The 118,074-nt window shown below is 36.0% G+C and overlaps 1 protein-coding gene across 1 annotated transcript; it reads right to left on the bottom strand.

Moving 5' to 3' along the window:
- Positions 1–35,574: 35,574 nt before the first annotated feature.
- On the bottom strand, positions 35,575–117,505 carry LOC143055409 (prolyl 4-hydroxylase subunit alpha-1-like). Its single transcript, XM_076228541.1, has 12 exons — positions 117,338–117,505; positions 115,236–115,573; positions 103,095–103,146; positions 99,636–99,793; positions 96,878–97,042; positions 92,654–92,724; positions 90,328–90,442; positions 88,715–88,765; positions 88,338–88,424; positions 78,030–78,098; positions 37,190–37,286; positions 35,575–35,715 (listed from the first exon to the last, which is right to left on the bottom strand). The coding sequence occupies exons 2-12, from the start codon at positions 115,356–115,358 to the stop codon at positions 35,639–35,641; spliced, it is 1,065 nt and encodes a 354-aa protein (XP_076084656.1). The 5' UTR covers positions 115,359–115,573; positions 117,338–117,505; the 3' UTR covers positions 35,575–35,638.
- Positions 117,506–118,074: the final 569 nt, after the last annotated feature.

The raw sequence follows: 118,074 nt of genomic DNA, 5'->3' as shown, positions 1-118,074 counted from the left end.
ATATGTTACATGTTACAATTTAAAAAAAAAAACAAAATTGAACAAAATACCGCAAAATAGAATAATGTAAACAGGTAAATGAAAATAATTTTATTGTACGGTATACAGTATAAACAGAGAACGGAAATATGTTTTACCCAAAATATAAGTTTGTTGTTCATAGTTTATTAAAATTAAAATTACCGAACTGGACTTATTCCCGATTGTGACTGTTTTGCTGAGTGTGAATTCGCATTACTATAAGACGTGTTACGGTACTTGTCTATCCCAAATTCATGTATTTAGTTTGATGTTATATTTGTAATTCTCATCGGATTTTGTCAAATTGGTTGACGTCTTTTCTATTATATTCATGTGTTATGGTAAAGAAAATTAATCGCCGCCTTCATTTATTAGATTTGATTTTGTTTAAAGTAATCTGTACGATATTTTACGTTTGAAGTTAGTTTTAAAACAAACCGGACATTATATATATATATATATATATATATATATATATATATATATATATATATATATATATAAGTGTCTAAGAATGTAACTTTAACACACTAATGAGTGTTATAAAATTAGTTGTTATATTTTATATATTATTCACGCAATATTTCGCTAAACAAATTAGCTTCATCGGGCGTGTGCATCTATCTAGGTGAAATCGGATGCACGACAAAAAAATATCTTTGTAGCTTGACGTTTTTGTGTAAAAGTTTAAAATATTGATTGATGGGGTATATACAAGATATTTTTGCCGTTTATTGTACATAATAATTTTTAAATCTAAACGAATAGTTGTTTTAGTTAAATAGAATGAAATTCACGATTTATTCCTTTGGTTTTGGGTAGAATTGTTTTTCATCCCTCTCATTAAGTCCATCAGGTTCAAGAGTACGTAGCTGATGCATCCAGAACCTTTCTCTCTGTTTTCTCCTTTCGGAGTCCCAATTTTGATTTACCTCAATTATTTGAAAGGTGATATTATCAAAAGTATGTCCTGTTCTTAAGAGGTGTCTCGTAATTGGACAGTTTCTTCCTTTTGTATAGAACGACCGGTGATTGTTAAGTCTGATGTTGAATGTAGTTTCTGTTTCACCAACATACTGCAGCTTGCAAGTTCCACAAGTAAGAATATAAATACTATTTTCCGTTTTGCAAGTAGATGTAACATAGATGTTGTATCGCTGCTTTGTTACTGTGCTGCTAAAAGAGTGGTCAGTGTTGGCGGCTTTACAGCACTTACAATTGCTTCTACCGCATTGTTTGTAACACCCAAATTTAGAAGTTTCTTGTTTCTTTACTTTTGATGTCACAAGTATGTCTTTGAGATTTTTGGGTCTGCGATAGGCAATAACAGGAGGTGATGGAAAAATTTCTTTTAAGGAAGAGTCATTTTCGACAAGACGCCAGTGCTTTCGGATAGTAGATGAAATATTTGTCAAATCGGGATGGAAGGTTACAACAAACGGAATTCTATCTGCACGGGTCGTCTTATCTTTGTATTCCATGAGGCTAGCTCGATCTTTTTCTTGGGCTTTATCAAAAGCGTCTGTGATGTTTTTGGTTTTATATCCTCTTGATTTCAGCTGTGTTTTTAGTTGTCCCAAACGATAGTTAAGTTTGGATTCCGAGGAGCAAATTCGCTTTAGTCTGATGGCTTGACTGTAAGGTATACTCCTGGAGCAGTGTTTCGGGTGACAACTTTTTGGAGAAAGGAACTGGTGTTTATCAGTTTTCTTTGTGTGGAGATCAGTTGTCATGATCCCGTTTTTTACAAATGTGGTGGTGTCGAGAAAAGCGATTTTCTCGCTTGAAAATTCAGATGTAAATTTAATTGAGTGATGGAACTGATTACAATGATCTAAGAAATCTTGCAAATGTTCTGCAGTATCGTTCCATTTCATGTCAATATCATCAATAAAACGGAACCATGACAAGGGTTTGTATGGCACACTTAAAAGGATGCGTTCTTCGAGATCCCCCATAAAAATGTTGGCAAAAGAAGGTGCCATTTTTGTTCCCATACTAGTTCCGTCAATCTGTAAAAAGTGCTTGTCGTTGAAAATAAAGTTGTTATTTTCAAGCACTAGCTTGAGCAATTGAACTAGACAGTCAGTTTGGGGATGTTTATCCTTTCGAGTATTCCATACTTTTTCACACGCGGCAATTCCTTCATCTTTTGGAATGTTTGTGTATAAAGAACACACATCCATTGAAACCAAAATTGTGTTGTTAGGTAAAGGACTTAAGGAATTCATTTTCTTCAAATAGTCAGTCGTATCTTGAATATGAGATGGTAGTTGTTTAACATGTGGTCTGAGGTGGTAATCAACAAATTCTGAAATTTTTTCGGTGGGATGGCCATTAGCTGATACTATAGGTCTCCCTGGGATCCCTTCTTTGTGGAGTTTTGGAAGTAAGTAAAATCGACCGGCTGTGCACGTTTCGTCTTGGCGTAGATAATCGTACGTATCGTCATCAATTTGTTTATCTTTATTCATTTCTGAGAGGACGTCATTAATTTTTTTGCTGATTTCTTTGGTTGGATCACATGCTAGTTCTTTATAAAATTTAGCGTTTGAGAGTTGACGATTTCCTTCTTCGATGTAGTCCGGTTGTTGCCGTTGTAGTGATGAACAAGGCAGAGTTGGAATCCACTGTTACAAACCCTCATTCAAACCTATACAAAATTACAGCTACAATTTCGGATATTCCAAGTCACAAACTTTTCAAGCCAGTCCGCATTGGCAAAGATGAAAAAGAGAAAAGATCTTTCCTTTGCCAACAAAGGTATCGATGGCGTCAACTTAGGCAATATCCTTCATCATAAATTAGTTCAATCGAAAATACCTCCTTATTTCAAAGACCAGTCGGTACCAATCATTTCGAATAACCTATACCAAACCTATTGCAACTAAAATTTTCAATTATAAACACGTTTTGCAGGATCTCGATATTGATGACTTCAAGTCTAAGCCTCCTGATTGCATTTGTGCTAGTTCCCAATTCACATATAATCCTGCTGACCACGTTATTACTGGTGACCTCAAGTTAGACAACATTGTTAATGACACTTCTCTACGAAATGTGTTATCGAAAGGTCCGAAATATCGTGAGCCTAAATCCATCAATTGGAAATACAACTTTAAAATTTTGATGGATTCAGTTGAGGATTATGCCAGGCAATGGGCTAAGCGTGAGAAGGAAGACGTAGAAACTCTTTCCGAATGGATTAAGGCAGTGAGGTCGTTGATAAAAATCAGAATTAAGAAACTGAATGGGTCTATCAATGCCCATGCTACATCAATCTTTAAAGACCCAAATGTTGCAAAACACCTATCATACCTCAATGATAAATATGTTGTTGTCCCCGTAGATAAAGCCGCAAACAACATCGTTTTTGTGTGTAAAACTCATTACATTAACTGCTTGATAAACGAATTAGGTATTGACAATTCACTTGGAAACTCAACATATACCCTCACGACACTTACCAAAGAGGAAATCCTGGATTATCATAGTTCTGTGTTCCTTTGGAATTTCAACCAAAGATGAAGAACTGGATCTTCCATCACTGTATTGGATACCTAAACTACATATGTGTCCTTACAAACAACGGTATATTGCTGGGTCTTCCAAGTGCTCCTCGAATCCTCTTTCTAAATTATTAACATCTATTTTATCAGCAATCAAAGACGGGCTTCAAAGTTATTGTGAAACTGCCTATTCTAGAGGAGGCGTGAATCAGATGTGGATACTTAAAAATTCCAAAGATCTTTTATAGAACATACAATCTAACTCTCTTTCATCTTGTAACAGTATTAAAACATCTGACTTTTCTACTCTTTACACTAGTATTCCACATTCCAAACTAAGAGACAAATTGAAAGAGTTGGTATTGCTTTGCTTTATAAAAAAGAATGGCCAACGTAAAAAACAAGTATCTTGTCTTAGGGAGGGATAAATCCTACTTTGTAAAGGACCACTCTGATTCAAACAAAAAATTCTCTGAAACTGATATGATCAAGATGCTTGATTTCTTGATTGACAACATATTTGTTACGTTCGGAGGACGTGTTTTTCAACAGACTGTCGGCATTCCAATGGGAACAAACTGTGCCCCTCTACTTGCCGACTTGTTTCTTTATTATTATGAGGCTGACTTCATTCAGGAACTTCTTAGGAAGAAAGATAAGAAGTTAGCAATATCCTTTAACTCTACTTTCCGCTATATAGATGATGTTCTTTCACTAAATAATTCAAAATTTGGTGACTGTGTGGAAGGCATCTATCCCATCGAGCTAGAGATAAAGGATACCACAGATACAGTTAAGTCGGCCTCATATCTTGACTAACATCTAGAAATTGACAATAAGGGTCGGTTGAAAACAAAACTTTACGACAAAAGAGATGATTTCAGCTTTCCAATTTTGAACTTTCCATTTCTAAGTAGCAACATTCCAGCAGCACATGCATACGGGGTATATATCTCCCAATTGATACGATATTCCCGTGCTTGCATTTCCTATCATGATTTTCTTGATAGAGGGTTGCTGCTCACAAGGAAGCTATTCAATCAAGAGTTCCAATGGTGAAGTTGAAATCATCCCTTCGTAAATTTTACGGACGCCATCACGAGTTGGTTGACCGTTATGGAATAACCGTTTCACAAATGATATCGGATATGTTCCTTACGTCGTAACTACAATCCCCTTCCCTTTCATGAATGTGACCTACCGAATTAGACTATTTACCAGATTTGTTATCACATAAGCAACACGACGGGTGCCACATGTTACCCTTCCGGAGCACCTGAGATCACCCCTTGGTTTTTGAAGGGTTCGTGTTGTTTATCCTTTAGTTTTTTATGTTGTGTCATATGTGCTGTTTTTTGTTTGTCTTTTTCATTTTTAGCCATGGCGTTGTCAGTTTGTTTTAGATTTATGAGTTTGACTGTCCCTTTATCTTTCGTCCCCCTTTTACACATGCACTTTCCAATCTCATTTAATCTCACCAGCTCATTAAATTATAATTAACCAAAATGAAAGCACTCCTTACCCAAGGTTATGTTTGTTTAATCGTTTATTTAAAAGTAACTGACAATGAACATGTGATTTCAAGAGTTCAAATTCCTCAAAGGGGACCTATTAAATAAACTATTGAATGAATTTTGGTTTCAATATTTTGGACTAGATCATCACTGAAGAGACATTTATTGTCGGAATACGCAGTTGATGAACTGTAATTAAGTACAGTTATTAATATTATGCACTTAACAAATCCAGTGTTCTTATATGAATCTGATTTACTATAACCGTATTTCTAATTTTAGAATAAAAGATATTTTCAGCAGGAAAATTTAGTACATCAGTGTCAGACAGTTGGATTTCTTTATATATATAATAGGTTCTTTTTATCAACTTTGTAAATTCAGTACACATTATTTGTGTTTAGGCCAAAGACATTCAAGAGCCATCAGCAACGATTTTGCAATATTAGCTGTAATAAAGCACAATTTACTAGATTTCAAATGGTAAGGATAATTGAATGTAAAATAATCCTTCGTTATTAAGCATGTATTCTTGAAATCTCGTTTTTGAATTATTTCTAAAATATGTGATACAAGTAGAAAATATCAATGAATTTAAAAAGAAGTTATAATCAAATTTTACTCTGTGAAAAAATTGGGTATTTCCAATGAGTAGTTTTTGAGTAATCAATCTTATTCCAGGCATAGATTACCTTAGCCGTATTTGGCGCAACTTTTTGGAATTTCGGATCCTCAATGCTCTTCAACTTTGTACATGTTTGGCTTTATCAATATTTCGATTTGAGCGTCACTGATGAGTCTTATGTAGACGAAACGCGCGTCTGGCGTACTAAATTATAATCCTGGTACTTTGATAACTATTTCAAATTTTATTACCAATCAAGTCAGTCTTTTTAGCCAAAATTTCGAGAAAATGGGGTGAGGGATACAAAAAAATGATTTTACCAGAACTTGTACACACCACATCCCTTTTTACTTTTCAAATTTTTTAGATATGTGTTTTTCCAATCATTTATAACATAGAAGTTGAAAAAATATGCAATTTGTACTTAAAACGGAGAAAAATCACAAATTTACAAAATTGATAACATGGTAAATTTGACACAAAAAAAGCATCAAACTATGATAAAATTTTCTTATATTAACACCTAACTATAGTTTTTTTTGAACTCATTTTTTTCAAATTGGTCCCCGTCATCTTTATTGAAAGTATGACAAAAAGTTTGATTATGATAATAGTCCCAAAATATGTAAAAATTGATGAAAATTGGAAAATCATCAAAATTGGTTACTTTCAAAGGGCCGTATCATAAAAAAAAGTGTACCACCACATAATTTTTTTTAACACCAATTATTTTTTCAGTCATATAAACCCAAAAATCAGAATTAGAAAAAAAGTTTAATTCTAGAAATTGTTGGCTTCTCGGAGATGTACTTAAAGTCAGCTTGCGTAAATTCCCCAATAATAAGTCAACATACATCGTTCATACATTATTGATTTGCAAGACCGCATAAAAATCATTAAAATGCTAAACATGGAAAGTTGCATTTTAGCTTAACAAGTTTGACAAAATGCACATGTGCGTAGAAGGTTCAGTTATTGAAAATATGTCCTCTGAAATAGGAATAATAAGGTCGATGATAAAGATTTACTACTTGGAGACTTTTCGACCCGCCAAAAATCATTCTTATAATGGTTACTGGATAAACGATGAGGTGTACTATTATTTATTTATTATCTTTAATACGACTTTAAACAGAAGAAGGATCGGTCGTCATTTTAATATTTGCTCGTGCTTTTAAAGGTTATGTTTTTTTTCATCAACTCGCCAATTTCAATTTTCTGTATGTTTTTCTCATGGAACCGCAATGATTGTTTTCATTCAAATCAGCTACAGTGGAGATCACTTCTAACCTCTCATTAAATCTGTCAGGAGAACTGTTCCAGAACAGTACGTAGAACTGTCAGCCTGACACCTTTTAGTCAGTTCTAGATTAGGACAGTTCTACCCTAGAACAGTTTTAGGCAGTTCGACTAGCTAGAACTGACCAAATATACTTCTAGAACAGTTCTACGGTTAGAATTGATTTCTAATTCTACGGCTAGAATTGATTTTTAAAAATTCGACGGCCAGAATTGATTTATAAGTTCTACGGCTAAAATTGATTTATAAATTCTACGGCTAAAATTGATTTATAAATTCTACGGCTAGAGTTGATTTATAAGTTTTAAGAACTCTTTGTCTTAATATAAAGGCTAGGATAAAAAAAAGTGATTTAAATTATATAGAGTTTTGCTATTTTGCCGGTTTTATTTCAGATTTATAATCGGAAAGAGAACATGTTTTACCTGTTAATCACGCCATATTCTGCATGTATGTGCCTGTTCCAAGTCAGGAGCATGTATTTCAGTGATTTTTTTTTGTTGATGTGTCACATAAATTATTTGTTTTTCTTTCATTTTTTTGTACATAAATTAGTCCGTTAGTATTAGGGGGGGCATTATTATTTGAATTGTTTTACATTTGTTATTCCGGGAGTCAGGTTGGCTCGTTATCACATAACAAAATTATCGAACATCATTAACCAATATAATATCAGTTTACGAGTAGTTTTCATATCTCGGACGACCTGTTTAACAAAAATCTTTTGTATGCATCAATCTAAACTGCCATTATTTGCTTTTTCTTTCTGCAAATCTATATAGCTGTACAGTACTTCAGTTTTAATTTTATTAGGTCTAGAGGGACTGTAATATACAAGTTACAGCAATTTTGCTCGCATCAATTTAATAGTGCCAGCATGCAGGGGCAGATCCAGCCATTTCTAAAAGGCTGGGGGGGGGGGGCCAACTATATGCTCCCATTCAAATGCATTGATGTTAAAAAAAAAAGTGGGGTTCCAACCCCTGGACCCCTCACCTTGATCCTAAATATTGAATCATAAACAAATATCAGTAGTTTTTATACTTCAGACTGAGTCGTGTAATAAAATCTTTTGACTGCATCAACCAAAACTTACCTTATTTGCTTTTTATTATGTAAATCAATATAGCTGCACAGCAATTCAGCTATAATTTTAGGTCGAGAGGGACTGAAGTATATAAATAACTGCAATATTGGAAATCAATGACCCCAAATTTTTTTCGCATCAATTGAGTGTGCCAGCATTTCCTATTTCTATTCAAAATATCGAATCAGAAACAAATATCAGTAGTTTTCATACCTCAGACTGACTCATGTAACAAAATTATTTGTCTGCATCAATCAAAACTGACCATATTTGACAGCATCAACCAAAACTGACCATATTTGACCACATCAACCAAAACTGACCATATTTGCTCTTTTTTATGTAATTCTTATAGTCGCATAGTAAATCTGTAATACTTTTATGTAAGGATGGAGTGTATAATCATGATAATACAAATGGTCTATATTATAGGGATATTGCATGAATATTGGGGAATATTGTTCCGAGTAGAATTGTATATTGCACGAGCTTATATTTTTATAGCAGGATGGATTGTTTTATATAAATGAAAGCAATATTGGAAAACAAAATTATGCTCGCTTCAGTTTAGAGTGCCAGCATGTCCTCTTTTTAATCAAAATTTTGAATCGTAAACTAATTTCAGTAGTTTTGATATCTCAGACTGACTCATGGATATAACAAAATTATTTGTCCGCATCACCCAAAACCATGTAAACTGACCATATTTATAGCTTACTATGCGGTATGGGCTTTGCTCATTGTTGAAGGCCGTACGGTGACCTATAGTTGTTAATGTATGTGTCATTTTGGTCTTGTGTGGAGAGTTGTCTCATTGGCAATCATACCACATCTTCTTTTTTATTTGACAGCATCAACTAAAACTGACCATATGTGTCAGCATCAACCAAAACTGACCATATTTACACTTTATAATGTAAATCTTAATATATATATAGCCGCATAGTAAATCACTTATAGTTACATATCACGATGGATTGTATAATTCAAATGACAGCAATATTGTAACACATAGGCTACAAAAAAAAATCCACATCAATTTAGAGTACCAGCAATTTTCTGCAAGTCCTCTTTTTATTCAAAATATTGAATTGTAAACAAATTTCAGTAGTTTCGATATACATGTATCAGACCGAGTCGTTTTAACAAAATTATTTGACCACATCAACCAAAACTGAACTTATTTACACTTATCATGTAAATATATATGGCCTCAGTCATTGTAAACCAATAATATTTCTATGTCAGGACGGATCGTAACTATGATAAAAATGACACCAACTTTGGAACACAATACACCTTATTGCTAATCCTGGCTGACCCGGCCTCTTGAACTTTTGAAGCATACAACTATCACTTTTCCATTGTGGCGTCAGATATTTTGTTTTATGACGCCAATTTTTTACGGGAACCTGTGTGATATCCAGTAATGGCAGACAAATAGCGATAAGGTGTATTTATGCCATATCTAAAAATTTAGCGTGCCGTTATTTCCTCTCTGTATCCATAATAATGAACCGTCACTAAAGTGACTTTTTAAGTCCGTTAGTTTGTGCTGAGACTACTATATAGTAGTATACGTATAGTAGTCTCAGGTTTGTAATGGTTTTTTTTTTTAAACAAAAATATTTTACAGCATCATCCAACACTCACATGACTGATTCATATACTTTATTTCAAAATAAAAAGTACATGTATGGGAAGTTCTCTTCTTGGAATAGTATACTGTTAATTTAATTTGATGAAGGCAAAGAAAAATGCATGATTTTGTTTGTAGCCGAACGTCCAGGGGCAAATGTTTCATTCATGTTCAGATGAGTATATTTTTCTGAGTTCCAGACTCCCTGATATCATTTATAATCGTTATGGATAAGTCTGGCTAAATTGACGAGATGGTGCAAATGTATATAGTTTTTTTATGTTATAATACAACACTTTTTTTCATTAATATCCCATAATTCATCCACTGTACAATTTTCGTTTGAACATTTGTCAAAGCAAAAATCAAGGCAAACAAGGTAAATTACGATTAAAATTCCATGAATTAAATGCAGAGTTATATTTATAAAGAGACTGTTAAAAACGGGGAACGAAGAAACGTAAACAATGATGTTTCCTATGCAATCTTATAAAAATATTTCTCCGATGAGTTGGATAACCTTCTATGCACTTCGATATTTGTACATGTAACGTTTGATCAGTAAAAAATATAGAAAATCTGCTATAGAAAAGTAAATGGAAGTGATTTATTTCTTCTAAATTCTAAAGTGCCCTTACTGCAGTGACGTCATTTAGAACTGTTCTACAGTCCTGACTGATTTAGTCAGTTCTGCTGACAGTTCTACGGTTAGAACTGATTTGGACAGTTCTACCTAGAACTGATTTAGACAGTTATGAAGTGACACACCTTTCAATAAAATGCAAAGAAAGTCAAAATAAAAATGCTGTTTCTTGGATACTGTGGCACCGTATTGTCATTTTTGTTTACTCAGGAACATCTCATTCTTAAATTTTTCAAGGGGAAAATATAAAGGTAGCAAAATTTTTGTCGTGGCTAACTAACTCTTCACACTGACACAATTTCAAATGTCCAACCCATTAACAGACTTTATTCCCATAATTTTCACTAAAACGTGGTATTATTCACGTTTTTTTTTTACAATTATGAAATATTTACTAATGTCAATTTATTTTTTAGAACCTCAGTACTATTTTTTGCTCTTTAAATTATATCTACATTTGTTTGTTTCGCCTTTTATTTATAATTGCTATGTGTATAAGCATAAATGCTACATACTTGCGCGACGCCTTTTAGTTTTACTGAAAACTGCGCAGACTAAGAAATGTTTTTACAAGTGCAAAATGTTCTATGATAGATATCATTTTGTCAGACACTTTTCTTTGTTTAATTTGGTTTTTATAACATGCCAAAAATTTGTATACACAATAGAGTTTAACATTAAATTAAGCGTTTTACTGTTAACAGAAGTATAACCAACCTGATTAACAGACCAATCGCCCATATAGCCGCATACTTAATATAGATTAATTGACCAATCTCTCGGTTAGCCGAGTGTCGGCCGTGGGAAGGCGGTGCAGGTCTATCTTCCGTGTAGAATGAAAATTATCTATCGATTGGGGATTTATTTGATATTAGGGTTTTAAGTTTATATTCCGTATTTTAAGTTTGTTTGATATCGATAACATCAATACATATCTTACTATATCTAAGTTAAACAGACTAATAAAAAGAGATGTAGTTACGATACTGTTGTCAGGTCATTAAAGATTGCATATTTTCGCTTTAATATTGATTCACTTTTATGATCTTTGCATCGGAAATAAACACATTTATTCCATAACCAGTTGTTGTCATGATAAGGGTTATGTTATTTAAGGAATGACTGTAATATTTTTTCTGTCTATGAAGAAATAACATAAAAAATCTGGTGCACACTGAATAACGCGCGTAGCGGGTTATTTAACAGTGTGAACCACATTTTTTATGTTATTTCGAATAGACAGAAAAAATATTACAGTCATTTCCTATAATTTAATTCTAAATTCCATTTTAAACCGTAGAAAATCATGAAAAAACGTTGATGACGTCACGGTCACATGACTAAATTATGTCTATGGGCTCATAACAAAATAACGTCAGCCAATCAGAAGACGCGTTATATCCAAAATTAAATTATTCTAATATATTTTATGATGGTATAACACTAAACCCTTAACGGGAGGGAATGTACTTGAGATTTATATGATGAAGACATAATCTTTCAATCAGTAGTTTAATTGAGGTCTGGAGCTGGCATGTTAGTAACTGCTAGTAGTTCTTTGTTAATTTAGTATCATTGTCATTTTGTTTAGTTTCTTTTGTTACCTATTCTGACATCGGACTCTGACTTTTTAAAACTGGGTATTACTGTGCGTATTGATGTGTGTTTCTTTTTTTTACATTGGCTAGAGGTATACAGGGAGGGTTTATATATCAAAATTCTTGTTTAACCCCGTCGCATTTTTGCGCCTGTCCCAAGTCAGGAGCCTCTGGCCTTTGTAAGTCTTGTATGATTTTTAATTTTAGTTGTTTTTTATGCCCCACCTACGATAGTAGAGGGGCATTATGTTTTCTGGTCTGTGGCTCCGTTCGTCCGTCCATCCGTCCGTCTGTGGGTCCGTTCGTCCGTCCAGGTTAAAGTTTTTGGTCAAAGTAGTTTTTGATGAAGCTGAAGTCCAATCAACTTGAAACTTAGCACACTTGTTGCTTATGAGATGATCTTTCTAATTTTTAAACCAAATTAGTCTTTTGACCCAATTTCACGGTCCACTGAACATAGAAAATGAAAGTGGGAGTTTCAGGTTAAAGTTTTTTGTCAAGGTAGTTTTTGATGAAGCTGAAGTCCAATCAACTTGAAACTTAGTACACTTGTTGCTTATGATATGATCTTTCTAATTTTAATGCCAAATTAGATAATTACCCAATTTCACGGTCCATGAAACATGGAAAAGGATAGTGCGAGTGGGGCATCCGTGTACTTTGGACACATTCTTGTTTTTTTTATATTTTGAAGTTTAGTATGACGTCCATTATCACTGAACTAGTATACATTTGTGTTCAGGGACCAGATGAAGCACGTCTCCGGGTGCGGGATTTTCTCGCTGCATTGAAGACGCATTGGTGGTATCATATTATATTATAATTCTTATATCAGTTGCATATCTATAAATACTTGAATTGGATTGGTCGATTCGAATTTTTCTCTTGGTTTACACTTCGATAAACCATGTTTCCGAAACTACTTTCGTAATCTATTCATGTGCGATACACATTCTTGCAAGGATACTGGGATTTTCAGCAAATTGCGATTATAAAACAATTGCATAACAGTTGTTTCTATTCTAATGCATATTTAACAAAAAAAGAAATAAAACAAATGCACTTAAGCTTCGAAAATGAAATAAAAATCCGCGAAATTTCACGAAGGATTTGCCGAATTTACGTCTTGGCATAACACGGCGTCATACGGGTGGAAATTTTCAAGGGAAAGACTATTTCGTTACGTGTAAGCTTCAAATTCGGATAATATTTAATTAAAATGAAGTTTTTGAGGTCGGTGCTATATTTTATTTTAGATTCTGATACATTTATCGGACATTTATGGTTTTTAGAAAGTTAAGATGGCGGCATACTCCTTAGTTACGACATGCCATTGTGCTTTTGATGGCAAATATAGCAGCCATCAAACAAATTATGTAAATTAATAATCGCGTATGTTTGGCTGAAGAATTATAAGGATTAAACACATTTTTTCTAGAGGTTATTGCTGTGTAAAATTTGTACATTATTGGTTAAAAAATGAAACTAAAATAATGTACGAGGAAAATTCAGAACGGAAAGCCGGTAATATTTCGATATGAGCGTTATTGATGAATCTTATGTAGACGAAACAGACGTCTGGCGTACTAAATTATAATCCTGGTACCTTTGTTAACTATTTAAACCACTGGGTCGATGCCACTGTGGGTGGACGTTTCGTCCCCGAGGGTATCACAAGCCCAGTAATCAACATTTCGGTGTTGACATGAATATAATAATATGGTCATTTTTATAAATTTCCTGTTTACAAAACTTTGAACTTTTCGAAAAACTAAGAATTTTCTTATTCCGGGCATAGATTACCTTAGCCGTATTTGGCACAACTTTTTTGGAATTTTGGATCCTCAATGCTCTTCAACTTTGTACGTGTTACAAATATTTCGATATGAGTGTCACTGATGAGTCTTATGTAGACGAAACGCGCGTCTGCCGTACTAAATTATGATCCTGGTACCTTTTATAACTATTCGGCTTTTATCTGCTCTTTGGTCGGGTTGTTGTCTCTTTGACACATTCCCAATTTCCATTCTCAATTTTATCTTATTAATATATAGCAATGCTGCCCCAACTCAATTTTATCTCATTAATTTATAGCAATGGTGTCCCAAGTATAGAATTGATGTTTCATGGCATTCATTCATTCATTCATTTACAAAATTTGCTAGTTTGTTTTATTTTTATTTTTTCGTTGCCAACAAAAAAAAATATCGAAGTTGTTGGTGGAGTAATAATAAAAGGTTGGTTGTTACGACATTCTCACGGTACCATACACTGCTACTAATGCACTGGTGCTTTTTCAATATTAGAATAAGTACAAATTTGTATTTTTAATATTTTGAATATTAACAGGTTATTTATAAGAACTTAGAAAAGGAGCACTGTTTTGTTTGTTTTATATCACGAAATCATTATGTTTGACATATTTACTTGATGTTTGGAACATCGAAGTTAATTATAAAGAGTTAAATCTGCAATCAACTTTAACAGCTGGAGAACTTTCTGAAAACAAAGGGAACAATATTCAAAAGCAGAAATATAACATCTGAAGGGCACAAGCTCAAAATGAAACTTTTGGAAAGGTAAATTATTTTAATAATACTGTTAAAAAAAGACACACATTTAGTTTGAGTTTTTTTTTTATTTTTGCCGTTTAAGTCCTGAAGTGTCATCCACTTGATTATAACTTTAACCGTACAGCTTTTGTTTTGAACATTAATTTCAAGAGATGTAGCTATCACATAAAGCTATCAGCTCAGAAACTCAGATTATCTTTATCGAATGATTTATATATTGTGACTGCATTGTTTATTTTTATTGTTTTATATATGTAAACTATATTATGTATAATGTTTTAAGCCATTGGTCCATATGGGGGTAATGTGCTTTTCAATAAAGTATATAACTGACTATGCAGTATGGGCTTTGCTCATTGTTGAAGGCCGTACGGTGACCTATAGTTGTTAATGTCTGTGTCATTTTTGGTCTTTTGTGGATAGTTGTCTCATTGGCAATCATACCCAATCTTCTTTTTTATAAGTAGTATATCGAATGCTGTAATCTCAAACATGTTAAACGACCGTTATTGTATTTAATTGCCATACGACACGTTATGAATATAAGGAAGTCTAAAAAAAAAAAAAAAAAGGAAATCACATCTGTAGTTACATTCTATTGTATATATTTGATGATCAGACAGTATGAGAAAAATACTTATCCATTTCAGAACGTACGGTACGGTTCAAGATAAAAAAAATGTAAAGCCTTTTCTCGACATGATTGATACGTGTGTAATGAACTTGTCCATGAAATAAACTTAACCCGGAAATTTACCTTTATCCCATTCAGTCTATGGAAGAAGCGATTCGATAAAAGCTTTTCTTATATCAACGAGCGATATTGTCTTATATCAACGAGTTGCATTGTGGGAAATTTCAGACGAATGTTAGCATTTGTACGAAGAAAGGCAGATTTCTCGGTATAAAGTAATGACTCTTTTCTTAAAACAGGGTGACATTTAACATGACATACGTCTGGTGTATAATTTTCATGAGTTATTTTATGTAATAACAAGCAAGGTGTATTTAAACGAGAAAATTGAATTATTGAATAAATGAAACATAAATGCACGATTTATCATTTGAAGATGTACACATTCTATAAATATCATGTAGCAAATTCAGTGGAATGCAATTGAGATGAATTCAATTGTTTGCTACGCCAAAATCACCTATAAGTCAACGATACTGCTATATTTTAAAATATCAATGCGATATTTGTCTTATATCATAGCGATGATTTTTTAATATCAAAAATTTATGAACGCGATACTTTTCTAATACAACTGCTATAGTTTTCTAATATAGAATTAATACGATGACACGTCACAATGCATGTCCAGAAAACTGCAAACATAATTCACAAACTTAGATCATGACCAGTTCAATGTTTTAGGATCAACATCACTAAAATTTCGTAACTGTAACACAATTAACGCTTACATGAACTTATCATTCCGAAAATGTTGCTTGACCCTATTGATAGTTGAAAGTGTTAACAACCTGTTCAGTCTATTGTTTTCAATCACATGGTTTAACCAACTAACTAACATGTTTAACCCCGCCACATTATTTATGTATGTGTAATTCAGTGGTTGTCGTTTGGTTATGTGTTACATATTTGTTTTTCGTTCATTTTTCTTTTATATAATAAGGCCGTTATTTTCTCGTTTGAATTGTTTTACATTGTCTTATCGGGGCCTTTTATAGCTGACTATGCGGTATGGGATTTGCTCATTGTTGAAGGCCGTACAGCGACCTATAATTGTTAATGTCTGCGTTATTTTGGTCTCTTGTGGACAGCTGTCTCATTGGCAATCTTACCACATCTTCTTTTTTATAATTCTATTTGAAGTGATGATGCAATGGCGGAATTTAAAAGCGGTTGCAAATACGTCTACCGACCTATTAGATTCTAATTTACTGGTCACACTGCTATAGTCTACCCACCTTAGTAATATCGAAATAGACAAAAAATATCATTACTTAAAAGAAACATTCATTCAAACAATCCAATCCAATACAGCTCCAAATTACAATGAATATTCAAATGGTAAAATCAATAATCCAAACAAATTAAAATGTACAAATGCTGATGTCCCGCTCTTTGAAGATACCAACTGAGTAGCCTCAGTCTATAAAAACTGGACAACTTTAGATACAACGAAAATCAAAAATCTTGTCAAACAGAAAATATATTTATTATTAACATAGCAAAAGATATTGAGAAGGAAGACAGTTCTTTTTGGATATCAAAGACTTTTCCCCGTTGGTAAATCGATATCTCTATGAACATAATCAGCTCGCCGCGTGGACGCTCTTTTACATCGCGATGACCGTGAGGGTATTCCGGTGTATTGTTGCCACAGAGATTTGACTTTCGTTTTTGGCTAGTAGGGCAACCGATCGTATAAATACGCGAACTTTTCTTAGTGCAAAATAACAATAAAAAAATGTTTAGAACACAAAAAAATAAGATGTAAATGTCTTTTGACGTTAGAAATGTGTATATTCGTTCATTCGTTCATTGTGTATTAATTTACGTTTTTTGATGAGTTAAGTCTGCCAATTGATATTTTATCGTGTGTTTTCTATGTTGTGATGTTATGCTATTGTTTCAGAAAAAGGGAGAAGGTTTGGATCCATTAAAACGTTTAATCCCGCTGCAAATGTTTGCACCTGTCCAAAGTCAGGAATCTGATTACAGTAGTTGTCGTTTGTTTAAGTAATATATACGTGTTTCTCGTTTCTCGTTTTTTTATATAGATTAGACCGTTGGTTTTCCCGTTTGAATGGTTTTACACTAATAATTTGGGGGCCCTTTATAGCTTGTTGTTCGGTGTGAGCCAAGTCTTTGTGTTGAAGGCCGTACATTGACCTATAATCATGGTTTACTTTTTTTTAAATTGTTATTTGGATGGAGAGTTGTCTCATTGGCACTCACACCACATCTTCCTATATCTAAATATCTTTTCTATATTCATAAATTTAGATTGTTTAGTTGGAGGACTGGAAAGCAGTTATTTATAAGGGGAAATTTTAAAGATTTATAGATATAAGAAGATGGTGCATGAGTTCGAATGAGACAACTTTCCATCAAAGTAATAATTTGTTTAAAGTAAACCATTATAGATCAAAGTAGGTCCTTAAACACGGAGCCTTGGCTCACAGCGAACACCACGCTATATAGGAACAAGAACATTGCTAGTGTTAAACCATTCAAACAGGAAAACCAACGGTCTAATCTAAAAAAAAAAAAAAAGGAGATTCTAAAGTACAGGTCAATCATTTTGATACTTAGCTATTTGATTGTTTGATTACGGCATTGTTTATTAAACTCTTATTTGATTAGATTTGCTTCCAAAACAAATTGAGAAATTTGTAAGATGTTACCAAAAACAATTTGAATTTAAGCAATGGTCTTAAAACTGCTTATTTACATACAATACTACTAAAGCCCCAGTCCCACTAGACCACGATCGCACCACGCTCACCGCGATCTAAAATAAATTTAGATCGTGGTGAGGTCGCGGTATGAGCGGCATGAAAATGTAAATTTTTGTTGCTTTCACGATGCTACTACGTCCTCTCTACGCTTCTACAAAGATCCCGCTACGATTATACCACGTCCTCACCGCGCTTATTCTGCGACCTCACTACGCTTAACAAGATCTTTCTACGCTCTTCACGTTCTCACTACGACCATACCACGAGTTATCCGATTGCAACACGATCTTACTGCGATTATTACACGTTCTTACCACGATTATACTACGTTCAAAGCGCGATCTTACTACGTTCTCAGCAATAACGTCAACATCGTGTTCCATATCAATACAGTTCAATTCCTTCTATTTCTGATTAAATCGTAGATTTCTCGGAAACAATACAGTCATGCCACCAAAATCTACCAGAACACGTGGGCATGGTGGTAGGAGTTGATGTAGAGGCAGCAAAGTAACGAATCCTGATCAAGCAGAGATGTCGGACCGACCAATCCAACCTAAATTACAACCTACTGCTGGTCCATGAAGCTCAATGACGATATTTTAGTGAACGATAGCAGAGATGACATAGATGTATCAATATATATAGGAAGATGTGGTATGAGTGCCAATGAGACAACTCTCCATCCAAGTAACAATTTATAAAAGTAAACCATTATAGGCCACGGTACGGCCTTCAACACGGAGCCTTGGCTCACATCAATCAGCACGTTATAAAGGACCCAAAATATTACTAGTGTTAAACCATTTAAACGGAAAAACCAACGGTCTAATCTATATAAAAACGAGAAGCATGGTTGAACCGTTAGAGCAAATGGATAATTACATTCAAACAAACAAAATCTAGGGAGCATTTTTTATATATTTTATGTGAAAATGACAATGAGAATGATGGTCGTAGTGTGAACGTAGTCAGGTCGTAAGAAGAGCGTGATGAGGACGGAAAGGGCGTGCTAGAATCGTACTATGGTCGTGAACAACGTGGTATAGTCGTAGTGGAAGCGTAGTTGGGTCGCAGTGAGAACGTGATGGTCGTAGTGAGGTCGTTATAACGTCGCTGTGCGATCGTAGCGCAGTCTCTCCGAATAGAATCACGCTTTCGCTACGCTCTCGCTACGATTGTACAGCGACCTTTGCGATCTTACTACGATCTTAGTGCGCTCTCACTACGCTTCTACTACGACCTGATTTCGCCACGACCGCACCACGATTGTTTTGAACATGTTCAAAGTTGGCCACGCTCTTCGCGATCTTGAAGACCTCACCACGACCGTGATACGACCTTACTGCGATCTACACGATCGCACTACGATCATCAAAATTTGCATTTTTCTCACAGATCGTAGTGCGATCGTGGCCTAGTGGGACTAGGGTATTAGAAGTAAAATTTAAAAAAATACTGAACTCCGAGGAAAATTCAAATCAGAAAGTCCCTTATCAAATGGTATAATCAAATGATAAAACACATCAAACTAATGGATAACAACTGTCATATTTCTGACTCGGTACTGGCATTTTCAAATTTTGAAAATGGTGGATTGAACCTGGTTTTATAGCACTTCACCTCTCACGTGTATGACAGTCTCATCAAATTCTGTCATATTTACAACGATGCGTGAACAAAACAGACATAATAGGTAAAATTGTCAAAATATTGGTACAAAAGTCTAATATTAATACTAATCGTACTAATATTGATATAACAAAAACACCGCTATAATATTTTAAAAGTATCGCATTGATATTTTAAAAGTATCGCATTGTTTATTTGTGTATTTAAGAAAAACACAGCACTTCAAATTTTACACTGACATAAACTTAAGCTTCTAAATAACTTCTGCATGTATATCTAGACTCAATTGTTGTTTATATTTGAACAATAAGTTTTAAAATTAGTATTTTCTTAATTTTTCGTTGCCGAAAACAACATTTTCCGCATGGAATGTCTGCATATTTACAATTGATATTAGACAATATCGCTATGTGATATAAGAAAAGTTTTTATCGATACGCTTCTTCCATAGACTGCCATTACTGTTTTAAAAGTTACGAGATATAAAAAAAAATATTAGCATATGATTTGTTTTGGTTCACTCATTTGAAGGAATTTCGAACAACAGCTGCCTTTGACAAACTACAAAAGTTGCATATCTCCCTCCCGTCAATGCTCGGCCCAAAGCTATGGCTCACTTTATAGATATTAACCAAAAATTATTAACAATTTATTAGAGTACAGCTTTATCTGACAAATTTAAAAAATAAAAAAAAAGTTTCGTATTTAACGTCGACGATGGACGACAGACAACAAACGTGTAGGGACAGCAACAGCTCGCACTGGCTCTTTGGACCAGGTGAGCTACAAACTGCAGTATGGATTCTATAATTGGGAGAGGGAACTGTTAACTTCAAATAATATTTTGAGCTTGACGTATTAAATTTCATTGTATGAAATGAAATACTTATAACAGACAGTAAAGAGTAAAAGAAACCAATAGTTACTTTTAAAACATGCATATGAGGATATATAATATAGATTTGTATACCAAAGTGACCAATCGAGTTTGTCGTAAAATACGAGAAATATAGAATATTGTTGTAACGATGCAGGGGCGGATCAATCCATTTTAAAAGGGGGGTTACAACTATATGTCCCCATTCAAATGCATTGAGCGGCCCAAAAATGGGGGGGTTCCAATCCCCGGACCCCCCCCCCCCCCCCTTGGATCCGCCAATGATGATGCTTGATTATCGAAGAATGTGCCGGAATAACATGCAAGTTATATATAACTGAATTTAAACAAATAGTTAAAACTTGCTAAAATGTACTCGATTGTTCAGTTGCTTTGCTTAAAATTGGTAACATTCTTTTTAAAGTTGTTTGACAATTCGAAGTCATATCAAATCTCCTTAGTTTTATATTCGTAGTAGTATTAACATAATACTTTAGTCAAGCATATTTTAATTACTCGATTAATGGTGTATTGTGTTTTTTTATTTTATTTTTATTGAAAGTTTAAGCCGCTTAACTTGTGATCACCTGCCGAAAAGGTCACATACGGGATTGTGTCTGATATTTATCAAAATCAATCTGCTGAAAAACTTTTGATTTATGTTTGTTACTTGAGGAGAAACCATCGACTTGAAAAATAATTTTAGAAAAAAACCCCTAAAACTTGGATATTAATTTTGTTTCTCCAGACAATCCCGCTGATGGTTAAATTTTTAAATGTTACTTCATCATGCATTAGTGTATATCAGCTCTGCTCTATCTAATTATCATTTCATAATCTAAGTGCGCATATTGTATAATGATATATGTTTTCTTTTGATGTTTTAAACTAAAGACAATAAGCTGCAATAGGAAATATAACAATATTGTAATAAATGTTTCAATAAACTGTCACATAACTGAAATCTCGTAACAAACTACAACTTAAACTTACATAGCGCAGCATCATCTAGTCTACATTCTGTACATAATATGTTACTGTAAACGACGGGCCATTTGTATACAAATCTTCCAAGCAGATGAAAGGAATTTATTGGATTTTCTGCATATCTTTGATTTTGACTGCTGTCTGTTACAGCTGATTCTAGATCATTTAATAATCTAAAAAAAAAACGAGGTCAAAATCATAATATATTTTGTTTGTACATTATTGGTTTAAAAAATGAAACTACGAGGAAAATTCAGAACGGAAAGCCCGTTATAAAATGGCAAAACCAAAAGCTCAAACACATCAAACAAATGGATAACAACTGTCATATTACTGACTTGGTACAGGCATTACTTATGTAGAAAAACGGTGGTTTAAACCGGGTTTTATAGCTAGCTTAAACTCTAACTAGTATGCCAGTCGCATAAAATTCTATTAAATTGACAACGATGTGTGAACAAAACACAGTAATGATAGGTAGAAATGTCAAAAGTAGGGATACAGCAGTCAATATTATGTTATAATCGTAATCACTATGTAAACAAACAAATATGTAACAAAGAAACACAAAAAGGCACACAAAAAATAACCATAGTGAGTGAGTACAATATGATATCACCATAAACAGACTAAACAGAAAAAGTCATATTCATAAAGACAAATAAAAGAATATTAAAGATGATAAACCCAGAATCTATACTTCAAGCCCATTGTGTATCACTTGTGAAGTTGATACGAAATATTTATCAACAAGGTCTTGGTACCTTCTGATTATTATTTTTTTTAGAAAAAGGAAGAGTCGACGTTCTTTGACATACCCCTGGTTCATCAACTTTCTACTCAGACACGGGTGACGTTTAAAAAGGTCCGAGAAGCAGTTGCAAGCTCTTGAATACCGCATAAGTTGGTAAATGCATATCCCATATGCAGGTAAAGTTAGTATTTTGCAAAACACTGTAACCAGTATATAATGTATCACAAAACATTCATATATAACAAATACAAGTATTATTTTGATTTATTTCATGTCTGTGACTTCAAAAGACTAAATAACATATATTTGCGTGTATTTTTGAAAATGATCCAGATACCAGTAATTGTGAACGCTAGACATGCGTTACATCTTTAAAAAAAAAAAACAAAAACAAAACTCATCACTGACGCTAGCATCTAAAAGTTACAAGTTTGAGCTTTCAAAAAAGCTGTGGACTGCTTCGCTGTATCCTAATTTAAAGTTATATGTGTGCATGTGGTTGTTGCTTTAGTATTGGACTAGTGTTTTTTTTAGTTATTGATTAATATAAAATGGATTTACTTTAAGAGTATGTGTTATCATATACCCATTCTTGTTGCAGATTACCAAAGCAAATAAACACGTCGTGTTAATAATTGATATTTTAGTATTGAATTTCAGTGTGCAATATATTCATAGTAAAACGAATATGAATTAATGACAGTTGATCGGAACTAAAATACACATAGTCAGTTTTCCGGCATGTGTTGCCTTATCCTGAGACGAGCATAGTCTAATAGTCTAATAAAAATATTTATTTTATTTAATCCAATTGCTGCTGCTGTATCTCAGCCACATCATATAGCAACCAATTGGAATCTATATGTGATTATTTTTAGATGGCGTGTATGTCAATTGAAACTATCGGTGTAACACAACTAATTTGGGGCCTGCCAGAAAGCACATACCAGAAAGTAGTACATATTTAACAAAATAGTTCCTCACATAAGTGTCACTTCCAAAATGTGTAGAATATGTATGTATTTTTGGTATCAAATGAAAGCTGAATAACTGTTGATCATTGTAGAACACTTTTTGACTTATTTTGAAAATTTGAAAATTTGAAAAACTGCATCAAATTTTGCCTGTTTGTCAGATCTGAAGTACCTGTTTTGGTACATCCGAAGTTCCGGAAACCAGTTCTTTCTTATATGTCATTCAAGGTATGTTGATTTTTTTCACTTAAATGACTATAATTATACATGATATGTGAAAGGGAAACAAAGCAGTTTCGAAATCACTTCTCAACAAACTGCGTGTCTTATTTTCACCGGTGACATTGCTTTGTAAGAAAACACGGAATATGAGCTACAAACTCCATAATACATAGCACATAAATTTGTTTTGAAAATGGAGTTTAAAGTTTAACCCAACACAGTTGAAATATTTGTTGACTTGCAAAAAGAAGACTAAAATGAAAAATAGCACTAAAGGGATGATATCATTAGGGATGTAACTGAATATAAATGTAAGAAGTATATTTTTCAAGATCAAGAACAGTACCTGAAAGATATTATAACGGGAAATCAATTAGTCTATTCCTATTTGAGTGAACAAACTGATTTTAATCGCATAAATTTCACAAAACTCAAGTGAATGTCGGCTACTCCCGATTTTTGACGTAAAGCTGTTTGTTATTGCTTCAATCATTCCATTTTTTATGCCCCACCAACGATAGTAGAGGGGCATTATGTTTTCTGGTCTGTGCGTCCGTCCGTCCGTCTGTTCGTTCGTCCGTCCGTCTGTCCGTCCGTCTGTCCCGCTTCAGGTTAAAGTTTTTGGTCAAGGTAGTTTTTGATGAAGTTTAAGTCCAATCGACTTCAAACTTAGTACACATGTCCCCTATGATATGATCTTTCTAATTTTAATGCCAAATTAGAGTTTTTACCCCAATTTCACGGTCCACTGAACATGGAAAATGATAGTGCGAGTGGGGCATTCGTGTACTGAGGACACATTCTTGTTTTATATTAAGTAAGATTTGTCATTAACACTAAAATGAGTATTCCTATAAGTGTGTGTTACATTTTGTACTTTCTGAATAGGAAACACTGAATTGTTTTATGGAGAGACAAAGATTCACGCCAGTTTATTTAACCTTCCTGCAAATTGATTGGCCAAACTCATCAAGAATGTTTTATAACTCTAAAAGCAATGAATGATGATATACATTACATAACAATGTTTTATTTTTTTGCCTTTCAAACGATCTATCAACCAACCTGGCCTTCATTACTACGTTTTTGTAAGAGACGACACTTGGTGTGACTTCTAGAATAACTACATGTACTTAACAAACTAACAGTTATTTTTTCTGGGTTTTTTCCTGTATATACATTTATTTTTTTGTTATTTTTTTCTCCATGTTAAAGACGACTTTAATGTTAGACATGATCTGTCATCCATTACAAATGCATAATTCGTCAGTTATGCATGATGTTCTGAAATTTCCTTGTCACTAATATCGTCACCGTCACGTACATGTTCGAACGTTACCAGTCATTTTAAGGGACGACATCAAAAGATCGATGTAGGATAAAAAAAACTTAAATCAAATAGTTTAGGGGTGGGGGTTCATCATTGCTGCAAGTTTTGTTAATCCAAAATCGATTTTACCTATATTCATATAGGTAAATCAATTTTTCCCAAATTAAATTAAGAGGGGGGGGGGGGGGGGGGTCAGTGAAAAAACTATGTGAATTAAGTTTTTTATCCTACATTGAACTTTTGATGCTGTCCCTAATTGTAACCTGTGATTCACGATTTAACACGGCTGTTAATTATTTTACCGATTGCATTCTATAGGCAAAATACGTCTGCAACTAAATGAACTTCCCACAAACCAATTATGCTTAATTTATGATAACAAGGACAATATGTCATTATACGTTTAGACTAAAACAATATTAAGTTTTCTTTTTTGAAGTGCATTTTAAGTACGGTGTAGACATATGAGAGCCAGCAGATATTTTTCAGAAACCTTCTATCCGCAACGATCACATTCGTTCGTTGGACATCTTACAATTAGGTTTATTACATTGAGTTTTAAAATATTGTTTTTAAAGGTTAATTAAAATGAAAGAGGTCATACCATCCTACTGAATACCGATATTCCACAATAGCAATACATTTTCACAATAAGATGTAATGCGCAGTTATTAAACAACAACTGTATAACTATAGACCTCACTATAGTACTAATCAGCAATGACCATTAAATATTAATAATATTGCTAAAGACTTAGTTGCTGTCCATTCGTTTGATGTGTTTTATCATTTGATTTTGCCATTTGATTAGGGACTTTCCATTTTGAATTTTCCTCGGAGTTCAGTATTTTTGTGATTTTACTTTTCCTGCGAGTGGCACTGATATAAGTGTATTTTTGTCTAATTTAATGATCCAGCAAAGGTCACAACAACAACAAAAACACATAATTCTATGAAAAATAGCATATTATATCAAAGGCCAATTTAAGACATGGGGAAATTTACTACTATAGGTCACTGTGTGGCCTTCTACAATGAAAAAAACTACACCGCGTTGTCAGCTATAAAAGGCCCCGAAATGATACATTTCAAACAATTTTAAACGAGAAAGCTAACCGCCTAATCTGTGTTCAAAATAATGAATGAAAAAAAAAATACACAGCAACAAACGACAACCAAAAAATTACAGGCTCCTGACTTAGGACAGGCACTTACAGAATGTGGCTGGGTTAAACTCTTGAAGGCGCCAGCCCTCCCCTAACCCTGGGGAGTGGTGTTACAGTGCAACATAAGAACAAACTATCAAAAGCATCGAAAAAGGCTTAACTCATCAGATGAATACAAATAGAAATAATCATCTAACTAAAACAAAGAGTGGATGTGGATGGGTACTTATACATCCCCACAACAAACATTCAAGTTCAGGTTTGAGAGTACTCGCAGCTACTGACAGTTAGTTCAAAGCCAATAACAACTCACGAAAAGAATCACCCATCAAAGACTTAAATGTTAATCAGTACACATCCAATATTTAATATCCATAGCTATAGGGTCGGTTGAGAACAAAACTTTAATTATCTTTTTTTATATATAGGGTATCCAACCATGGCTCAAAATCATTACAGGCACAGAAAAAAAACCACAAAAGGCAATGGAACATCATTGGTATTGCTGTTCACCATCTCGATCAAAGTCACAGTGAAGCGATTCACAGTAGAGCAAAAACGTACTGCAATTTTACGGTGGCCTCTGCAAACTGACTATCACACAACAATATATTGAAGAAAAAAGCTATGAAGATCTATGAAGAAATATCAATAAAAACAATATAGCAAAGAATTCTGACATTTGATGTCTAAATTTGGCCCTGCAATCACACTGACAAAACTATATAAACATTTCGGAAACCAGGTGATACATCGAGATGCTAGTATGTGTTTAATAACTGGATGAAAAACAACGAGCGTATAGGGCATCTATATTTTGTTAAATTTCGCCGAGTAGTCTCAGAAGAGAATGTTTTTGTAAAAGTTTACGGACGACGACGACGGACGACAAGTTGTGAGAAAAATAAAAGAGATAATGTTTGGAAAATTGTTGGCATGATACACATTTGTAGCAAAGTTTCTCGACAGATATAGCTAGTCATAGCAGTTTTGACCATTGCTTTTAGTAAAAAAGTTATAACATTATTTCAAATAGAAGTAGTCCTTAGCATTTTCGTCGAGTGTATCTAGGAAAATTCCAATAAAAAAAAAATAAAAAAATGTAACAAGAAATTGTGGTCATAGGAAATCCTGGCCTGCACTAAAAGCCCTTATTTAGAATATCACTTGAAAGATCACACAATGAGCATATGTACCATATGCTCAAGTTGATTTTCCTACAACAACTTCATGGTAAACTTCCCTGACCAAACCTTATAAGGGACGAACGAGCGGACGGTCAAACAGAAAGAAAAACATAATGCACCCTTCTATCGGAGGTGGATATACAAATCATCACCAAAGAAACCAGTCTTTTTGATAATTACACCTTACGCCAGCTTTTTTTCTACCTAAGACTTATTTGCTCGAATCAAAACAGTAGTGAGGCCAAATTAGTAACGCAGTTTAAGATATTTCATTAAACGGTGTACCCAATCTTGGTCAAGGCATTTATGCATTGTAAGGTCTTGTATTCTTCAAGAGACTTACAAATCTATTATGTATATTCTAAAATTCTTAAAAAAAAGTCTGTGATAAAGGTAATTGCTTATAGTATAGGCCTATATAAATAAATACACTTTGAGTATCTTGTACACTTATTTAAAGTCATAGTTACATATTATATTGACAGGGCAATCTATAAACAACAGACAGTTGACAAAGGTTTTACAAATGATGATGATGAATGCATTCAATGAACAACATGTAAAATGTCAATAAAATAAAAAATAAATTCAAAGAAAGTATATTTGAATTAAAAAAACGGCAAACGATAAAAAATATTCCCTACCTTTGAAGTTCTAAAGATATTGATCTCTGATCTCTGATTTGGGCCCCAATGTATTTTTTAAATGCCCGGAGTAACTTCCCTTCTTCATTTGCCAAAATTGATAGTTTATATACAGACGTAAATATTTCGCCTTGTAGAATATGAAATAATAAACCACAAACGAATGAAAAATTCCACAAAAAAATCATTCCTCTGTCCAAAGGGCCTCAAGATTCAGCTGTTTTGTCGTGATGTGCATTTATACCAATTCGAATAAGTAAAGGCAGTTAAGTATGACAAATTAACAATATGTGATGGATTATTTAAATAGTGAACTTTTTGTAAGACGATTTAGTGTTTTATTAGCTGTTTGACTGTACCATCTGTGTGTGTCGTACATACCTGATTGATAACTTGTTGTATCCGTTGACGTGGATTAAGTCCATCAAATATAAAGTCGATATTGTCGTTTGAAGAATGCTGCGGAGTTTGTCAAAAGTTAAGCGCAAAAGGTACATACTTTTTGTTATAATTTAAACTGTTGTTAATTCACACGGCAAACTTATAAATTATGTCTGCATATATGTAATAAAAAGCTTGATTATAGCGTTACTCAAATATAATACATGGCCGTCTTTCGTTGTATCGCAGAGAATAACATGCATTGGTTAAGTATTGTGTAATGATCGTGGAAGATCTGGTATTGAAGCATGAAGGAAACCTGAATGAGAAAATTCGTGCATGGTCAATAAATATCTATCGTTTTTTATATTCATAACGACAAATTGAAAAAAATAAAGCTGTATGACATTATGATCAGTCTCTTCGAAAATCAATCAAAAAGGAAGACTGCTCTTCAACATTTTAATGACAGAATCAAATGTAAACGAACATATTTTTCTCATTATTTAAGTGACTAAATTACTATGATCTGACCAATAACGTTCTTGTTCATACTACTTCGTCGCTAGCAGAACTATAGAACATTAACGGGTGTTATACACTAGTTATGAATATAACAATAAGGAGACGTGTAATAATGAGACAACTACCCAACAAAGATTCAAACAAAGTTGATGTATGCAATTAAAGGCAATTGTAAGTCCTTCATCAATGAGAAATACCAGTACCGTATTGTTGGCTATATAAGGACCAGATACTAAAATATAAAACAAATTAATTCGGAAAACTGAAGGCCTAATGTATAACCAAACAGTCTATTAAAAACAAATATGCCAAAAATGAACAAAAGACAAACCCTGAACTACATATGTACAGGCTCTTGATTTGGGACAGGCACATATCTATCGTTTAAGGCTCTTGATTTGGGACAGGCACATAAAGAATGTGGCAGGGCTGTCGGGGGCAAACATGTTTGAAAGCACTCTACCCATCCCTGTACAGTGTCGTAACAGTACAACATAAGAACAAACTATCTCATAGATCGAAAACAAACTGACAACGACATGGCTAAAAATGAAAAAAAGATAAACAGACAAATAATAGTACACATGACACAACATAGAAAACAAAAGGCTAAGCAACACGAACCCTACCAAAAACTGGGGGTGATCTCAGGTGCAACTTTGGTAAACAGATCCTGCTCCACGTGTGGCACCCGTCGTTTTGTCCATGTTATTACAAACTCGCTAAATAGTATTATTCGATAGGTCACATTCATGAAAAGGGAATGGGATTGTAGTTACGAACATTGTAGTTAAAGAACATACCTGATATCATCTGTGATACGGTTATTCTATACATCCGAAAAGCAAAAAGACACTTATTTCAGATCTGAGAGTACTTACAGCTAGTTCAAAGCCATTTACATCTCATTCCTTATTTTATTGATTTTGTATTAACTTTGTGCCATAGATTCGTTCATTGTAAGTTTACTTGTTTGTTTTTTAGAATATGTCTTTTGATTGAGTTTATTTCAATTGATATTTTATACTGTATCTTTCTATTATGTGATGTTACACTATTGTTTCAGTGAAAGGTGAATGTCGGTGCCTATTTAAACGTTTAGACCCGCTGCATTTATTTAATATTTTTATTATAACTAGCCAACAAAATTCTACAAAATGGCATTTGATGCCGGTAAATTTTTGAAAACGCCAGACCTGGAGGGGTTTGATAATTTAAAGAAAGAGGAATTAGTGTTGCTTGCTAAACATATGAAATTAAACTTTAAAGTATCTATGAGAAAACAAATTATAAAAAATTTGGTTATAGACAAATTAGTTGACGCTGAAATTTTAGGTGAAGAGGCTCTTGAACTTAAGGTCGAAAATGTAGATGCCTTTAAATTAAAACAGCTTGAATTAGAACATGAATTTAAATTAAAACAAGCAGAACTGGAAATGAAGGAAAGGTTAGAAATGGAAAAGAAAGAAAAAGAAGATGAATTTAAATTAAAAGAACTGGAAATGAAGGAGAGGGAGAAAATAAAAGAAGATGAATTAAAATTAAAGGAACTTGAAATGAGAGAAAGACTACAGATGGAAAAACTGAAAATTGAAATGGTCAAAGAAGAAAGCAACACTAAAGTCCAGTCGAAATCAGAATATTTTGATGCAGCAAAAAATATACGTTTGGTTCCCAGATTTTGTGAAAAAACAGTCGATAAATATTTTCCACAGTTTGAGAAAATTGCTCATAATTTGAATTGGCCAAAGCCATATTGGACTACAATGCTACAAAGTGTTTTTGAGGGTAAGGCCGCTGAAATATACTCCGCACTTCCATCAGAAAAAAGTTCCGATTATGACACGGTGAAACAGGAAGTTTTGAAAGCTTATGAGCTAGTACCAGAAGCATATAGACAGAAATTTAGATCTTATAAAAAGTTTGATTCACAAACTTATGTGGAATTTGCTCGGGAAAAAGAACATCTATTTGATAAATGGCGTACTTCAAGAAAACAGATAACAATTTTGATAACCTAAGACAATTGATGTTATTAGAAGAGTTCAAACAATTGTTCATTTAGACTTAAAAACACATTTAGACGACAAAACTGTTGGGACAATACATGATGCAGCTGTAAATTCAGATAATTATACCCTTTCACATAAAAGAAGTTTCAAGGGTCAAAATGTTAATACTTCAAGTGGAAATTACAAAAATCAAAGCACTGAGCGTACTGATAGTAAGCCTGTTGCACAGAATAAGAGTCAGTCCAGTTATAATATGTCTAGTCCAAAATTTGATACTTTTGAGAAGAAGTCACTGATTTGTGCTTATTGTAAGAAAAATGGTCACCTGATGGCTGATTGTTTTAGACTCCAGAAGAAGAATGAACGAGATAATAAGCCGAAGTCCAGTGCTTGTACGACACCTTATATTACCAGTACGTTGGAATGTCATGCGAGTCAGGCTTTTAAGTCCAGTTTTTGTTTTCTTTTTAATACATGGAGGAATATAAACCCTTTATGTCTGATGGGTTTATTTCTATTGTTGATGCTACCACTCTTCAGCCTATTAAGATTTTACGGGACACTGGAGCTTCTCAGTCTTTATTGTTAGAAGGTGTGTTGCCTTTGTCCGAGAAGACTTCTGTTGGTGCCTCCGTTTTGTTACAAGGTGTAGAGTTAGGTTGTATAGATGTTCCTCTCCATCGTATTTATCTGAAGTCAGATTTGATAACTGGACCAGTTATTGTGAGTGTTCGTCCTAATCCCCCCATTGAGGGTGTGACGTTATTGCTAGGAAATGATCTAGCTAGGAACAAAGTGGTTGCTGAACCAATTGTTTCCAGTGAACCGGTGGTGGATGTTAAATCACCTGAAGATGATTCTGAATTCTATCCAGCTTGTGTTGTCACTAGAGCGATGGCTAGAAAACAACAAGATGAGGATTTGTAAGAAAACCAGTTTGATTACATGGACCTTTCTGACACTTTCCTAGCCAACATTGAAGGTCCTGGTAGCTCAGAAAAGGCCATAATAAGACCACCTAGTGTTAGCAAGAATGTTATTATGCCATGGCCAAACGTAAACAGCCATTCATTAGACCGAAAGAATTTATTCGAAGAACAACATAAAGACCCTGAGGTTCTTCAGCTCAACCAGCGGGCTCAACCACAGGAGGAAGCAGACAAAGTGGCCGAATGCTATTACCATCAAGACGGCATTTTAATGAGGAAGTGGAGGCCTCCTGATGCTACCCCAGAGGAGGAATGGAGAGTGGTATACCAAGTGGTGGTGCCTAAAGTTTATAGGCAAGACATTATTGGTCTTGCCCATGACACCCCCTTGGCTGGACACTTAGGTATAAGGAAGACTTGCCTTAAGATCTTGCAGCATTTCTACTGGCCCAGACTTCGAAATGATGTCGCAGAATACTGCAAATCATGCCATATATGCCAGGTTGTTGGTAAGCCTAACCAGAAAATACCACCAGCACCACTTCTGCCTATTCCAGCCTTTGACGAACCTTTCAGCAGAGTTCTAATTGACTGCGTTGGACCTTTACCAAAGACCAAAACTGGAAATGCGTATTTATTGACAATTATGTGTACATCCACTCGCTTTCCTGAGGCTACACCGCTAAGAAATATCAAGACACATACTATTGTCAAAGCACTTATCAAATTTTTCACATTAGTAGGACTTCCTAAGTCTATACAGTCCGACCAGGGATCAAATTTCATGTCAGGTTTATTTCAGCAAGTCGTGTACCAGTTAGGGATTGCTCAGTATAGATCAAGTGCATACCATCCAGAATCTCAAGGTGCCTTAGAACGTTTTCATCAAACATTGAAGAACATGATAAGAACTTTTTGTCTTCAATTTGACACAGAGACTGGGATGGTGGAGTTCACTTTCTACTTTTTGCAGTCCGAGAGGCTGTTCAAGAATCCCTTGGTTTTAGTCCCTTTGAGTTGGTATTTGGCCATACTGTAAGGGGACCGTTAAAATTGATTAAGGAAAAGTGGCTTACTGAACATACTGACTTGAATTTTTTAGACTATGTATCTAGATTTAAAGAAAAATTGTATACTGCTTGTCAAATTGCTCAGAAAAACTTAAAAAATGTACAGAACAAGATGAACATATGGTATGATAAAGATGCCAGGGACAGAGTTTTTGAGCCTGGTGATAGGGTACTTGTATTTTTGCCAGTCCCTGGACATCCTTTTCAAGCTAAATATTGTGGTCCTTATACAATAGAGAGTAAAATCAATGATTTGAATTATATTGTAAAAACTCCAGGTCGGCGCAAACAAAATAGAGTGTGTCATATTAATATGTTAAAACCATACTTTGAGCGTGCTAATGAATGTGAAAGTAAACCAGTTGCCACTTTAGGCATGGTTAAATTTGAGAACAATCATGACAAACTAGATGTAATTGAACCACCTTTTAGTTATAAAACTATGGAAGAGACGGTAAGATTGAAAAATTCAGAAATTTTGTAAAATTTAGACTCAAAACTTGCACATCTGTCTTTTGATCGTAGAGAAGAAATAAAAACTTTGGTATTTTCTTTTAAAAATCTTTTTCCAGATGTGCCAAACAAAACCACTGCTGTTTGTCATGATGTTGATGTAGGAGATTCTTCTCCAATTAAGCAACATCCTTACCGGCTCAATCCACTCAAACTTGAAGCTATGAGAAAAGAAATTAAATATATGCTTGACAATGATATTATTGAGCCGAGTAACAGTGAATGGAGCCCTCCTTGTCTCCTTGTGCCAAAACTAGATAAAACCTTTCGTTTCGTGACTGATTTCAGAAAAGTAAATTCAGTCTCAAAATCTGATTCCTATCCGATTCCAAGGATATACGATTGTATTGACAACATTGGTCAAGCAAAATTTGTGAGCAAATTTGATTTGTTGAAAGGTTATTGGCAAGTTCCATTGACACAGAGAGCTCGTGAAATATCAGCTTTTGTTACACCAGATGACTTATTTCAATATACTGTAATGCCATTTGGCATGAAAAGTGCACCAGCTACATTTCAAAGAATGATCAATAATTTTATAAAAGATTTGAACTGTTGTTATGCTTATATTGATGATCTAATTGTATGTAGTGATAGCTGGGAACAGCATTTAACACATTTGTATGATACTTTTGATAGATTGTCACAATCAAATTTGACTGTTAATCTTGGTAAAAGTGAATTTTGTCAGGCCACTGTTGATTATTTAGGGCATATAGTTGGCAAAGGTCAAGTGAAACCTATTATGGCTAAAGTGGAAGCTATTTCCAAATTTCCTCCTCCTACAAATAGAAAACAACTTATGAGATATTTAGGCATGATTGGATTTTACAGAAAATTTTGTTCAAATTTTGCTACTGTGGTTCAACCATTGACTCATCTTTTACGAAAAGATTCTAAATTTATCTGGAGTGAAAATTGTCAAAACGCTTTTGAAAATAGCAAATCACTTTTAATTAATAGTCCAGTTCTGATTACTCCAGACTTTGAAAAACAATTTAAACTTGCCGTCGATGCAAGCGATGTAGGAATTGGAGCTGTTTTATATCAAGAGACAGATGATAATGTTGAGAAACCTATATCATATTTTTCAAAGAAATTAGATAAACATCAGAAAAATTATTCAACTATCGAAAAAGAGTGTTTTGCAATGTTGTCAGCACTTCAACATTTTGATGTATATTTGAATCCCACTGTATATCCTATTCTTGTTTGTACTGATCATAATCTTCTCACCTTCATACATAAAATGAGAAACAAGAATCAGCGGTTGACTAGGTGGAGTTTATTGTTACAGGAATATGATGTAATTGTAAAACATATCAAGGGTAAGGATAATGTAATAGCAGATGCTTTATCTAGAGCTTATTAAAACACTTTGTATATACTATGTATTTTTGTTCATGATAAGTTTTTGTTACACTAAAACTTCTTAAGGGGGGAGGTGTTATGATATTGTAATTATTGTATTTATTTATGTGGCCTGATTTGTGTTGTGTGGCCTGATAGTTGTTTACAGAATAATCTTAGAACTGTGCAGTTTAGAAATCTCTGGAACAATTACAGCATGATTGGAACTTTCCAGAATGATCCTAATAAAAGATGGGTTATATAAACTTCTACATTTTACTAGAAACTTCTGTTGTAACTTTCTAGGATGTTCCATTATAGACTGTTCTAGAATCTTCCATGAAAACTATATATATACAGACACTAAAGTTAAACGACCACTCTTGGACTTAGACTTAGACATCGATAGACTTTAGTATTCACAGCAATTTAGATTGAAACTTTAATTCTACAAACAACATCATACTGGATTGTGGCCGTAGTAGTGAACATAATATTCAGATTGGATTCCGAAAGATATCCGGATACAGATACAGATAAAAGATTGGACTCATATTTTGACAGTTAAGTTGACAGTAATATTTGTGTAATACTTCTTGTAAACTTTTGTATATTAAATATTGTTAAATTTTATTATTGATTTGTGTCTTTTGTTGGCTACAATTTAAAGGCGATTTCTGGCCGTAACAGAAATATGTAACACTTTATAGATCTTGTGAAACCGAAGCGCTTTACTTAATATACCATCATCATGTACGACTAAATTTTAAGTTTCATGCTAATTCTTATGTTTAAGCTTTTGTTTTACTATCAACATAATTAGTCTGTGTCATTTTGGTCTTTTGTGGATAGTTGTCTCATTGGCAATCATACCACATCTTCTTTTTTTATAAGCAAATTAGTTATATTTATCTTATGTTTATTCTGCCCCTGTGGAACCTTAAAACAATAAAATGCAAACTTATATTGGATAAATTTGACAGTATGCGGTTTTTTATGTCATTCAATACAAAATTCATCCTGAAGGATTAAAAGTATGCTTCAAAACTTATAGTCAAAAGCTAATTTTATTTGTACGTGGAATTAAAAACCAAAAACAGATTCAAATGAAAGTAATAATCATTATAATTATTTAATACTTGAACAGTTATATAGTCGCATTGTATTGTAACCTGCAAGGACGTCTGAACATCTGGCCTTCCTCGCGAATCCATTTATTACTAACTGAAATTAAAAATAAAGTTCTTGAGTTAAAACATTTAAAACAGAAGAGCACAGACAGTGAATTAAATGTATACGGGAGCGAACACAGTGAAGTACTTGTACACGGGAGCGAACATAGTATAGAACATGTACACGGGAGCGAACATAGTATAGAACATGTACACGGGAGTGAACATAGTATAGAACATGTACACGGGAGCGAACATAGTATAGAACATGTACACGGGAGCGAACATAGTATAGAACATTACACGGGAGCGAACATAGTATAGAACATGTACACGGGAGCGAATATAGTATAGTACATGTACACGGGAGCGAATATAGTATAGAACATGTACACGGGAGCGAACATAGTATAGAACATGTACACGAAAGCGAACATAGTATAGAACATGTACACGGGAGTGAAAACAGTAAAGTACATATACACGGTAGCAAATACAGTGAGGAACATGTTCAAATGAGCGAATATAGTAAAGTACATCAACATGGGAGCGAATATAGTGATGTACATATATAAAGTAGCAAACACAGTAAAGAACATGGACACAGTAGAAAAACAGTGATTTACATGTACACGAGAGAGAATACAGTGAAGTACATGTACACAGCAGAGAATACAGTTATCATAAGTACATGTACACGGGAGCAAACACAGTGAGGAAAAACATGTACACGGGAGCAAACATAGTGAAGAAAAACATGTACACGAGAGCAAACATAGTGAAGAAAAAACATGTACACGGGAGCAAACATAGTGAAGAAAAACATGTACACGAAAGCAAACATAGTGAAGAAAAACATGTACACGGGAGCAAACATAGTGAAGAAACACATGTACACGGGAGTAAACATAGTGAAAAAACATGTACACGAGAGCAAACATAGTGAAAAAAAACATGCACACAGGAGCAAACATAGTGAAGAAAAACATGTACACGGGAGCAAACATAGGGAAGAAAAACAGGTACACGGGAGCAAACATAGTGAAGAAACACATGTACACGGGAGTAAACATAGTGAAAAAAAAAACATGCACACAGGAGCAAACATAGTGAAGAAAAACATGTACACGAGAGCAAACATAGTGAAGAAAAACATGTACACGAGAGCAAACATAGTGAAGAAAAACATGCACACGGGAGCATACACAGTATAGTACTTGAACACGGGTGGCGAACACACTTGAAGTTATCATACACGGAAGCGAACAGAGCGTAGTAATTGTGCACTAGAGCGAACACCGCGAAATACACGACACGGGAGCGAACAGAGCGTAGTTATTGGACACTAGAGCGAACACAGCAAAATACACGACACGGGAGTGAACACAATGAATTACTAGTACACGGTAGCGAACAGGGATAAGTATTTGTGCATGGGAACGAAACCGTGCATTAGTTATTAAATGTTACACTATACTAGTCGTGAACTATATTTATAGAATAAAAATGCCTTCTATCATACATACTCCATTTAGATCCAAGTAACACTGGGCATCCTCCGTGCTCTAATCGTGGGTCTATATCTCCATTTGGAAGAAGATTATACCAAAATGCAGCAGCTCCCTTGATGAAAATACATAAGTTTTATATACCTTCTTTTTTTTTAAATCTTTGCAGGGTATATAATTTAATAAGAAATTAGAAGTAATAATAAAAAGTAATATGTTGAGCTTAAATGGTCCGGGCCCCCTATTTTTTACGACCAATTTAATTAACTCTTTGTAAAGATTAAAATAACAAAATATACGGTACTTCTGACAGAAACTTCGAATAGGCCCGAGAAGTCTTTTAAGCACCTTTTTTACACTTATTAAGAAACCCTTTAGTATTAACGACAACAAAAAAATGTATTCAGTGATTGTTGATTATAAATCTTTGGCAACTTTATTGTTTTCGTGCCGAAGTTAATAGTCCGGCCGATCGGTGAAAATATTGCTCAAATAATGAGGAAAGCACCAATTTTTGGATGATGGTACATTTTTGTGTACTGAGCAATATTAGCTATGGACCACCCTCAAAATTCAATATGGCGGCTTATTTCAAGATGGCTGCCGTCCGTTCTAAAATATTTTCCAGTATTGCACAAACCACAGTGGATTTGATGCTGGAAGCACAAAAATCAACATATTTGAAATACTTTTGTACTTCTCAAGATTTTGTTTTGATCTATCTATGAAATACAAAATGGTGGCTATTTTCAAAATGGCCGCGTTGAAAAATAAGCAAATATTCATTATTGAGAATTGACCTGAATATAAGCATTTTATTGATGTATAGTGTCATTCAATATCTGTCCCAGTTCTGTCCTTTTTGATTTTGCCTTGCTTGTCATTTCATACACAAAGTTGTAGCTTTCATTAAAAGCTACACTATTTGTTGTATTGGGTCACACATATAAGCTGTGATTTGGGATTTATCTGCCTTAAGATATTGTTCAGTGCTTATCTTATTTCTTGGGTCGCAATATTTTGCCATTTGAGATATTAAACTGTGAATTGAGAATCATTTAAACACACATCAGTGAAATGGCAGGAATTGAGGACAACAAGGACAAGAACATTGTAGCAGAAACTGAATCACTTGGGGATATGGAGAAACCAACAGCTGGAGACGCTTTTATAGAGGGCAGCTCAGAAATGACTATTAAACAATTGTACTAAGAATTTTTAGCAGATAGAAAATATAATGCTAAAAAAACCAGCTGAGATTTACCGCAATATAAAACAGAGCGAAGCGTGAATTGATAAAATATGTGTTGGTCTCATTACGTTACAAACTATACAGAAAGAAGCAATGAATATTAATAATGAACAGATGAGAGAAATATCTCAGCAACTTCAGCAGTCTGAAGACAGGATAGACCACAAGGCTAGTACTAATTGCTTGGCAGAATTGGTGGTCAGACCAATAAGATATTCAATGTTGTGGTGAGACGAATAGACAAGCTGACAACAACTGAGGAAGGAGACACAGTTCAATTTAAAATTCATTTGATCAGCAGGGTACCTTCCAACAACTGGCATCTGTTGTGAATGAATTACTGGACATTTGAAATAAAGAAGTTAAAATTCCTGCAATGGACACATCATTTAAGCCAAAATTTGACCTTAGCCAGTAAAACACAAGTTTACCAAAAGTACACAACACAATCCATGCCTTGGGTATTTCCCCAATTGTACTTCGCATGAACCATCAACCGCGCAAACTCTGTTGAAGGTGTCTCCGCCTTAAGACAAAAGTCCTATGTCAGGGCCTTTGGCCCTGCATGAGACAGTTCAAATTATTCAACAACAATCTCCATTTAAGAACATAATATAAACTTCTAGTACTAATCAAGTATACCAGCAAAAGGCTTATGTGTCTTCCTCGCACACTAACCATCTACTATGAGTCAATAATATTTGGTTCATATCAGCACACCATTACAGAAACAATTAGCTGCAAGTGGATTCTATCAAGTTTCTCCAAAGCCTACTTACGGTATCATCTTCGTCGAGTCAATGTCAAATCCCACATTTATCACTCCAATTATGACATTCTCGTCAGCTACTGAAGCTCTAACAGGCTTCCCATAACAGCAAGCTAACTCCACTGACCGATCCAGGAAAGGTAAGAGGAAACCAAAATAGTGTGGCAACACCTCTTCTTCATCAGACTCCTCTGTGTAGAGAGAATATACCCGATGGCAAGAAAATCTTGGTGCAAGGGACCGAAGCCGAAGCCCACAGCTCCCAAAAATGCAAAATCTCAATTGAAAAGGATCTTTGACTTGGGTGGCGTTCATTTACCAATTTGAACTAATTGCCGGTAGATGACAATGGGAAAACAGGGAAAATGTGTGTAGGCCACAGATTGCCAGACCGATGTTGGCTTTTAGTACGCTCGCAAGGTAAACACAGATGATGATTCCAAGGCCTTACAAAAAACATTCATTCCGAGTAGCTCTTCAGCAAGAAAGACGATAAAACCAGATTGGAACCGAAGCATTCCGTCGAGGATGTACAGACAAATATTCTTCAAGGCATGTAATAGAGAGGAACTCAGAAACATTCAACAAGGCGTTAACACAATTGAAACCCTCAATAGACAAGAGGCTGTCACAACGACAGCAAACCGGATTTATTAACATTTATTTGTGTCCTGGCAATATCACAAGAACCATTATTGATGAATTGTGAAAGTGAAAATCGTCAATATCAAATTTGACCTCCATTTTGTCATCAGTATCAACATATTAAAATTTGAAAAGCTTAGATTGAATGGTTCATGAGTAAATGCAATAAAGTGAATGGAAACGCCATTTTACGATCTTTCAAGAACCATAACTCCTGAACGGTAAAAGTCAAAATCGTCATTATTGAACTTGACCTCTATTTTGTCATCAGTAACAACATATAAAAATTTCAAAAGCTTTGGTTGAATGGTTCATGAGAAAATGCACGGACACGACTGGAAACACCATTTTTCAATCTTTCAAGAACCATAACTCCTGAACGGTAAAAGTCAAAATCGTCATTATTAAACTTGACCTCCATTTTGTCATCAGTAACAACATATTAAAATTTGGGAAGCTTTGGTAGAACAGTTCATGTGTAAATACACGGACACGACTGGAAACTCCATTTTTCAATCTTTCAAGAACCATAACTCCTGAACGGTAAAAGTCAAAATCGTCATTATTGAACTTGACCTCCAATTTATCATCAGTAACAACATATTAAAATTTGGGAAGCTTTGGTAGAACAGTTCATGCGTAAATGCACGGACACGACTGGAAAAACCATTTTTCAATCTTTCAAGAACCATAACTCCTGAACGGTAAAAGTCAAAATCGCCATTATTGAACTTGACCTTCATTTAGTTGTCAGTAACAACATATTAAAATTTTAAAAGCTTTGGTTGAACGGTTCATGAGTAAATGCACGGACAACATTTGATTGCCGCCCGCCCGCCCGACTGCCCGGCCGCCCGGCCGCCCGGCCGTACATCCCCAAATCAATAACCGACATTTTTGTCACAAAAATCCGGTTAAAAACCAGATGGCGATATATGGTTCAAAAAGTGTCAATTATGACCATCGACAAGTCTACTTTGCTGATGGCGCAGTATCACTGACCGATAAAGGAAATATGAGAAGTCCTTTGGACAATGAGGTGCATATTAACCTCACCCAAATTGTCACAAAACTAGCTGATGTTATGCTTTCAACTAATCAGCATAACCGTGGATTGGCCGATCAATATAACCTCGGTTCTTCTAATCAAATAATCATTGAAGATCTCCAATTCAATGGTAGATAACCTGATCAATATACGCGTGGAAGATCTCCTGAGCAATACAATCGCAGTAGATCGCCAGATAGAAATACATTCAAGCTTAATGCCTATCGATCAGCAACACCCCCACTAAGCTAGAGATCATATAGTCCCTAAAGATTAACCCTAAACGGTTAGCATCTCCATGGACAAACTCCAGAAATCCCGGTTATTTCAGACAACGGTCACCTTCACCAGATACGGAGCAAATCAAAGTGCAACCCCAACAATCGAGTATTTAAACAGCAAAGGGTCGGGCCAGTAGGTCAACGCACGATTCCAAAGTCTATTGGCCATGAAACATCACCTCATCACAAAATCGAACAGAGGTCCACGGCCTCGTCCGATATTGTCATCAGACGAACCATTTGAAAGAGCTTAGCAGTACGAGGTACTATACATGACCAGAATATGAGCATGATTGTGGACACTGCTGCAATAATAACATTAGTAAATGAGAAATTGATTCCGGCAGAAAATGGAGATTTGGAGATCGTAACGCTATGTGGTTTGGGTTTACAGCTTGTTACTGGGAAGATTATAAAGAACGACTCTCGACATTAAAAGAGTAAACATACAATGGGACGTGTGCAAAGAGCCGTTAACAGACGATGTTATACTTAGGCTAGATATTTTGGACACACTGAGCGCAGTGATAAACCTGAGTACTCCCACAATTACCATCAACAATAAAGTGATAAATGCTGCATTTGTTAACAGTGGAAACGAGATTTCAGTTCAACAAGTTTGCATAAAACGAACTATCACAGTTCCGCCAAACTCAAAAATGACTGTTACCATTAAAACTAATAAAAGTGCTGACCAGGAGTGCATTTTAGGACCATGCTCGCTGAATAGTTGCGAAATGGTTTCGCACGTAGTATGAAAAGGAAATAGTTGCCCCTTAACCATTTTAAATGATGGCAATCGTCTAATCCGCCTGAAGAAAGGTACACCTATTAATTACATAGAATAATTTGACGATGTAGTGGATACGGCAGATCAAAACGCGATAAAAGAGGGACGAAAGATACCAGAGGTACAGTCAAACTCATAAATCGAAAATAAACTGACAACGCCATGGCTAAAAATGAAAAAGACAAACAGATAAGTGACGTAAGACGTGGCATTGACGAGACACGAGACAAGGTGCCCTCGGCACTGCCTCAAAGTTCAGATGAGTTACCTTCTTCTCCACCACATTTAACCGACCTATATCAAATTTCAATCGACTCGTTTCAACCTATTTCATTCTAACCATTAAAACTGAAAGCGTTTAAAGAACAATTACAATAACATGTAACATATTGATTCACATTTTGAATTTCACTATTTGTTTTTGTATATACAGCCATATTTGAAAATGTATGTGTTATAGAAATAACCATTTTTTTTTTATATTTTAAAATTAAATGATAACAAATTCAAGAACATGAAGTCCATTTTTAAAGAATTATTACTTTAATTTCCCCGAAATTATATAGAATACCTTTAGGACAATCTTGATATTTATACCTTTTTACCGCCATCTTGAAAATGGCAGCCATATTGGATTTTTCAGAGTGGGTCCATAGCTGAAATCAAAGGGTATATAACCAAAAACTACTATGCAAAGTTTCATAGCTGAAATCAAAGGGTATATAACCAAAAACTTCTATGCAAAGTTTCATTCTTTCCTCATCTGCTCTATATCTGCACCAATCGGCCGGACTATAACCAATGGTGACCTTGCTAAGAAAAAATCATCACAATCTCGTTGATGATAAGGAGAAACCGTGTAAAATTAGTGAGATGATATAGCGGTGTTTTTTTTTTTATATATTTATCCATTTCAAAACATTTTTTACCAAATACATTGAAAAAATTCTCTTTATAGGTAAATATTTTCTTTCTTCCACGTTTGCTAACTCTCCACTTCATTACGATGTCCCCTTTGCACTGCGATTGCTAGATTTTTATAGAGATTTGTCTTATATGACGCTTTTACCAGAATAGAAGCAAAGATTTAACTAGTGTGGATCTAGCCGGCGTTAATATTCATGAGGCTAGCCGTCAATAATATTCATGAGATCAAAACCGCATTTGATGAAATGTTTTGGGTAGTTATTAGATTGTGACAATAAAATAACTTTTGCTGTTAATATCCAATATGGTTATGCTATTTATAGCAATATAAAGTAATTAGGAAATAGTAAGCCAATAGGTGTCTTCTGCAAGGTCCGCGTCATTTAAAATGAAAGTAAATGAAAAGTTTAATTGCATTGCCTCACACAACACAAAACAATTATGAACATTAAAATGTTGTTATTATTGAATCAATTTAAACTATAGTAATTAAAACAAGATGATTAAATATAGGGTAATTAAATGGAATTAATTGTCATATGGGCATTCCATAAGCTGTTCGTTGTCTACAAATATAGTCCAATTCTAAAACTAAAATATACAATTCATACGATAGTATCACACAATTAAAAAGATCAGAAAAACAAGAAACATAGTTTATTGAAGGAATATAATAAACAGAAAAATAGAAACTGTCAATTACTATTTCAATGACATAATTCTTCAAAATTACGGAGATCAATAAGAGTCTTTAACCTCAACATTACCAGAGGTAGAGGTTGGTATTGCCTCTAAAATGGCCCATAGCACTTATGCCCTAGACCCGTACGAGTTAGTCAGAAAAGGATAAGGGGGGTACCCTGGTATATCACAAATTCGAAAATGAACTATTGCCGGCTGGCCAAACGAAGAGATTCTCCACGTGGGCAATGATACCAGAGGAAGAGGTACTTATTGCCTTTAAAATGGCCCATAGCACTTATACCCTAGACCCGTACGAAATTGTCAGTAGAGGGTTCAAAGGGGGGATATGGTATCCCGGATACAACGAATTCGAACTGAACTATTGCCGGCTGGCCAAACTAAGAGATTCTCCACATCGGCCATTATACCAGAGGTAGAGGTTGGTATTGCCTCTAAAATGGCCCATAGCACTTATGCCCTAGACCCGTACGAGTTAGTCAGAAAAGGATAAGGGGGGTACCCTGGTATATCACAAATTCGAAAATTAACTATTGCCGGCTGGCCAAACGAAGAGATTCTCCACGTGGGCAATGATACCAGAGGAAGAGGTACTTATTGCCTTTAAAATGGCTCATAGCACTTATACCCTAGACTCGTACGAGTTTGTCAGTAGAGGGTTCAAAGGGGGGATATGGTATCCCGGATACAACGAATTCGAACTGAACTATTGCCGGCTAGCCAAACTTAGAGATTCTCCACATCGGCCATTATACCAGAGGTAGAGGTTGGTATTGCCTCTAAAATGGCCCATAGCATTTATGCCCTAGACCCGTACGAGTTAGTCAGAAAAGGATAAGGGGGGTACCCTGGTATATCACAAATTCGAAAATGAACTATTGCCGGCTGGCCAAACGAAGAGATTCTCCACGTGGGCAATGATACCAGAGGAAGAGGTACTTATTGCCTTTAAAATGGCCCATAGCACTTATACCCTAGACCCGTACGAAATTGTCAGTAGAGGGTTCAAAGGGGGGATATGGTATCCCGGATACAACGAATTCGAACTGAACTATTGCCGGCTGGCCAAACTAAGAGATTCTCCACATCGGCCATTATACCAGAGGTAGAGGTTGGTATTGCCTCTAAAATGGCCCATAGCACTTATGCCCTAGACCCGTACGAGTTAGTCAGAAAAGGATAAGGGGGGTACCCTGGTATATCACAAATTCGAAAATGAACTATTGCCGGCTGGCCAAACGAAGAGATTCTCCACGTGGGCAATGATACCAGAGGAAGAGGTACTTATTGCCTTTAAAATGGCTCATAGCACTTATACCCTAGACTCGTACGAGTTTGTCAGTAGAGGGTTCAAAGGGGGGATATGGTATCCCGGATACAACGAATTCGAACTGAACTATTGCCGGCTAGCCAAACTTAGAGATTCTCCACATCGGCCATTATACCAGAGGTAGAGGTTGGTATTGCCTCTAAAATGGCCCATAGCACTTATGCCCTAGACCCGTACGAGTTAGTCAGAAAAGGATAAGGGGGGTACCCTGGTATATCACAAATTCGAAAATGAACTATTGCCGGCTGGCCAAACGAAGAGATTCTCCACGTGGGCAATGATACCAGAGGAAGAGGTACTTATTGCCTTTAAAATGGCCTATAGCACTTATACCCTAGACCCGTACGAAATTGTCAGTAGAGGGTTCAAAGGGGGGATATGGTATCCCGGATACAACGAATTCGAACTGAACTATTGCCGGCTGGCCAAACTAAGAGATTCTCCACATCGGCCATTATACCAGAGGTAGAGGTTGGTATTGCCTCTAAAATGGCCCATAGCACTTATGCCCTAGACCCGTACGAGTTAGTCAGAAAAGGATAAGGGGGGTACCCTGGTATATCACAAATTCGAAAATGAACTATTGCCGGCTGGCCAAACGAAGAGATTCTCCACGTGGGCAATGATACCAGAGGAAGAGGTACTTATTGCCTTTAAAATGGCTCATAGCACTTATACCCTAGACTCGTACGAGTTTGTCAGTAGAGGGTTCAAAGGGGGGATATGGTATCCCGGATACAACGAATTCGAACTGAACTATTGCCGGCTAGCCAAACTTAGAGATTCTCCACATCGGCCATTATACCAGAGGTAGAGGTTGGTATTGCCTCTAAAATGGCCCATAGCACTTATGCCCTAGACCCGTACGAGTTAGTCAGAAAAGGATAAGGGGGGTACCCTGGTATATCACAAATTCGAAAATGAACTATTGCCGGCTGGCCAAACGAAGAGATTCTCCACGTGAGGAATGATACCAGAGGAAGAGGTACTTATTGCCTTTAAAATGGCCCATAGCACTTATACCCTAGACCCGTACGAGTTTGTCAGTAGAGGGTTCAAAGGGGGGATATGGTATCCATGATACAACGAATTCGAACTGAACTATTGCCGGCTGGCCAAACTAAGAGATTCTCCACATCGGCCATTATACCAGAGGTAGAGGTTGGTATTGCCTCTAAAATGGCCCATAGCACTTATGCCCTAGACTCGTACGAGTTAGTCAGAAAAGGATAAGGGGGGTACCCTGGTATATCACAAATTCGAAAATGAACTATTGCCGGCTGGCCAAACGAAGAGATTTTCCACGTGGGCAATGATACCAGAGGAAGAGGTACTTTTTGCCTTTAAAATGGCCTATAGCACTTATACCCTAGACCCGTACGAGTTTGTCAGTAGAGGGTTCAAAGGGGGGATATGGTATCCCGGATACAACGAATTCGAACTGAACTATTGCCGGCTGGCCAAACTAAGAGATTCTCCACATCGGCCATTATACCAGAGGTAGAGGATGGTTTTGTCTTTAAAATGGCCCATAGCCCTTATGCCCTAGACCCGTAAAAGTTAGTCAGAAAAGGATAAGGGGGGGTACCCTGGTATATCACAAATTCGAAAATGAACTATTGCCGGCTGGCCAAACGAAGAGATTTTTCACGTGGGCAATGATACCAGAGGAAGAGGTACTTATTGTCTTTAAAATGGCCCATAGCACTTATACCCTAGATCCGTACGAGTTTGTCAGTAGAGGGTTCAAAGGGGGGATATGGTATCCCGGATACAACGAATTCGAACTGAACTATTGCCGGCTGGCCAAACTAAGAGATTCTCCACATCGACCATTATACCAGAGGTAGAGGTTGGTATTGCCTCTAAAAAGGCCCATAGCACTTATGCCCTAGACCCGTACGAGTTAGTCAGAAAAGGATAAGGGGGGTGCCCTGGTATATCACAAATTCGAAAATGAACTATTGCCGGCTGTCCAAACGAAGAGATTTTCCACTTGGGCAATGATACCGGAGGAAGAGGTACTTAATGCCTTTAAAATGGCCCATAGCACTTATACCCTAGACCCGTACGAGTTTGTCAGTGAAGGGTTCAAATGGGGATATGGGTCCCGGATACAACAAATTCGAACTGAACTATTGCCGGCTGGCCAAACTAAGAGATTCTCCACATCGACCATTATACCAGAGGTAGAGGTTGGTATTGCCTCTAAAATGGCCCATAGCACTTATGCCCTAGACCCGTACGAGTAAGTCAGAAAAGGATAAGGGGGGTACCCTGGTATATCACAAATTCGAAAATGAACTATTGCCGGCTGGCCAAACGAAGAGATTCTCCACGTGGGCAATGATACCAGAGGAAGAGGTACTTATTGCCTTTAAAATGGCCCAGAGCACTTATACCCTAGACCCGTACGAGTTTGTCAGTAGAGGGTTCAAAGGGGGGATATGGTATCCCGGATACAACGAATTCGAACTGAACTATTGCCGGCTGGCCAAACTAAGAGATTCTCCACATCGGCCATTATACCAGAGGTAGAGGTTGGTATTGCCTCTAAAATGGCCCATAGCACTTATGCCCTAGACCCGTACGAGTTACTCAGAAAAGGATAAGGGGGGTACCCTGGTATATCACAAATTCGAAAATGAACTATTGCCGGCTGGCCAAACGAAGAGATTCTCCACGTGGGCAATGATACCAGAGGAAGAGGTACTTATTGCCTTTAAAATGGCCCATAGCACTTATACCCTAGACCCGTACGAGTTTGTCAGTAGAGGGTTCAAAGGGGGGATATGGTATCCCGGATACAACGAATTCGAACTGAACTATTGCCGGCTGGCCAAACTAAGAGATTCTCCACATCGACCATTATACCAGAGGTAGAGGTTGGTATTGCCTCTAAAAAGGCCCATAGCACTTATGCCCTAGACCCGTACGAGTTAGTCAGAAAAGGATAAGGGGGGTGCCCTGGTATATCACAAATTCGAAAATGAACTATTGCCGGCTGTCCAAACGAAGAGATTTTCCACTTGGGCAATGATACCGGAGGAAGAGGTACTTAATGCCTTTAAAATGGCCCATAGCACTTATACCCTAGACCCGTACGAGTTTGTCAGTGAAGGGTTCAAATGGGGATATGGGTCCCGGATACAACAAATTCGAACTGAACTATTGCCGGCTGGCCAAACTAAGAGATTCTCCACATCGACCATTATACCAGAGGTAGAGGTTGGTATTGCCTCTAAAATGGCCCATAGCACTTATGCCCTAGACCCGTACGAGTAAGTCAGAAAAGGATAAGGGGGGTACCCTGGTATATCACAAATTCGAAAATGAACTATTGCCGGCTGGCCAAACGAAGAGATTCTCCACGTGGGCAATGATACCAGAGGAAGAGGTACTTATTGCCTTTAAAATGGCCCAGAGCACTTATACCCTAGACCCGTACGAGTTTGTCAGTAGAGGGTTCAAAGGGGGGATATGGTATCCCGGATACAACGAATTCGAACTGAACTATTGCCGGCTGGCCAAACTAAGAGATTCTCCACATCGGCCATTATACCAGAGGTAGAGGTTGGTATTGCCTCTAAAATGGCCCATAGCACTTATGCCCTAGACCCGTACGAGTTACTCAGAAAAGGATAAGGGGGGTACCCTGGTATATCACAAATTCGAAAATGAACTATTGCCGGCTGGCCAAACGAAGAGATTCTCCACGTGGGCAATGATACCAGAGGAAGAGGTACTTATTGCCTTTAAAATGGCCCATAGCACTTATACCCTAGACCCGTACGAGTTTGTCAGTAGAGGGTTCAAAGGGGGGATATGGTATCCCGGATACAACGAATTCGAACTGAACTATTGCCGGCTGGCCAAACTAAGAGATTCTCCACATCGGCCATTATACCAGAGGTAGAGGTTGGTATTGCCTCTAAAATGGCCCATAGCACTTATGCCCTAGACCCGTACGAGTTAGTCAGAAAAGGATAAGGGGGGTACCCTGGTATATCACAAATTCGAAAATTAACTATTGCCGGCTGGCCAAACGAAGAGATTCTTTACGTGAGGAATGATACCAGAGGAAGAGGTACTTTTTGCCTTTAAAATGGCCCATAGCACTTATATCCTAGACCCGTACGAGTTTGTCAGTAGAGGGTTCAAAGGGGGGATATGGTATCCCGGATACAACGAATTCGAACTGAACTATTGCCGGCTGGCCAAACTAAGAGATTTTCCACATCGACCATTATACCAGAGGTAGAGGTTGGTATTGCCTCTAAAAAGGCCCATAGCACTTATGCCCTAGACCCGTACGAGTTAGTCAGAAAAGGATAAGGGGGGGGGGTGCCATGGTATATCACAAATTCGAAAATGAACTATTGCCGGCTGTCCAAACGAAGAGATTCTCCACGTGGGCAATGATACCAGAGGAAGAGGTACTTATTGCCTTTAAAATGGCCCATAGCACTTATACCCTAGACCCGTACGAGTTTGTCAGTAGAGGGTTCAAAGGGGGGATATGGTATCCCGGATACAACGAATTCGAACTGAACTATTGCCGGCTGGCCAAACTGAGAGATTCTCCACATCGGCCATTATACCAGAGGTAGAGGATGGCTTTGTCTCTAAAATGGCCCATAGCCCTTATGCCCTAGACCCGTAAAAGTTAGTCAGAAAAGGATAAGGGGGGTACCCTGGTATATCACAAATTCGAAAATGAACTATTGCCGGCTGGCCAAACGAAGAGATTCTCCACGTGGGCAATGATACCAGAGGAAGAGGTACTTATTGCCTTTAAAATGGCCCATAGCACTTATACCCTAGACCCGTACGAGTTTGTCAGTAGAGGGTTCAAAGGAGGGATATGGTATCCCGGATACAACGAATTCGAACTGAACTATTGCCGGCTGGCCAAACTAAGAGATTCTCCACATCGGCCATTATACCAGAGGTAGAGGTTGGTATTGCCTCTAAAATGGCCGATAGCACTTATGCCCTAGACCCGTACGAGTTAGTCAGAAAAGGATAAGGGGGGTACCCTGGTATATCACAAATTCGAAAATGAACTATTGCCGGCTGGCCAAACGAAGAGATTTTCCACGTGGGCAATGATACCAGAGGAAGAGGTACTTTTTGCCTTTAAAATGGCCCAGAGCACTTATACCCTAGACCCGTACGAGTTTGTCAGTAGAGGGTTCAAAGGAGGGATATGGTATCCCGGATACAACGAATTCGAACTGAACTATTGCCGGCTGGCCAAACTAAGAGATTCTCCACATCGGCCATAATACCAGAGGTAGAGGTTGGTATTGCCTCTAAAATGGCCGATAGCACTTATGCCCTAGACCCGTACGAGTTAGTCAGGAAAGGATAAGGGGGGTACCCTGGTATATCACAAATTCGAAAATGAACTATTGCCGGCTGGCCAAACGAAGAGATTTTCCACGTGGGCAATGATACCAGAGGAAGAGGTACTTTTTGCCTTTAAAATGGCCCATAGCACTTATACCCTAGACCCGTACGAGTTTGTCAGTAGAGGGTTCAAAGGGGGGATATGGTATCCCGGATACAACGAATTCGAACTGAACTATTGCCGGCTGGCCAAACTAAGAGATTCTCCACATCGGCCATTATACCAGAGGTAGAGGTTGGTATGGCCTCTAAAATGGCCCATAGCACTTATGCCCTAGACCCGTACGAGTTAGTCTGAAAAGGATAAGGGGGGTACCCTGGTATATCACAAATTCGAAAATGAACTATTGCCGGCTGGCCAAACGAAGAGATTCTCCACGTGGGCAATAAAACCAGAGGAAGAGGTACTTATTGCCTTTAAAATGGCTCATAGCACTTGTACCTTAGACCCGTACGAGTTTGTTAGTAGAAAGTTAAAAGGGGGGATATGGTATTCCGGTCAACAACGAATTCGAACTGAACTATTGCCGGCTGGCCAAACTAAAAGATTCTCCACATCGGCCATTATACCAGAGGTAGAGGTTGGTATTGCCTCTAAAATGGCGTATAGCACTTATGCCCTAGACCCGTACGAGTTAGTCAGGAAAGGATAAGGAGGGGGTACCCAAGTATATCACAAATTCGAAATAAATTATTGCCGGCTGGCCAAACGACGAGATTGTCCCCGTAGGCAATGATACCAGAGGAAGAGGTACTTATTGACTTTAAAATGACCCATAGCACTTATACCCTAGACCCGTATGAGTAAGAAAGTAGAGGGTTAAAAGTGGGGATATGGGATACCGGTTTACAACAAATTCGAACTGAACTATTGCCGGCTGGCCAAGCTAAGAGATCTCCACATCGACAATTATACCAGAGGTAGAAGTTGATATTGACTCTAAAATGACCCATAACACTTATGCCCTAGACCCGTACGAGTCAGTCAGCAAAGGGAAAGGGTTTATTAAACTGTTGCCGACTAGCAAAACTAAAAGATTCTCCACTAGGGCCACGATAACAGGGACAAAGGTAGTTATTACCTTTAAAATGGATAAAAGCACTGATGCCTTAGACCCGTAAGATTTTTCAGAAGAGGGTTAAAAATGGAAATTAACTATGGTTGACTGGCCATACTAAGAGATTCTCCACGTTAGCCATAATTGGTTAACCTATCGCGGGAGCATAACGTCCGATTTATTGTACTTGTCCATTGTCGACGTCGTACTGTCAGTGACTTCGCCTTGGAATGCGAATATGTATATTTAATGTACTGGCTGAACAGTTGTTGTAGTACATATTGCCTTAACTATCATCTTTATTTATGATACCGTGACCCGGATCTCGAAAAAATGAAATCAGTCAGATCGGAGAATAGAAGACAGAAACGCTGTTACCAGACTATTCCGAAATAGAATTACCGGAGAAATAATATCTCGGAAATACGTTGTGTGTCGCTTTCTCAAAGTCGCTTGCTACAGTAATCCTTAGAGTTTTCCGAAACGTGTTTATCCCAATTCAATCCACTTTTCCATAGATCCTGTATGAGCTTCTTTGTTCGTATTGTGACCGGGCTAAGTATTCTAAGTGGATCGTATTTTTTCGAAGAATTTTCAAAATCTCACTTTTTGTTACAATGTCTAGTATTGGAATATCACATTTAGTCCGGCGGCCACAAGTATATTTCAGACGAGTTGTGCACATCCTGATATAAGCATGAACATTGGCATAGACCTTCCTGAAATATTACTCTTTTATTTCAGATAAGAAGGCATTTGAAAAAAATGTCTCACTGCCGGTTAAATAAAAAATGGCGGACATCATACTTTAATCGGCCCAATATAGAAGGCTAGTACTGTGGATTCATTTATTTTCGTGGGTACCAATTTTCGTGGATTCAGGGAAACTTACATATTCGTGGATATTTAATTTCGTGGTTTTACCGAAGTCTGCATACTAGTACAAGCCTTTGTAAAATTAGTCATTCGTTGAACATCAAATTTCGTGGTTTGCCTGTACCAACGAAATCCACGAGAAATTGGTATCCCACGAATAACAATGAATCCACAGTATGTGAAAAGGATCTATCAGCATGCTGCTATAATAATATTTGGTACAAACCTTTGTTATGTAATACTTTTGGATATATTATATAGATAAAATGTCTCTAAAAACCTTACTTTCGGTAGAATCCAATATGGCGGACATTGACTAAAATAAGCTTATTTTTTAGGGAGGGGGATTGAAATGTGTTTTAACGTATTGTTACTATCATTAAATTGTACAGGAACATTTCTTTGATGCTTCCAAGGGACACAATGTATAAGATATATGTCTTAAAAATCCTTTCTTCCGGTAATATTCAAAATGGAGGACATAAATATGTCATTTTTTTATTTTGATATTTATCTTTTTTTCAAAATGTGAAGAAAGTGTTTTTTTTTGTGGTGGTCATCAACTTTAGGCTTTAATTTATCCTCTAAACCACTTATCATATTCTGTAGTTAATATTTAAATACAAAGTTAACACTTCCGGTAAAAAAAAAACCAATATGGCGTAAATGTCAAAGATGAGTCCTCACTCCATATGTTCGATGTAGAGCTTTGGATAGATTGATTTAATCAAAATAAAATCACTTAAGTACTAAACCTTTTAAAACTTACCACTATTTGGCAAAGAAAACTTGTAAATTCCAAGTTACCACCACATGCACACGACGCAGGGCACGGGAGACTTGATTTTCCTCATAAAAACAACCGCGACAACCTTTCTTACATCCACAATGTGCAAGCTTCTGACAACATGATGAGCCCTCAGAAAGAGTTTTTTTAAAAGTGATCCTCTTTGTCCCGTCGTCATCCACTGGACTTGGTAGCATACGAGCCAATTTCAGGCTCGTCCCCTAAACACGTGTCTTAGTATATTGTACATTTTGCATGCTGGAAAAGACTAGACTAAGTTGATAACCTCAATTAACCTACCCTTTTGCGTAAATAGATATTTCTTGCTTTGTTAACCATGCTAACCCCATATGATTATTTTTTGCTATCTTACAGTAAACACCGGTGATTTAGGCGGATCAATTATCATTCTTTAAGTTAAAGTCACATCTTCAAATGCTATCAATGTCTCGCAAACAGTCTTTTTCCCCCTTTTCAAGAAAACAGAGAACCGTATCACAACCGGAAAATGGATCACAATATTTTTGTGTGATCCCTAATCGCGAGTGCATTTGGAAGGTCATTTATATATATTTATCCAAAGCTTTTCCTCCTCTTAAACACAATCCATAGTTCGTCTACCCCTATGTCACGGAATAGCGAAACAGTAATGACAGCATCATCAGTAACAACTGTTCGAATAATGACACATGCACCATGATTCTAGTGTCAGCCTTTTAATACATATGTATTAATATGGTGTTTAACTTGAAACGCATCACGGCGGTAAAGATAGAATATCCTGAACATGTGTTGCTACAACTGTCATATGCATCCAAGACTTTATCATAATAGTTTCATGCTTTTTAAGATAAGGGCATAATACCCTATCAGCATACTCGTTATGAAACAACTTGAAACTGTAACAGTGGATGAATGCATATATAGACAATACCGGTAGTTTGAATGCACAAGAAAAAAGAAATACACTCCAAATTGGTTTTATATACCGGAAGTGTTAGCTTTGTATTTAATCATTATCTATAGAATACAATAGGTTTTAGAAGATAACTTAAAGCCAAAACCAAATGGTAACTGACCAGCACAAAAAAAACCAGTTTCTTTACATTTTGAAATTAAGTTGAATATTAAAGTAAAATAATGATGTTTCATGTCCGCCAGTTTGACTATAACCGGAAGTAATGCTTTTAAAGACATATGTCTTATGTATTGTATCCATTAGCAGCATCAAAGAAAGGTTCCTGCACAATTTAATGATAGTAGCAATACCCTCCTTTAAAATTAATTTCTGGTACATCAGATCATCGAATCAGCTATTCCATAATATACCAAGTACTTTTGTGTTTTGTCCGCATATAGTAGTACTTTTTCCGTTTTAGCTAGCTTACGTATATCCACACGGTTTGACGTCCAAGATCGTAGATAGAATCCAGTTTCCTCCATCATTGATCTCCCTTTCTTATAGTCAGCCCACCCTCGTTCTGTAAACTTAACAGAATGTTGTCCACATACAAATCAGTCATTCAAACTTTGCGAATTATGCAATGTCGACAAATGCAGTCGTAAACAATTTTGATAGGCATAGTGCTTGATTCCTTCTGTACAGGATGATGAGGAATGTAGTGATACTTTTCTTAAGTTCATCTGTTTCATCTACCTTCTCTATGAATCCTCTTCGTTCCTGTTCTTGTATAATGTTCCCGTACTTCTTTAACATATCTGAGTTTTGAGTAAGTCTTTGAAGGACGTTTTCTGTCCTTCTGTTCGTGACTGCTTAATTTATAGGCAATTCATCACGTTTTCAAGGTAACATAGCGGAATATTTGTTTCTCAGAACTCAATTGATCTGTCCTGATAGACTTAAATATATGCATTGTCGTCTTCGTCTACCTCCCTACTATTTATTCCTATTGAATCTAAATTCCAAAATCCCTCCAGATTGAATTCTTTAACTTTGTGTGATACTAGAACATTACACATACTAGTCTTCGACGTGTTTGTTTTCTTACCGTATGTAAGTAACGAAAGCATTTATCCGATATTGGATTTCACGGCGGTCGGATCGTTTACACGGACTATATAATCGTTAACAATGTCCCCGTAGTGATATGCGCCTACCAGCAACGATATCTCGAATGAATCGTGCTTTGTCACCGTGTGCGCTATCTTTAAACCACGCAAATAACCGTTCTGTGTATCAATATTACGTATGTGATTCTGTATAGGCATGCAGATCATCTGTACTATCAGTACTTTGATTGACAATGCGTGTCCTACATCGGTTTTCAGATAGATTGTTGACTTTTCTATGTGTCTCACGTTTTTCTCTGCACCTCCAAATGCCGATTAATATATTATTTATGTTCCCGCTATCTGTAAATTTAGTTAAGTTTTGCGTTTCAAAAGATGTTTGCCCTCTTTCGTCAAAAAGAATATCCGTATCGATAAAGAACTGATTCGAGCCTACTTGTGCCACGGCAGTTTTCAAAAGTACATTCGATTGCAATTCTGTACGTTGAGAATACAAAATAGTAGTATTATGTTCCGTATCATCAATGTCATTCACGAGTTGAACGTTGGGCGAATTCGAAGATAGTGGGTTTAACGTGCATTACATTAGTTTGTGTGGTGTTTCTCATTACAATGTGCGTTTAGATTTACATTCGTTTAGTCTGTGTATACCAATGTAGTTAAAGATAACAAATTTGTTCATACGGCATTATGTGTCGGCTGTTTTACTGCAATGAGTTAGTGGATGTATTTCGTGACAGTAAACGCTAGGTCTAGTCTCAATTTTCTTGTAAGATTTAGATTTCACCAATTTCGGATGTCGACTCTTTTGTCCTGTGTCCGGTATAACGATATCGTATAATATGCTTTCAGGGAGGTCCGTTATACCAACGTTTTTGTTCTATGTCCTCGCGCGAGATATTTTCTGACTTCAACGGGTAATTTGTTGACAATAATGGGAAGAAGTAGTGTGCCGTATGTTTCATGTGTCTTACCCAAAGTTTCTAGACCTTGACGCTACCTCCAATTTGATCGTAAAAAACTTCGTAAGCTTGTTTACTGATTTATAGGCGAAGGAATTTCTAAATCTAGTGCTTCGTGTTCTACTTCATGAGCTTTCAAGTAGTTACACTTTTGTATATTTGTAAGTAACTAGTTAAGATGTACGGACGACTCACATGAGTCCCAGAAGGTTTGCCATTCTGAAATCGTGCCTTCGAAAGTTGGAAGCGTAAGTTTTGGTACGTAACTCTGATTAAAAGTTGCAGGAAATGTACTTTATTGCGTGTTGATTGTGAGAATGGCTTGGGAAAACTGGTTTTCAAACGACAGTGCGTTGTGTAGGTTTGCTATGTTTTGCGTTGAAACAAACGGTATAGTTTTTGGATTTAAAGTGTGCGTTCTAGTACTTTAGTATTTGACTCAATGTGACGGGACTGCAGGATTTTGGACATTTGTATGAACTTACGTACGTGTCAAATCAAGGTTATCATATTAACCGAAAATTCATCTGAATGAAATAATCTAATTTACCACATCTTCCGGTTCCGTTAACTTTAGAATTTGTTCATTCAAGTCCTAAAACAATGTTTGTGTTTGCACAAGTTTTCCTAGTGTTGTAATGACTTCTACTTGATCGAATTTTGTATTCTCCTTTGTTTCATCTAATCTTCGGTATACCTTGAACTACACGTATTTTGCGATTGACTATCTGAACAACGGAACCGAAATTACGTTAGTGATTGCGAAAAGCAGATTAGCGCAAGTGAAAACCCTTACATAACCGCAACTAGAACTTATGGCCGCAGTTACTGGAACTAGACTAGCTTTTCATGTAAAATCGACCTTTTAATGTAAAAACGTGGCTTTCTGGTCGGATAGCTGTATAGTATTGCACTGGTTAAATCATCGAAACTGTTTAAACGATTTATTGTGAATCGAGCGCGAGGAATAACAAAATCTACAAAATCAACATTAATGGAGATATTGCCCAAAAGAATGCAACCCAACCAATCTCTTAACACGAGGAATTGACGTCGATCAATACATCGATAGTGTCCTTTAAAAAAGACAGAATTAGTTAACGGTATTGACAATTACAGAAAAAAAACGAAGAGAGGAATTTCTAAACAATGAAGTTCATACTGATCACTATGATATCAGTAACGTTATAGACATTTGGAAATATTGAAATTTTCAGGAAAGTGATTTGAGTAACTGCTTACGTTCAGCGGTTCATATTTAACTACCAATATACCGATATACCAAACATCTGAGATAAAAACACAAGGCAATATCCTAGCACTAGACAATTGTGACTCTTCATAGATGATGGTAGCTTTTTGAGATGCAATGGAAGGATTCACAGCGGAATCATTTTAGAGAATACCAAATTTCCGTATTTATTACCTGCGAATCATTTACTTACCAAACTGATAGTGACAGACGCACACGAGCGTTCACTTAATTCGGACTCAATGCTACGCTTACTTACCTATTACAATCGTATTGGGTACCGATACTTAGACAATATGTTAAGGAGTAATTGATCAAGTTTTCGCTGTTGTTAATCATTGTAATGTAACGTAAGTGTCACGTGTTGACATTAGAGTCAAAATAGATATACATACATTCTATTCACTTTTGTTATTGTTAGCTATATAGTTGTCCGATGTAACCTCTTAACGATATTGGTGTCAAGTGAACCTCTTAACGATATTGGTGTCAAGTGACCAAGATGAATTTACAGCTGAAATCGATACTAGCAGGACATAGTAGTGCCGTCTCCGGAATATTCCAGAAATTCGACGAAAAATGGGGAGAGCGGCACAAAACTTGTTGATTCCAATAACCTTCGAAACAGAAATCGTTAACTCTGATGATTATTTATTTAATTTAGAAAAAAAATACAGCCAATAGCAAAATTTATCTAAGTACAAACATCAACGCTAAACACAAATGCCACAAGTTCGCAACATCACGCAAACGTACATGAATGCATAATTTTACATACCTTCATACAAGAGCTTACTTTATTTTTTACGACAAAATTGAAACATATGTACGTGGTTTAGAATCCCTTGGTCAGACAGAGAATACATATGACCCATTATTGGTCCCTATCATATTGAAAAAGTTACCGGGGACGTACGCATAAATCTTACAAGACACCATGAATCAAATAGTTGGCAATTAAATGAACTACTACATATACTATCTCAAGAACTCAACATTATGGAGAGAGGCAATTCCTCTGATCATACAGAAACTTAAACCACTAAATCATGTGTACTTTTGTAACGAATCACATGTTCCCATTAATTGCACTAAGATAATTGATCAAACAGCAAATATTTCTGTTGTTAAACAGCATCGTTTATGTTTTAACTGTCTTCGACCCCCAATATAGCTGATTGCAAATCACACAAAAGTTGCAGGAAATGTAAAATAAAGCAGCATACTAGTTTATGCAAAGACGAGGTTAAAAAGATGAAAAACAGAGTAACACTAATGAATATATTACTAGTAACACAATTCAGTAAACACAACACAACGCGAAGAAAACGGGTACAGTTCTTCACTCACAGACACAGACTAAAAACTGTCGTAGCGCAAGTAAGTTCGGGCATTCAATGTACTTACACAAACACATTATTTGACAAGGGCGCACAGATGCCCTCATCACAGAAAAGTAAGCTACAGAGCTTGATTTGACAATTACCAGACAGAAGACCATAAACTTGTCAGGATTTTGTGACACAAGTGATGGCACAGACAACGGCAAATTACCTATCAACGTTTTGATTGTACCAGAAATAGCTGTACCAATGAAGACTTATGTACGTAATATAACAAATTTAAAGTATTTGTTTGGCTTGAAATTTGACCATCCGGTCTCACATGACCCAATGGTTGAAGATTCTCTATTGAATTATATCTAATTCGATTATTACTGGTCAATTGTCGATGATAGAATAGTATGAGGAACAGGACCTACTACCGTCAAGTCGGAAATCCGTAACCTTCTGTCCGGCACAATCAATTGAACACCTGCAAATCCAGATCACACACTTACGTCAATGACGAACATATAAGTAGGTCACAAAGTTGAAGAGTAGAACTTTTATAATTGAGAAATTTATGGAAGTTGAAGCTGCTAGTATAAATAATAGTGACAACAAATCTGAAAACAGACAATTCCAAGATGTATATAAATCAAATGGTAGAGGTTACCATATGGAAACATAAAGATATGTTGATAAGTTACCTTGTAAGAAGGAACACCACACCTTACTAGACAACAGAAGTATTGAATAACGGAGAACAAAAAATGTCATTAAGCGTCTTAATCGTGAACTTAACCTTTTACAGAAAAACGGAAAAATTATTAATGAACAAGAAAAACGTAGATTTATCGAGAGAGTTGATGAACGATCAGCCAAAACAATTGTTCATTCCATACCGCACCATCATTTCCGTCGTCAACCACGCCAATCAGAATTGTATTTGACTGTAGCTGCAAACCTTCACCTATTAATCTAAGCTTAAATGATTGTTTGATGGATCTTTGGCCAAACTTTAATGATTTAACCGGAATTTTTCTCCGATTTAGAATGCACAAATACGCCGTCTCGACAGGTATAGAAAAAGCCTTACTTATTATGGGCTGGATGAAGAGGATCGTGATGTTACCAGATTCTCTTATGCGTAGTAACCCGGATGACCCAAATAGTCAACTAACCGCAAACAGATTCAAGTCAGTATAATTTGGAGCAACTTTCTCTCCGTTTATCCTAAATGCTGTTATACGTAAACATTTGACTGCAATTCAACAGACTGGACAGCAATGTTAAAGAAATACTTTTATGTTGACAATATTATATCGAGCTTTAATTAACAAAGAGCTTTGTTAGACTTCTTCCATGCATCACGTTTAGTATTTGTAAATGATTTGTATGATGCGAGAGCATAAGAAATTGAACATTTATCAAAATCATCATGTAACCGAGAAGCTTAATCCTTATGGAACAATTTTGTTCGGTGGATGGTGGGAGAGATTGAGAGGAATAACGAAAAACTGCATTAAACGAGCACATATGGACAATAGAACACTCAACACGATAATGACTGAAGTAGAACGTTTACTCAGTGATCGCCCACTAACATACGTTTCATCGGATCAAACGCGGACGACGAACCCCTTACTCCGTCACATTTATTACGCTACCGTATAACGGCCTTAAAGACTGTAGTTTACAACCAGGAACCAAAGACACTACGCATGAACCAGTAACTGGCTAGACAATCGAAGTTTCTTTCATTAATTCTTAACTACATAAAAAGATGGAAGCAGGAATACATAAATTCGCTTAGGAAATATTACCGATACACAGATCGAAACACATAGAACATTAACGTCGGAAATATGTAGTTCAGATTCAGGACTATGTATCTAGAGTAAATTGGACTTTGGCGATCAGTGACAATTTTTTTTACGGCAAAGATGGACTTACACGATCAGCCATAATTCGAACAAAAACTGGCTTGATATCTAGACCAATCATCAAACTTGAATTCTTTGGAACTTGAAAATATAGCAGCTCAGAGTGAGGAAAAGACGAAAATAAAAACATAGACTAACATGTGTTAAATATAAATCGTGAAAAGTAAAATGATAACGTGTGATTAGCATATGGACATTAAAATGAATTTAAACCGTTGGCTGTTAAATATTTTACATATAAACTTTAAAATTTTACTAGTAATTTATTTTATTAGAACTTTAATAATTAATGTTGTGATCACTTTCATTTATTTTAAAGTAATTCATGTGCGGCCCAAGTATGTTAAGAGCAAAATCACAAACGCAACGTTCTCGCTGCCCATATTCATTGTAACATGTGTGACATGTTGACATTAGAGCTTGAATAGAAAGAATTATTCACACGAGTCATTATATCAGAGGGAGAGGTATCCATTGCCTCAAAAATGACAAAAATCTTTAATGCCCTAGACTCGTACGACTTAGCCAGGAAAGGATAAGGTTGGTACCTTTATATATCACAAAGTCGAAATGAACTATTGCCAGCTGGCCAAACCAAGACATTTTCCACATGGGTCATGACACAAAAGGTATATGTAGTAGTTGTATAATGGCCCATAGTACTTATGTCCTAGACCCGTACGAGTTTGTCAGGAGGGGATAACAAGGGTTGTGGTACTCCGATTCATCTCGAAGTCGAAAAAAACTATTGCCGGATGGCCAAATTAAGAAATTCTCCACGTGGGTCATTATATCAGAGGAAGAAATAGGAATTGCCTCTAAAATGACCCATACTACTATACCCTAGACCGTACGACCTAGTCAGCAAAGAGAAAGATGGGCACCTTTATATATCTCAAAGTCGAATTTAACTATTGACGACTTGTCAAACTAAAAGATTCTCCTCGTGGACCATGATACAGAGGTTAAGGTACTAATTACCTTTAAAATGACCAGCAAGTAAAAGTATTTTTGAATATTTTGATATACAAGAGTACTTCCCTTACCCTTTTCCTACCAATACGTACGGATCTATGATATACGATACATGGGCCTTTTTAGAGAAAACACCTACGCTAATCTTTTTGTTAGCCCACAAGAAGAAACTCTTAGTTTGGTCTTTGTGATATACAAGAGTACTTCCCTTTGCTGTTCAACAGGTACGGGTCTAGGACATAAGAACCATGGGTAATTTTCGAGGAAACATTATTCCATACATCTGATATGTTTGACAACGCAATCAGGGTTAGTCCTATGGCCCATCTTAAAGGCAATGGCTACCTCTACCTCTGCTAATATGGTCCACGTTTAGATTATCTTAGTCGGTCAGCTGGCAATATTTCATTTTGACTTCGTTGTACACCGAGATACTATATCCCCCTTTAAACCGTCTGCTGACAAATTTGCACAGGTCTAGGGCATGATTGTTATGAGCCATTTTAGGAAAAATGCCTACCTCTACCACTGGTATAATGGCCCACGTGAAGAATCTCTTAGTTTGGCCAGCCGGCAATAAAATTGAGAAAGGAAATGGTGAATATGTCAAAGCGACAACCACCCGACCATAGAGCAAACAACAGCCGAAGGCAACCAATGGGTCTTCAATGTAGCGAGAATTCCCGCACCCGTAGGTGTCCTTCAGCTGGCCCATAAAATATGCATAATAGTACAGTGATAATGGACGTCATACTAAACTCCGAATTATACACAAGAAACTAAAATTTAAAATCATACAAGACTAACAAAGGCCAGAGGCTCCTGACTTGGGACAGGCGCAAAATTGCGGCGGGGTTAAACATGTTTATGAGATCTCAACCCTCCCCCTATACCTCTAGCCAATGTAGAAAAGTAAAAGAATAACAATACGCACATTAAAATTCAGTTCAAGAGAAGTCCGAGTCTGATGTCAAAAGATGTAACAAAAGAAAATAAATAAAATGACAATAATACATAAATAACAACAGACTACTAGCAGTTAACTGACATGCCAGCTCCAGACCTCAATTAAACTGATTGAAAGATTATGTCTTCATCATATGAATATCAGGTACAATCCCTCCCGTTAGGGGTTTAGTATCATACTATCATAAAATATATGAGAAGAACATAACCCGTGTCATGCCAACAACTGTTTTTTTTAGAAATAAATGTGTTTAGTTCCGATGCAAAGACCCTATCAGTGAATCAATGTTAAAGCCAAAATATGCAATCTTTAATTACCTGACAACAGTATCGTAACTATATCCCCTTTTAATAAGTCTATTTAAAGGTTTTGTTAGTTTCTGAGGAGAATACTGACATTTTTGTGCTTTATAAAGAATATTTCCATAAAATTTTGGATGTGAAATACCTGAACGTATAAGATGTCTGCATGTTGAGTTATATTTACGAATTATTTCCTTATACCGGTGATAAAATTTAGTAAATGTTTTGACCAGTTTGTGATATCGAAAACCCTGGTGTAATAATTTTTCAGTAATACATAAATTTCTCTCGCTAAAATCTAATACATTGTTACATACACGAGCGAATCGTACAAGTTGAGATATATAAACACCATAAGATGGTGACAAGGGAACGTCACCATCTAAAAATGGATAATTAACAATAGGAAATGAAAAATCATCTCTTTTATCATAAATTTTTGTATTAAGCTTCCCGTTTATGATATAGATATCAAGATCGAGGAAAGGGCAGTGGTCATTGTTATCATTAGCTTTATTTAAAGTAAGTTCTACAGGATAAATTTCTTTAGTATACATACTGAAGTCGTCATTATTTAGAGCCAATATATCATCCAAATACCTAAAAGTATTGTTAAATTTTTGTATCAAATGTTGTTTTGATGGGTCTTTGCTAATTTTAGTCATAAATTGTAACTCATAACAATACAAAAACAGGTCCGCAATACGTGGTGCACAGTTAGTCCCCATTGGAATTCCAATAACTTGACGATATACGGAATCTCCAAAGCGAACAAAAATGTTATCAAGTAAAAATTCAAGTGCATAAATAGTATCAAAGCATGTCCAATTGACATAGTTCAGTTCGAATTCGTTGTATCCGGGATACCATATCCCCCCTTTGAACCCTCTACTGACAAACTCGTACGGGTCTAGGTTATAATTTTTATGGGCCATTTTAAAGGCAATAAGTACCTCTTCCTCTGGTATCATTGCCCACGTGGAGAATCTCTTCGTTTGGCCAGCCGGCAATAGTTCATTTTCGAATTTGTGATAAACCAGGGTACCTCCTTATCCTTTCCTGACTAACTCGTACGGATCTAGGGCATACGTGCTATGAGCCATTTTATAGGCAATACCAACCTCTACCTCTAGTATGATGGTTGATGTGGAGAATCTCTTAGTTTGGCCAGCCGGCAATAGTTCAGTTCGAATTCGTTGTAAACCGGAATACCATATCCCCCCTTTTAACCCTCTACTGACAAACTCGTACGGGTCTAGGGTACAAGTGCTCAGAGCCATTTTAAAGGCAATAAGTACCTCTTCCTGTGGTATCATTGCCCACGTGGAGAATCTCTTCGTTTGGCCAGCCAGCAATAGTTCATTTTCGAATTTGTGATATACCAGGGTACCCCCCTTATCCTTTCAAGACTAACTCGTACGGGTCTAGGGCATAAGTGCGATGGGCCATTTTATAGGCCATACCAACCTCTACCTCTGGTATGATGGTCGATGTGGAGAATCTCTTAGTTTGGCCAGCCGGCAATAGTTCAGTTCGAATTCGTTGTAAACCGGAACACCATATCCCCCCTTTTAACCTTCCACTGACAAACTCGTACGGGTCTAGGGTACAAGTGCTCTGAGCCATTTTAAAGGCAATAAGTACCTCTTCCTCTGGTATCATTGCCCACGTGGAGAATCTCTTTGTTTGGCCAGCCGGCAATAGTTCATTTTCGAATTTGTGATATACCAGGGTACCCCCCTTATCCTTTCCTGACTAACTCGTACGGGTCTAGGGCATAAGAGCTATCGGCCATTTTATAGGCAATACCAACCTCTACCTCTGGTATGATGGTTGATGTGGAGAATCTCTTAGTTTGGCCAGCCGGCAATAGTTCAGTTTGAATTCGTTGTAAACCGGAATACCATATCCCCCCTTTTAACCCTCTACTGACAAACTCGTACGGGTCTAGGGTACAAGTGCTCTGGGCCTTTTTTAAAGGCAATAAGTACTTCTTCCTCTGGTATCATTGCCCACATGGAGAATCTATTCGTTTGGCCAGCCAGCAATAGTTCATTTTCGAATTTGTGATATACCAGGGTACCCCCCTTATCCTTTCAAGACTAACTCGTACGGGTCTAGGGCATAAGTGCGATGGGCCATTTTATAGGCCATACCAACCTCTACCTCTGGTATGATGGTCGATGTGGAGAATCTCTTAGTTTGGCCAGCCGGCAATAGTTCAGTTCGAATTCGTTGTAAACCGGAACACCATATCCCCCCTTTTAACCTTCCACTGACAAACTCGTACGGGTCTAGGGTACAAGTGCTCTGAGCCATTTTAAAGGCAATAAGTACCTCTTCCTCTGGTATCATTGCCCACGTGGAGAATCTCTTTGTTTGGCCAGCCGGCAATAGTTCATTTTCGAATTTGTGATATACCAGGGTACCCCCCTTATCCTTTCCTGACTAACTCGTACGGGTCTAGGGCATAAGAGCTATCGGCCATTTTATAGGCAATACCAACCTCTACCTCTGGTATGATGGTTGATGTGGAGAATCTCTTAGTTTGGCCAGCCGGCAATAGTTCAGTTTGAATTCGTTGTAAACCGGAATACCATATCCCCCCTTTTAACCCTCTACTGACAAACTCGTACGGGTCTAGGGTACAAGTGCTCTGGGCCTTTTTTAAAGGCAATAAGTACTTCTTCCTCTGGTATCATTGCCCACATGGAGAATCTATTCGTTTGGCCAGGCGGCAATAGTTCATTTTTGAATTTGTGATATACCAGGGTACCCCCCTTATCCTTTCAAGACTAACTCGTACGGGTCTAGGGTATAAGTGGTATGGGCCATTTTATAGGCCATACCAACCTCTACCTCTGGTATGATGGTCGATGTGGTGAATCTCTTATTTTGGCCAGCCGACAATAGTTCAGTTCGAATTCGTTGTAAACCGGAATACCATATCCCCCATTTTAACCCTCCACTGACAAACTCGTACGGGTCTAGGGTACCAGTGCTATGGGCCATTTTAAAGGCAATAGATACCTCTTCCTCTGGTATCATTGCCCACGTGGAGAATCTCTTTGTTTGGCCAGCCGGCAATAGTTCATTTTCGAATTTGTGATAAACCAGGGATCCCCCTTATCCTTTCCTGACTAACTTGTACGGGTCTAGGGCATAAGTGCTATGAGCCATTTTATAGGCAATACCAACTTCTACCTCTTGTATGATGGTTGATGTGGAGAATCTCTTAGTTTGGCCAGCCGGCAATAGTTCAGTTCGAATTCGTTGTAAACCGTAATACCATATCCCCCCTTTTAACCCTCTACTGACAAACTCGTACGGGTCTAGGGTACAAGTGCTATGGGCCATTTAAAAGGCAATAAGTACCTCTTCCTCTGGTATCATTGCCCACGTGGAGAATCTCTTCGTTTGGCCAGGCGGCAATAGTTCATTTTCGAATTTGTGATATACCAGGGTACCCCCCTTATCCTTTCCTGACTAACTTGTACGGGTCTAGGGCATAAGTGCTATGAGCTTTTTTATAGGCAATACCAACCTCTACCTCTGGTATGATGGTTGATGTGGAGAATCTCTTAGTTTGACCAGCCGGCAATAGTTCAGTTCGAATTCGTTGTAAACCGGAATACCATATCCCCCCTTTTAACCCTCTACTGACAAACTCGTACGGGTCTAGGGTACAAGTCTTATAGGCCATTTTAAAGGCAATAAGTACCTCTTCCTCTGGTATCATTGCCCACGAGGAGAAACTCTTCGTTTGGCCAGCCGGCAATAGTTCATTTTCGAATTTGTGATATACCAGGGTACCCCCTTATCCTTTCCAGACTAACTCGTACGGGTCTAGGGCATAAGTGCTCTGGGCCATTTTATAGGCAATACCAACCTCTACCTCTGGTATGATGGTTGATGTGGAGAATCTCTTAGCTTGGCCAGCCGGCAATAGTTCAGTTCGAATTCGTTATAAACCGGAATACCATATCCCCCCTTTTAACCCTCTACTGACAAACTCATACGGGTCTAGGGTACAAGTGCTCTGGGCCATTTTAAAGGCAATAAGTACTTCTTCCTCTGGTATCATTGCCCACGTGGAGAATCTCTTCGTTTGGCCAGCCGGCAATAGTTCATTTTCGAATTTGTGATATACCAGGGTACCCCCCTTATCCTTTCAAGACTAACTCGTACGGGTATAGGGCATAAGTACTCTGAGCTTTTTTATAGGCAATACCAACCTCTACCTCTGGTATAATGGTCGATGTGGAGAATCTCTTAGTTTGGCAAGCCGGCAATAGTTCAGTTCGAATTCGTTGTAAACCGGAATACCATATCCTCCCTTTGAACCCTCTACTGACAAACTCGTACGGGTCTAGGGTACAAGTCTTATAGGCCATTTTAAAGGCAATAAGTACCTCTTCCTCTGGTATCATTGCCCACGTGGAGAATCTCTTTGTTTGGCCAGCCGGCAATAGTTCATTTTCGAATTTGTGATATACCAGGGTACCCCCCTTATCCTTTCAAGACTAACTCGTACGGGTCTAGGGTATAAGTGCTCTGAGCCATTTCATAGGCAATACCATCCTCTAGATCTGGTATGATGGTTGATGTGGAAAATCTCTTAGTTTGGCCAGCCAGCAATAGTTCAGTTCGAATTCGTTGTAAACCGGAATACCATATCCCCCCTTTTAGCCTTCCACTGACAAACTCGTACGGGTCTAGGGTACAAGTGCTATGGGCCATTTGAAAGGCAATAAGTGCGTCTTCCTCTGGTATCATTGCCCACGTGGAGAGTCTCTTCGTTTGGCCAGCCGGCAATAGTTCATTTTCGAATTTGTGATATACCAGGGTACCCCCCTTGTCCTTTCCTGACTAACTCGTACGGGTCTAGGGCATAAGTGCTATCGGCCATTTTATAGGCAACACCAACTTCTACCTCTGGTATGATGGTTGCTGTGGAGAATCTCTTAGCTTGGCCAGCCGGCAATAGTTCAGTTCGAATTCGTTATAAACCGGAATACCATATCCCCCCTTTTAACCCTCTACTGACAAACTCATACGGGTCTAGGGTACAAGTGCTCTGGGCCATTTTAAAGGCAATAAGTAATTCTTCCTCTGGTATCATTGCCCACGTGGAGAATCTCTTCGTTTGGCCATCCGGCAATAGTTCATTTTCGAATTTGTGATATACCAGGGTACCCCCCTTATCCTTTCAAGACTAACTCGTACGGGTCTAGGGCATAAGTGCTATCTGCCATTTTATAGGCAATACCAACTTCTACCTCTGGTATGATGGTTGATGTAAAGAATCTCTTAGTTTGGCCAGCCGGCAATAGTTCAGTTCGAATTCGTTGTAAACCGGAATACCATATCCCCCCTTTCAACCCTCTACTGACAAACTCGTACGGGTCTAGGGTACAAGTGCTATGGGCCATTTTAAAGGCAATAAGTACCTCTTCCTCTGGTATCATTGCCCACGTGGAGAATCTCTTCGTTTGGCCAGGCGGCAATAGTTCATTTTAGAATTTGTGATATACCAGGGTACCCCCCTTATCCTTTCCTGACTAACTCGTACGGGTCTAGGGCATAAGTGCTATAAGCTTTTTTATAGGCAATACCAACTTCTACCTCTGGTATGATGGTTGATGTGGAGAATCTCTTAATTTGACCAGCCGGCAATAGTTCAGTTCGAATTCGTTGTAAACCGGAATACCATATCCCCCCTTTTAACCCTCTACTGACAAACTCGTACGGGTCTAGGGTACAAGTGCTATGGGCCATTTTAAAGGCAATAAGTACCTCTTCCTCTGGTATCATTGCCCACGTGGGAAATCTCTTTGTTTGGCCAGCCGGCAATAGTTCATTTTAGAATTTGTGATATACCAGGGTACCCCCTTATCCTTTCCAGGCTAACTCGTACGGGTCTAGGGCATAAGTGCTTTGGGCCATTTTATAGGCAATACCAACCTCTACCTCTGGTATGATGGTTGATGTGGAGAATCTCTTAGCTTGGCCAGCCGGCAATAGTTCAGTTCGAATTCGTCATAAACCGGAATACCATATCCCCCCTTTTAACCCTCTACTGACAAACTCATACGGGTCTAGGGTACAAGTGCTCTGGGCCATTTTAAAGGCAATAAGTACCTCTTCCTCTGGTATCATTGCCCACGTGGAGAATCTCTTCGTTTGGCCAGCCGGCAATAGTTCATTTTCGAATTTGTGATATACCAGGGTACCCCCCTTATCCTTTCAAGAATAACTCGTACGGGTATAGGGCATAAGTGCTATGAGCTTTTTTATAGGCAATACCAACCTCTACCTCTGGTATAATGGTCGATGTGGAGAATCTCTTAGTTTGGCCAGCCGGCAATAGTTCAGTTCGAATTCGTTGTAAACCGGAATACCATATCCTCCCTTTTAACCCTCTACTGACAAACTCGTACGGGTCTAGGGTACAAGTCTTATAGGCCATTTTAAAGGCAATAAGTACCTCTTCCTCTGGTATCATTGCCCACGTGGAGAATCTCTTCGTTTGGCCAGCCGGCAATAGTTCATTTTCGAATTTGTGATATACCAGGGTACCCCCCTTATTCTTTCCTGACTAACTCGTACGGGTCTAGGGTATAAGTGCTCTGAGCCATTTTATAGGCAATACCATCCTCTAGATCTGGTATGATGGTTGATGTGGAGAATCTCTTAGTTTGGCCAGCCAGCAATAGTTCAGTTCGAATTCGTTGTAAACCGGAATACCATATCCCCCCTTTTAGCCTTCCACTGACAAACTCGTACGGGTCTAGGGTACAAGTGCTATGGGCCATTTGAAAGGCAATAAGTACGTCTTCCTCTGGTATCATTGCCCACGTGGAGAATCTCTTCGTTTGGCCAGACGGCAATAGTTCATTTTCGAATTTGTGATATATCAGAGTACCCCCCTTGTCCTTTCCTGACTAACGCGTACGGGTCTAGGGCATAAGTGCTATAAGCTTTTTTATAGGCAATACCAACTTCTACCTCTGGTATGATGGTTGATGTGGAGAATCTCTTAATTTGACCAGCCGGCAATAGTTCAGTTCGAATTCGTTGTAAACCGGAATACCATATCCCCCCTTTTAACCCTCTACTGACAAACTCGTACGGGTCTAGGGTACAAGTGCTATGGGCCATTTTAAAGGCAATAAGTACCTCTTCCTCTGGTATCATTGCCCACGTGGGAAATCTCTTTGTTTGGCCAGCCGGCAATAGTTCATTTTAGAATTTGTGATATACCAGGGTACCCCCTTATCCTTTCCAGGCTAACTCGTACGGGTCTAGGGCATAAGTGCTTTGGGCCATTTTATAGGCAATACCAACCTCTACCTCTGGTATGATGGTTGATGTGGAGAATCTCTTAGCTTGGCCAGCCGGCAATAGTTCAGTTCGAATTCGTCATAAACCGGAATACCATATCCCCCCTTTTAACCCTCTACTGACAAACTCATACGGGTCTAGGGTACAAGTGCTCTGGGCCATTTTAAAGGCAATAAGTACCTCTTCCTCTGGTATCATTGCCCACGTGGAGAATCTCTTCGTTTGGCCAGCCGGCAATAGTTCATTTTCGAATTTGTGATATACCAGGGTACCCCCCTTATCCTTTCAAGAATAACTCGTACGGGTATAGGGCATAAGTGCTATGAGCTTTTTTATAGGCAATACCAACCTCTACCTCTGGTATAATGGTCGATGTGGAGAATCTCTTAGTTTGGCCAGCCGGCAATAGTTCAGTTCGAATTCGTTGTAAACCGGAATACCATATCCTCCCTTTTAACCCTCTACTGACAAACTCGTACGGGTCTAGGGTACAAGTCTTATAGGCCATTTTAAAGGCAATAAGTACCTCTTCCTCTGGTATCATTGCCCACGTGGAGAATCTCTTCGTTTGGCCAGCCGGCAATAGTTCATTTTCGAATTTGTGATATACCAGGGTACCCCCCTTATTCTTTCCTGACTAACTCGTACGGGTCTAGGGTATAAGTGCTCTGAGCCATTTTATAGGCAATACCATCCTCTAGATCTGGTATGATGGTTGATGTGGAGAATCTCTTAGTTTGGCCAGCCAGCAATAGTTCAGTTCGAATTCGTTGTAAACCGGAATACCATATCCCCCCTTTTAGCCTTCCACTGACAAACTCGTACGGGTCTAGGGTACAAGTGCTATGGGCCATTTGAAAGGCAATAAGTACGTCTTCCTCTGGTATCATTGCCCACGTGGAGAATCTCTTCGTTTGGCCAGACGGCAATAGTTCATTTTCGAATTTGTGATATATCAGAGTACCCCCCTTGTCCTTTCCTGACTAACTCGTACGGGTCTAGGGCATAAGTGCTCTGGGCCATTTTATAGGCAATACCAACTTCTACCTCTGGTATGATGGTTGATGTGGAGAATCTCTTAGCTTGGCCAGCCGGCAATAGTTCAGTTCGAATTCGTTATAAACCGGAATACCATATCCCCCCTTTTAACCCTCTACTGACAAACTCATACGGGTCTAGGGTACAAGTGCTCTGGGCCATTTTAAAGGCAATAAGTACTTCTTCCTCTGGTATCATTGCCCACGTGGAGAATCTTTTTGTTTGGCCAGCCGGCAATAGTTCATTTTCGAATTTGTGATATACCAGGGTACCCCCTTATCCTTTCAAGACTAACTCGTACGGGTGTAGGGCATAAGTGCTATGAGATTTTTTATAGGCAATACCAACCTCTACCTCTGGTATAATGGTCGATGTGGAGAATCTCTTAGTTTGGCCAGCCGGCAATAGTTCAGTTCGAATTCGTTGTAAACCGGAATACCATATCCTCGCTTTTAACCCTCTACTGACAAACTCGTACGGGTCTAGGGTACAAGTGTTATGGGCCATTTTAAAGGCAATAAGTACCTCTTCCTCTGGTATCAGTGCCCACGTGGAGAATCTCTTTGTTTGGCCAGCCGGCAATAGTTCATTTTCGAATTTGTGATATACCAGGGTACCCCCCTTATCCTTTCCTGACAAACTCGTACGGGTCTAGGGCATAAGTGCTATGGGCCATTTTATAGGCCATACCAATCTCTACCTCTGGTATGATGGTCGATGTGGATAATCTCTTAGTTTGACCAGCCGGCAATAGTTCAGTTCGAATTCGTTTTAAACCGGAATACCATATCCCCCCTTTTATCCTTCTACTGACAAACTCGTACGGGTCTAGGGTACAAGTGCTATGAGCCATTTTAAAGGTAATAAATACCTCTTCCTCTGGTATCATTGCCCACGTGGAGAATCTCTTCGTTTGGCCAGCCGGCAATAGTTCATTTTCGAATTTGTGATATACCAGAGTACCCCCCTTATCCATTCCTGACTAACTCGTACGGGTCTAGGGCATAAGTGCTGTGGGCCATTTTATAGGCAATACCAACCTCTACCTCTGGTATGATGGTTGATGTGGAGAATCTCTTAGTTTGGCCAGCCGGCAATAGTTCAGTTCGAATTCGTTGTAAACCGGAATACCATATCCCCCCTTCTTACCCTCTACTGACCAATTCGTACTGGTCTAGGGTAAAAGTGCTCTGGGTCATTTTAAAAGCAATAAGTACCTCTTCCTCTGGTATCATTGCCCACGTGGAGAATTTCTTCGTTTGGCCAGCCGGCAATAATTCATTTTAGAATTTGTGATATACCAGGGTACCCCCTTATCCTTTCCAGACTAACTCGTACGGGTCTAGGGCATAAGTGCTCTGTGCCATTTTATAGGCAATACCAACCTCTATCTCTGATATGATGGTCGATGTAAAGAATCTCTTAGTTTGGCCAGCCGGCAATAGTTCAGTTCGAATTCGTTGTAAACCGGAATACCATATCCCCCTTTCAACCCTCTACTGACAAACTCGTACGGGTCTAAGGTACAAGTGCTAAGGGCCATTTTTAAGGCAATAAGTACCTCTTCCTCTGGTATCATTGCCCACGTGGAGAATCTCTTCATTTGGCAAGCCGGCAATAGTTCATTTTCGAATTTGTGATATACCAGAGTACCCCCCTTATCCTTTCCTGACTAACTCGTACGGGTCTAGGGCATAAGTGCTATGGGCCATTTTATAGGCCATACCAACCTCTACCTCTGGTATGATGGTCGATGTGGTGAATCTCTTATTTTGGCCAGCCGACAATAGTCAGTTCGAATTCGTTGTAAACCGGAATACCATATCCCCCATTTTAACCCTCCACTGACAAACTCGTACGGGTCTAGGGTACCAGTGCTATGAGCCATTTTAAAGGCAATAAGTACCTCTTCCTCTGGTATCATTGCCCACGTGGAGAATCTCTTCGTTTGGCCAGCCGGCAATAGTTCATTTTAGAATTTGTGATAAACCAGGGTGCCCCCTTATCCTTTCCTGACTAACTTGTACGGGTCTAGGGCATAAGTGCTATGAGCCATTTTATAGGCAATACCAACTTCTACCTCTGGTATGATGGTTGATGTGGAGAATTTCTTAGTTTGGCCAGCCGGCAATAGTTCAGTTCGAATTCGTTGTAAACCGGAATACCATATCCCCCCTTTTAACCCTCTACTGACAAACTCGTACGGGTCTAGGGTAGAAGTGCTATGGGCCATTTTAAAGGCAATAAGTACCTCTTCCTCTGGTATCATTGCCCACGTGGAGAATCTCTTCGTTTGGCCAGGCTGCAATAGTTCATTTTAGAATTGGTGATATACAAGGGTACCCCCCTTATCCTTTCCTGACTAACTCGTACGGGTCTAGGGCATAAGTGCTATGAGCTTTTTTATAGGCAATACCAACCTCTACCTCTGGTATGATGGTTGATGTGGAGAATCTCTTAGTTTGACCAGCCGGCAATAGTTCAGTTCGAATTCGTTGTAAACCGGAATACCATATCCCCCCTTTTAACCCTCTACTGACAAACTCGTACGGGTCTAGGGAACAAGTACTCTGGGCCATTTTAAAGGCAATAAGTACCTCTTCCTCTGGTATCATTGCCCACGTGGAGAATCTCTTCGTTTGGCCAGCCGGCAATAGTTCATTTTAGAATTTGTGATATACCAGGGTACCCCCTTATCCTTTCCAGACTAACTCGTACGGGTCTAGGGCATAAGTGCTCTGGGCCATTTTATAGGCAATACCAACCTCTACCTCTGGTATGATGGTTGATATGGTGAATCTCTTAGCTTGGCCAGCCGGCAATAGTTCAGTTCGAATTCGTTATAAACCGGAATACCATATCCCCCCTTTTAACCCTCTACTGACAAACACATACGGGTCTAGGGTACAAGTGCTATGAGCCATTTTAAAGGCAATAAGTACTTCTTCCTCTGGTATCTTTGCCCACGTGGAGAATCTCTTCGTTTGGCCAGCCGGCAATAGTTCATTTTCGAATTTGTGATATACCAGGGTACCCCCCTTATCCTTTCAAGACTAACTCGTACGGGTATAGGGCATAAGTGCTATGAACTTTTTTATAGGCAATACCAACCTCTTCCTCTGGTATAATGGTCGATGTGGAGAATCTATTAGTTTGGCCAGCCGGCAATAGTTCAGTTCGAATTCGTTGTAAACCGGAATACCATATCCTCCCTTTTAACCCTCTACTGACAAACTCGTACGGGTCTAGGGTACAAGTGCTATTAGCAATTTTAAAGGTAATAAATACCTCTTCCTCTGGTATCATTGCCCACGTGGAGAATCTCTTCGTTTGGCCAACCGGCAATAGTTCATTTTCGAATTTGTGATATACCAGAGTACCCCCCTTATCCTTTCCTGACTAACTCGTACGGGTCTAGGACATAAGTGCTGTGGGCCATTTTATAGGCAATACCAACCTCTACCTCTGGTATGATGGTTGATGTGGAGAATCTCTTTGTTTGGCCAGCCGGCAATAGTTCAGTTCGAATTCGTTGTAAACCGGAATACCATATCCCCCCTTCTTACCCTCTACTGACAAACTCGTACGGGTCTAGGGTACAAGTGCTCTGGGCCATTTTAAAAGCAATAAGTACCTCTTCCTCTGGTATCATTGCCCACGTGGAGAATCTCTTCGTTTGGCCAGCCGGCAATAGTTCATTTTCGAATTTGTGATATACCAGGGTACCCCCTTATCCTTTCCAGACTAACTCGTACGGGTCTAGGGCATAAGTGCTCTGGGCCATTTTATAGGCAATACCAACCTCTATCTCTGGTATGATGGTCGATGTGGAGAATCTCTTAGTTTGGCCAGCCGGCAATAGTTCAGTTCGAATTCGTTGTAAACCGGAATACCATATCCCCCCTTTCAACTCTCTACTGACAAACTCGTACGGGTCTAAGGTACAAGTGCTAAGAGCCATTTTTAAGGCAATAAGTACCTCTTCCTCTGGTATCATTGCCCACGTGGAGAATCTCTTCATTTGGCCAGCCGGCAATAGTTCATTTTCGAATTTGTGATATACCAGGGAACCCCCCTTATCCTTTCAAGACTAACTCGTACGGGTCTAGGGCATAAGTGCTATGGGCCATTTTATAGGCCATACGAACTTCTACCTCTGGTATGATGGTCGATGTGGTGAATCTCTTATTTTGGCCAGCCGACAATAGTTCAGTTCGAATTCGTTGTAAACCGGAATACCATATCCCCCATTTTAACCCTCTACTGACAAACTCGTACGGGTCTAGGGTACAAGTGCTATGGGCCATTTTAAAGGCAATAAGTACCTCTTCCTCTGGTATCATTGCCCACGTGGATAATCTCTTCGTTTTGCCAGGCGGCAATAGTTCATTTTAGAATTTGTGATATACCAGGGTACCCCCCTTATCCTTTCCTGACTAACTCGTACGGGTCTAGGGCATAAGTGCTATGAGCTTTTTTATAGGCAATACCAACCTCTACCTCTGGTATGATGGTTGATGTGGAGAATCTCTTAGTTTGACCAGCCGGCAATAGTTCAGTTCGAATTCGTTGTAAACCGGAATACCATATCCCCCCTTTTAACCCTCTACTGACAAACTCGTACGGGTCTAGGGTACAAGTGCTATGGGCCATTTTAAAGGCAATAAGTACCTCTTCCTCTGGTATCATTGCCCACGTGGAGAATCTCTTTATTTGGCCAGCCGGCAATAGTTCATTTTAGAATTTGTGATATACCAGGGTACCCCCCTTATCCTTTCCAGACTAACTCGTACGGGTCTAGGGCATAAGTGCTCTGAGCCATTATATAGGCAATACCAACCTCTACCTCTGGTATGATGGTCGATGTGGAGAATCTCTTAGTTTGGCCAGCCGGCAATAGTTCAGTTCGAATTCGTTGTAAACCGGAATACCATATCCCCCCTTTTTACCCTCTACTGACAAACTCGTACGGGTCTAGGGTACAAGTGCTAAGAGCCATTTTAAAGGCAATAAGTACCCCTTCCTCTGGTATTATTGCCCACGTGGAGAATCTCTTCGTTTGGCCAGCCGGCAATAGTTCATTTTCGAATTTGTGATATACCAGGGTACCTCCCCCCCCCCTATCCTTTCCTGACTAACTCGCACGGGTTTAGGGCATAAGTGCTATGGGCCATTTTAAAGACAATGATATTATTAATTGTTAATGTTAAGATTAATGACTGAGATTGGTCTCCGTAATTTTGAAGAATTATATGTCATTGAAATAGTACTTGACAGTTTTTATTTTTCTGTTGTTTTTATTTCTGCAATTAACTATGTTTCTATTTTTTCTGATCTGTTTAAATAGAAAATACACTAGAAAATACTGTCTGTATTGTATGTTTTAGTTTCATGATTGGACTATATTTGTAGACAACGAACAACGAACAAATTATGGAATGCCCATATGACCATCAATTCTCTGTAATTCCTAAATTTCTATACTAGTATTCAATCATTTTTTTTATTTATTGTAGCTTACATTTATTCAATAATCACAAAATTTTAATAAGAACTGTTCTTTACTTTATTTGTTTGTTGTAATGTCCCATTAAATTTCTATATTTAATTATATTTATTTCAACTTGTTATTGCTTCAGTTTACATTATTTCTCTTATCACAGAATGTTAAAAGACCATTACTTTGTTTTATATTCATGGAATCATTTACATTGTTTTTATTACATTTACAATGTTATTTAAAGACGCAGACCTAGAAGTCCTTGAAGAAGACCAAAAGTTAATTTAGTAAACGCGGACCTCGAAGAAGACACCCATTGACATGCCTGTTTGAAGTAATATCACATATAAATAGGAACATTATTTAATCATAGTTATCGTTCATAGTTTCTAACAACACTTCTTAGAACGCAAGTCATCTCATGAATATTATTGCCGGCTCATGAATATTATTGAAGGCTGGCCTCATGAATATTAACGCCGGCTGCTATCGACGGCTAGATCCACACTAGTAAAGATTTATCACATTATTTAAAATCATTTCTCAATTGTCATGCAATGACTGATACTCTGTTATGCATTATTTTCGCGTTTTAAAAAAATTCGACAAAACAACTTTGAAATAAACCGTGTCCCTCAATGTTTTCTATTTAGCTGACTAATCATTGTTTGGTTTGATTATAAAGAAATCACACTCGAAAATGAGAATACTTATTCATGTGATATGATTAACTTAAAGGTTATTCCTATCCTTTCGATTGTACAATGTACTTAGTGCTAGTATTTTAAACAAACACATAACGTTCTGCTACTGATTAACTCGTAATTCAAAACGATGCGGGATTTTTTTTTTAAATTGAATAGTCAACTATCATGGAAACTATAAACCATATACCAACAATCATTGCTTACCTAAACTCCCTTTTCAAATCACCCTTCTTAAACGTTAAATCTTGACACACATTAGGCCCTTTATAGCTTACTGTTCTGTGAGCCAAAGCTCCGTGTTGAGACCGTACTTTGACCTAAAACGGGTTTTCTTTTACAAATTGTGACCTGGATGGAGAGTTGTCTCATTTGAACTCATATCCCATCTTCTTATATCTATGAAATGCGTTGCTTTTTATATACTTCGTACAAGAGAAAATATCGGAATATTTTACATGCTTATATTTTTTTTCTCAATTATAAAGATCTAGACCGAATGTGGTATGTATTCAGTTTGCGTCAATGTTTCAATTCAAACATTTAATTTACTGTGTCTGTTTCAGAAGCATTCTTTGTGTAGGTCTGGTTGTGCGAAATATTTTTCTTGCTACAATATATAAGGTATGAAATGGTACTTTTTCAACAGGGATTCTTGTGTTTAGTTCCGGAAAAATAGTAGCTCCTCCTTCTCTTACGTCATTCATCTGAAAGGTAAAAAACGTTTAGGTAAAGCTGGCAATCGTCACAGGTAAAGCTTTTGAAAAAGATACAAGGGACACCAAAATCAGTTGCAAATAGACGTTTAATTGTTTAACGCATTAACGAGTGATCCAATTGTTTCAGGGTACAACTTCTTAAAGTGTCAACCAATTTAAGTGTATGACTCTTTAAAGAGTCAGCCAATTGTTTTATGGTATATCTTTTTAATGAGTTAGCGAATTGTTCAAGAGTATCCTTAATCGTTTAATGAATATTTTCAACTCCACTCCTCGACGTAGACGCAGTCATGATTATCGTCATTATATTTCACCTACTCTACATGATGTCTCTATTAATGACTTGCTGTCATTTATACAAAAGCCGTTAGGTATTTATGACATTCGCACGAAATTTTATTCATTACCTCTTTCAAAACTTCATTCTCTAATCAATTTAAGTTTGGAAACCATTGTTACAAATCCTCATTCAAACCAATACAAACGTATAGCTATCATTTCGGATATAACAAGTCACAAACCTTTCAAATCAGTTGGCAAAGGAAAGTTTAAGAACAGCTTTTTTCTCTTTTTTCATCTTTTCCAATGCGAACTGGTTTGAAAGGTTTGTGACTTGTAATATCCGAAATGATAGGTATACGTTTGTAACAATGGTTTCCATAACTAGGGGAAGGCCCGACTGAAATGATGTTTTTGGCAGTTAGGCTCATTTAGGAATTGCTGTGGTTTCATATAGAACCTACAATATTTCGGATAGACAGGCTATCTCCGTACGGCAAATTTTGCCAACGGATATGGCTCAAATGAAAGGGTATAACTGGGGGAAGGCCCCACTGAAATGATTGTTTGGGAGTTAGGCCCATTTGGGAATAGCTGTGATTCATAGTTGCTGTTAAGAAAAAAAAAATACGTATACAACCTACATTATTTCGGTAAGACTCACCAGCTCCGTACGGCAAAGTTTGCCGCCGGACATGGCTCAAATGAAAAGGTATAACCGGGGAAAGGCCCCACTGAAATGATTTTTTTGGAGTTAGGCCCATTTGGGAATTGCTGTGGTTCATAGTTGCTGTTTAGAAAAAAAATACGTATACAACCTACAATATTTCGGTAAGACTCACCATCTCCGTACGGCAAAGTTCGCTACCGGACACGGCTCAAATGAAAGGGTATAACTGGGGAAAGGCCCCACTGAAATGATATTTTGGGAGTTAGGCCCATTTGGGAATTGCTGTCGTTCAAAGTTGCTGTTCAGAAAATAAAATACGTGTACAACCTACTTTATTTCGGTTAGACTCACCAGCTCCGTACGGCAATGTTCGTCGCTGGACATGGTTCAAATGAAAGGGTATAACTGGGGAAAGGCCCCACTGAATTGATAGTTTTAAGAATTAGGCCCATTTGGGAATTGCTTTGGTTCATAGTTGCTGTTAAGAAAATAAATACGTATACAACCTACATTATTTCGGTAAGACTCGCCAGCTCCGTACGGCAAAGTTCGCCACCGGACATGGCTCAAATGAAAGAATATAACTGAGAGAAGGCCCCATCGAAATGACATTTTGGAAGTTTGGCCTATTCGGGAATTGTTGTGGTTCATAGTTGCTGTTAAGAAAAAAAATACGTATACAACCTACATTATTTCGGTAAGACTCGCCAGCTCCGTACGGCAAATTTCGCCACCGGACACGGCTCAAATGAAAAGACATAACTAGGGGAAGGCCCCACTGAATTGATTTAAGGAGAGTTAGGCCCATTTGGGAATTGCTGTGGTTCATAGTTGCAGTTAAGAAAAAAAATACGTATACAACCTACATTATTTTGGTAAGACTCACCAGATCCGTACGGCCACCGGACATGGCTCAAATGAAAGCCATAACTAAAGGAAAACCCCACTGAATTGATTTTATGGGAGTTACGCCCATTTGGGAATTGCTGTGGTTCATAGTTGCTGTTAAGAAAAAAACCGTATACAACCTTTATTATTTTGGTAAGACTCGCTAGCTCCTTACGGCAAAGTTTACCACCGGACATGGCTCAAATGAAATGTTATAACTGGGGGAAGGCTCCACTTAAATGTTTTTTGGGAGTTAAGCCCATTTGGGAATTGCTGTGGTTCATAGTTGCTGTTAATAAAAAAAATACGTATACAACCTACATTATTTCGGTAAGACTCCGTACGGCAAAGTTTGCCGGCGGACATGGCTCAAATGAAAAGGTATAACCGGGGAAAGGCCCCACTGAAATGATTTTTTTGGAGTTAGGCCCATTTGGGAATTGCTGTGGTTCATAGTTGCAGTTAAGAAAAAAAATACGTATACAACCTACATTATTTTGGTAAGACTCACCAGATCCGTACGGCCACCGGACATGGCTCAAATGAAAGCCATAACTAAAGGAAAACCCCACTGAATTGATTTTATGGGAGTTACGCCCATTTGGGAATTGCTGTGGTTCATAGTTGCTGTTAAGAAAAAAACCGTATACAACCTTTATTATTTTGGTAAGACTCGCTAGCTCCTTACGGCAAAGTTTACCACCGGACATGGCTTAAATGAAATGTTATAACTGGGGGAAGGCTCCACTTAAATGTTTTTTGGGAGTTAAGCCCATTTGGGAATTGCTGTGGTTCATAGTTGCTGTTAATAAAAAAAATACGTATACAACCTACATTATTTCGGTAAGACTCCGTACGGCAAAGTTTGCCGCCGGACATGGCTCAAATGAAAAGGTATAACCGGGGAAAGGCCCCACTGAAATGATTTTTTTGGAGTTAGGCCCATTTGGGAATTGCTGTGGTTCATAGTTGCTGTTAAGAAAAAAAAATACGTATACAACCTACAATATTTCGGTAAGACTCACCATCTCCGTACGGCAAAGTTCGCTACCGGACACGGCTCAAATGAAAGGGTATAACTGGGGAAAGGCCCCACTGAAATGATATTTAGGGAGTTAGGCCCATTTGGGAATTGCTGTCGTTCAAAGTTGCTGTTCAGAAAATAAAATACGTGTACAACCTACTTTATTTCGGTTAGACTCACCAGCTCCGTACGGCAATGTTCGCCGCTGGACATAGTTCAAATGAAAGGGTATAACTGGGGAAAGGCCCCACTGAAATAATTTTTTGGGAATTAGGCCCATTTGGGAATTGCTTTGGTTCATAGTTGCTGTTAAGAAAAATAAATACGTATACAACCTACAATATTTCGGTAAGACTCGCCAGCTCCGTACGGCAAAGTTCGCCACCGGACATGGCTCAAATGAAAGAATATGACTGAGAGAAGGCCCCACTGAAATGCCTTTTTGGGAGTTAGGCCTATTTGGGAATTGTTGTGGTTCATAGTTGCTGTTAAGAAAAAAAAATACGTATACAACCTACATTATTTCCGTAAGACTCGCCAGCTCCGTACGGCAAAGTTCGCCACCGGACACGGCTCAAATGAAAGGTTATAACTGGGAAAAGGCCCCACTGAAATGATTTTTTGGGAGTTAGGCCCATTTGGGAATTGCTGTGGTTCATAGTTGCTGTTAAGAAAAAAAATACGTATACAACCTACATTATTTCGGTAAGACTCGCCAGCTCCTTACGGCAAAGTTCGCCACCGAACATGGCTCAAATGAAAGGCATAACTACGGGAAGGCTTGACTGAAATGATTTTATGGGAGTTAGGGCCATTTGGAAATTGCTGTGGTTACAGTTGCTGTTAAGAAAAAAACCCGTACACAACCTAAATTATTTCAGTAAGACTCGCCAGCTCCTTACGGGAAAGTTCACTACCGGACATGGCTCAAATGAAAGGTTCTAACTGGGGAAAGGCTCCACTAACAAAATTGTTGGAGTTAGGCCCATTTGAGAATTGCTGTGGTTCATAGTTGCTGTTAAGAAAAAAAATACGTATACAACCTACATTATTTTTGTAAGACTCACCAGCTCCATACGGCAATGTTCGCCGCTGGACATGGTTCAAATGAAAGGGTATAACTGGGGAAAGGCCCCACTGAAATGATTTTTTGGGAATTAGCCCATTTGGGAATTGCTTTGGTTCATAGTTGCTGTTAAGAAAAATAAATACGTATACAACCTACATTATTTCGGTAAGACTCGCAAGCTCCGTACGGCAAAGGTCGCCACCGGACATGGCTCAAATGAAAGAATATAACTGAGAGAAGGCCCCACTGAAATGACTTTTTGGGAGTTAGGCCCATTTGGGAATTGTGGTTCATAGTTGCTGTTAAGAAAAAAAAATACGTATACAACCTACATTATTTCCGTAAGACTCGCCAGCTCCGTACGGCAAAGTTCGCCACCGGACACGGCTCAAATGAAAGGTTATAACTGGGAAAAGGCCCCACTGAAATGATTTTTTGGGAGTTAGGCCCATTTGGGAATTGCTGTGGTTCATAGTTGCTGTTAAGAAAAAAAATACGTATACAAACTAGATAATTCCGGTAAGACTCACCAGCACCGTACTGCAAAGTTCGCCACCGGACATGGCTCAAATGAAAGGGCATAACTAGGGGAAGGCCCCACTGAATTGATTTATTGAGAGTTAGGCCCATTTGGGAATTGTTGTGGTTCATATATATAGTTGCAGTTAAGAAAAAAAATACGTATACAACCTACATTATTTCGGTAAGACTCGCCAGCTCCTTACGGCAAAGTTCGCCATAGTGGGAGTTAGGCCCATTTGGGCATTGCTGTGGTTCATAGTTGCTTTTGAGAAAAAAAAATACGTATATAACCTACATTATTTTGATAAGACTCGCCAGCTCCGTACGGCAAAGTTTGCTACCGAACATGGTTCAAATAAAAGGGTATAAACTGGGGGAAGGCCTAACTGAAATAATTATTTGGGGGTTAGACTCATTTTAGGAATTGCTGGGGTTCATAGTTGCTGTTAAGAGAAAAATATAGGTATATAACCTACATTATTTCGCAAGCTTCGTACGGCAAAGTTCGCCACCGGACACGGCTCAAATGAAAGGTTATAACTGGGAAAAGGCCCCACTGAAATGATTTTTTGGGAGTTAGGCCCATTTGGGAATTGCTGTGGTTCATAGTTGCTGTTAAGAAAAAAATACGTATACAACCTACATTATTTCGGTAAGACTCGCCAGCTCCTTACGGCAAAGTTCGCCACCGAACATGGCTCAAATGAAAGGCATAACTACGGGAAGGCTTGACTGAAATGATTTTATGGGAGTTAGGGCCATTTGGAAATTGCTGTGGTTCATAGTTGCTGTTAAGAAAAAAAATACGTATACAACCTACATTATTTTTGTAAGACTCACCAGCTCCATACAGCAATGTTCGCCGCTGGACATGGTTCAAATGAAAGGGTATAACTGGGGAAAGGCCCCACTGAAATGATTTTTTGGGAATTAGCCCATTTGGGAATTGCTTTGGTTCATAGTTGCTGTTAAGAAAAATAAATACGTATACAACCTACATTATTTCGGTAAGACTCGCAAGCTCCGTACGGCAAAGTTCGCCACCGGACATGGCTCAAATGAAAGAATATAACTGAGAGAAGGCCCCACTGAAATGACTTTTTGGGAGTTAGGCCCATTTGGGAATTGTGGTTCATAGTTGCTGTTAAGAAAAAAAAATACGTATACAACCTACATTATTTCCGTAAGACTCGCCAGCTACGTACGGCAAAGTTCGCCACCGGACACGGCTCAAATGAAAGGTTATAACTGGGAAAAGGCCCCACTGAAATGATTTTTTGGGAGTTAGGCCCATTTGGGAATTGCTGTGGTTCATAGTTGCTGTTAAGAAAAAAAATACGTATACAAACTAGATAATTCCGGTAAAACTCACCAGCACCGTACTGCAAAGTTCGCCACCGGACATGGCTCAAATGAAAGGGCATAACTAGGGGAAGGCCCCACTGAATTGATTTATTGAGAGTTAGGCCCATTTGGGAATTGCTGTGGTTCATATATATAGTTGCAGTTAAGAAAAAAAATACGTATACAACCTACATTATTTCGGTAAGACTCGCCAGCTCCTTACGGCAAAGTTCGCCATAGTGGGAGTTAGGCCCATTTGGGCATTGCTGTGGTTCATAGTTGCTTTTGAGAAAAAAAAATACGTATATAACCTACATTATTTTGATAAGACTCGCCAGCTCCGTACGGCAAAGTTTGCTACCGAACATGGTTCAAATAAAAGGGTATAAACTGGGGGAAGGCCTAACTGAAATAATTATTTGGGGGTTAGACTCATTTTAGGAATTGCTGGGGTTCATAGTTGCTGTTAAGAGAAAAAAATAGGTATATAACCTACATTATTTCGCAAGCTTCGTACGGCAAAGTTCGCCACCGTACATGGCTCAAATGAAAGGGTATAACTGGGGAAGGCCCCACTGGAATGATTTTTGGGAGTTAGGCCCATTTGGGAATTGCTGTGGTTCATAGTTGCTGTTAAAGAAAAAAATACGTATACATATAAAAAAGAAGATGTGGTATGATTGCCAATGAGACAACTATCCACAAAAGACCAAAATGACACAGACATTAACAACTGTAGGTCACCGTACGGCCTTCAAAAATGAGCAAAGCCCATACCGCATAGTCAGCTATAAAAGGCCCCGATAAGACAATGTAAAACAATTCAAACGAGAAAACTAACGGCCTTATTTATGTAAAAAAATGAATAACAAATATGTAACACATAAATAAACGACAACCACTGAATATACAGGCTCCTGACTTGGGACAGGCACATACATAAATAATGTGGCGGGGTTAAACAACCTACATTATTTCGGAAACACTCGCTAGCTCCTTACGGCAAAGTTCGTCCTGCGAAATGTGTTATCCAAAGGTCCGAAATATCGTGAGCCTAAATCCATCAATTGAAAATATAACTTCAAAATACTGGTGGATTCAATCGAAGATTATGCCAGGCAAAGGGCTAAACGTGAGAAAGAAGACGTAGATACTCTTTCCAAATAGATTAAGGATATGAATCAGAATTAAGAAACTAAATGGGTCTATCAATACGTCAATCTTTAAAGACCCAAATGTTGCAAAACGCTTGTCCTACCTCCATGACAAATATTTTGTTGTTCCCGCAGATAAAGCGCAAAACAACATAGTTTTTGTGTGTAAATCTCATTACATAAACTGCTTGATAAATGAATTACGTATCGACAATTCACTTGGAAACTCAACATAAACCCTAACGACACTTACCAAAGAGTAATCCTGGATTATCCCGGATAATCATAGATCTGTTCAATGTTCCTTCTTTGGAATTTCAACCACAGATGAAGAACTGGATCTTCCATCTCTGTATTGGATAACTAAACTACATAAAAGTCCTTACATACAACGGTATATTGCCGGGCCTTCCAAGTTGGGAGGAATAAATCCTACCTTGTTAAGAATCACTCTGATTCAAACAAAACATTTTCTGAAACTGACATTATCAAGATGCTTGATTCTTGATTGACAACATATTGGTATGTTTGGAGGACGTGTTTTTCAACAGACTGTTGGTATTCCAATGGGAACCAATTATAACCCTATTCTTGCCGACTTGTTTCTTTATCATTATGAGGCTGAATACATACTTCTTAGGAAGCAAGATAAGAAGTTAGCAATATCCTTTAACTTTACTTTTCGCTATACAGATGATGTTCTCTCACTAAATAATTTAAAATTTGGTAAATATGTTGAATGTATCTATCCCATCGAACTAGATATAAAGGACGTAACTGATACAGTTGTCTGCTTCATATCTTGAACTACATCTAAAAATTGGCAATGAGGGTCGGTTGAAAACAAAGCTTTACGACGAAAGAGATGATTTCAGCTTCACAATTGTAAACTTTCCATCTCTATGTAGCAACATTCCAGTAGCACCTGCATACGGAGTATATATCTCCCAATTAAAACGATATTCCTGGGCTAGTAATTCCTATCATGATTTCCTCAAAAGAGCTACTTACAAGGAAACTATTAAACCAAGAGTTCCAAATGGTGAAGTTGAAATCATCCCATCGTAAATTTTAAGGACGCCATCACGAGTTGGTTAACCGTTATGGAATAACCGTTTCACAGATGATATCGTATATTTCCTTGTTTGTTACATTGATAATGTACTTCCGTAAATTAGTTTTTATTCCTGACGCTTTCTAGAATAAAGATACGCGGAATTTTTACGCTGTACGTCTGATTTTTATTTAAAAACCCAAACTATTTCATTTGAAACAATTGTATGAACCATTTATATAGATACAGTCTCAAAATATAAATTGTATTTGTACAGAGATTGAAACAGGATGATTTGCAAAGTCCAGCGCTCTAATAGTTCCTTAGCCGTGTTCAAATGATCTTATAATATGAAACTGTGTATCTAATAGTATAGAACAAAACTTAACGGGACGATTGCATAATAACTCATATTCCTGACTTGGTTCAGGCATTTTCCGACGAAAATGGAGGATACAACTTGATTTTATTGATATCTCAAACATCTTCCTTGTATAAAAGTTTGTTATAGTTTCGTTATATTGACAAAATAAGATGAGCAACCCAAAAAGATATCATAGGTTAATGTTTCAGTGCACTCAGTCAATACAAAAAAACTTGATACAATCAACACAAATGTACAAAGTTGAACATGTGGTTTACTCCTCCGTTTCCAGAAAAAAAACCCGGTTGTTATCTATTCGTTTGATGTGTTTGAGCTTTTGATTTTGCCATTTGATTACGGATTTCCGTTTTGGATTCTCCTAGGGATTCGGTATATTTGTAACTTTACCTTTTATAACTTATAACTTAAAAACTTAAAAAAGTAAAACTGTACAACTCATCAATCTACTAAATGATTGATTTGTTCGATTTTACTGTGCAGCGGCAAATATGCTCACCACTTATTGTTTTCTTAATATTGTAACGTTCCGGGGTTTTCTGTCAGGATGTACACCCGTAATTACTTTTGTGGGCCTCTGGTGAAGGAAGTAATAATAAAAACCATAATGGAGTTCATAAGTTGTATTAAATATTATTATCAATTCAGCATAAGTAATTCACAAAAGATACAGTAGTTCATAAAACACATGAAATAGAGTTATCTTAATATACAAAGACACATTTTATTCCTAACTGCTATTATATAATTCCTATTGCACTAGGTGCAAAGAAATCTAGTCGGTGCAAGAAATTTAGTCGGTGCAAGAATTTTACTTGGTGCACACCGAGCAAATAATTTCAGATACTGCTTGGTGCAGGTTATATTTTTAACTTCATAATTTTATAAGGATCATAAAAGACTAATATTAAAATATCTAAAAGCTTTCTATTAAAGAAAAATACTTTTCACCAAGTAATTCCACTTGGTGCAGCACCGAGCAAATGTGATTGGTGCTAGCCAAAATGTAAACACCGAGTACGCTACTTGGTGCAATACGGCAGACGCAGGTTTTATTATATTCTCCGAACAATGATATTAAATTCTCTTTACAAAGTTTTAGAATAAACAATTACCAATCTTTGGTTTAATCTTCAGTGATTTTGCGTCAAGTTCTGCATAAGTTTTATATATAATGTGGTTGGTGTTATATAATTTCTATTGCAAGTTAAGAGCTGCGATCGTTCTGCATTGAGGTGAAAAATCCTACTCGGTGCACGCAAACCTAGCTAGTTATACTTGCCCCGCCCACAAATATGACATAGTACACAAGGAAAACAAAACATAAGGAATGGCGCCGATAAGTGAAAGTAACGATAAACTGAGACAAATTTGGGCAAATGCACCGTCAAATGAAGATGACACATCGATTAAATAGAATCATTAGATAGGTTTAAGTACAGGTAAACCACTCCTCTCATAAAAATACCATACGAGGCGTACTCGGGGACATCTGCATGGAGAAGAGTGGAACGGGGGTCACAAATTACACACGATGAAAAATACACGTTTAAGTTTATGAAATAAGGCCAAGGGCCAGAGCGTAACAATATTGTAGTTTATGTCGCTCTGTTTTAATTGCATGTATTCGTTAACATTGTGGATGAGATAATCGAACAATGTTCTTTAAGACTAAAAATTATTAAGTACACCTCTAACGAATTTAGTTTAAAGACGCCAAAGCCAATCTGAGAAAAGCTCATGTTTGTGCAATGCCAAATGATTGTTGAAAGTGTATTCACAATTTTATTCTGTGAAATCCTGAATTAACAGAGAGTTGATAAATGCTATGTGCTACTTACATAAAATATCCATGTTGCAATTCTATCTCCGGATCCTCTAACAATTTCAAGATCTTCGTCCTGCGGTGGACCCCATATGGGATTGTACTGAAACGTTTACGAGTTTCTATACTTAAATTATACATTAATCGCTTTACACGTTGACAATCAATTCTCATTTATTCTTTTAATTGTGTATTCATAAATCCAGATATGGCTGAGCTCCATAGTTAATTAATGCACCAGACCTAAGAAAATAGTTTATGTTGTCTCAAGGAGTAAATATCATTGTCATAAAAAAATTAATTGTTCTACAAATGCTAGTAAGACGCGTACGAAACCCTCAGTCGTAAAAGTTACATTGGAACAATAATTTCATGTTCTTTCGAATAACTCACCAAATTGTCTCTGTGCACATTGAAGAATCCACCTATTCCATAGTTGACAACCTGAGATAAATAATAGTTTTATGTGGACTTATCACCGTAATTAACAGTACATATCGAGATGACTACCAAACTGTATTATATATTTAAAAGTATATGCAAGTACAGAGGGAGGACCGATTTTCACTGAACTTAAAGGCTATTTCCAAGTCTTTCGATCTTAACTTACATTTACAGTATAAAAGTCAAATGTACAAGCTTGTATCAAGAAGCCGGCTTAATCTACTTATCTAGAAACGACATTTAAACCTAAAATCCTAGATTTTGATAACCCCAAAAAGATAGACTTTGTTCACCAAAACAAAAATTCCGTTTGATGTAGATCATTTCACATTCATCATTAAGTTTTGGTTCGTGACATCTGTAAGCTCATTTTTATTCGTGATATATCAACCTTTGAGGGTTGGTCACAGCAATATCTGAATATCTAAATTATGTATTAATATAATTGTAGTCTTATTCATATTTCTATGAAAATTTTAACAGTTAAAAATGCGTTTTGTTGCATTAACATCATGGTACATACTATCAACAGTTACTTTTATGTTACTTTTGTGAATAAATATGATTCTCTTAATCCACACTATATTATCATCTTGATTTACGGACTAATTATTGTTTGTCTTGAAACTTATCTTTAACTACATGTATTCTAGTAACTCTTTTTCCAAAAAAATATGCATCACATTCGGAAGTGAGGAAATAAATAAATTGCTGTCCTAGAAACGAAAATAAATGTAGAAAGTTATATTTACAAGACTTTTAAAAGACAAACGATTAATCATCATTATGAGACATTCATGATATCAAAGATTTTTCACTCATGGGATGTTGCACATCAAAGTTTACATACGTATAAAACGTTACAAGAAAACGGATTAAAAAAAAATGCATTAAAACAAATAGAAATTGAAGACTCTAAATCATTGAGACTTGTAGTGTTTAAGTTATGTTCCTTTATTTTGGGGATCTTCTGAAGTATTTATTTCGGTAAAGGTTTTCCGTCAAAATATAGAAATTATCCGAATTATGTAAAAAAAGCTTCCATTTACTTTTCTGTATCATTTACAATTGCTATAAAACGTTCTAACGTTTTAATCTGAAACATTATCTCAATATGGGGAATTTAGACTTTGTTGATATACATGTACGTATTTAAGTTGTCGTTTTAGTGATCAACTATTACATGAGTCATTAAAGCAATATTTGATGTGATAGAGAGATTCTTCAATTCAATTTGAAATGTCCGGAATCTTCTTGGAGAATTATATGTCTTATGAGGTCGTAACTTTATGTTATTATTTTAAGGTTGCAACTGTTGTCCATTATTTACTATTACAATTTCCGAGATTATTTCGTCAAAAGTGTCAAAATCAAGGGGACCGTGAACCTCAAATTTGTGAATGGATGTCAGTGGTAACAATTATGACGACTTCAATTCTCTATGACCTACGTATTTCTAGTATTGATGACTACGTATTTCTAGTGCTGATGTTTCGTATCAATATATGTTGATGATTTCTAAAATACAACCTTATTATCTGTCTTATTTGATTAAAACTCACCTGATATGGTTCGGAACTGCTTAATAAAGATCTATATGTTGTGTCTAACCCTGTTAGAAGTTGAATGCGGTGATCAACTCTTCTTGTAGTTGAATCTGTCGACCAAACCCATCCACTAATAATTCGTAATCAAGTGCGCAGTGTTAAATTAAATATATTTGGTTAGTAGAAGAACTTGAGTATAACTGTAATCTTTTACATTTTCCTCATGCATTAAATTTAATTTAATTAATATGATGCACCTGTCTGAAGCCAAAATATTAGTTGTATTAAGCAAATTAAAAGCACGAACAACGTAACAAAAAGCTGTTAATCTAGATAAAAGTATATTCTAATGTTTCTTTGTTTTTATAATGCTCCATTATGTGAACTTTACAGACAGATAATATTATGCTTTGTACATGTCTTATAAGTCCGTATTTTTGTTTTTAATTAGGATACAGATAGACGGTTCATAATACACTTTTTGTCTTGCTTGTAAATGAAGGACACATTTTCTCTTATTCTTTATAATCATTGTTAAGTAAATTTTGGCCATTCTTAAAATCATAGAGTCCCATAGAGTGCAAAGAATTGTACCTTATAGAATACATTTCCACAAGTTTCAAAACGTCACCAATTCGTTGTCGCGCCGTCAATCCATCATTTTATATTTGTTTTAATCAAGATTTTGGTCAAACCTTTATGGACTCTTATGTAAATTTCAAGATAACTTATCAATCAAATTTTAGAAAATCTATTTTTCACTTCTATGTTTTACAAATATATTGACTTTTGTTTTAGTTAAGGTTTATGTACCCTTCTGTAGCCATTTTTGTACGAATTTTTCAAACCTCAATTGTATCAAAACTAAAGATATAATGAATAATAGAGATAGGCCATTTAGTACATGTTCCAAGGGGAAACTTGATGTAAAGCATTATTGTTTACTGTTTCATTGCATTTGATAGAAAAAGAGGACTTTATGGCAAATAAATCAAGATTTTTATAGAAAATCCACAGCCTTTAATACAGAGATTTTTGTTATAAAATTTGAAACATAAATTACTCACTTGATTTTCTATGGTGTGCTAGTGTTTATTTTTTACAAAAGGTTCTAAGTAACCTGTAAATTCCAAAACACCTCGTGCTGAGTCACTAAAGTCGAGCGTACCCTAAAAGGTGTACTTGATTTTGGCCATATTTCTACTTGTCTTAACCAATAACTACATTTATAAACTTGTTTTAAGGAAATCAATGCTAGCACTGCATGCAATAATCCTATATCTATCAGTCATCAAATTGCCAAATATGAGAGTACAAGGATAAAGGCTGTGGATTTTCTATAAAAATCTTGATTTATTTGCCAAAAAGTCCTCTTTTTCTATTAAATGCAATGGAACAGTAAAAAATAATGCTTTGCATCAAGTTTCCCCTTGGAATATGTACAAAATGGCCTATCTCTATTATTCATTATATCTGTAGTTTTGATACAATTGAAGTTTGAAAAGTTCGTACAAAAATGGCTACAGAAGGGTACATAAACCTTAATATATTAAAATAGCAGATAAATGTTCCCTGCAATATCCACATAACATTGAATCAGTATACAGTCGATTGAAAATAATAATAAATCAGAGGGTTCCTTATGCTTTTTATAAATGATCACATTTTCCCTGTTTGGCACCAATTCACAACACGATGTAGTTTTAATGCAACCCAGATCTGTTTTGAATTTTAAAAAAAATTGATTTGTTGACAAAAGGTAATTGTTCACGAATTAAAAGAGGGGCGAAAGATACCAGAGGGACAGTCAAACTCATATATAGAAAATAAACTGGCTAACAAATAAAATGACAAACAGACAAATAATAGTACACAAAACACAACATAGAAAATTAAAGACTAAGCAATACGAACTCCACCAAAAACTGGTTGTGATCTCAGATGCTCCGGAATGGTTAGCAGACCCTGCTCCACATGTGGCACACGTCGTGTTCATGTTATCACATGCCCGGTAAACAGTATAATTTGGTAAGTCACATTCTTGAAAAGGGGAAGGGGATTGTAGTTTCGTCACAAGGAACATACTTGATATCATCTGTGAAACGGTTATTCCATAATGGCCAACTTACTTGTGATGGCGTCTTTTAAATTTACAAAGGGATGATTTCAACTTCACCATTTGGGGTTACACATGATAATTAGAAACGTTGATAAATGTTACATTTGGGTTGATTTGTTCTCGCTCTTGCTAGTGTATCATATACCTTTAATTGCAAAACTATAATAAACAGTTGTTAAGTTATTAAACTTGCAGACATGTATACAACTTAGGAATACTTACGTGTAGCTCAGACGAATGTCGTCTGAATTATCTATTCCTTTCCCATATTGTTGCAATCCAGAACGTTCAAACTAAAATTAAATTTGTATATAATAGTGAACTTGTTTTATCCAACCGAGTTCTCTGTATTTGTTAAAAAGGACATTTTTTTTTACTATAAACAAGCAATTATTTCTTGAGACTTTATTGATGGAAATCAGAGGAAAGACAATGTCATACGCAAGATTTAAGAAAAAAGAAAAAAATAATAAAGTTCTTAATTTACAAAGGGAAATTGATTCATTAGAAGCAAATTTTAAGGAAGAACTAATAAATCAATTTAAAGATAAAAAACAAGAACTGGGAGATATAAGGAAAGAAAAGACGAAGGGTAAATTAATACGTCCAAGGGTAAAATGGATTGAAGAAGGAGAAAAGCCAACTAAATATTTTTGTGGTCTTGAGTTAAAAAAATTTACTAGTAAAATAATACCAAAAGTCAAAACAGAGTATGGAAGAATCATAACAAAGCAATATGATATTTTAAAAGAAACAAACGTATTTTATGAAACACTATATAAAAATAGGGATTGTAGTTTAAATGGCTGTAAAATTGAGCAGTTAGAAAATGATTTAAAAAAATTTCATTTTGAAAAATTGACAGAGGATGAAAAAAAATATTTAAAAGGGGAGATAACTATAGCTATGGCAAGTTTAACATTACATAAAATGAAAAATCATAAATCTCCTGGATCTGACGTTTTTTCGTTTGAGTTTTTCAAAAAATTTTGGAAAGATTAAAAATATTTTATTGTAGAATCTCTAAATTATGGATTTCACATTGGATCATTATCAGTCACTCAAAAACAAGACATTATCACATGTTTGCCAAAGGATAACAAGCCACGGCATTTTCTGAAGAACTGGCGACCCATTTCATTATTAAATACAGTTTATGAAATTGGGTAAGGGGTGATCGCAAATTGATTTAAAAAAGTTTTAGATAAACTTATCAATTTAGATCAAAGTGGCTTTATAAGTGGGCGTTATATGGGAGATAATATCCGACTCATATATGATATTTTGCAGTATACTGAAGAAAAAGATATACCTGGTTTATTACTGTTGATAGACTTTGAGAAATCTTTTAATACAGTAACCTGCGATTTTCTTTTAGCAGTTCTGACTTTTTCAGTTTAAGGAATTCAATAATCAATTGGATAAAAGTACTATAAAATAATATTAGCTCTGCAGTCATTCAGGGTGGAAATTTATCAGAGTTCTTTGGTATTGGAAGAAGCTGTAGTCAGGGGGCCCCACTATCACCGTACCTTTTCATATTATGTGCAGAGATTTCGGCAATAAAAGGTAGAGGTTATACGAAAATACAGGGTATAGAAATTTCTCAAGTTGAACATAAACTATTTCAGTTTGCAGATGACACCTTACTGATTTATTTGAGCTAGATTGGTATGCGAAACTTTCTGGACTAAGGATAAACTTTACAAAAACTCAAGTAGTATGGATTGGAAGTAAAAAATACAGTAGAGAAATGTTATGCCAGAACAGAAATTTATCACGGGGCTGTTAGGGATAAACTTTGATATTGATCTTGATAAAATTTTAAACTTAAATTATACTGATAGATATCTTCAGATAAAAACTTTGATTAATACATGGTCTAAAAGAAACTTAACAGTTATTGGTAAAATATCTGTGGTTAAAACTCTTATTATTCCTATACTAAATCATCTCTTTTAACATTACCAAACCCAAATGCTGAGATGATTAATGATGCTATTTATTATTTTTTGTGGAACTCACCAGTTCATTGAGTTAAAAAAGAAGTGTTACACGTGGATTATACGAATGGTGGTTTAAAGATGATAAATATTCATCTATTTGTAATAGATTTAAAATGTATATGGATAAGAAAATTGTTTGGTTCTAACTTTAAATGGTTAAATATTTTATTTACAAATATAGATAAAGAAAAATTGTTCATACTAGGAAATAGTTACACAACAAAACTATTTCAAATCTCAAAATCAAATTTTGGATTGATGTATTTAAAGCATGGCAATATTTTGTAGATAAAGATATAAATTCTACATGGGAATATTTTCTTGCTATTCCATTTTGGATGAATAAGAATATAAATATCAACAACAAATATGTATTTTATAGAAGTTGGCATAATAAAGGTATTGTTTTTGAAAATGATGTGATTAGTAAAAGTGGAAAGTTTCTCTCCTATGGGGAAATAAAAGACAAATTTGATATTTCTGGGAATATAATGATGTATAATAGTATCATTTCAGCATTAAGTAAGACAAAGAAGCTGTATTCAAGGTGAGATAATAAGCTCACAGAACCTTTTTTATTCCCTCTTTTATTCAAATCATTTTAATAAGAAAAATGGAACTAAAGATATATATTGGATGTTAATACCTAAAGTGATTCCAAATGGGCAGAAAAAGTGGAATGAAATTTTTGAACTTAATGAATTGGAATGGAGAGAAATTTTCAAACTTTCTTTTGCAGTTGCTAATAACACAAAATTGCAATGGTTACAGTTTAGAGTAAATCATAGAATATTAGCTACAAACAATTTTTTGTGTAAAATTAATGTCATAAAAAGTCAACTATGTAATTGTTGTAAGAAAGAAATAGAAACTATAGAATACATGTACTATGGAATGTGAAAATGTCCAGAATTTATTAGAATAAATAGATATATGGTTTTTATCTAATGGTATAGGTATCTCATTCACCAAAAAGAATTTTTTGTTTGGTGATGTCTCACATGTATACAAGGGTGAAATTTCAAACCTGATTTTTCTGTGTCTTAAACAATATATTTATAATACTTCCAGAAAGTTTTACAAATTCATGCTGTGAAGAAAATGCTATAAGATCTTTATAATTTAGAGAAGTGTATAGCAGTAAGAAACAAGAAACTTGAGAGTTTCAACAAATTGGGGATTCAATTTACTCATTTGTTCGATTGAAATTAAAGTCCAATTATAATTCATTTGTGAAAAACATGATAGAATGTTAATTTGTGAACTAAAATAAAAAAAAATATTCATCACAACATTATATTTATTTTTATTTTCTTTTTCTATGTATTAATTTTTTAATTTTTTTTAAATTTTTTTTTAAATTTTGTTAATTTAACTTATTTTTCCTCAATATTTCCATTCTTAAAAAAACTATAAAACTTAGAATATCTGTATGTTTGTTAAATTAATTATTTTAATATGATGAAAACATTTATTTGTGGTCCTTTTTTTTTTAAATTTTTATTATGTTATTTTTTAAAGGCAAATGCAAAATGTGGTATTATATTATAGTAACTACAGCTGATACATTTTTTTGTAAAATGAACTAACAAATACTAACACATATATATTTACATGATCTATTGCTAACATTAACGAGGCCGAGATAAGGTACCGGTATTCGATGTTTTCATTACTAACAAATGCACAGATTTCAATAAAAAAAATGTAAAATAAGGACAATTTGTATTGAATAGAATAGTATATTTTAATTTCCTAAATTACAGGTATACGGAAGTCGATAAGGGTCATTTGAGAGGAAAAAAATGTATGTCGTAATAACGACATTGTTTTATATAAAAAAAGAAGATGTTATATGATTGCCAATGAGACAGCTCTTCACAGGAGGCCTTATGACACAGAAGTTAATATAGGTCACCATACGGCCTATATTTTTGCTGTATATTAACATAATTTAAAGGAAACAATCGATGATTTTAAATAGGGGTTGTCAAAATAATTTTTTTTTTAATTTAGTTGAAATGCATCCTTCCCAATATATTACAGTTTCACGTTTGGGGAAAACATGCTCAGTAATTGTATCATATGTTTATAACATGCAGATGGCGTTGCTATACTGTTTTTGCATAATGCATCAGATTTAAGTTCCCATTATTTATATATGCCTACAATTTATTAATCCCGCATAGCAAAAAAAAAAGGTCTACTTTGGAAAAGTCATACTGCCGTTTGAAAGGAGAATACGTTGACCATATTTCTATAACTTAGTGACCCTTATGCTGATCATTTATAAGAATTACAGCCCTTGAATGATGATTTTCAACTTGTTTTCCCTTTTTGTCTGACACTATCGGAATAAGAAATTGTATTGTATCAATCTAAGCCAGTTGAAGCGATACAAGCACCTCGAACTCTCTAGTTATATTTAGCTAGCTCTTACCGTTTTAGAGGCTTCTCTCTTTAACAAAATAATTTCGTGTTCATAAATAACGTCATGGAAAACAAATATTTTAGGATCTTTATTCATTTCTTCTGCTTTGGCTTTGAAATAAGGTATCCTTGTGTTGCTATAATAACAATGCAAATGCGATGATTCTTGAGTAGACTGCAAAGAAAATATATGCATTAAACTTCCCATAGCTATTATTTCTTTTTTGTTATGCACTAGACTCGGAATAACAATACAATAGTTGGAGAGTTGTCGCCGTCAATTGGATTTGCTGGAATATCCGTAAATATCTGTTACAGTATTGTTATTCCTTAAATCCTTCGGAGTAGAACGGACTATTTTTCTGCATTGTTAAACCGTGAAATAACAGTTTGTTGTTCGATCACTCATTGCATATTTTTTCTGTATTTCAAATCTTGAATATCAAATATTATGTGGTCATTTTTTTTATAAATTTCCTGTTTACAAAACTTTGAATTTTTCGAAAAACTAAGGATTTTCTTATTCCAGGAATAGATTACCTTAGCCGTCTTTTGCACAACTTTTTGGAATTTTGGATCATCAATGCTCTTCAACTTCGTACTTGTTTGGCTTGATAAATATTTTGATATGAGCGTCACTGATGAGTCCTATGAAGACGAAACGCGCGTTTGGCGTACTTAATTATAATCCTGGTACCTTTGATAACTATTTACACCACTGGGTCGATGTCACTGCTGGTGGACGTTTCGTCCCCGAGGGTATCACCAGCCCAGTAGTCAGCACTTCGGTGTTGACATGAATATCAATTATGTGGTCATTTTTATAAATTTCCTATTTACAAAACTTTGAATTTTTCGAAAAACTAAGGATTTTCTTATTCCAGGAATAGATTACCTTAGTCGTATTTGGCACAACGTTTTGGAATTTTGGATCCTCAATGCTCTTCAACTTCGTATTTGTTTGACTTGATAAATATTTTGATATGAGCGTCACCGATGAGTCTTATTTAGACGAAACGCGCGTCTGGTTTACCTAATTATAATCCTGGTACCTTTGATAACTATTTACACCACTGGTTCGATGCCACTGCTGGTGGACGTTTCGTCCCCGAGGGTATCACCAGCCCAGTAGTCAGCACTTCGGTGTTGACATGAATATCAATTATGTGGTCATTTTTATAAATTTCCTATTTACAAAACTTTGAATTTTTCGAAAAACTAAGGATTTTCTTATTCCAGGAATAGATTACCTTAGCCGTATTTGGCACAACGTTTTGGAATTTTGGATCCTCAATGCTCTTCAACTTCGTATTTGTTTGACTTGATAAATATTTTGATATGAGCGTCACCGATGAGTCTTATTTAGACGAAACGCGCGTCTGGCTTACTAAATTATAACCCTGGTACCTTTGATAACTATTGGATCAGTCATTGTTTTTATTACATTGACCATGAACTTTTAAATGGAAATAATGAAAAAAAAAATATAATGGAATTATATCCTTTTCTGCGCATTCCCAATTCTCTTAACACAACGTCATCGTCAGTGTCTTGACATTATCCATCGTTGAAATCGTCCGTCAATTCCTTATTAGTAATGGTCCTTTGATGACGAATTTTTACAAAATGTTTGCGTATTTCGGATTAATAACGGGACTGTTTCGGAACGGTTTCGTCAAAGACGGTTCGCATTCGGGATGCAATCTCGACTCAATTGGCAAAACAACAGCAATGACAAATCTCTCCAGATCATGCCCATTCCACAGTACACCGTCCAGAAAACACAGAAGATTTTTACGATTTTGATCCGATATAGCAGTATCTGTCACGACATAATCACGATTGTAATCAGATTAGACAAAATCGAATGAATTTCCCGAATGTAACGGGACACACCTAACTGTTGGGAGTACTTTTCCGACATCTTTGATCCGATAGACTGTTACGAATGTATACTACAGCGTTCAGGCAATAAAAGAACATTCTAGACCATTGAGAATAGTAATCTTACTTTTTTACTTTCCGTGTCTTAGCGCTGTTTGATCTCAAACGGGAGTAATAATTGGCACTGTATGAACCCCCCCCCCCCCCATTATTAAACACGATTTGCATAACCACAGTATACACTGGTGTGCGACATAGCCTATTGAGAGCCTCTAGTTTTAGTTTTGTTATTACAAATTACAATGCAAATTTGGATGACATCTCCTATTGCAGAATTTGCATTTAATTTTTCTAATGTTCTACCCTTCATTTTTTTTCACGACAACATACATTAAAAAAATCCATAGCTCATTATTTTTTTTCAGAAAAGATAAATATACAGCAAACAATGACGTGTTTTTTTTTGTTGTTTTTTTTTTACAAAATCATGAAAATTCAATAAAACTGGAATAGTTTTAAAAAATTGCCCAAAAAATTGGACCATTTTTATGTAAAGAAGATATTTCAAATGTTTAACAAAAATAAGCTTCTGTTCATCTTTATACAAAACATGTGTGTATGCCTGTCCACAGGGCAGAGTTTTCGAAGACTCCGAATTCGTTTAGAAAATGTTTAAAATGTCAAACCCAATTATTTGTTAATGTAGTGTACGTATGTGTCTGTCTTATATGATAGTATTAACAAACCAAAGCTTTCAAAATTATAAAGGATTAGAAAAAAATTGCATACTAGTTGCATTTGTTTTTTATCGACGTCGCTTTCAATGTCAATAATTATATTAGTCTTTACGACATGATAGCCCTTGTAAAAATTACTTTTCTTACCTTCTTCTGTTTCCCTCTACATAACTGTTTTTCATGGTTATCTATTTCGCGTTTGTGGAGCGGCCAATCTCTGACAGATACAACCTCATCTGAATTTTCTACGTTATCTGTTGACTCCTTTACGTACAGCTGGTAATCCTCCTTAACAGATAACGGTCCTACAACAAACATACAAATAAAGGCAATAGTAGTATACCGGTGTTCAAACTTCATAAATCGGTAGAGAGAAAACAAATCCGGATACAAAATAAAACCTAGGAAGACACATCAACCATATTAGGAAAACAAAGGAACAACAGGAACACTGAACTGTAACAAAAAGAAAAACCAACATACACAGGAACGAACTATCTGATTACAACTGACATATTCTTAACTTGGTACAGAACATTTTAAGTACACAATGGTGGGTTGAATCTGGTTTAATGGCTAGCCAAACCTTCCACTTTATGACAATGTAAAAAAATATATCGCTAAAATGACAACACGTAATATAATACTAATAGTCGACCCAACATGCAAATCCCAGAACAACGAAAAAATTTCCATCAACAAAAAACACCACATGATATAAAAAACAGTGACGCGCTTACGTAACTAGCATGCAATCTAGAACTTTATACAATTATTTTCACAAAACTCGTCTGAATAATTTTATGGCAATGATGTATTGAATACAATTCTAAAATTATTTGGAATAAACGACAAGACATAACAGACTATTCAACCAAAACAATAATAGAAGCATAACAAAAATATATACATGAATGTCGGATGTACAAAATAAGGAGACACTCGGTTTTAACAGTCATGTTCGAGAATATGTCACGTTTTGTACTTAGCAGACAGACGACATACAATTTAAGACGTGATAAAAAGGTCATTAGTTAGTTTAGACACCGACTCATCGTATGGATCAGCCAATTCGTCATGATGTCCATAAAATTTACGGTGTGTCATTTCTAATCTTTCCTCATCGGAACTCTGTTGGAGCAAACTCCTGTATAGGAGGTCAGTAAAGTACGAAAATACACGAGCAAAACGTATAAATTGAGATATGTTAAAATCATACGAAGCATCAGAGGAGAGGGTATGTTACCACAGAGAAATGGGGAATTGATAATTGGGAAGTTGAAATCATCCCGTTTGTCATAGATTTCAGTGTGAAGTCGTCCATCTGTGTCAATATTGAGGACAAGATCAAGGTATGAAGCACTCCTTCTTGTATCAGTAGTATCCTTAATTTCAAGTTCACTTGGTTAAATGAGGAGCAAGTACAGACTGAAATACGGGTTATTCAGTGATATGACATCATCAATATATCTGAAAGTGAGATAAACGAATGTTGCAAGGTGCTTTTGCTTTTTGTCTTTTAGAACTTTTGAATACGAGTACAAAATCAAGTCGACCGGAAGGGTGCAAAATTAGTACCCATTGGTACAAATATATTGTCTATTAAAAAATCGAACATTTTGATAATGTCATCTTCACTGTATTTTCTAATAGCATCAGTGTGGTTCTTCACAAAATAAGAATTATTTTAATCCATAAACAAGAAATTGATATCTATGATTCCCATTTTTATGGTAAAAGCTCTTTGTTGATGTTGAAGTGGATTTTCTCAACTAATCAGAGAGAATCATTTGTGAATGGTACTGATGGGAAATGCATATTCCTATCGAATGAAAGCTAAACTAGTGTAGAATAAATTCTGAAATTTTGTTATAATGAAAATCAAGCGAATTGAAAAGAAAAAAAAGTAAGGGAAGCTTTATCACATTTGTCTTGGCACATAAAAAATAACCAATCGTTTCTCGTCATATTTCTATTCTTATTCTTAATTCTATTTACAAAACAATATCCCGAACATAAAATGCAAGAACCTGTACAAAGAACAATAACTCTTATAAGAACTTACTGACCATGGCATTCTTTATTTTAACAATAGTGCATTATTTTTCAAAATTTTAAAGAGGGTTCTTGTTGTTATCTGTTGTTTCTTCTTCGATGACTTTTGTGACACATCTATGAATATTCTGGATTTTGGAGGAGAAAAGCATTGTCCTACAATGTACTTGTATTTGTAATCTTCTTTATTTACATTTTATGTGTGTTCGAGTACACTTTTATAAGTGATTATGATCAGGGCACCTAACGAAAAGAATTGGTCAATGAATTTAAGAAAGATTTTGTGTAGTAGGTCGTTGTATAATGTTAAAAGAATGAAAAAATCCGTGTTGGCTTTGAAAATTCTAATTATTTATTTTAAAATTCTAATAATTTATTTCAAAATTCTAATAATTTATTTTAAAATTCTATTGAAGATTTGAATTTAGAAAAAAAATTGGTAAAATAGTAAATAGTAAAAAGTAAAATAGTAAAAATAGTAGAATAGTAAAAAGTAGTTGGAGCCTTGCTCGACAGTCAACCAAATGACAATAATTTAAAAAAAAAAAACAACGTATAGTTATGTTCCCACACTCTGAAATTAAGTTCTCATTGAAAATCCTCATATCAATATTCTAGCCAAAATTATGAGTCAAGTGCAAATACAAAATTGCTCAAAGCGATCAAAATTTCGTAAATGCGTACTAAATTATAATCCTGGTATTTTTGATAACAATTGTTTGCCGACAAGCGACCGTAAAGTAAAAAAAAAAAGAAACATTTAGTATTATGTGTTTGTAAAGAATGAGCACAATTTGTAATAATAATGATACAAACATTGAAGTGAAAGTTAAGGCTAAGAACTATATATTGATTATTACTTAAAAGGTTAACATCATAATAAAAGTTGAATGAATATAACCATTTGCAATATTTGGGTCAAAACTCTTTATCTTATTTCAATATATCCCTGCTTGATAACTTGGTGCATTGTTTTTGAATTCCTGGTCGTTAAAATATCAATTTCCGGTATAATGGTTTACTCGTATGCATTACAATATCTGCCCCATAGCTAATAGTAAAAACAAGGAGTCTTTCTTCGCTGCTGTATTTTGTATTAAATGTTGGAGACTGTCATCCAAATGACAAAAAAAAAATAAAAATCGTATAGTTACGTTCCTACACTGTGAACTTAAGTTCTCATTGAAAATGTTTAAATGATTTTGTGCGTGGAAGTCATGGTAAACCTTGCGATCACAGTTAACGCCGTCAGTTTAAATACATCTTACGCCAGACAGTGCAAGAAATGTCTGTACAAGTTAAATATCTGTTTTTCTTATCTATAATTTCTACACAGAAAATATCAGACATATAGATGGAAGATCTCTATGAAATGATACATGTATCGTGGATATTTTGAGATCTTTTATTCTACTGCAAACTAGTGTCAAATGATCTTAACAGTTTTTTGTAAGCATTTGTCATCTTAAGTGAACTTTGATGTGTTAACACAGAAATTACTTAAACAATATTCCATACTTCTATTTAATCATAAAATAGTCTGAATATTACCTTCTTCCTTGAATTCCTCAAGTAACTTGGCAGCATTTCTGGTAAAAGATGCCTGAAATGATATATTCAAAAGGTTTTAATTTTCACCACGAATTACTTAATTGTCATTTCAACAGAAATGCATGAAATCCCAGTACTCATGTGAATATGAGGTTAACAGATGTAAATGGATATTATTCCATTTTGAAGTGATTATTAAAATTGTTTATGTGATATTAACTTTTGATAACTTTTTTTTTATCTTTTTTTACCCCTGCGCACATCAAGGCGACGCGAATAATGTTTTTCTAGCCTTCTAAATATGTCTATACGCAATTTTAAAGACACTTTCGGTAACAACAAGTTGCAAGATATTGAAACCTAACATTACAAAGAAGTTTTCGGAAGTTTGATATTTGTTCTTAGATCGGATTTTGATAGAAATGAAGTGGAATGCTACATTAGGCTATATACCATTATTCCTCCTATTAATTTTTGTTTGATCTTAATCAAGGCAGCTTTAACGTTCATGTCATATTAACGTGTTTCCGTCCTGTTATGCAGGTGTCATACCACCAATTAAAAGTCCCTGTCTGTTCAACCAAATTTTACAATTTTCACAGCTTTCTAAATATTTTACCTTAAGTTTAACTTCATAGAAACTAGGTATATCCTGCATTGTACAGGTGTCATCTTTCTACATGCCAATTTTCAACATACATTCAAAATCATATAAGAAAGAAGAGAGCTCCCGAAAGGAGGTTCTACTAAAAATAACCCCTGGTTTTCTGGAAATCTTAAATTAGTATACCATGGAGCGCATTAATCTTCAATTTTAAATGCAAAGTCCTAGACAGCTAAAATTTGGCTCAAAATGGTCTAAATATATTTTTCTTTCAACAAAAGTTTCATTTCTGCAAATTTGTTGGTTAGTTTAGGTGAACAATGACATCAAATGCACTATTTTTTGTCCGAGTAGGCCTACTTTCACATACGTTCTAAATTTGAGGGAGTAATTGGTGGTATGACACCTATGCATGCAAAATCTTCTACCGGATTTCCATAACAACTAATCCACTATCGTCCTCATCATTTTAATAATTCCACAGTCAAATTGAAACATCAAGCCAATAGGGATATTTTCCTTAAAATTGTTTTATAAAATGAAATCAGTAAAACAAGTAATGCAATCAATTAATATATCAGGAATATTTAAATAAATATATGTAAACTGGTCCGAGTACACAGTTATTGTCCCTTGATTTTTGTTGTCCAGAAATATAGTCCCTAGTGTGGATAGTGTATTACTTGCCAATCTTTTTTATACCACTTCCAAATTTATTTCTTCATGTTTTTTGCCTCAAATAGCAAGCAGGGTGATCAAATTACACTGAGAAACAAAATTGATTCATGAATTTTAAATTAAAGTAGTGATTTGATCCAGCTGAAAAAGGTTAAAAATAAGTATTTCGGAAGCTGTCAAAAGATTCCAAGACCCACTGAACATAAAATTGTCCCAAAACTGTAAAAATATTATTGAGAAAGCGCAGATGGGATTTTTTTATTTCCATTTATATTCTAAAAGAAATGAACTACGAAATAACTGTGTACTCGGACCAACTTATGTAAGTGAACTTCAAATAACAGCATTATTTTTATACAAAAATATATTATCGTTTTCTATAAAAGGGATGTTTCGGTAATGGTATTTATAGAATTGTATGTAAGTGGCACTCTGAACAAACATTAACAAACTTGAAAATCTACGGCATCTAAAATTATATATTGATAACTGTTTCCCAAGTACGTATGGTATTAAAATCAAATAAACTACGGATATTCTCATGACATAAACGCCCTTAATCTGAGCTCACAATGGTGACCTAATTCAGTACAGTGCCAATCGGTCTCACTTGGAGAAAAATACTGCTTGGTCAGTGCTGAACAGTAATTGTAACAAAGATTGCATATGTACGTTTTGTTACTTCAGGATAGAAATCCAAATTTGGAAGAAGTGAATGTAATAAAAGAAGAACATGTTTAGTGGATATGATAAATTGACTATTACGAATCACACTTAAACATTCCGGAAATAAGATACAGAGGTGATGTGAAGTTATTCTGGTACTGTAGGCGTTTGAAGAATACAATGTATTTGTAATAAAAAGCATTGCTTCAAATCTCTTTGTATTCAATTAAAATGTGTCAATAGTTAAAATAAATGTAGCGTCGTGATTTTGTCAGGCTACAAAAATCGAAATTTTCACGATTAACATAATAAGTTACACAGTTTCACTGTTGACAAGCGGATGATGGTAACTGAAGTTACCACGATCCCAATATGGCGGAGGGGAATCCCCGTAAGATCTTTCCCTCCCTCTTAATTTCTTTGTTTTTACATAAATGTGGCTAACATTACTCAGCCGTCGTTTGGTTATTAATATTTTCAATGAGTCTGTATATTAACCTTAAACAGTTGTACGTTACTTAGAAAATAGAAAGGGAAAAAAGTACGTTGATGATGGTAACTGTTCGTGTTATTTTTGAAAGATCGCGGTAACTGATTTCTGGGATGGTGATAACTTGCCAAAAGGTTGTATAAAACGACAAACTAAGTACAATTTATCCGTGATATATGGCCCCTTCACCCTTAAATTAAATTACGTTACGTATTTCATCCTATACTATATAGATAGATCAATTCATTAACCAATCATTTGGAATAAGCTTTCATCCCTTTGTAAAAAAGTTCTTTCTTTGCTATTTGGAGGCTCCCAGATTCAGAAAGAGGGACGAAAGATACCAGAGGGACAGTCAAACTCATAAATCAAAAATAAACTGACAACACCATGGCTAAAAATGAAAAGGACAAACAATAGTAAACATGACACAACATATATAGAAATCTAAAGAATAAACAACACGAACCCCACCAAAAACTAGGGGTGATCTCTGGTGCTCCGGAAGGGTAAGCAGATCCTGCTTCACATGTGGCACCCGTCGTGTTGCTAATGAGATAACAAATCCGGTAAATAGTCTAATTTGATAGGTCACATTTATGAAAGGGAAGGGGATTGAGGTTACAACGTAAGGAACATATCCGATATCATTTGTGAAACGGTTATTTCATAACGGTCAACCAACTCGTGATGGCGTCGGTAAAATTTACGAAGAGATGATTTAAACTTCACCATTTGGAAATCTTGATTTAATAGCTTCCTTGTAAGCAACAACCCTGTATCAAGAAAATCATTATAGGAAATGCAAGCACGGGAATATTGTATCAATTGGGATATATATACACCGTATGCATGTGCTGCTGGAATGTTCCTACTTAGAAATGGAAAGGCCGACTTAACTGTATCTGTTGTATCCTTTATCTCTAGTTCAATGGAATAGATGCGTTCGACATAGTCACCAAATTTTGAATTATTTAGTGAAAGAACATCATATATATAGCGGAAAGTAGAGTTCAAGGATATTGCTAACTTCTTATTTTTCTTCATAAGTTCCTGTATAAAGGCAGCCTAATAATAATAATAAAGAAACAAGTCGGCAAGAAGAAAGTGCACAATTCGTTTTCATTGGAATGCCGATAGTCTGTTGAAAAGACGTCCTCCGAATGTAACAAATATGTTGTCAATCAAGAAATCAAGCATCTTGATAATGTCAGATTCAGAATTTTTTTTTGTTAGAATCAGAGTGATCCTTTACAAAGTAGGATTTATCCCTTCCTAAGACAAGATACTTGTATCTTCGTTGGCCATTCTTTTTTATGAAACAAAGCAATATCAACTCCTTCAATTTGTCTTTTAGTTTGGAATGTGGAATACTTGTTTAAAGTGTAGAAAAGTCAAATGTTTGTACTCTAAAAGATCTTTGGAATTTTTAAATATCTGCATCTGATTCACGCCACCTCTAGAATAGGCAGTTTCACAATAACTGAACAGTTTATTCCTAAGTATGTGTAGTTCTGTTCATTTTCTAAAGTCTGGTTTCCTAAGGATATTTTAATATTTTTATAAAGTCGTAAAACTTTGTTCCAACACCTATACATTTAAGTTTATAAAAAAGTAGGGATGTCAAATGATCTGAAATTTAATACTCGGATACTCGGTCGAGATACTCGGGTACTCGCGAGTACGCGGATGAATCTTAGACGTCTTTTGAAAAGTTTAGTTTTGGGTGAGATGCAGTGTGTTTGTTATTACCTTGCATAAACATAAGACAGACGTACTACAGACATATATTATTCCTCTGTTTTTTGTGTCAATTAAACAATGAATTAACGACAGCCGTTTCTACAAATAACCTATCATAATAGCAATTATTGTTTTTGTGCGTGTTTATGAACCAAATTCGAATAAAATTAAAATAAATATTTGTATATAAAGTCCGACAAAGTAGACAATATATGTATCATCTGTTCCTGAGGAGTTGGTATTTTGTTATGATACGACTTGCCAATTAGTTTGTCAACAACAATAATAGATGTTGCTCAGTCTTACTTCTTACTTTTTCTGTGTTTTTGCTTTTGCACCATCGTTTGTCTGATTTTTATTTTTTTTAGCCACGACGTTGTCAGTTTATTTTCGACTTTTGGGTTTGAATGTCGCTCTTGTACTTTCGACTATCTTTCAATTCATTAATTGTAAATTAAACAATTATAGTTAAGTTTCAAATAAAGAGTAATTAAATTAATTTAAATGCACATCTCATACAAAATTACGTTTACATAGAAGTCGTGATTTAAAAACAAAGGTAAGTTTTACGGCTTGTGATGAGTTTATTATTAATTCTTGAAAGTGTTGATCCATGTACAAACACCATTAAAATGTCTCTAATCAGTTGCGTAGGGTTCAGCGCAGGTCACTTTGATTTTGTTCCTGTTTAGAAATATAATCTGGTCAATAATTTCAGACAAAAGACTGTTCGAATTTAGTAGTGCACATGAAAACATTCCTTCGGAAGGAAAGTACGTTGCTGGTACTACTATAATAATAATAATCGTGATCAACATATTTATGTTCTTAATTGATTCAATTTAGTATTACGAAGGATATTTCAACGGAACTAAAGTGAGTAGAAAAGTGAAGAGAAAATATCTCACATAAGATGTATGTAAGAACAGGCAAACGAATATCCGAGGGCTAAAACTGTACTCGAGTACTCGGCCTTCCGTGCGAGTGCCCGAGTACTCGAGTACTCGTTGCCATCTCTAAAAAAAAAGGTTGAGATTAAAATCTACAAAGCAATGCTTCGAATTATTTTTCACAAATTTTTGAATGAACACCAACATATAGTCTGTTGTGTGACATCCTTTAGTAAAACCAATTTGCTCACTACTAATTAGAACTAGATTTTAAATTTTTTGTCAACCTGTTAGAATTAAATTAAATAACTTGCCTATGTTATCTGCAATGGTTATGTCCCTGTAGTTTGCTGGATCATGTTTAGAGCCAGACTTGTGTAGGGTGATAAAGGTTTGGCCCTTGGCCCATAATGTTGGGTAAATACTTCTTGAAAAGAGTGTTTGTATTAGAGGGATTCAATCGGTTTGGCTATATTTTATCATTTCATTCGAGATCATACTTAATCCACTTGATTTATAATTCTTAAGACCTTTTATTATAACCCACACTATCGGTATAAGGGGCGGATCCATGTTTTTAAAATACAAACTAAAATACACAATTTAAACAACAACAAAAAGTAGGTGCATAATGACATATCATTAAGAATCTGGGAAAGTTTCATGAAACTATAATAAGTGGTTTAGGAGGAGTTGCGGATACAATATGGGTATTCCCTATTTTAAGGCAATGGAAAAGTCCATGTTTTTCTAATAGAAGGAAGTACACCACTAATTCATGGTCCCATTGCTTTCTATGTTAAATTCCTCCGTTTCAAGTAGGCACACCTCTTTTGTTTTAAGTTCAAATAAAGTGACAATCATTGCATTTCAAAGCAACACTTTATGGTGTCTTGTACTGAAAAAATCAACATACCTTTAATTGCATATAAGAAAGAACTGGTTCCCGGAACTTTGGATGTACCAAAACAGGTACTTCAGATCTGACAAACAGACAAAATGTACCCTCTTTTTAAAATTTGGTGCATCTTTTTTAATATTCAAAATTAAAAGTCCGAAAGTGTTCTACAATGATTACCAGTCCTTCAGCTTTCATTTGATACCAAAAATACCTAAATATTCTACACATTTTGAAAGTTACACTCATGCGTAGGAACTATTTTGTGTTAAATATGTACTACTTTCTGGTATGTGCTTTCTGGCCGAGCCTGAATTAGTGGTGTTACACCTATAACAGAACCAAACTTGCTATATTGACTTGAGCATTACTTTATTTCATTCTATGATCTATTTCAAGCAATAAAAAAACTATAAAGCTTTAACTCAAATACTATTTTACTAATTTTAAGCTCAAATTGGACTGGTAGTAACATATGGGTTATTCAAAGAAAACTGCATATGGGTACTACCAATGGCCAATATACTTTTTTTATTCTCAATATCATTGTTTTATTTATTATTTTCTATTAAGAAAGCTATGTGCTTACCAATAGTCATATTTTAATCAGAGGTTCTTCATCAAATAAAAATATATTAGTCCAAACTTAAGACATAAATGTGAAAATTGTCCCCTCTTTTTTCTTTAAATTTGAAAAGGGCTTTTTTTTGTATAAACCATAATTCTGTGGTAAAACATAGATTATTAAGAGCAATATATATATCTCTCAGCTAGATAACTTGCTAAACTGGTTCAAAATTGCCTGTACAGTGAGATTTTAGAATTCTTATATTAGTGTATACCATTTGCCTAGATTGTAAATGGCTACCATATGAAACACAAAAAACTTGAAAAATCATAAGATTATTTTGACCAAGAGCTATTTTGTACCATATACAAGTCATAAAATACATGTTTTATTGATTTCAATCACAAAAAATGCAAAAATAAGAACTTGGAGTCAAGTCTTAACTGCATGCATGTTATATGACCTGTAGCGGGGTTGCTTCCCCTCAGTACAGGTAGAACATATAAAGCCAGTCTTAATCAACTGAGCTAGGGAATCGATTCTTTGGCTCAGTGGGTTAACGCACTGACTGTCACGCAGACGATCGGGGTTCGAATCCCGGTGGTGACGATATGAATTTGTAGAGTAGATACGTGCTCTCCGGTTACATTTGGCGCCCAACTAAAAAATCCACGATGGTTATCTGGAGTATAGCCAGGGTTTGTGTTGTTAAGAGTCATATATGAAGATATGATGACTCTTGTGGTGGGGGAATAGTGTAGCGGGGTTGCTTCCCCTCAGTACAGGTAGAACATATAAAGCCAGTCTTAATCAACTGAGCTAGGGAATCGATTCTTTGGCTCAGTGGGTTAACGCACTGACTGTCACGCAGACGATCGGGGTTCGAATCCCGGTGGTGACGATATGAATTTGTAGAGTAGATACGTGCTCTCCGGTTACAGACCATAAAAGGCTAAAATACTTGTGTATGCCAATTCAAGAGCTTAAATTTCCCATAAACAGGATGTTTCACCAAAAAAAGATGATTAAACATGATTACTAACATCAAATTTGACTTATTTTCATTGAAATATGTACAACTTCTAAAAATTGGATTTCTGATGATTCTCTGTTATAGGAAGTACACCACTGATTCATGGTCCCATTGCTTTCTATGTTAAATTCCTCCGTTTCAAATAGGCACACCTCTTTTGTTTTAAGTTCAAATAAAGTGGCAATCATTGCATTTCAAAACAACACTTTATGGTATCTTGTACTGAAAAAATCAACATACCTTTAATTGCATATAAGAAAGAACTGGTTCCCGGAACTTTGGATGTACCAAAATAGGTACTTCAGATCTGACAAACAGACAAAATGTACCCTCTTTTTAAAATTTGGTGCATTTTTTTTAATATTCAAAATCAAAAGTCCAAAAGTGTTCTACAATGATCACCAGTCCTTCAGCTTTCATTTGATACCAAAAATACCTAATTTAAAATATTCTACATATTTTGAAAGTTACACTCATGCGTAAAACTATTTTGTGTTAAATATGTACTACTTTCTGGTATGTGCTTTCTGGCCGGGCCTGAATTAGTGGTGTTACACCAGAAACCCCAAAAAAATGATTTTGAACAAAAACAAAATAGAAGGTGCAAAATGTCATCATATGACTTATAATCTGAGAGAGTTTCATTTTGTTCTGATAAGTGGTAAAGGAGGAGATGCGGATAAAAAGTTGCAACACTGTTTGTGAAATTGTTGCATTAAAGAAAGTTTCATTTTAATAAACATTTTAATTTGTTTGTCTTATACGCTAGTATTGATCTATACTCCAATATATAGTGGTTTCAATTCAGACGTGTTATTGTGTTTCATTTCATGTTTAGTGATGTTAAACACTGTATGATTGAAAAAAAAACACCTTGTGTATTATAAAAGTTACCATCATCTCCAAACTATTTTGATTGACAGTTATCATCATCCCATCTTGGAGTTACCATCATCAACGCATTTTTAATGTGTTCGATTTTCTCAGTAACGGAAAACTGTTTAAGGTTAATATTTTACAGACTCGTTGCAAATGTTAATAACCAAATGACGGCTGAGTCATTACGGGGATTCCCCTCCGCCATATTGGGATCGTGGTAACTTCAGTTACCATCATCCACTTGTCAACAGTGAGTTTGGTAGTGACCTTAACGATAGATATATATCGGACTGTCACTTTCATATAGGGTCGAAAGTGAGCGAAACTCGAGTTTCATATGCAAATTACTGACCCCAAATAAAACACTGTGTAACAAATTTATTTAATAAGAGGAATTAAGAAGTAGAAAATCTTGATATTCTAATTTTTACAGAACATTAACAATAATTTTCTTTTATTGCAAGTAAGAAAGTCGGCAACTGTAATTTATGTTTACGTCTAAAAACACTTACACATTTCAATTATGCATGTTTACAATGTATATTACTCGAAAACAACACCGTTTGTTACGGAACGTAACTGCATGCATTTTGAAAATAAACCACGCCCACTGGCCGTGTTTTTATTACAAAACACGCCTTTTGAATAAATACTAGATATAAGATAATGTATCATATATTTCGCAAACATAACTTTTAACGGTAGAGACCAATACCTCTTTATACTTCATTTAAAGGAATAGCCACAACCATAACTTAGTTTTTTTCTAAACTCTTTATGTTATTTTAATGCAGTTGGGGTAGGTTTTAACTTGTCAGAGCTGCAATATTAATTTGTTGCATAATTTTTACACCCTTTAACTATGAAAAAATACGACTGTCAAAGGGTAGAATGCTCAAAAACTATTCCAAACAAAACACCATGACCAGTTCAATGATAGAACTCAATGATAGCACTGTCAGAATCTGTTGTAGAGTAGAACCGTTGTAATTTGATAATACCAGCATTCTGGTCGTGATTTGAAACAAGGGTCGTAAGCTGTATTTTCCCCCTGAAATTCATATTTTTCAGAACAATTATCAAATGAAAAAATACGGTCTTTCATATATGTTTTAACTCTGTTCTTCCTCTATGCTTACAGCTTATATTTAACAAACATATTATATAAATAATGCTTTGAGGTAGAAGTGATATACTTTTTTATTAAAGGAGCTAGTTATATATCCTTCTTAGAAAGACAATTATACAGGTCGAAAAGCTCTTTGTAGTGTGAATTACTAGGTGAATATTTGACTTACACATTGACCCAATCACTTTCTGGATTGTTTTATAACCGAACATTATCGTTCTTATGATATGATAAATAACCATAGTATTTGGTTTGCTAATTATTTCAATTTTTACACACTCGTATATCTACAATAGTTCATAGAGTTATATGAAAGAAAAAAATATATATTAATTGGTAATAACATAAAAAAAGAAACAATACTCAATAAATACACATTAACAGTAAAATGTGCATCACAGAATATTTTCTTTGATATGATTTAAAAAATAATAATAAAAAGAGCAAAAATAGATAAATAACCTGGTTTTGTTATGTCCTCAATGCTCTTCGGTTTCGTACTTAAGGTAGATAGGGTGTCTTCCTCCATCTTGGATTTTGAAATACTAGAAAACAAGGTCTAGATCTTTGATGAGATGTGCAAATTTTTATAATAGTAGGTAATTCATGTGTAAGAATTTTCATTTTAATATAGAAAATGCCATGTTTGATCATATTTATGATTGTATTTTACAAAAATAAGAATTCTGTTGTTTGATTAATTTTTTTCCAACTTTGTCAAATAAGGGGAAGCAACTCAAATGCAAGGGCAGATAATCCAGATAGTGTTACTTTTACTATAGAATGTGTTAGGAATTTACCAATTTTTACATGTAGCAAGAAAACGAGTCCGGTGACCCCATTTTTTCTTTTTCTTATCTGAAAGCATAATATTGAAGCTATCTTCTCATATTTTATCTCAAAATTCTATGGTGTGGTTTGCGTTTTATGGCGGAAAAATGGGTTTTCCATGCATAATCTATACAAAATCTTTACAATTTTGAACAACCTGTAGCGTGAAAATAAGTCCGGTGACCCATTCTTTTTATTAATGTTTTTAAACAAGCAGGATATGAACTACATTTTGGCAAATTATTAAAAGATTCTATGGATTATAATTTAGACACCCCATCTACCTTAATTTGGCCTTTTTAGCTTTTTTGATTCGAAAGTTACTTGTTATTCTTTTTCAGACACAATACGCGTCTGGTGTACAAACTTTTAATAGTGATATCTATGATGAGTTTATTCAGGACTAACATAGAGAAGTTGTCATAGGATAAATATATATATAAAGAAGGAAAGCAAGAAATAATAACAAACACATAATTAAAATAAACGAAGACAAAAACATAACATCAGTTACATTATTAAAAATGAAAAAGATATTTCAATGAATAAACAAATTGAATTAAAAAATTAAAAAAAAAATTAATTAAACCAATACATTGAAATAATACATAAAAATCATATTCTTTGCGACAGATAAAAACAACAACTACTGACCTTCAAGGTATACCATATACAATGTACTTGCCAATATACATCACGTATTATGTGAGAACCTTGGATAATACCTACGAGGAATGGCTTTATTCGACTAACGAAAGCTATATTTTCTTAAGCAAAATATACTGACAGTATTTTTTTCGATTTCATAGCACATCTAAACATTTGTATTTTAAGGAATGTATCATTAATTCAAATAGTATCCAACAAGTTTACAGCAACTGTTTACCTTTATGGAACATTTCATTTTCCATTTTGGATGATATTTGTTTTGCTCAAATTTTTGTTTTCCCTGAAATGATTATGTTCTTCTCATATTTTATGATGGTATGATACTTAGCCACTTAAGTGAGGGATTGAGCTTGATATTCATACTATGCAGACATAATCTTTAATTGAGGTCTGTAGATGGCATGTCAGTAACTGCTAGTTGTCCTTTGTTAATTTATGTATCATTGTCATTTTGTTTACTTTTTTTTTGTTACCTATTCTGTATACCTATTCTGACATCGGACCAAGACTTCTTAGAAACTGAGTTTTACTGTGATTATTGCTGCGGTTTTTTTTTTTTACATTGGCTAGATGAGAGTTGAGATATCACAAAACATGTTTAACCGCGCCCCATTTTTGCGCCTGTACTTAGTCATGAGTCTCTTTAAATTTAGTTCATTGATATATTTCGGAGATTAGTATGACGTCAATTATCACTGAACTAGAACTTATTAAATTAGGTCGTTAGTTTTCCCGTTTGAATTGTTTTACATTGTCATTTCGGGGCTTTTTATAGCTTACTATGTGATATGGGTTTTGCTCATTGTTGAAGATCGTACGGTGACCTGTAGTTGTTAATTTCTCTGTCATTTGGTCTCTTGTGGAGTGCTGTCTCATTGGCAATCATGCCACCTCTTCCATTCTCAATTTTATAACACGTGTATGTCTTTTTTTGTCTGCTGGCGTTCGGTCATGGTGTTGCGTAAACTACTACGATTCTCAATTTAAGTTGACCACACCATATTATATATGGATGTATTTATCCAATGCTTTATGAAAGTTTTTTTTATATAATGGTGTTTACCTTATGGTATATTCTTGCTTTGATTTGGATGATGGATATTCGAAATCTGTTGCTATCTTCTGTCAAAGTATTTTGAAAAGAATTCAATATTGAGTCGCACCATTGTATTGTCTCATCCAACATTTCTAATGCTTCAGTCTCGATAAGAATTAATTCCAGCAAATCCCAGGGCAACGCTTCTGTTTTTTCCTCGTGTATTTCGCCAGTGATAAGTTTATCAATATCCAATACGTAAGTCGTTCGGAGACGCAACAAAGATCGAACAGCTCCCTGTAAATCATATTCTATTGGCCAATCGTCACAGTCTTCTTTAAACTTGTTATGAGCAGAAGCGAAATCTAAAAAATACATTTGACTTCAATTTCTTAATGCTTATACGAAAATTGATAAGAAGGGATATGATATGAAGTATGAGTTCCTGACACAAACCTAAAGCAAGGAAACAGCGGTGTTATTGTTGTTCTATCTTTCAAAGTTAAGAGTTAATCCTACAACTTGAAATACAACCATGATAAACATTCAACTCAATAGCAAATACATGTTAGCTTGGAGTCAGAATATTGTGTTCAGATAAGATGATTCGTATTTGACACAACTTATTGGGATTTTGAGTCCACAATTCTCTTCAACTTTGTACTCGTTTGGCTTTCTAACTATTTTGATATGAGCGTCACTGGCGAGTCTTTTGAATACGAAACGCGCGTCTTGCGTATTTAATTATAAGCCTAGTACCTTTGACGACTATTTAACACCACTATGTCGATGCCACTGCAGGTGGACGTTTCGTCCACGCGGGTATCACTAGCCCAGTAGTCGGTGTTGACCTGAATATCAATTATATGGTCATTTTTATAAATTTCCTGTCTACAAAAGTATGAATTTTTCGAAATACTTAGAATTTTCTTATCTCAGGCATAGATTATCTGAACCTTTTTTCTACTAAAGCACACTATGTTCGACATTTGAACATTCTTCAGCTAATTATATAGATATTTCAAAATACAAAATAACTACTATACAAGAGAAACATGAATCAAACATTATATTTTCCGGATGACAGGTTTGAATATTGTTCAATTCAATATCGTTGTAATGCAAGGGACCTTTATACAATTTTTGCTATTTGTATTACACAATAGTAATAGCCTTCATAAACTAAAGATTTAGATACCCAATACATTCGAGGACTTTCAATTTTCTTTTCCATCAAACAAACGCCAACTTATGGTTTTAGTTTTGTAATAACATTATTATGCTATAAATCGATTTTTGAACATTGAACGAACTATAATTTAGACGAAATGTGATATATAAACATCGACATTAAAAGTACTTCTTTGAAGGTTAGAAACAGAAACAAAATTATTTCTATTAGATTCAAACAATATTTTGATCGAGAAAACGATTACGATAGAAAAACTTTCATTTTAGGTATCAGGTACTAACTGTCAATGTTACCAACGAGTAAACGATCACGGCTATGAGCAGATTGATTTACACAATTAAACAGTTAACCTAGTTAAACATCCAAACTTAAAGCATTATCTTATCCTTCGCGTGCAAATAGTTAATTTTGGTTGTATTAAAGTAATATAGTTGCCTTAATCTTGGTTATATGAAATGTTTAACAGCTAGGATTAAAGTTTACTCTCCGAACAAATGCATAATCAACCTGCAACAGATGTTTGAAATATTACGTCATATATAACTTTTGTTAATTTGTTGAATGCCTAAATATAGACATGAACCGTGAATATATAATAAATTCCAACCGCATTGAAATTCCGTAGACCCATGGTCAAAACGTAAAACATACAGCTGTTTTACCAGAAATGAGTTCAGCTAGAGGGTTAAAAACAAATAGCGGAATCTCAAACGATAATCAACTCGAGACTAACGTCGCTCGTTGTTTGTCGATTTCGAATCCTCTACCTCTTATAAATTATTTTGAATTAAAGCAAATCATTCACAAGATGAAAGTTTACTCCTAAGATGTCTGATTGTATGGTAAGTCATAGGAAACATTCCCAGATGTACGCATTAAACCCTAATATATATATAGAAAATATGGTAAAAATGTCCAAATGCAAGCAAAAACATACCTCGTTCCGGATCAGATATCGGACAACAGTCACAAAATACATTTTCTAACACTAGAGGCCACTTATGAAGATATCTGTGTAAAAGATGCAGGATATTTAAAGGATTTTCTTGATAAGATTCATCTCGGCTGCTGACGTTCACAGTATGCTCAAGTTGTTCGTATAATCTGAAAGAAAAGCGAATGTCCATCGTACTAATTTGTTCGTTGTACATGGTTAAAAAGAAAAAAGATTGATTTTCTGTCACATTTCGTAGAGACCTTAGCTGTAAATAACATGTTTGACAGTTGTGGTCACTGTGACGTCATTAACTTACCGCGAGGACAATTGATAATGAAAAATTGATACCAATCTAATTTTACCTGTATCTCTAGAACCAAAAGTGTCGCAGTTAGCATAAGTATGTTAGTGTACATTATAATGCACTTGCATTCCGTGCTTATAAATTGCTCGATTGGATTTCGATATTGTACGATAGAGGACAAAGATATATGGATAGTCAGATTAATGCTTTCAGAAGCTGGCTTGTTACTTCTATATTAATTCTGACATTAAACCAAGTACATGTAACCTTAGACTGTATATATATATATATATAGCTATTTCATAATAAACACATCTAGTAGTATGTAATTTTGCATTCTAAAACTGCGGGAAACGGTTTTAGGATTGCGATTATTACGTGTGTATAGCCATGAAAATAAACACAATTGAGTCGTATAGAATGAAAGCTCTTT

The sequence above is a fragment of the Mytilus galloprovincialis genome, chromosome 12, assembly GCF_965363235.1.
Source record: "Mytilus galloprovincialis chromosome 12, xbMytGall1.hap1.1, whole genome shotgun sequence".
NCBI lineage: Eukaryota > Metazoa > Mollusca > Bivalvia > Mytilida > Mytilidae > Mytilus > Mytilus galloprovincialis.
This window is presented reverse-complemented; position numbering and strand designations above follow the sequence as displayed.

Coding starts and splice junctions, on each gene's coding strand:
- LOC143055409 (XM_076228541.1), bottom strand. CDS start 115,358: ATGTTGGATGAGACAATACAATGGTGCGACTCAATATTGAATTCTTTT. Junction 88,766..90,327: donor GCAGTTCCGAACCATATCAG/GTGAGTTTTAAT, acceptor TATTTATCTCAG/GTTGTCAACTATGGAATAGG. Junction 88,425..88,714: donor ATGTGCACAGAGACAATTTG/GTGAGTTATTCG, acceptor TAAACGTTTCAG/TACAATCCCATATGGGGTCC.